Source organism: Peromyscus eremicus, chromosome 6 (assembly GCF_949786415.1).
Source record: "Peromyscus eremicus chromosome 6, PerEre_H2_v1, whole genome shotgun sequence".
Lineage (NCBI taxonomy): Eukaryota > Metazoa > Chordata > Mammalia > Rodentia > Cricetidae > Peromyscus > Peromyscus eremicus.
In genome coordinates this window covers 100,454,513-100,598,691 of record NC_081421.1, presented here as the reverse complement: position 1 = coordinate 100,598,691, position 144,179 = coordinate 100,454,513, and the positions used below count along the sequence as shown (strand labels likewise).

The 144,179-nt window shown below is 42.4% G+C and overlaps 1 protein-coding gene across 1 annotated transcript; it reads left to right on the top strand.

Moving 5' to 3' along the window:
- The first annotated feature begins 66,441 nt into the window (after nt 1–66,441).
- Nucleotides 66,442–142,473, top strand: Enpep (glutamyl aminopeptidase). Its single transcript, XM_059265007.1, has 20 exons — nt 66,442–67,431; nt 77,003–77,144; nt 78,023–78,154; nt 91,022–91,142; nt 93,542–93,696; nt 94,319–94,432; nt 96,250–96,384; nt 98,359–98,424; nt 102,844–102,909; nt 103,035–103,186; nt 111,493–111,572; nt 122,436–122,569; nt 122,695–122,750; nt 124,987–125,137; nt 126,826–126,899; nt 127,198–127,302; nt 127,563–127,733; nt 130,848–130,988; nt 140,384–140,462; nt 141,368–142,473. The coding sequence occupies exons 1-20, from the start codon at nt 66,815–66,817 to the stop codon at nt 141,518–141,520; spliced, it is 2,844 nt and encodes a 947-aa protein (XP_059120990.1). The 5' UTR covers nt 66,442–66,814; the 3' UTR covers nt 141,521–142,473.
- Nucleotides 142,474–144,179: the final 1,706 nt, after the last annotated feature.

Here is a 144,179-nt window from a genome sequence, read left to right as displayed (position 1 = left end):
ATTACTTTTTTATTAAGAAAATTTAGGGTTGGAAATTTAGCTCAGTGGTAGAGCACTTGCCTAGCAAGCGCAAGGCCCTGGGTTCAATCCTCAGCTCCAAAAAAAAAAAAAAAAAAAAAAAAAAACAGAGAAAGAAAATTTTTTCATTCATTTTATACATCAATCAAAGATCCCCCTCTTCCCTCCTCCCACCCCTCCAGCCTCCCCCTCCCAACCCACCACTCACTCCCCCCGACAAGAAGGCAAGGCCTCCTATGAGGAGGCACATCCAGTAGAGGCAAGTCCAAGCCCTTCCCCCTGCCTCAAGACTGCAGGAGGTGTCCTATCATAGGTAGTGGGCCCCCAAAAGCCCACTCATGCACCAGGGATGGATTCTGATCCTACCACCAGGGGGCCTCCCAAGCAGATCAAGCTGTGTAGCCCTGCAGAGGGCCTAGTCCAGTCCCATGCAGGCTCCACAGCCATAATCCAACTTTCATGAGTTCCCTCTAGTTTGGTTTGGTCGTCCCTGTAGGTTTCCCCATCGTGATCCTGATGCACTTGGTTTACAAGTATGTTACTGAGTATTTCTGCATCTATATTCATAAGGAAAATTGGGCTGTAGTTCTTTCTTTTTTGGACCTTCATGTGTTTTGGTATCAGAGTAACTGTGGCCTCATAAAATGAATTAGACAGTGTTCCTTCTGTTCTATTTTGTGGAATAATTTGAGGATTATAGAATTTTAATGATTGTTTGTATTTCACTGGTAGGGGGGTTATAGGTCTCCTTATCTTGTTTATCTGATCTTGATTTAACTTTGGTAAGTATTATCTATCGAGAAAATTATTCATTTGTTTTAGTCTAATTTGGTAGAGTACAGGTTTTTATTTATTTATTTATTTATTTATTTATTTATTTATTTATTTATTTATTTATTTATTTTGGGTTTTTCGAGACAGGGTTTCTCTGTGTAGCTTTGCGCCTTTCCTGGGACTCACTTGGTAGCCCAGGCTGGCCTCGAACTCACAAAAATCCGCCTGCCTCTGCCTCCCGAGTGCTGGGATTAAAGGCGTGCACCACCACCGCCCGGCCTAGAGTACAGGTTTTTAAATTATGTCTTTTTGATTCTCTGGGTTTCCTCAGTATCTGTTGTTACATTGCCCTTTTCCTTTCTGATTTTGTTAATTTAGACATTCTCTTTCTTCCTTTTAGTTAGTTTGGGTAAGGATTTTTCTATCTTGTTGATTTTCTCAAACAACCAACTCTTTGTTTTGAAAGGACCAAGCAGATGCCATAACAGGCTGCTCAATTTCTGCAAGTAGTTTCTGGGAAGGCTATGAGATAGTCTTTGCAGTAGCTCCCTTTCTGCATGTACGCTGACTGCTCAAGGTTCAGTCAGTTGTTTATGGTCTGGGACCCCTCACCAACTTAGAGCTATGTGCATGGGTCAGTGTGAACGTGTGAGGCCAGCCAGCCTCCAGGGCAGCTCAAGGACAAAGCCTGGGACTTGTCCAGGCCTGCCCAAAATCATTGATTCTTTGTGTTATTATCTTTGTTTGTATTTTATTGATTTCAGCCGAGTTTGATTATTTCTTGCTCTCTACTCCTCTTGGGTGTGATTACTTGTTTTTGTTCTAGAGTTTTCAGATGTGCTGTTAAGTTGCTAGTGTGAGAGCCCTCTAGTTTTTTTTTTTTTCTTTTAAGTGCAGGCACTTAATGCTATGAACTTGCCTTTTAGAACTGTTTTCATTGTGTCCCATTAGGTTGGATATGCTGTGCATTCATTTTCATTGAACTTTAGAAAGTCTTTAATTGCTTTCTTCGTTTCTGTCTTGACCCATTTTTCATTCAGTAGAGAGTTGTTCAGTTTCCACGAGTTTGTATGCTTTCTGTTGTTTATAATATTCAGCTTTAATCTGTGGTGGTCTGATTGGATGCAGAGCTTTATTTCAGTTTTCTTGTGTCTGTTGAGACTTGCTTTGTGTCTGAGTACATGGTCAATTTGGGAGAAAGTTTCATGAGGTGCAGTGAGGAAGATGTATTCTTTTTGTGTTTGAGTGAAATGTCCTGTGAATATGTTAGGTCCCTTTGGTTTCTAATGTCAGTTAGGTCCAGTATTTCTCTGTTCAGTTTTTTTGTCTGTACGACCTTTCTGTTGGTGAGAGGGGTATTGAAGTCTCCCACTATCAGTGTGGGAGGGTCATTATGTGATTTAAGCTGTAGTCATGTTTCTTTTACAAATGTGGGTGCCCTTGTGTTTGGGGCACAGATATTAAGAATTGAAATGTCATCTTGGTGGTGAATTTTTTTTTTTTTTGAGGAGTATGTAATGTCTTTCCCTATTTCTTTTGTTCTATTAGTTTTGGTTCAAAGTCTATTTTTTAGACATTAAAATGGCTACACCAGCTTGCTTCTTAGTTCCATTTGCTTAGAATATCTTTTGGTAACCCTTTACCCTGAGATAAAGTTCGTACTTGATATTGAGGTGTATTTCTTGGATGCAGCAGAAAGTTGGGTCCTGTTTTCATATCCAATCTGTTACTCTGCATTTTTTCATTGGGGAATTTATACCACTGTTATTAAAAGATCAATGACCAATGACTGTTGGTTCCTATTATATTGTTGTTGTTGTTGTTGTTGGTGGTGGTGGTGGTGGTGGTGGGGTGTGTGTGTGTGTGTGTGTGTGTGTGTGTGTGTGTGTGTGTGTTTCCCTTCTTTTGATTTTGCTGATCTGAGATTATTTATTCCCTGTGTTTTCATGGTTGTAATAACTTCCTTAGGTTGGAGTTTTCCCTCTAGTACTTTCTGTAGGGCTGGATTTGTAGATAGATATTTATTAAATTTGGCTTTATCATGGAGTATCTTACTTTTTTATGTATGTTGATTGAAAATTTTGCTGAGTTTAATAGTCTGGGCTGGCACCTGTGGTCTCTTAGAGTCTGTAGCACATCTGTCCAGGCCTTTCTGGCTTTTAGAGTCTCCGCTGAAAAGTCAGGTGTACTTCTAATAGGTCTATCTTTCTTTACATGTTGCTTGCTCTTTTTCCCTTCAGCTTTTCATAGTCTTTCTTTGTTCTGTACATTTGGTGTTTTGATTATTACATGCCAAGGGAACTTTCTTTTCTTGTCAAATCTATTTGGTGTTCTGTAAGCTTTTTGTACCTTTGTAGGCATCTCCTTCCTTAGTTTAGGAAAACGTCTGTGATTTTGATGAAAATATTTTCTGGGCCTTTGAGTTGGGTTTCTTCTCCTTCTTCTATGCCTATTATTTTTAGACTTGGTCTTTTCATAGTGTCCCATATTTCCTGAATATTTGTGTTTGTTTTTTTTTAAAAATTTAACAATTTCTTTGACTAAGGTATCCATTTCTTCTTTCATACCTTCAGCACTGAGATTCTCTCTTCTATCTCTGTTGTTGAAGCTTGCCTGTGTGGTTCCTGTTTGAATTCCTAAAATTTTCATTTCCAGAATTCTCTCAGTTTATGTTTTCTTTACCATTCTATTTCCATTTTCAGATCTTGAACAGCTTTATTTGTTTCCTTCCGCTGTCTGTGTTTCCTTGGCTTTCTTTAAGCGGTTTATGCGTTTCCTCTTTAAGGACCTCTGTTTTCTTTATACAGCTGGGTTTCAGGTCTTTTCCTTGTGCTTTGGCTGTGCTGGAATATTCAGGGCCTGCTACCGTAGGGTTGCTGGGCTCTAGTGGAGACATATTGTCCTGGCTGCTATGGACTGTGTTTTTGTGCTGGCATCTAGGCACCTGGGATTGGGGGATTATAGGTCTAGGTGCTGTTTTTTGGATTTGTTTTTGTTGGGTGGGTGCTTGTTGCTTGGTGTCTGTTTCCTCTCTGGAATTTGGTGAGTGTGATAGCTCTATGTTGCCTGCTTTCCTGGCCTACTCAGCTGGTATGTTCATAGGGAGGAAGGTTGGAGGAGAAGGTCTTTGTGAACAGTTGAGGATGAGGTCAGACAGGGAAGGGAGACTGCAGCAGCTTTTCTGATACAGAGCTGGAGATGAGACTGGGGCATTGGAACTGGAGGAACAAAAGGAGAGATGGGGATCTGCCTTCAGCCTGCTTTTGCCCTGGGGGCGGGGGGCTTTGGGTTAGCAGCGGGTGTTTGCTGGGGTTGAGGGCTGAGACAAAGCAATGAGTCTGGGGAGGGAGGCTAGAAGGGGAAGATCACGTGAGTGCACAGGTCACAGTGTCTCTCCTCACAGCTTGGCCTTGGCTCCAGGAGTGGAATTAACCATGCTTCTCCTTCTTGACGCTCAGCAGCTGTGATTCTATCTATGAAGCGATTTCTGGCCTTTTACAAAAAGCTGTTGCTTCGTGGAGGGGCACTCCCCCATCTCTCCCCTGGCACTTAGCTGCTGGCCTTTGAGTTTCCCTGGCCTCTCAGCAGTTCTCCTAGCTGAGAAATGAAGTTGTGAGCATTCAGCCTAGTTCTGCAGCCCATTATCTGAGCTCGATGCGCCCTGGTCCCTGGCTGTGACTCATGATCCTCCGATCTACTTGGCCCCGAGCCAAGATCCATAACCTTGATACTCCGTTGCCATGGCTGGGGGCTCTGGTTCTAAGTGGAGATGCCTCAGTCTGCCTCTCATCTGCCTCCTCCTGTTCAAGGAGCTTCCCAACAAGTGTTGCTAATGTGACTTTGCTGTCTGTGGCTGATCCAGGCCTGCCTGCCTCCTCTCAGTAACCACATCCAGCCTCTGATCCCTTCTCCCTGCCTGAAACCCCAGCTTGTCCCACCCCACTTCTGGCACAAGCATCGCCCTGGAACTGTCCTGGATTCCATTCCTTCAGCCCTGCTAAGGATCCTCTTATTTCTCCTCGTAACCACCAGGAGAGAGGGGGAGAAAGTAGAAGAGAATTCCGAATTGAGCACAGATCTCTGCCGGGATGCGTGCTGATTTCATGACCCCAAACTTTGGGAAAGGGTTATTGTTACCCCATTTTACAGATAGAAGAACGAAAGATCTAAGGGTTTGTTCCAGTATCTGACTCTACTGTCTTCTCAGAAAGGATTCAAATGCAGCTACGTGGGATTCCAAAGGCTTTTCCTCCATTTACTGGGTAAGAAGCTTCATCTTCCTTAAGCCGGATCGCATTTCTGTTACGGTTTCTAAACCTTGGTGAGAACTCGAGTTTGCCTTTGTTTTTGAAACTGTACTAGATTGTAAAACTGGATTTTATGACACTAATGAAAAGCATTTTAATGAGAACTGGATCATACCCAAAAAACTGTTTTTCCACTCTACACTTATTGCAGTCACTGTCAACTAACAAAGTAATATTTTCCCACAAATTATGCAGCAAATGTACAGCAGCCTGTCCACAACCGTACCCAATGCTTTTAGATTTGACACTTACGTACTTCACAGCGGTTTTGTTGGTTCATAGTCCTACATTTTCTTCTGTTTGTTTGTTGTTATTTTTCTCTAATTTTTAAAGTTTTAAAACAGTAATACAGTGCAATAGGGGAAATGGCATTTCATTATCATTTCATTCGCACTGTCTCTAAGTATCAAGCGGACCGAGGATTTTTTATTTAAAAGCCATTTAGAGGGCTTTTTGTGTACTTTCTATTCAAATTCTTCTAGTGGCTCCTTGGCCTACTCTCATTGATTCACTATGTATGTATAGCATAAAGAGATGTGATTGGCTGTCAAATTGATAAAGGGTGGACTTGACATTGATCTTGGTTGTCAGTTTGGTTGGATCTGTAATTAACTAAGGGATAATGACTTGACATACTTGTGAAAGACCCCCTGATGGCAGTCTTCCCTCAGGAGAGACCCTTGCCCAAGGAACACACCGAAACCACGAATCAGATGCAAACAGCAAGAGGCTTTATTCCGGAACACGGGTACCCGGGGCGACACAGTCTCTCAAGAAGCTCAAGGGACTGGCGCCCCACGGGCTGGAGCAGAGGGTTTTTATAGGATCGGGCACGGGTACAGAAGCAAGAAGCCTGGTTACAGGGTTTTGATTGGATGATGCAAATGAGGCCAGTTCTGATTGGATGATGCAAATGAGGCCAGGTTCAAACCCAGGTCAGCTCGTGGTTTCTCCCCGAGCTCGCCCACGCCTAGCTTCTGTCTAGGGTACAGGGTGTTTTCCTGACCTTTTTCTGACCTTTTAGTTCCTCGCTCTGGGGCCAGGTGGCTAACTGAGCTCCTCAGTACCTCTCAGGCTTTATTCAAAAACAGCCGAGCTAAGCTATGTTAGGCGGGGAGGCTGGGTGTCTTTCACTTGTAAGGGTTTTGTTTTTGTTTTTGTTTTGATCTTGTTATTTGAAATGGGAAGATCCATCCTAAGTGTGGGCAGGACCCTGTACTAGCATCCCAGATAGAAGGAGGTCTGAGAGCAAACTTTGCTTTTTGCCTGCTTTCACTCCTGCTGGCTAGTTCATCTACTCCATGGCTGGCGCACATTAACGCCCCTTTATAGACGTAATATGCTGCTGTGTGAATATAACACCTAGCTTTGAGACCAGATTTCATTTAGTTCTGACCTTCAGGCAAACAAAACACCTAACATTTCTGAGTTTTAATTTTCTAAACTCTAAAATAGGGGTGGTAATAGGAATTTGGATACCTGCCTTAAAATGGTTCCTATGTAAAATAGTGGGTTTAATCAGTGGTGTTGAGGGCAGCTGTTATTAACCAAAGCTGAGGGGCCTGTCAGCAGGAGGATAATTACATGCAACTCTCTGAGAGTAGACGCAAACCTAACTTAGAAAACCTTGGAGCTACAGCCTTGACCTTTGTCCTACTTGATATCTTTTCTCCATCAATCATAATGGGCTTAATCAGCGGTGTTGAAGGCAGGTGTTATTAACCTATGCTCATTTGTCATTGAATTAGAGATAGTCAGCTTAGCTATCAATTCCCCTGCAGGTCACATGTTTTCTCTTTCAGTTCAGTTACCTACACATTCCCTAACTACCCCCAGATGATTAAAGACTAAATTTAATAACTGTTACAACTACCACTAAACCAAATGCTTCCTGTGCTATGTACATCAGTTATAATCTCTATACCACATTGGCAGCTCACTCTATGCTACTTGTTATTTCAAATCCTTTACATGTATTATTTTATTTCATCTTCTCCACAACTATAAATGTAGGTAGGTACTATTTTTAGTTCCATATGAAAGATGGTAAAATTGAAGATCAGGCTGTTAATTCACCCAAGGTTATATGCTGTGGTAGTTTGAATGTAATTGGCCCCCATAAGCTAATGGGGAGTGGCACTATTAGGAGGTGTGGCTTTGTTGGAGTGGGTATGGCCTTGTTGGAGGAAGTGTGTCACTGTGGGGCTGGCTTTTAGGTCTCTTATGCTCAAGTTACTGCCCAGTGTCTCAGTTGACTTCCTGTTGCCTGCCTATCAAGGTGTAGGTCTCTCAGTTCCAGCACCATGTCTGCCTGTATGCCGCCATGTCCCACTATGATGATAATAGACTAAAACTCTGAAACTGAAAGCCACCCCATTAAATGTTTTCCTTTATAAACATTGCTGTGGTCATGGTGTCTCTTCACAGCAACAGAAACCCTCACTAAGACACATGCCTAGTATTACTGCTAAATTAAAGTACACCTGAACTGTTTTCAAAAGCTATATTCTTTGAATAATTTTTGTGTGTATGTGTGTGTGCAACTGTGTATGTGTGTGTGCGCACAACTCTGTGTGTGTGCACACACATACACATACCTATATACAGATGCCCTCAGAGGCTAGAAGAAGTGTCAGATCACTTGAAGCTGGCCTTAGAGTCAATCATAAGCTTTCAGATGTGGGTGCTGAGAACCTAACTCAGGTCCTCCACAAGGGCATAGGGACTCTTGACTACTGAGCCATCTCTCCAACCCCAAAATTATATTCTTGACTATAGATGTTCTTTGTAAATACCATCTCTAATTTTTCATTCATTTAACTGATATGTATCTACTATTGGCCAGGAAAAAAAAAACTAGTACTAAGATAAAAAATCAGGAAAAAAACAAATTCTATTTAACCATTTTGGACATCTCCATACTGATTTCCATAGTGGATACATAGTTAATATTCAATGTTCATTTCCCCCCACATCATCACCAGCATTTACTATGACTTATTTTCTTGATGACAGCAATTCTGATTGGGATGAGATGCAGCGTCTGAGCAGTTCTGATCTGCATGTTTCCTATGGCTAAGGATGCTGAGTATCTTTATGCATTTATTGGCCATCTGTGTTTCTTCTTTTGAGAATTGTTTCTACATTTTGTTTTCCCTTTTACTTATTGGATAATATATGTGTGTGGTTAATTTTTTGAGTGCCTTTTATAGATTCCCATATGATTCAGCTGGCTACATGTCTGAAGACCATATTGGCATACCACAGAGACCTGTACCCCCATTCACTGTACTAGTCACAATAGCCAAGCTGATGCTTGGTACCATGTGGCTAGTTTAGAGATCACTGAAAATTCAGCCTCAGTGGCGGTGGAGACTCCAGAACATTGGAGATGACAGGAGTCCACCAAGGGCGATGGCATGTGTAGGGTGGAAGAAGAGAATTGACTCCACAGTGGTGTCCTCTGACTGCCACAGATGTGCTGTGAAGAACTGCACACAGATCTTTGGACATCTGCTTTATTGTTTCTTCATGGTAGGATTTCTGGACTGAAAGAAGCACAATAAAATGTTGCTACATGTTTCATGCTGCCTCCAGAAATCGAGTATGGTCAAGTTATGAGAGTTTTTTTTATGTCATGTGTTCTTGGCATTAAAAGTCATTGGTGATGCAATAGGTAGAAATTATACCTCACTTTAATTAGCATGTCTTTAGTGATGAATGTGGTTGAGACAATTTCAATGGCTTATTAACCATTTACATGCTATTATGAATTACACAATCATGTCTTTTGGTTATTTGCTTGCTTTAGAAACAGGCATGGTTGAAGACTTTGTGGGATAAATGATTGCACATCTAATTAGTGGTAGGACAGTTATTGAATTTGTGTCACTCCCAGAATGTCCCCTACTTCATCTCAGAGCTGCCAAGAGGAGACAAAAGAGTTTTGTGAGAATTGTTATAAAATATTAACATGTCGTTTGTGCTTTATTGGTTTATGAGGACGAAAGAAGACTACGTTGCTTACTAGTGGTTTATAATGCTACTCATCACAGACACATAGCCACAAATCCTTGGTTAAGTATTGGTGGGTTCTCTGACTTCCATGGTCTTAGATTTTATAATTTTGAATTACAACTCTGCTTTACAGTTGATAGAGCAACACTTGGATTGGTTTAAAGTAAACTCAGAAATTACTGGAAAATTATTATTTTCGCCTGTGAGAAGGGTGACGTGAGGTGTGTGGTTAGATCTTCACCACTTGTAAGCTTTAAGATTTCTTCCTTATTTCTCATTAGAATTCCTCTCAGTTGTGGATCTGTCCTTCAATATGATGGCCAGCAGCTTCTAAGCCCCAGTCTCCTTGTTTTCTTCCATTAGGGAGGGAGTGACTCATATTCTTGCACTGCTGGGTTGTAAAACAGTAGAAATATTAGATTTAAATCAGCTTTGATCTGATGCCTGGTTGAAAACATGACTGGACCATTGACATCAGGTATCTAGAGTGGGGAAAACCCTCCCCAGGGAAGCAGGGAGGGATTCCGAGACCAGAAAGGGCTCTTGCTATGCTCCTGCTCCGTCTGCACACGTTCTTTCAGGCTAGAAGGACTCATTTGCCGACTCAGACCTAACTCCCTTCAGTAGTTATATCTGTCTTTTTCTCACATAGCCCTCTGTTGTAGGCTGCTCAGGGAGGGTGAATGCCGGTTGTTTAATGGACTAACCTGAGAGCAGTCTGAGAGATTCACTCAGTTTGTTGATGACTGCCATCATGTTAGAAGTATTGGGAAGGAACCATCTTGTGTCATATCTGTTCTACCGAAGCATTTCCTTGTTTTAAATGTACCCAAGAAGCTAAGAAGGTGCTTCATCTTCTCTCCAGGAGAACAGAGCACAGAAGTTTGTTCTCTACCAGGTCTCCAAATAGCAAGGGTGAAGTGGGACTGTGCATTCCGCTTGGTCTATCTTTTCAATGGAAGTACTCTGTAAAAACTTGCGAAGACTGCCACTCAGAAAACTCAACTTTAAAGTTTCTGGATTCTGTAATTCTTTCCATGCCGTTTCCTCCATTTGGACTCAGCATTTACTCTATTACAGACATGTTATGCTCAAGGGAATTCAAAAGGGCTGAGGAGGAAGTTTTATCCCTAAGGAGCTTTTCATTTAATGGCAATGAGATAATTCAATCAACGAGTTTCAGGAGAATCAGACAGAGGGACATTTTACGGGGGTTTAGGTGGTGATTTGGGGTACAGACGATGAGCAGCTAAGTTAGACAGGAGACTCTGGAGTCAACTAGAAGGATAGGAGGGGAGAGAAACAGTGATCTAAGGCAACACCCAAATGCTGTGGACACAGTTAAGAGTATGCCGTGAGTTGGGAGAATAAGATACCCAGTAAGGTGGAACTAGAGCACATGTCAGAGTCCACACAGAAGAGGACCAGGGGAATGTTGTCAGATAAAAGGTGATAAGGCCTCAGCCACAATAGTAGCCTGGAATAGGGAAGTACAAAGTGGCTCTAGCCAATGTAGAGTCCTTGGGAGGAATTGCCTTTGTAGGTGCAGATAGATGTAAGGAAGGGAAGCGTTAGTTTGGTTCTTACTCTGGGTTGCACAGCTGGGAGAGGGCAGGTGTTTCGAACAGATGCAAACAACAGGGGGCTTAGCTGGTGGAAAGAGGAAAGGGGCTCTGACTTTTGGAAGGAGTTTAACTCGTTTACTTTACTTTAACGGGACGAAGGCCTGTTGAAAATGGTGATGAGCCTGATTTATCAAAGCAACTGCATTCTTTTAATCAACTCAAACTATATCATGCCATATTTGTAGGTGTTTCGATTTTCCAAATTCTTTTTTTAAGCCTTTTTTTTAAGGTTTATTTATTTATTTATTATGTATACAGTGTTCTGTTTGTGTGTATGCCTGCAGGCCAGAAGAGGGAGCCAGATCTCATTACAGAGGGTTGTGAGCCACCATGTGGTTGCTGGGAATTGAACTCAGGTCCTCTGGAAGAACAGCCAGTGCTCTTAACCTCTGAGCCATCTTTCCAGCCCTATTTTCCAAATTCTTAACATAACATAAAAGCAAACCATTCTAGAAACTGATGGTGTTAGACGGATCCTATTTGAAGGGATTATCTGTCTGTTTGAAGTGCACTTGAAATGAAGCAACCGTTCTGGAACACTCACTGCAAAGAAATAATCATTTAATATTAACCATTATTATTTTATAGTCCACAGAAACCAGCATTTTATCTATAATTAGATTCAGCTCTAAGTACCAGAAGGTGGCCAAACAGTGGTAGTTTAGACAAGATAAAAATCTAATTTTCTCTAATGTCAAAGTCCAGATTCTTGTTATTAGAGCCCGGAATATCCCATAAAGTTCCTCCTCCAATTTAAACATTATCTCTACTATTTATCTTCACCTAGTCAAACCTTGATTACTTCATAGTAAATGTTTAGCAACTTTTAAAATTGTGACTTCAAAGAACAATGTCCAAGCACATAAGCAATTAAGGTGATATGATTAGAGGTGAGGGGAGACTGGAAACTTCTATTTGTAGATCAGCAGAATTGAGGTGGGTGGTGGGGACATTTTGAAAGCTGCAAGCCAAGGGATCAAGCCTGTTAGGGAGGAGTCCCTAGAAGGAGAAGCACAGAACTCAATGTTACTTGAAGGTAGGAGAGAGAGAGAGAGAGAGAGAGAGAGAGAGAGAGAGAGAGAGAGAGAGAGAGAGAATGCCAATGGTGTCAGTACTGAGTCACATCCTGAAGCCCTTCAAACAGTTTACTATCCTGAAGGGCTTCCTAGGTTTGGACTTGGTGCCTTAGTCCCCTCACCTGGCTGGCTTTTTACTTTGGTCTGCTTGTGGCACTCGATAGATCACTAGGAATACTCTGTCACAGGACCTGGTATCTCTCCCCTTTAGCTAAAGAAGTAGATAAGGAGAGCTGGACCAGCTGTAGAGATGCTGGATCCTTCCTGGGACCCTTGGACTTGGGCTGGGATGAGCACTGTGGAGAGAGGAAGAGAGGGCCTGCTTAGGTCAGCTCGTTATCCTGGTTGATTGCTTTCTCGGACCTCCTCTGACTTCACCAGCTCCGAGAGAGCCTTTCTGAGGAACGGCAGCTGTAAATCCACCCAGGGATTGAAGTCTACATTGGGTGCTGTGTTAAAAAGCAAGACAAATGTTTGCCCGTTGCTTTCCACACATACCTCACAGGCTTACGTGATACAGTGGCGTAATCAGGAAGGGAAAATGAGTTAGGTATAATCTTACTCCCTAAAGAATTTCTTTTCTTACTACTGTTATTTTTGTTTATGAAACAGTTTCTTCTGTGTAGCCCAGGCTGGCCTTGAACTTATTATGTAGTCCAGGCTGACCTTAAACTCACAATTTACCTGCTCCAATCTCCCATATACTATGCTTGTACACATGTGCCACTACACAGCCTAAGAATTCTTATTCTGTTTATGTGCGTGCGTACATACACACATGTGTCATCTATTCATGTGTACATGGGTGCTTGTCCGTGTTGAAGCTAGAGGTCAACACTGGGAATCCTCTTCTCTCTCTCTACCTTATTATTTTTGAATCTGAAGTATGCTGATGCAGCTGATGGACCAGCCAGTGAGCCCCTGGGATCGGACAGTGTCCACTCCCCAGCACTAGGGCTCTAGGCACAAGCCACCCATTGCTGGATTTTACATGGGCTTTGGAGATCTAAACTCAGGTCCTCATTCTTGCACAGCGAGAGCTGAGAAATCTCAGCGTAAGAATTCTTATCCTTGAAAGACAAGCTTAGAGGAAACTCACATTATATCCCTCTGAAGGCATTTCTTGGCTCTCTTTTTCAGCCTTTCAAAGCATCTGACAGTGATTTCCATTTGAACCGGATTGACAGAACATCTGCCCAGGCCCTACAGTAGGACCACACCCATAACTAGTGTTTTTGTTTTTGTTTTTGTTTTCCCTTTCCAAGACAGGGTTTCTCTGTGTAGCTTTGCGTCTTTCCTGGATCTCACTCTGTAGCCCAGGCTGGCCTCAAACTCACAGAGATCCACCTGGCTCTGCCTCCCACATGCTGGGATTAAAGGCATGCACCACCACCGCCCGGCCCTAACTGAATTCTCCCAGTTATCTGCTCTTCAATATTGCTGAATAGTTCATCATTGTTTCTTACCCCCACATCCTGCTCCCAGCAATCTTCTTGTCCTTGTAACTCTACTCATTATATTTGAGTTCCTTTTTCGTCTGTTCCGCTCATAGTGCTCTCTCTGGGACCGGCTGCCGTGTTTGTTGTCTGTTTGTTATACGGCTCTTGGTCCACAGATGTCACATAATTTCCCACTGTGAATTTATCTTTATTGCTTTGGGGCAACAACAGAGCAATACAATGCCGTTGTTTTACAGGAAACACTTAAGAGAAGTGGCTGGCGAAGACACATCAGCTTGCAAGCCGTGGAGTACTGGATTGTTTTTCTATGGCCACATAACAAATTACCTCAAATAATGGCCTAAATTACCATCATTCCTCTGGACCTGTGAGAGATCTGCTTTGACACCCACCAATAACAAAGTCTGAAAAGTTGGGGAAGTATTTATGCATAACCTACACACATCCCGCTGTGTACTGCAAATGATCTCTTGATTACTTAGAACGCAGAGCACTGAATGTCAAGACTATGTAATTGCTTGTTATTCTGAGCTGCTCAGGGAAGAAAGACCAAAACTATAGTCTAAGTATGCTCACTATATAGGTGCAGTTTTTTCTTATGTTTTTGATCCATATTTGCTCAAGTGTAAAGATATAGAACCCATAGGTTATCTATATGTGTGTCGTCTTACAGTTCTAGAGGTTAGCAATCCAGACTGGCTAGATTTCTCGTGGAATCTAAGTTCAAAATCAAGGTATCACCTGGGTTGGGCTCTTTTTATCTGGAGGCTTTGGGAAAGAGTCCATTTCCAGGATTTAGCTTCTTTGCAATTGTGCCACAGACTCCGCATGGCTTTGGCTGGTGTGCTGGTTAGTTCTATGTCAACTTGATACAAGCAAGAGTTAGCTAAAAGGAAGGACCCTAACTGAAAAAATGCTTCCACAAAATCCAGATATAGGATCTTAATCAGTGATTGATGGGGGAGGACCCAGCCCACTGTGGGTGGTGGTCCTGGGTTCTATAAGAAAGCAGCCTGAGCAGGCCATGATGAGCAAGCCAGTCAGCAGCACTCCTCTGAGGCCCCTGCGTCAGCTCCTGCCTTTTGGTTTCAGCCCCGTGTGCGCTCCTGTCCTGACTTCCTTCTGGGATGTTGTATAATGTGGAAGTGTAAGCCAAATAAACCCTTTCCTCCCCAACTTGCTTTTATCATGGTGTTTCACCACAGCGGTGGTAACCCTGATATCTGGTCAGCATATGGAGTAACATGGTTCATCATGGCATCGTCACATTGTATTGTTTCTGGTTCATCTTCCCACTTCCGGCTGGTTTCCATTCTACCTTCAGTTAGTGTCCCTTCCACTTTTCAATGTCATACATTCAGTTACCCTATCCCATTTTCTTAAGATCTTATGTGCCTCTTACTTCTAGTTCTGTGACCTGCAGACACACATATGCGAACGCACATATACGTGGACGTACGCCCACAGACACATACAATTTTAAAATAAATGCATGTGGTAGAAAACGTGATATTTCTTTCTTTTTCTTTCTTTCTTTCTTTCTTTCTTTTTTTTTTTTTTTTTGATATAGGTTTCACTACGTAGCCCTGGCTAGCCTGGAGCTCACTGTATAGACCAGGCTGACCTTAAACCCATAGAGATCTGCCTGCCCATGACTCCCAAGTCCTGGGATTTAAGATGTGTGCCACCACCACATCCAGGCTTTTAAATCATTTTTTCTTATAGTTTTTATTTTATGTGTATGGGTGTTTCATTTGCTGTGTGTCTGTGTACACATGCTTGCCTGGGGCCTATGGAGATCAGAAGAGGTCATTGATTCCCTGGAACTAGAATGAAGGATGGTTGAGAAGTAGAATAAAACAGGAAAAAGTATTAGATACTGATTTATTGTATATTTGGATCATTTATTTACTTAAATCGCTAATTGTACTGCCTATTTGCCAAGCGTGACTTCACTTGCTACCTGAAACAGAATGGCCCAAAGAAATAGCTGAAACAATGGGCCGTGCCCTTACCGACCTGCTGACTGCCACCTAAGCTGTAAAATTGCTTGCTTGCCCACTTCATCTGGTAATTTTAGAGAATAAAACGAGAATACAAACTGGACCCAAGACCGGGGACTCCCAGGAGCTGCCTGGCTTAGGTCCACGGGTGACATCACTTCCAGTCTCACTGTGTCAGAGTGCTTATTCCATGAAGATTCCCGCAACAGTTGTGAGCCACCACGTGTGTGCTGAGAACGGAACCCAGGTCATCTGCAAGAGCAGCAAGTGCTCTTCGCTGCTGAGCCACGTCATGGGTATCTTTCTGAGTTCGGTTGACTTCATTTAACAGAATTTCCTACCCAGAGCACCTGACAGGTGAGTTGGACTCTGGAGGAGTTCTGATTTGCATTTTCCTGACGGTGGTGGCTGTCGACCACCTTTTCAAGTGTTTATTAGCCATTTGTGTTTCTCTGTAAGCTGTCTATTCAGTTCATTAGTGTATCTTTTGATTGGATGATTTGGGGTGGTTGTTTTGGTCATTACACCTTTGCAGTTCTCTTATACGTCTTAGATAGCAACCCCCTGCTTGAAGCACAGCTGTCTAAGGCTTTTCTGGTGGAGTATTTAAGGGTCTTTTAAGTAGAGGATCAAATCATCTTCAAATAGAGGGTAATCAGACTTTTCCCTTTCAGTTTATATTCTATATTAGCTGCCTCTGTTGTTATTGTTGCTGTCACCAAATACCTGACTAAAGCAGCTTGTGGCAGGAGGAGTTTATTTGGCTTGTACTTTGAGGATACAGTCTATCCATGATGGGGAAGGCTCGGCTGCGGGAATGCGTTGTGTTCAGCTACAATGTATCCATAGTCAGGAAACAGAGATATTCAGTCTAGCACCCAAACCCACGGCATAGCCCTTCCCAAATTCTGAGGAGATCTTCTCTGCTTAAACCTTTCTTGGCATACTCTTCTAGACATACTCCATGTGGTTTCCATGGTGACTTTAAGCTCAATCAAGTCGGCAGTGAAAATGAAAATGAAAATAAAAGCATAGTATCCTTTTAATACCTTTTTCTTGTCTTTTGCTCTAGTGAAGACTTTGAACATTAAATTTAATAACAGTGGAGACAGCATCATGAGGCAGGCTCTTGCTATGATTGTCACACTGACCTTGAACTTGCTGTATAGCTAAGACTGGCTTTGAACTTGGGGACCTGAGTTAGCTTCCCACGTTCTAAGATAATATGTGCGTAGTATCATGCCTAGTCCGAGATGCTGTTTCTAAGGTCACACACATACTAATTGGAGTGTCAATATCTTTGTGAACCATAACAGTAACCTTAATTACACCCAGAGAGTATCTTGATTCCACATAATAGAACACAATCACCAGATATTCTCTGGGCAAAGCTTATAGGTCCATCTTTGGATGGTTTTCATTACCATATCTTAAAGGATCTGTCTATGAAAGGCCTCAGACTGTGATCACAGGACTTAAGGCAACAAGCAGTATCTTCCAGAAGACAGGAACCTAGAGAACTATGTAGTTTTAATTATACAAGGATCAGGGAAATCTCTAAGGAATCATCATGCGTTTAAAGAAATGGCACTAAATGTTGAAACTATTAATTTATTTTAAATTTTCTTCAGTGAGTATTAAAATGAAAATATTATAGCTTGAGACAATGATGCCATTTTATCTCATAAAATATGCATATTTCCAATCTTGAGTAAGTGAGAATTAGTAACATTCATAGCTATTACTGTCATCAATTTGGGTTTTATTGCTGAAATTTAGTTAATGTGGGTGGTATCCAATCAGTATTACAATAGGACATCATTTTGAGCTAAGCTCCTCAAGTAGGCCTCTATCAACCAGACTGAACACTGAAATAAAGTCATCATTCCTGAGCTCCATGCACCAAACCAGAACTAATTTGTTATTTGCGTTTTTAAGAAATGTGGTCTAGAGAGAACAGTTTCCAAACAGACTGGTTTCAACTGGCATGATAACAAAGTTCTCCAAGCTTTACTCTGTAGAAGGCAAAGGAACCTGAAGTAACCTGATGTTCAGTCAGCTAGGTTCCTGTTGTTCATTCTCCATGCCCTTCCCTTCAAAGGAAATGACTTAGAAATTACCATTCATCTTTTGGCTTCTGTCTCTGTTTTTTAAAAGTCTTTCTCTGTTTATATAAATAACCTTTAAGTTTTGTTCTTTTTCTACTCAGCCCACCAGAGCATATAGTCTTTCTTGGGGAATGGAGTTTCTCCTTACTGTAGAATTGGAAATGAAGCCAAATTAAAGATCTTTAAACCAAATGGTAATTTTGTCCTTTGACAATACTAAACTACATTTTCAAGAATTTCAGCAAAGTTTGTGTCCCAAACAGGCTTTATCAGATAAGAAAAAAAAGATACATGTTTGTAGGCTTCAGGATTCATGCACTGACCCGGTAACAATATTGTATCTCAAAAAATGGAATCAGTTGCCTTAAAAGGTTTCTATGTTAATGCCTTTATTTCAAATAAAATTATGTGGAAATGTGTGATGGTTCGAATATGAAATCTCCTCCACAGGCTCATGTGTTGAGCACTGGGTTCCCAGCTGGTCGTGGTATTATTTTGAGATATTCTGGAAAATTTAGGAGATGGGGCTTGTTGGAGGAAGTAGGTCACCGTGGGTGAGTCTTTGAAGGTTACATGGCCCCTTGGTCCAGTCTTCACTCTCTGTTTCCATCTACCAGGAGGTGAAGAACCAGGTACACAGGGTATTACAGTCAAGGACTGAACCCAGCAGGATAACATTTCTCTTAGGCCTTTTGGTCACGGCAATGCCAAAGTAACTAACACAGAAAACTGGAGAAGAGAAGTGGGCTCATTGCTGTGACTCATGCCCTGGAATGAAGTGTTTGGGATTAGTTTCTGCCACTAATGTGGGATAGGTTGAAGGGACAGCCTTTTGGAGAATCCCTAGAATGCTGTAAACAGAACTTCATGGGGATTCTGATGGGACTTCAGAATGTAACAGAGAAGATTTGAATCAGAGAGGAAATGAAAACGAATTCATAGAAAGGAACCGGTGCAGATGCAGCCTGTCCTTTGCTGGACTTTGCTGTGTCATTAGGCAGACAAAGTCCAGCTGACTGTGTGTCCTCTTCTCTTGTCTAATCTGTACTAATCATTTGCCTTTACAACACACTACTCTAAATTGTAGGAAATGACATTTGTGAAACTTCCTCATTCCTCTGCCTGTCAACACTCCCCCCCCCCCAAACATGCATAATGACAGGGTCCAAGAGGGTCAGGCCTGAAGCTGGTTTTCAAAGGAAAAGATAGAGACAATCTCGCCATGCAAACCTTTCACAGATGGCGTTGTATTGGAGGATAAATACTTGTCTCAAGTGCAGGGATCTTTCACCCATCATATAAAGTCCTGGACCCTTCCTCTTTTCAAAAAACAGGAGACACTTTTCTCTGGGAGAGTCTCTATCCCATTTTTCCAAGTCCAGTCTTGAATAAAACTCTCTCTCCCACCAACTTCTATCTCCTGGTTAGTTCAGCCTCCAAACCACGTGGCCATCAACAGCCCCCTTCAAATATAAAATGTTGAATGCCGGGGTGGTAGCACATGCCTTTAATCCCAGCACTCAACAGGCAGGTGGATTACATGGAGTTCAAGGCCAGCCTGGTCTACATAGGGAATAGTAGGAAAGCCAGAACTACATAGAAATGCCCTGTCTGAAAAAAAAAAAAAAAAAAAAAGTTGAATGAATGAAGGATAATCGTGATAATTTGGAGCTTGGGAGAAGTTCAGAGCTGCTGAAGGATGAAGCCTCTTTATCCCAGGTCTGTGGCTGTGAGGTGAGAACAAGAGAGTGAAAACTAGAAGAAAACTGAGCTCCTAAAGCTGCAAGTCATTACCACTGCCCAAGAGCACGTCATCTGAGCTCAGCAGTAACTATAAAGTCAGTGTGGAGAAGGGAAAACCCAAAGGGAAAAAGCTGTATGGGTGTCCACGCTGACTTCCTCATGCAGGATCCCTTCGCAGACCACTCCTGGCCTCTCACACTCAACAGGGAAGCAGCCTCTCTACGGTGTAGTGAGTAGCTGTCTGAGCCATGCCCTGAAGCACTGCCCTTAGTGAGGTAGCAGGTAACTGTTAGACCTGCCTATGACCTTGAAGTACATGCCACTAGGGTGTGGCCGCTGGGGGACCCTTAAAACCTGGGATGCTGGAATGGACCAGGGCACAGCTCGCCAGAGAACAGCATTGGATGGTGCCTCACCCTTCCAAGATCCTGTGACGAATTCCTTTATTCTGTCTTGTGAGTTAACCCCCAAATAAATTCCTTTGCTCATTAAATAGACTCTGTGGACTGCTAGCGATTTAATCCCAATGCTACTGGGATTAACAAACACAGCCTTCCCTACAAGTGCTTGACCACAAAGAGGTTTTGCCTCACAGAGGTCTCCTCCTACCTGCATTTTACAGAACACCCAGGGGAGGAACACTCCTTTAGTTCATGCTGCTTCCAAATCCTGAAAACCATTCATAGTATGATCTAAGAGTACCATCTATTGAAAAGATGTGCCAGCAATAAAAATGTAAGGTTTATTAAAAGGATGTGCTAGCAATAACAGTATTAGAAATGCTACAAGATGCAATTTCTTACAGAGCCAGGATTGCCTGGAAATAGTCCACACCTATAACCTCACAATGGAGAGCACAGGTTTGGAATCAGACTAGGGACTGGGTTGTAACTCCTGTACGAGTCACTTACCATTTATAAACTTCTACTTCCCAGTGGGTGGGTCAGCGATAAGAATGTGTGTGTACCCCAAGGGGATGCTAGGAAGACTAAATGAAGTCCATGTCAGTAAACACCAGCCTGACACATTATCCTCCTCATCACCATACCCTCAAAGTCTTTCAGACACAATAAGAACATTAGGAAGTAGGGGAGCACATTTTAAAAATAAAATTTATCTTCCCAGGCAGTGGTGGTGCACGCCTTTAATCCCAGCACTCCTGGTAGAGGCAGGTGGATCTCTGAGTTCGAGGCCAGCCTGATCTATAGATCCAGTTCCAGGACAGCCAGAGCTACACAGAAAAACCCTATTTTGAAAAATAAATACATAAAAATAAAACCTATCTTTTCTTTGCAGGTTTGATTGTGAACATAAGACTTTTTTGGTTCAGTGCTTAACATTTCAATCAGTTGGGGTTGCTTTTTCAGCATCCTAAGATTATGTGTATATTCAGGAAAATATTATTTACTCAACTTTCTTGGATTTGAGGTTTTTTTTTTTATGAACAGCAAGTTCTCTTGGCTACAGGCAAGCTGACTCAGTAAAAAGAATGTTAAACCAAATTATGAAAACTAAATTTATTCGATGACCTTGTCACCAGCTGGGGGCAGGGTGAATGTCTTCACCCTAACCTAGTTTCTTAATGCTTGGTTTCCTCATTCATCAAATTTAGTGACTAATTGGCCATAGTTGAATCAGCAATAGAGGACTCTATGGCCTGACTATAAAATACCCCCAGGCTTATGTGTTTGAATCCTCCTTCTACCTTGGTGATATTTTGGGAAGAGAAAAAATGTCGATATTAGGACAGTCAATTGCTAGGAATTCTGGACATTATTAGAGCAAGTGGTAACTTTGATGAGAGACATGTTACTGTGTAAAGAATTAGCTGGCTAGCAAATTTCCTGTGAAGGAGGTAAGAGGAGGATCCCAATAGTGGACTCACTTCCTTTGCATTGAGGTAATCATTCATGGAACTTCAGGTAAAGACCATGGAAACTATAGAGTGTCTGAAATGAGTAAACACAACTTTTGTGAAATAATATGCTGACAAATAAAAAGAAAAACAAAATCATGGCATGGGGAAAAGAATGTGAGGGAAATTCTATAAACGAAATGTCAGTTACATCAGAAAACTCACAGAATGTAGCCGGGCAGTGGTTTAATCACAGCACTCAGGAGGCAGAGACAGGCAGACCTCTGTGAGTTCGAGACCAGCCTGGTCTACAAAGTGAGTTCCAGGACAGGCTCCAAAGCTACACAGAGAAACCCTGTCTCCAAAAACCAAAAACCAAACCAAAACAAAACAAAAAAAATTAACGGAATGCAATTTGAGAGACTATATGCCATAAAATACCACCCAAAGGGGCAGATTGGTCACAGTCCATCAATGAGAAAGTTAGGAAGGAAGAGGGGAAATCCAAAGTTCAGGAATGAAAAGGAAATACTGGATGGTAGCCAACTGGACAAGAAGGAAGGAGAGAGAAGCATGCAATCAATAGAGACAGAGAAGGGAGCAGGGTTTGGGGGTGAACGGAAAAAAAAGGAATAAAAAGGAAAAGAAAGGACATGACTGCCCTTAGGTATGGTGGAGGAGAAAGCTTATTGTAGATATGTGGGAGAGCATCGTCAGAGGCAGGGACATTTCAGAGAGTTCAGAGTAGGACACCACCAGACTGAGCAGGGCCGTGTGGGAGAGGGGGAGGGGGAGGGGATCAGCAGCAGCCAGGAGGCCGAAGGTACAAAAAGGGATGGGTAACCAAAGTGTCTGTATTATTCTGGGAAGAGCAGCCCAGTCCCTGGGCTGGAGAGTTCAGGATAAAGGGCAGGGTATGCAAGCCATACCAGGTAACAGGCAGGGACTGAGGAATGCTGGTAGAACCTGGCAGCCAGGTCCAGCCTTGATATGTTAAATAGGCACCTCAGCCATTTGTCCCAGATTTGAACCTTAACAGGGGAGAAGACCGAAGTGAGATCGTGGAGCACCCATGTAATCCAGTGGAGTTAAGTTTTGAAATGTTAGACCAAAATAGTTAACTACTCCTTTAAAAAATTTTTTTAAATGTGTGTGTGTGTGTGTGTGTGTGTGTGTGTGTGTGTGTGTGTGTTCACTTGGGTGCTCACATTCAGCAGTCAAAAGAGGGCACTGGATCCACTGGAGCCTGAGTTACAGGCAGTTGTGAGCTGCCTGATGTGTGTGTTGGGAACCAAACTCAGGCCCTCTGCAGGAGGACAGCACTGTTGACTGCTGAGCCATTTCTCCAGTCCCAGTAGTATTTATTCTTTAAATATTTACTTATTTGGAAAATGACTTAAGAGGCAAACTGTTAAAACTAATTATATGGGGCCCAGGGCAGCTTAGCCACACAGCCACCATGACAGGCTTAATAAAAACCAGCTAAAAAGTAGGCCTGAGTTTCAGTTTAGTGGCAGGCAGTACCTGGGAGTTCCAGGACAAGCTGTAAGATGACACCACACAGGGTGAGCCGGCATCTAAGGGGACATATCTGACATTCCAAACATTCTAATCATTAGATAAGATTAGATAAGATCACCAAGTCTCCCTGAACCCAGCATGCACCTATTCCCCTTTCACCAAGACACCTCTAGACAAATGCCAGCCAATCAGGGCCCTGAACCCTGGAAATGCCCTCACCCCCAGGCTCTACTATGATAAAAACCCTACGCCACCTGGGCCCGCAGTACTCTCTAATTCTACCGCTGTGTTGGACAAATGGAGGGTCCAAGCTCCAGCTTGAATAGGCTCTTTGCATTTGTATATGGATTTGGACTCCTTGGTGGTCTTTGGGGGACTCTGTGACTTGGGCATAACAGTTATGGTGGCATACACCTTTAGAAGCAATACATGAAAGGCTGAGACAGGAGGATCTCAAATTCAATGCTAGCCTTGACATACCAAAAAAAAAATTATACAAAAACAAATCCTACAAGAGATTAAAAAAAAACAACAAAAATTTATTTTAAATGAAAGTAGGTTTGAACTAGATGAAATCATTCAAGTGTTGATATTAAAAGGTTTGTGGTCATCTTATTAATTAATTATTCCTGGGTTTGTCCATTTTAGCGAGCTCTAACAAAGCCCACAGAGGCTTGCTTTGCTCCATGGCCACCTCCAGTGCGATCCCAGGATGACCTTCCTACCTTCTACACCAAGCCATTAGGAGAAAGGGGACTAAGAGACTAATTAGATTGGACACTAAGCAAATACCAGCCCCCAAATGCTGACACCACAGGAACATAGTGTGTGGGCCTTCCCAGCTGTCCAAGACTGCCTACCTCAGACTTTTTAGCTCCCACTGAGAATGAGTTTGGTTTTGCTGTGTTTCATAGTTTGGCTTAGTACATTAAAGTGGGACACATTCGTGACAAAAAGACGGTACCCAAGCTAAGACATCTAAGGTGACATCTGGAGATGTGACCAGCTAGCTGCTGGGCTAATAGGAATATGCGAATTGACAGACTAACCTTTTCTGTTTAGGGCAGCTGAAACTTTGAGACCAGCGTTCAAAACAGGATTCAATTTTCCCCACAAAGAAAAAAAAAACAAAACTCTACATATCTTAATAGTTGGTAGGAAATCTGGTATTTTCTGCCCAGCTTCTGGAACTAGAATTAGAAGCTTCTGTTTTTTTCCCCCCAAGACAGGGTCTCACTCTGTAGCTCAGGCTGGCCTTGAACTCACAGCGATCCTCTTGGCTCAGCCTCTGTGCCAGGATCACAGGTACACACCATCATGTCTGTCAAGGCTTGTGGCTTTTGACTCACCCCAAGATTGTTTCAGTACCCCTCGTTCTGCTTCCCCTCAGCAGTCTGTGCTCCCTTCAACTGTACCAGTCTTCCTTTGAGCCAGCCATGGTGGTGCACGCATGCAATCCCAGTGGAGGCAGGAGGATTGTGAGTTTGAGGCCTCGGCTGCAGGGTAAGTTCCAGAGCCAGCTTGAACTACACAGTCCCGAAAACTCATTCTCTGAAGTCCTGAGAAATAAGCAGAGGGTCGTGACATTTGCTGCTGCTGAAGATCAAACTTATGACCTTTCCCTGCATGTATATGCATGATATTGACATGGAGCAGTTTCATGTAAGACTTTGAAAGGTGCTCACAGTCTAATTGAGCAAAACTAATCAGCAAAGATCATGGTAATACAAATACTCACTCCATATCCTGTCAGTGTGGAAGTGGTTCTGCATTGTAGATGAGCTAATTTTAAAAACTAGCTTACTTATAGGCACACTACAATCCAATCACATGGTTTAATGTGAAATAAGCACCTGTCATATGAAGTTGATGTGCTGTAACTGTGGACCAAGTCACATCCATTCCTCACTTCTGTCCGTCCTCGCCAACGTGTCCTGGCTTTGATTCTGTGTCCCCAGATTCTCACCTCTGTGGTAGTTTTTCTGTCTAAAATGCTTATCTCCAAATACTCCAATTCCACCTATCTTTTAAATACCAACACAAGTTCTGTTTTCCCATTGAAGGTTATTCGTCTATTGCCAACATCTCCTCCTTGCTCTGTTCTCTTTCCTCTCACTATTCTAGTACACACTGTACTAATCAATCCTAGACCTGTCTGTATTAACTGCATTTTGTTTTGTTCTGAGAGAGGGCCTGATTGGCCCAGAACTAGCTATGTAGACCAGAACTAGCTCTTGAAGTCACAGAGATTACCTATCTCTGTTTTGTACTGGTGTGGTTGTAAGTAAATTTGTTGCAACTCTGTGGATTTGGTCCTGGATTTTGGCACCAAAACGTGAGTTTTGCATCTCTGGGGAAAGGTGTCCTGACTACGTGGGGAGTCAGGCAACACCTTGAGCTGCTTAGGACAGCTCTGATGGCTGAAGCTGCAAGGAGACAGTTCAGCCCTGGAGGGTGGAGTATCTCGGACACCTCGAGCTGCTCAGAATAGCTCTGCCCTGAGCGTGTCCTGGACACCTGATGGCTGGAACTGCAAGAAGACAGTCCAGCCCTGGAAGGGAAATTTTTCTGACTTCTCGGGAAAGCCAGGCCTGGGACTGCTTCAGCAGGGAAGGGTAACCTGACTGTTCAGAAAAGTCAGGCTGTACCTGGTGTGATGGGGGATGGTCTCCCCGCAGGATATAGCAATCCTGTTTCTATCCTGGAGAGCCTCTATAGCTGAGCTTTGCTCAGCCCCCACTTAAGGGGGATTCTTAGTAAAGTTCTGCTTCCCCGGCCTAAGAAATGTAGCAACCTCCTTTGGCTCAGGAGAAAAGTGTTACTTTTTCAGCTCTGTCGTGCTCTGTCCACTGAGGGACGTCTCAGCAAGGGTTTTCTGTTCAGCTCCTCCTTGCTCTGTCTACTGAGGGACATCTCAGCAAGGTTCTTCTGTTCAGCTCCCCCTTGCTCAGTCTGCTATGGGACGTCTCAGCAAGGTTCTTCTGTGCCCCAGTGAATGAAGGTCTTCACACCCAAAACTCTTTTGAGAAAGAGATTTATTTGGGAAGGAGGAGTCCAGGAGAGTAGCTGCCTCTACCAGGGTGGAGAGAATAGCCTCTTTTAAATGACCAGGCAAGGTGGTTTACATAGGATGTCTTGGAGGTGGAGTCAGCCAGGGGTTGATTTGGGGCCCAGGATTCTACTGTCCTCTGTGATTGGTTGGTTTCACAAGTCAGTTGGCCAGGGGCAGAGATGGCTCTGATCTGACTGAGCCAAACTGTGTTTCTTTCTGCCCTGATCTGAGCTATCTTTCCCTAACTCTAGGTTCCAGGGTCAGGGTGGGTTTCTTTAGCCAGCCCCTTTTCCTTACAGTGGTAGGGGCCCCTGAAATCCAGGGAAAAGAAAGACAGAAAACAACTAAACAATGTCTTTTATACATACTCTTGGCCACATCTCTCCTGCACCCCCCTGCTTGCTTAGTAACCTTCCCAGTGACCTTGAAGGAAGGATGGGGAGATCACCAGGTGGTTAAGACTCCGCCCAGACACCTACATGAGACCTTACTACATCCCCTGAATCATCCTCCCTTCCTCCATATCCAGGCCATTTTTAAAAATATTTACAGTCCTCTTTGTTTAATACAACAAACACATAACATACACAAAGGAAAAAAAAAACCCACTCACATTAAGAGGTCCCGTCACAAAGGATAGATAGGAAACATTCATTCTGTCTGAATCAAGTAAGGCTTTTATTTCAAAATGGGTTTGCTAGCTACACCTGGAATATGAACAAGGCTGCTGCAAAATAAAAAAGATTTATTTATATGTGCATTGGTATTTTGCCTGTGTGAGGGTGTTGAATCCCCTGGAGCTGCAGTTATAGGTAGTTGTGAGTTGCCATGTGGGTGCTGGGAATTGAACCCTGGTCCTCTGGAAGAGCAGCCAGGGCTCTTAACCACTGAGCCATCTCTCCAATCCATATCCAGGCCATTTTTAAAATCCCACCTTAAGATTTTAAAATAACCAATAAAACTATAAGTTGCCATATGTGGGAGACAAACAGAGTCATATATATATATATATATATATATATATATATATATATATATCCCTGTTTTACTGTATTCTTAATTGGGTTTCTCTGTGAATGGAGTTCATCCAACCTTGTGCGTGTGCATTAAAGCTACTTTGCTGAAGATGCCTCAGTCTGTCTTGCCCCACGATTCTGTTTAGAATCCCATAACTCTGGCATGAAAGGTGTGCACCAACCGCTCTACTAGTTCTTCACTCGTCCAACTTTAAGCAGAGAGTGGAAAGAGCAGTTCATCTTGAGAGCCCCCAGGGCTTGCCCCTGATGCTTTTTCTACTACAGCTCAGAGTTGCCATGGTCACGGTGTTCTCCACAGCAATAGGACAGTGACTAAGACAGATGCTGTGATGACAGCCATTACTCTTTGCTAACTAATTAATTCCAAAAATGCTGTCTCGAAAAAGCCACGTCGATGCCGTATCTGCTATTTCTCCCGCTGTCTCCCCCTCTCGCCATCTCTCTTTGTTCATGCATCCACATCACACACAGATATCAGGAATTTACCCCTTTGCAGCCATCCAGAAACTAGCTGCAGACATCGGGAGATGCCACCTCACCTGTTATCATTCCAGCTTCGAAGAACAGACTGCCCCCGACACACAGGAAACTCACAGGTTCAGAGACAACATCCAGCGTGCAGCTCTTCCCCAAACAACTGCTCAATCACATCCTTTAGTTCTCAACCATTTTCAATCCAGTTTCCAGCCAGTGTCGCTATGGTACATTTGGCTGTTATCCCTGTTGGGACCATCTTAAATTTGATCTTCATATTTACTTCCTTTGTTCATAATACAAACCCCGAAGACCTTTCAGAACAGCCTGTGGTCTGGATCTGCCTTGTTACCTGTGCTGAGGCTCAAATCAGACATTTTGCCAAGAGCACCCGAGTGGTATTTTTATCATTTATTTCGTAGCTTCCAGGACAGTAGTGCAGGCTATCCCACCAGTCAAGCTCTGCCTGCATAATGTGGCAGCCTGCCCTGTAAAAGCACATTTTGTTTCTGTAATTGCTCAGTCCTCTGGGGGCAGATAGTTTAACACTACAAGAGCATTCTGCTCCCAGAGAGCTTTTCACTTGGTGCTTTGCACAGCTCTTCTTAATGAGCTGACCCAACCTTTCTACTGGGGAAGGGTGTTAAAAATGGGGTATTTCCATCCAACTCACCCTCTACATTTATTAGCAGTAAAGTGTGCTTTACTCAACATTGAAGAAAAGCACAGAGTGATGGAAATCCATGCACCATCCTAGTTCTTCTGGAACTCTGATCCTCTGTTCAGCTGACCCCTATGACCTCTACAGTTTTGAAGGTACATTATGCTATTCACAGTTCCTGATGCCTCAGGAGTCAGTCACTTAAGATGATCACTTTCACACACTGATTGGAGTGTCACCACCCTAGAGGAGCCCTTCTTTGTTGACTCTAAGTGAAGACAATAGTTCTCATTTGTGCCCAGGCTGTACCCTGTACAAACTGACACTTGAATGCACATAATTATGTACTGTGTTTCTTTCCTGAGAGCCCAGGAACAATAGGAATCTGGTCTTACTGGTCTTCACAGGTTTCCTAGTCAGCTTTTATTGTCAACTTGAAAAAAAAGTCACTTGGAAGAGGAAACCTCAACTAAAGATTGCATTGATTAGTTTGACCTGTGGGCACATCTGTGAGGCATTTTATTGACTGTTAATTGGTGCAGGAGAGCCTAGCCCACCACAGGAAGTATTATCCCTAGGCAGGTGAGCCTGGGCTGTATAGGAAAGCTAGCAGACCGTAAGCTAGGAACCAAGCCAGTAAGCAGCATTCCTTAGTAGTTTCTGCTTCATTTCTTGCTTGAATTTCTACCCTGACTTCCTTCCATGAAGGACTGTGACTTGGAAATGTCAGCCAAATGAGCGTCTGAAACAAATCATTACATTTTATCCCTAATTCCAACCTATAAAGTACATGTCGCTCTGAGCGGGGTTCCCAGGGTTTGATCTGCAAACCCCACCATCTATATAACAATGATTGATATTTATCTGAGCTGTATAACTTCGTTAGGAAAAGAGTCACACTGTTGGTCACTGAGTAGATGAGAACTCACAGGGACCTTCAGGGAAGCTCAAATGCAGTCGTGCACAGCTGTGGAGGGCTGTCCCATCGTTTTGGTGCCTTGCCGTAAAAACTACCTCCAGTGGCATTTGCTTTCCTCGGCGATGAGTTTTACAGTTGCATAAAATCATTTTAAATTCCAGTAATTAAATATGTACTGAGCTGGTTTGAATGTGAATGGCCCCATGCTCATCAATTTTGAACACTTGGTCACCAGTTGGTGGAACTATTTGGGAAATATTAGGGGGTGTGGCCTTGTCAGAGGAGGTGTGTCCCTGGGGGTGGGTTTTGAGGTTTCAAAAGCCCATGCCATTCTCAGTTAGCTCTCTCAACCTCATGCTTATGGATCCAGATGTCAGCTCTCAGCTGCTGCTCCAACACCACGTGTGGTGGTTTGAAAGAAAATGGCCCCCAAAGGGAGTGTCACTATTAGGAGGTGTGGCCTTGTTGGAGAAATTGTGTTACTTGTGGGGCGGGCTTTGAGGTTACTTTTGCTCAAGCTTCCCTCAGTGTGACTGTTAGTGGACTGTTGCCTCTGAGTCAGGATATAAGGACTCTCAACTCCAGCACCACATCTGCCTGCATGCCGCCATGCTCCCTACCATGATGATAATGGACTGAACCTCTGGAACTATAAGTGAGCCATCCCAATTAAATGTGTGGGTTTTTTTTTTTTTTATGAGAGTTGCCATGGTCTTAGTGTATCTTCATAGCAATGAAAACTCTAACTAAGACATCATGTTCCCCATCATGATGGTCACAGCCTCTAACCCTCTGGATCTGTGTTCATTAACCGCATCCTTTTATAAGTTGCGTTGGACATGATGTTTTGTCATAGCAATAGAAAAGTAACTAAGATATGGTGATAAGGAGTGAGGTAATCTGAAAAGGTTTAGTACTGTGTACTTTTCAAATCCATGATACTAGAGAAAGAACCATGCAGACAGTAGAAAGACTGGTGGTTTCCAGGGATTCAAGGGAGGGGCAGGAGGGACCAATATGTGGAACACGGGATTTTATTTAGAAAGTTAAATAATTCTGCATTCTTTTGTGCATGTCATTTTACACATTCTAAACAGACTGCACACCAAAGGTGAGCCTGGATGTAAGCTCTGGACTTTAGTAAATCGTGTGCCAATCCCGGCTCATCATTTACAGCAAATGCACTATACAATTCAGCATCATAATAAGAAAGGGAGAGGGAGGGAAGATAAAGGGCACCTAGAACCTCTTTGTACTTCCCACTAGCTTTTTTTTTAAGGTGCTGGGGATTGAAGCCAGAGCCATTTAACATACACTAGGCAAGCACTTTACCATTTAGCTACATCTTTGACCCTTTTAAATTTTTATTTGGACACAGAGCCTCCAATAAGCCAAGCTAGCCTCAAACTCACTATGCAACCCAGGCAGGCCTTGAACTTTTAATTCTCCTGCTTCCATTTCATGAGTAGCTGGGATTCCAGGCATGCACCACCACAGCTAACCCCATTAAGACTTTTATGAACTTAAATATGATGAAAAAAAACCCTATTAATTAAATATATCTATTCCAATGTACTCTGTACATACATCTATGCAATAATATGAATACACAACAATGAAAGAACAAGGTTTCCAGGTGTAGCTGTAGTGTATGGTGAAATGTTCTTAAAACTGATTGTATGGTCCTTCTTGGATACCTTTTCTTTATCAGATTTGGCAATGGTCAGAATCATATCAAACAGTACAACTATGGGGGGCCAGGACATTCCAAGGTGCAGTCATCAAAACCCAGAACTGCCTGAGGTTCAAGGCAGGAGTTACAGAGGTGGAATCATTGCTGGTTTTAGAGATGGAATTATAGAGATGGAATCAGTGCCTGAATGATCTTTGTAGACAGAAAGGGAGAAGGGTGTATTCAGCCCATGAATCCTGACAGGCACATGAAAACCTGAACCCTTAGCATGTTTCACACAACTTTTCAAAGCCAAGTTGAGGAATGATCATCATGAATTGAAATGAAGAAATTGAAGTAGGGTCGGCTGAGAAAAACCATACACACACACACACACACACACACACACACACACACACACACTTTATATTTCAAGAGAATGTTTTCAAACTATTTTAATGTAACAGTGGCAGAATCTGACTCTGTCATTATAAAGGGGTTAACTATACTCCATCATGTTTACTAGTTATTCTCAAGTTTATGTATGGTTCTAAAATAAATACTGCTTCTTGTCAGCTCTGTGGTAAGCTTGCCAGGTTTTGTTTAAGCATGTGTGGATGGACACACACACACACACACACACACACACACACACACACACACATGCATACACATGCACTTTTACTAGGAGAAACTTGGTTTGTGATTTGTGCATGTGTTTGAAAGCGTTCTTCAGATGCCAACAAACCTTAAAAACAGAAGTTCCCCCACAGAAGCTGCTGCTGTCTGCCTTCTGAGGTGCAATGAAGATGTGTTTCACCTCCCTAGGAAATGTCTGTCACACACAATGCCTTTAACCCCAGCACTCAAGAGGCAGAGGCAGAAGATTGTCAGTTTGAGGCAAGCCTGGTATATATAATGAGATCCTGTCTTGATTTAAGAGAGAGAGAGAGAGAGAGAGAGAGAGGGAGGAAAGGAGCTGATCTAGCATGCATAACTATGGCAACACTCAAATTATATTTAAGTAAAACAGTATATACATATGAAAATTCCTTATAAAGATTTCACGTTAACTGTTACTATCCGAATTACAAACTATTTTCATTCCTTGGTGGCTGGTATTCTCCACATCTGCTCTACCATCATGCTCTGTTGTGCTTCGTGGGCCGGTGGCCCTGCTCAGGCTGGCCGCACTCCTGGCTTGTTCTGCTGCTGGGCTCTGGGTCACTGTGGGTCTGCCTACCAGTGGGTCTCCAGAGCCCTCAGGCTGTACCACCCATTAGATGAGGTGGTGCTGGGTGGGTGCCACATTTCACGCACTGGCAAAATTTGCCACTGCCTGCCAGCAAGAGTGCTGAAAAACCGGGTGGCTTTGCCTCCTGCCTGGCACAGAGACCCAGGCCAGAGTCTAGTGAGCAAGCTAAGTGAAGGCCATACCATCTGCAGGTTCACACTTCCTGATCCTGTTAGTGTTGAGTCCAAGCTGGAGACCTCAGACTCCCCCAATTAGATGATTTGTTTTGTCTTAGGATGCACTTGGAGGAGACTGAGGCATGAGAATCTTAAGTTAAAGGCCAGCCTAGGCTACTTTTTGAGTTCTGAGACAACCCTGGTTACATACTTTCAAGCAAAACGAAACAGTCGAAAACCCAAAACCTTGATGAAGCAGACGTCTGGTGCCCGCACTCCCACTCTCCAGTGTGAACTCAGATAAACTTGGAAAGCTCAGACGTGAGGCAGGAGGTTAGCTCTGGGAAGGACTAACAAATGGGGCCTCCAAATCAGGACATAAAGAAAATGTGATGGTACTCTCTCCAGCTGGGCCAGCTCAGGACCTGGCTTGAAGCAGGATGTAGAGAAAAGAGTGGCAGTGGATTGGGTGGTCAGGATACGAAGATAGTGATGATGCTTGACTCCAGACAGGCCCACTGAGGTCCTTTCAAATAGGATGTAAAACATAACGGGTGGTAGTTAGTGGTCAGCTCAACCTGGCTTCAAGACCCCCTGGCCTGCGGAGCACAGGCAGAGTGCTGTCACCTCTTCAACTCCTGGTCTTCGTCCTTCATCTCATGGATCTGCTTATAGCAGACTGAATTCTGGGTAAAATGGCATGCCAAAAACAGCATGCCCCATTCTCGGAAGTACTTACTCTAGGAGCGCCCCGGGGAGATGACAGCATGGAGAGGTACAGGGCCTGCCCTGCTAGGGTTTGCGCTTCTGAGTGCTCTGCTGTTTTTCTGAAGAGTGTGATCTTCCGTGTGTGTTGGAGGAGAGCAGGGAGGCACACGCGCACGCTGGTACATGCACCCAGGCATGCACGTGTAAATGCCAGAACACAACTTAGTCTTCCTCAGTCACTCACTACATTATTTATTTATTTATTTATCTCTTTATCTATCTATCTATCTGTCTGTCTGTCTGTCTGTCTGTTTGTTTTGAGATAGAGTCTCTCCACTGATCCTGGTGCTCACCACCTGGCTCGACTGGATGACCACCGTGCTTTGGAGGACTGGATCCACTTGTCTCCACCCCCTAGCTCTGGATTACAGGTGGCCACCACCATGCCTGGCTTTCTATGCAGGTGCTAGGAATCTCTGCTCGGATCCTCTGGCTTGCGTAGCAGACAGTTTACATGCAGAACTCTCTCCCCAGCCCTTGAGAGTGTGTTCTTGCCTCTCTGCTTGCTCTAGTTCGACTCTGGACTACTCATCTGAACTCTTTAGTAGATCGGAGGCTGCTGCTGCAGTGGAGACCAGAGGAACCTGGACACTTCCTGGATACTGTTCAATTCTGTGACACCTAGGCAGGGATCCTGGTGACACTGTTCAATTCCCTGACATCCAAGCAGGGATCCTCACAGCAGTGTCATATTCAGAACTGGTAACATCAGCCACTGCTCAGTTATGTGTCTACGTCAGTGGTTCTCAACCTTCCTAATGCTGCGACCCTTTAATACGGTTCCTCATGTTGTGGTGGCCTCCAACCCTAAAATTATTTCATTGCTATTTCATAACTGTAATTTTGCTGCAGCTATGAATTGTAATGTAAATATCTGATATGCAGAATAATTGACCCACATGCAGGATAATTGACCCACAGATTGAGAACCATTGGTCTATGTAGACATGGCCAAACCTTGTCATTGAATTCCTGTGTGCCCGATGTTATTCTTCTGATCACACAAATAGCAGAAAAAGTGCTTTTCTGATGATCCTCATAGTGGCAAGTATTTTCCCAAAAGGGAAGAATAAGTTTTGTGAAAGATGCAAAGGCTGTTATTATTTATTTATTTATTTATTTATTTATTTATTTATTTATTTTTGGTTTTTTTCAAGACAGGGTTTTCTGTGTACCTTTGCGCCTTTCCTAGAACTCACTCTGTAGCCCAGGCTAGCCTCAAACTCACAGAGATCTGCCTGGCTCTGCCTCCTGAGTGCTGGGATTAAAGGTGTGCGCCACCTTTAACAGCCTGCCTGGTGTAGGCTGTTATTTTGATACATTAAAAACGGGTTTTGGCGAGATGTGGTGATACACACCTTTAGTCCCAGCACTCAGGAAGCAGAGGCAGATAGATCTCTGTGAGTTCAAGGCCAGACTGGTCTACAGAGTAAGTTCCAGGTAAGCCATGGCTACAGAAAAAAAATAAGGTTTTGGTAATGATATTTGGGACAATTTATTTTGGGGAAACCACCAGTCCATTTTCCGCTTCCACATGATGCTTGGCGTTCGTTGCCTGGTGGTTGACTGTGACCTCTTGTATTAGCTTGCATTAGCCCTGTACAAGAATGATAATTAGTGAGAATAGCTATGTTGTAGGAAGGTTGTTTTCTATTGTTGGTCATATTTCCATGGGTGAATAAGCCATTTCTCAGTCAACAGTAATTTTTATTTTATCTTTTATATTGTCTCATTTTTTTTTTCAGGTAAAGAAAAATTCACTTAGTGTATTAGGGCTGAATTTTAATAAGTGCCCTGGAAGAATAGATAGCCTCATTATGGTTAACTTTTATTCATTAAGTCATTTATCTAAGTAATAGCTTTTGGATGTTTTGAGAACTGTGAGCAAAACACGGAGAACTCAATACTTAAATCTGAAATATTATAATAATGACTTTGTAATAGTGATCTGTGTGTGTGGAAAGACTGACAATGGATATGAAATTTCCTTAGAATTTTATTTTTAACTGCATTTTTATAAACTTACTTCCATATCTCCAGTGTTTCCTGATTTGAAAATCAGTTTATAAGTAAAGTAATTTTAAAAAAATAATTCAAGAAAGGTATTTTGTTTAAAATTATAGTTTGTAAAGAATCAGAGCACACCAATTCCCAAACAGCAGGATATCTGTGAAATTATTTTAGCTTGGTTTTCATGCTCTGGGGATGATTTCAATAGGAATCTAGTGTTTGAGCACAAAAGAAATTTGAGAATAAATATATACGTACATCTATATACATATATATTTCTACATTGTGTTTATTTATTGTGTGTGTGCACACTTGCCCACAAATAGAGATCAATGGACAACCTGTTATAGTCTCTCCCCCGACCATGTGGGTCCCTGGGATAGAGCTCAGGTTGTCAGATTCTCAGGGACAGGTGTTACCTATTGAGCCTTCTTGCTGACCCGTTATTTTTTTCATTCCTAATATTTGATAATTTTACTTGGGGACAATAAGACTATTCCTTCATCAAATGTAAATCATCATATGTCAGTCATCATTAGGGAGTATGGAAACGTTTCCTTGATTTACAAAATTGATGGGTGATGTCGTTCTGTATGCTATGAATATGTATTGCTCTGATTGGTGATGAATAAAGCTGTTTGGCCAATGGTGAGGCAGAGTAAGGTTAGGTGGGATGTTCTAACTAGAGAGAGAGGAAGGAGACAAGACAGAGCAGGGAGACATTGTTAGCCGTGGCTATGAGAAGCAAGATGTAAAGTACTGGTAAGCCACAAGCCATGTGGCAAAGTACAGATTTATAGAAATGGGTTAATTTAAGATGTAAGAGCTAGCTAGCGAGAAGCCTGAGCCATTAGGTCATACAGTTTGTAATTAATATAAGCCTCTGTTTGTTTATTTGGGTCCGAGTGGCTGTGGAACTGCAGGGCTATGGCAGCCAGGTGGGACCAGAGAAAACTCCAGCTATACAAAATGGCAAGAAACCACTGTGTTGTAATGAGGCTGAGGAGATTTTAGGATGTTAGGTCAAAAGAGATTTACTGGGAAATGACAAGCTGCTGGAATTCTGCCTGTGATTGTCATGTGTGAGTGCTCTGTTCAAAGCTGTGGAGCACCTCCTCTTAGTCTCATTTCTTTCATGTGTACTTTAGGGGAGAAGAATTTTTACATTAAACCTTATTATGTTGCATATGGATTCACATTGAGTTACAACTGTCTTGGTGTAACAGACTCTAAATCCTAATGTTCAAGTGTAAGCATGTTGGAGTGACTGAATGATAATAAGGTTTTGCAAAAAATAATCGAAACACAGTCTCATCACTTGGAGTCTGCCAGTGAGTCCTCTTAATTCCACGTCAAGTTAAGTCTTGTGCGGATAGTATTTATTCCTGTCACAGCTTTAGACTTGTTTCACAAGAAATGTTTCACATCCCAGTTGATTTTTGTTGTTGCTGTTAGATGAAGAGCTTCCCAAATGAACTGTGTGGAAGAGTCAGATCAAGACTAGTACCAACCACACTAAATTTATGTGTCAACTCTGACCGGTCAGAGTATGGAGTAACTATCCAAAAAAAAAATGCAATTGCAAGCTAAGCGTAGCAGTGTACACCTTTAATCCCAGCAGAGGCAGAGAGCAGGTGGCTATTTCTGAGTTTGTGGCCAGCCTAGTCTACATAGCAAGCTTCATTCAGGCTAGCCAGGGGTATGTGGTAAGACTCTGTTCAAAAAAAGAAAGAAAGAGAGAGAAAGGTGGGGGAGAAGAAGGACAGAAAAAGAGCAATTGCAGCAGAAAAAGAGGTTGTAGACTTGAGCAATGTTTACATTCATTTTGAGAACTTCCTCTTAGCCACTCACTCACAGCAAAGCAAAATATCAAAAAGTTTCATGGGATTTGAAGTGGAAGTTTAAGTTGGCAATAGTTTCCAAAGAAACTACTTCAGACTACTCTTGTTTCATTTTTCTACTTGACTCTAGGGACATTTGAACACAAAAAGGACACGAAGCCTGTCTGTAACCTCCCTCTGCTGTGACGGGTGGTCACTGCCCCCTTGGGAGCAACCAAGTTTCATTGTCATGCCTACTCAACAGGAAGAGGGGACTCTATACTCTGCCAGGCTCTTTCTTTGATATGTCCAAAATTGTCCAGAATCTTCCAGAATGTTGACTTGTTGTGGAGGACCACTTGTGTTTGCTTTGGTCTTGTAGCTGGAGCCAGAACTTGCCGTTCCACGAGAGGGATGGACTCTACAACACCCTCCAAGAAACTGGCCACACAGGCATCCTGTGCCACCTCTGCCTGCTGTGCAGCTGAGCCCTGCCCAGCGTGAGAAAACCTTCACCGTGGCTGGCACTGGCTGCTGCAGACACCAGACTGGTGTTTCAGGGTTGGGAATGGAAAGTTATCACCACAAACAGGAATTGTCAGAATCAAAATGGGTCTGAGAGTCCAGGGGTAGTCATATTGTCACTCAAACAGCTCCTTCCACCTACAAAGTGTCATGACTAATTTGGGAAGGATTCTAGTGTCTTTCTCCTATCTCATCAGTCCAGATGTCCAGATTCACAGTTCTCTTGGTCATACACTCAGAGTCTCAGAGTAAGGGTCGATCTATCAATTCTCTCTCTCTCTCTCTCTCTCTCTCTCTCTCTCTCTCTCTCTCTCTCTTTCTCCTGGGAAGAGAACCTTTTGTTAGTTAGGGTTTCTATATTACAATACAATGAATATATATATATATATATATATATATATATATATATATATATATATATATATTTCATGACATAGGCTGGTAGGCCAACAATGGACACCTACATGCTGAAGAGGCTGAGACCCTGAAGTTGTTCATTCCACGAGACTGGATGCCTCAGCAGTTCCAGTCTGTCACTGAAGACCTGGAAGATTCCCAGGGAAATGTGAGTGTTCAGTCCCCAGAGGAGGCTGAAGGGACTGGGTTTCAGTGTCCCCGAAGGGATGGAAGCAGAGGCAGCAACAGATGGGTGCACTCAGCAACAGGCAGGGAAGATACATAGACAAAAGCAGCATTCTTTTCCCCTCAGACCTCTTGAATCTGGGCCATGGCCCACAGGTGCCATCCATACTGGGGGACAGTGTCTTGTTACTCTTCTATTTCTGTGAAGGGATCTCATGACCAAATGAACTTATAGAAGACAGAGTTTGTAGGAGGCTTAGAGGGTGAGTCCGTGAGCATCATGGCAGGAAGTGTGCCAGCATGCAGGCAGACATGATGCTGGAGCAGTAACCGAGATCTTACATCCGATCCCCAAGCAGCAAGGAAATGAAGAGAACAGATACAGACATAGGTACAGAAAAACTTGGACTGGGTGGGACGCACAGCTGCAGACCCAGTGAGTTTATTTTATACATCTGTTTTGAGGAGATGTGTTTGTTCTATGCCGCTGAATAGGAAGGCAGGTTTAGAGATAATCATGGGATGGGGTCTTTTTAGGGGGACACTCTCAAGCTGTAACATCTGGAAGGAAGGAGCTGCAGTCAGTGTTCTGTGTATATACTGTCAACATCTGCACTTGGACCAGGGGAAGACTGCCATTCCCACGGGTCTGAGGCAGTGGGGTCCTGGACATGGCCATCCTCATGTCAAACAGTATACAATTCACTCAAGACTTCATCTGCTGCCCACAGTTACTCCTGCCATGATGCCTTCACTACCGTCACGATGGAATATGTCTTCAAACCACCATCGAAAATAAAATCTTGGCTCTTAAAGTTGCTTCTTGCCAAGTACTTGGTCATAAGAATAGAGGAATGAACTAATACAGAAAATTGGTCTATGAACCACAATGACCAGAATGGCACTAGTCCCTAAAGGTGCAATAGTGGTGCTATGTCTTGGCAGTAATCAACATCTGTCTAACTGGATTTAAGGCATGCTCAGCAGAGGGAAATCATGCCTGGTACTGCAAACCTAGCCAATCATACCAGGATAGTGAGGCAACGGATTGTAGACAAGGACCTACTCGTGCCGTGTATCTAAACCAAGATAATTCTGAACTTCATTCTAAGTACCGACCCTAAGACAGACAAAGAAAAACATTTGTGCAGCAGACAGAAGCCATTACAGAAATCCACCACTGGTCAAAACACAGAGAACAACTGACTGTGGGTACCTAACCCAACTGACACCTCTGTAACACACAGCCTCTTCATCTAAGGCTCAGGGAACAATGAGAAGAAGTTGGGAAATACTCTAAGAGCCACGGGACAAGAAAGTCTAGGTTGTGAGATGATGGAGAAGCTACAGCCATGAAACCTCGACAACATGGCTGCCTAAACAAGACTGGAACCAGAACATCACCAATAGGCATGATACCATGGAAGGGGGAAATCTTACAAGACCCCTACCCTTAGATAAAAAGCTATGAACAATTGAGGACTGTTGAGAGATGAAGAATCAGTCTTCCCCAAAGATGGGTCCCCTAACTGATTAACCAGTACCAAGTGGTCAGCCCTGAGAACATATACATACAAACAACACTAAATAGAATAGCAGATTATATTTATATATTTATGCATACATGTGTGTGTGAGACAATAATAATTAAAGAAAAAGAGGCTATAAATTTGAGGAGAGAGGTGAAGGATGTGAGAAAGATGGGAGGTTCCCACACTATATAGTTATATTTTGATTTTTAAAAATTGCAAATAAAAAACTAGTCAACTTCAGGTTGCCTTTTTTTTTTGTAAGGATTAGGCAAAGGTAACCACATATCATGACAGTTGAAGGTAGCTGGCTTGAGAATTTTTGCTGTTAAATCTCTAATCCTGATCTTCAGGAAGGATAGGCAAGTCCGGTTTCAGTTTTTGACACGGACCTTCAACATGAGTGACTCTATTGTGATATATATTCTGGCCTGTGAGGGACCAGTAGAGAGCCTTAGTTGAAAGACATGGATTTTGTTACTTTAATTTAACATTTTTCTCTAAACAATAATAACCAGGAGCCAGGAACTGAGGCAGGAGGATTGTTTGAGCTCATCAGGTTATCCTGGGTAATATAGGAAAAATACTGTCTCAAATATAAAATAAAATAGCAACCATCCAATAAATAGATAACATTTTGTTATTTTGTATCAGCTTAGTTGTAGTGTTGCGCTATGACTACTAAGATGGATCCCAGGTGCCTTCCCAAGCAGAGGTGACTGGCCTGAAGTACCTAGCCACAGGTCACCATGGTTTAATCTGGTTAAGTCACTGTGTGTGATGGTCATTCTTGTGTCTTACATCCTTAAAGACAAAGATCAGTGAAGAGACCAGACAGACAGATTCAGGACACACCCAGGCACAGTAACGCATATCTATACTCTCACCAGCACTTGGGAGGTTGAGGCAGGAGGACTGCAGGCTCCGGGCTAGCTTGAGATGTATAGTGAGTCTTTGCATCAACAAAATAAAACAAAACAAAATAGGGTTGGGGAAAGAGCTCCTGTAGTGAAGTTCTTGCTTTAAAAGGACCTGGATTCCGTTCCCAGAATGTGTGTAACAAAAAGTTGACCCAGTGGCATGTGAACATAAACCCAGCACTGGGGAGATGAAGACAGGCATATTTTGGGGGCTCATTGGCCAGCCAGTTTAGTCCATTTGACAAGTTTGAGGCCAATGAGGGATTCTGTCTCAAAACAAACAAAACAACAACAAAAACAGTGGATCATGGGATGACACTTGAGCTTGTCCCCGGCGTGTGTACACACACACACACACACACACACACACAGAGAGAGAGAGAGAGAGAAATTCATAAGAGAAAAGGAAGCAGTAAGACAAAAATCATTCCAAATTGAAAACAAACCCTTAAACTTAAAAATGTTTTTAAATTTTTGATGAAGTACTGATTGAGTCATCAATTGCCAGTTTTATCAATCGCCTTCAATATGTTAGGTACTGTGACAGAGAAGAAAATCCTAGGACTGTAAACCAGAGAGTTGAATCGTTAATGTTCAGTTTCATGAACTGCAGAAGAAAGAACCCCGAACTGTATCTACAGTGGCTCTACCTTCACCTGCCTTTTGTAACCTTTAAATGGGTTCTTAGCTCAGTGTGATTTTAGTTGTCTTACCATTAATTAGATTATATCAAAATTACAGTATAGCACTACAGTCCTTGTGTTATTATGAAAGACAAATCTATATTTTTCTGTAGGTATTTCATGCAGGTAGAAGCTGCTAAGATGAATTAGCAAAATCAGTTATCATGTGATGCTAAAGAAGTCATGCCCAGAGTTCTCATCTTTACCTCAGTTCTAGGCTTGACAGACACCGGGCCCATTGAACAGCCTTGCCCATGACAGACACCAGGCCCATTGAACAGTGTTGCCCATGACAGACCCCTGACCCTACTGAACAGCATTACTCATGAATGCTAATGCTGCTTCAAGGTTCAGCTTGGGTGTGGGAAGGGTGTGATAGGAATTTGACTAGATAAGAGATGAGTTCAATGAAGAGCAGACTCTGCCGATTACAGTTTTATATCTGTGAACCAAAGGTCAAAAAGATTAGAAGGTTAAGCCAATATTCTGTGACAGGAACTAGTGGGAACCACTCCGGGAATCTGGTGAATGTTGGAGAGTGTGAGTGGAGTCCAGAGCAGAACAGTTGGAATGTCAAAGCAGCGACAGCTGGAAAATGGTGATAGAGAGACACTCTGGGAGCTGAAGGGAGAGATTTCTCTACTGTGATGAGGAGGCTGTTTCTCTAGCTTTCTGACACTGTGAGAGCCAACAAGGTGATGTGCATCTCTCAGGGTTAATTTTCATTTCTTTCTGATGCCTGTATTGTATGCCTGGCATCGTCCCAGACAGCAGGGATAAAGGCAAAGCCCTCGTTTGATGGAGCTGACATTCTAGCTATGGGGACAGACACCACACATGAAGGAACACGTGAAATAACTTGAGGAGAAGAGAAGGTTCTGAAAAACACAAGGCTGCGTCCGTGGAAGAAAGTGCTAATGGAGAGGGAAAGGGCAGTGGTCAAGGCTGTCACAAGGTCCTCTCTAAGGAGGGGACACTTGAGATCAAGTGTCAGTTGGAATGAGGGGACCACTTTGTGAAGAAGGGTTGGAAATGTGGCAGGACTCCAGAGTGTTCAAGAAACAAAAGGAAAGCTGGAGAGAAGGGAGCCTGGGATGGGAAGAAAAGAAACCTGGGCAGTGCTTTTAGGCCACAGGAGGGTTTCAGCTTGTTCAACTGTACTAGGCAGCAAACCCCTGAGAATTTATGGAAAGTGACACCATTTCCATAAATACACCACCAGCCCCGGCTGACATTTTATGTTACCATGGCTTCTGTATATATTAATAAAACTAGAATCAGATTAATAAAAGGAGAACAGTGGCTTTACCTGCATGTGGATCTGAGTGAGAGATAGCTTTAATAAAGGCTTGATAAGGTCCGTTCTTATCTGATGTCCTGTCATTCGTGGAGAAAACCAGTCTCAGAGAACAGGAGTCCTGTGCAGAGACAGGGCAGCTGGGTGGGGAGTGCGAAAGGTGATTCGAGGGGGAAAAATGGACTAGAAGGCTCAATACAAACAGAAGATCAGCAATCCGAAAACACAGTTTATGGAAAGTACTAATAATGAGGGAGTTTAGGTCAAAAACTGAAACTTCCCTTAATAACCTGGAAGTGAGGCGTAATGGAAGAAGCCACATCTGTAATTTGTTTGGAAACAACATAAACTTCCCTCCTGAGTATATTTAATGGAACAAGATTTGGAGGAAACTTATAATCACATACAGACGAGGAGTATCTATTGACGCATCCTGATTTTTCCAGAAGAATTTCATAATGACATGATGTGGCCTTTCTGGGGAATACTGAAGAAACATTTTCAGCCATATGGGGTGCAGCATGCTTGTAAGCCCAGCACTTGGTCAGTAGAGGCAGGAGTATCACAAGATTTAGATGGCCAGCTACTTAAGAGTGTTTGAAGCTAGCCTAGGCTACATGAGATCCTGTCTTAAAACAAACAAAAAGGAGATATATTTTCATAAAAATACTCTAAGCCAAGACAAAACATAAGCAACATAAAACTTCAAAAGATGTTTTCATAACTGTGCAAATAGCTACAATTAGCATTTTAATTAAGGTTTTCTGTTTTTTTTTTCTAGATGGGCACCCCCCCCACACACACATAAACACACAGATACATATATATGTCTTTTGAGACAGTCTCACTGTGCAGCCCTGGCTGGGCTTGAACTCCTGGAGATCAGCCTGCCTCTGCCTCTTGAGCGCTGGGATTAAAGGCATGCACCACCATTCCTGGCACATATGTATTTATATTTAAATAGTATTTATTATTATTATTATTATTATTATTATTATTATTAGTAGTAGTAGTAGTAGTGTGTGTGTGTGTGTGTGTGTGTGTGTGTGTACGATGACCCAGTGAGTTTCATTATGGTTATTTACAAGAGCATGAACACCTTACTAATGGCCAGATGACTGAAGAAAATGTCTGTCTCTGCCTCTGCCCCCATTTAAAGTGAACTATGTATGAAACCTCTTGGAAACGTGGGGACCCGTGAGTCCTTCTTCCATGTATGGCGAGGTGCTGATGGTCCCACTCTTGCAGCTCTTGTGTAGATCACAGCTGCTGTGCATTCGAGAGTATAGCAGCAGTGCTTGGTCAGTGTCTCACATTATTTCCCACCTTTCTCCAGCTCTTACGCTCTCTCCACTTCTTCATAATGTTCCCCGGGCCTCTGATATTCCGTTTATAGCAGGGCATTCAACAGTCATTTATTCTCTGTACATTGACCAGTTACGAGCCTCGGCAGTCACTGCTGATCACTGCAAAAGGAAGCTTGTCTAATTAAAGCTGACAGCAGCACTGTTCTGTGGGAACAAACATAGTTACTTAGAAGGCAATTTGACAGGCACATCATGTCCATCCAGCAAAACAACAGCAATAACTTTCCTAGTAGTACGTATGACCTCTCTAGCCACAGACTTCTGATTGGATTTATACTGCCAGATATAAATTCTTCCCTGTAAAGACAGTATCGAATTCAACCAGGAATCAGTTGGTTATTCCCACAACAGATCTGCAACTATTGTACAAGTGGGTTCATCTTACCTCTGGTCTGTTGTAGGAATGGGGAACAGACAGTAAGACTGTTGATGACAATTTCCCCTTAGCAGTCTGCATAGTATCATTTGGCAGAGGGGTCTAGCTGTTGGTTAAATTGGCACTGCTCGTGGCTGGCCGCTGCCCGTGGTGGCCATGCCGACTGAGGGGAGTGCTGGTCAGAAGAATCACAAGCCATGGTTACCTTTCTAGAGCTTTATTGGGGGAGAGGGAGGGAGAGAGAGAGAGAGAGAGAGAGAGAGAGAGAGAGAGAGAGAGAGAGAGAGAGAGAGAAGGAAGGAGGGAAGGAGGGAGAGGGAGAGAGAGAGAGGACAGACGGAAGGAAAGAGAGTGGAAAGAAAAGAGGGTGCACAGAGGGCCCACCTGCTTTTTAGTCTGGGATGCTGTCGCAGGCTGGTGACATAATTAAGGACAGAATCCTTACACTAGCCACTAGGGAGGAGCTTACAGCCCAGTTAATGTCTCCATTCTGTGACCAAGACACGTGGTATCCTTGGCAAGATAGTCTTACCATTTAGTTCTTTTTTGTTGTTGTTGTTGTTGTTGTTTTCAAGACAGAGTTTCTCTGTGTAGTTTTGATGCCTGTCCTGGATCTTGCTCTGTAGCCCAGGCTGGCCTCGAACTCACAGAGATCCTCCTGGCTCTGCCTCCCGAGTGCTGAGATTAAAGGCATGCACCACCACCAACCGGCACTATTTAGTTCTTGTGGGCAATCAACAGATTGGCAAATTTCTTGTATTGTTTTCAGGGGCCCTCCTGGCCAATGACTTGTAGAGAAGTCACCCACCATTGGCACTGGGATTTTAGTTTAATAACCTGTGGATTCTCAGAGAAACTTTATTAACCCACAGCTGAGTTTTGAGTCTAAATTGAAATAGATCACATGCTATTTCCACTGGTTGAGAATAAGACCACCACTACAATTTAAAGTCAAATTTGAAGCAAGCTTTAATTAAATCCTGGCCAGGTAGACGGGCTCTGGACAGGTCCATCTCTGGTTTTCCAGAAAATGGCCTTGAGCCATGGTTTTCAGGGGCTTAAAAAGGCAAAACCCACAATGCAGTACATTTCCCATCAGGTCCAATCAGGGGGCATATTCAATTCAGGGAAATTCAATCCTGACATATTTCCTGCCTTTGGTGCCTCCCATGTGATAAGGGGCATCCAGTGAAGTTAGGTCAAACAAACTTGCTCAGGGAATTGAAAACATGTGGCCTGTTATCTCCCACAAACAATAGCCTCCAGTATTTCAGGAAGTATCTGTGCTTGGGAAAGGGGCTTACAAATTAGAGGCATTTTGTTTCATGGATCTCTTAGGCACAGTAATTACAACTTAAAACATAACTTTGGTTCTCATACATACTAGACTTTGACAGTATATAAAATAAAGTCTGGCTTATATATAGTTAAAGCAAGCTTTTATTTTCTGATTTTGTGTATATGAAATGATAATAATTTGGACTTAGCATTTAAATAAACTATCATTAAAATTACTTTCACCTGTTTCATTTAAAAAATGTAGAAGGTTCAAAGTTATACATATGGGTCATAGTTTATTTCTTTTTTCTTTTTCTTTTCTTTTCTTTTTTTTTTTTTTTTTTTTTCGAGACAGGGTTTTTCTGTGTAGTTTTGGTTCCTGTCCTGGATCTCACTCCATAGACCAGGCTGGCCTTGAACTCACAAAGATCAGCTTGGCTCTGCCTCCTGAGTGCTGGGATTAAAGGTGTTCACCACCACCGCCCGGCGATCATAGTTTATTTCAATTATTGATATTGCTCTGGATTTTTAAAATACAAACAAGGAAATGGCAAATCACAGCTACCCAGGATGGGTTAAAATGAGTGCCAAGAACAAGAAAGAGAAGCTAGACTGCCCTGGAGCATCTCTAATGTAACCTAGCAGTCTAGAGGGAGAGTTTTGGTTGAAGCCCATGTCCCGATTTGTGGACTCCAACGTTACAATGTGTCCATGCCAATGTTACTATGTTAACGATAACTGTAACACTTGTGGAGAAAGGAAATTGAGCAAGCATGGAAACATAGGTGTTTCCATGGGCAGTGGTAATCTTTTTTCTAATTAAACTTACAGTAGCACCATTTTATGGGCATAAACATAGTTGTTTAGAAGGCAATTTGATAGGCATATCATGTCTATCTAGTTAAATAACAGCAGTAACTTCTTTCCTTACTAGGACTTATGCCCTCCTATAGTGGGTAGCCATTCCAGCTTTGATCTGGAAGTTCCAACCCCCATTGAGACTTCAGCAACTGTCATGCCTACAAGGCAGGGCCAAGGGAGGCGCCTGGAGACCTGAGATCTGGATGGGCCAGCGCTCGCTCTGCTCCGGGACCCTGGACGGTGGAGGTGGACCAAGCAGAGCTCCAGAGAACACTGATGGACTGCGATACACCTTCCCCAGACCCCATGATCTACCTATCCCTTAATTTGTAAGTTACGCCATTAAATAAATCTCCTTTTAACTACGTGGAGTGGCCTTAATAATTTCACCAATACCCTTCCTAGCTTTAGACCAGCTGAATTAATGCAGGTGAGGGTGGACTAAACAGTGGGTGCAAGCGAGCATCTCAGGAGGGAAATGGGTTCGTGATAAAATCCGAGTGTCCTTTAAACGGATGGATGGAGTCATAAAGTTGAGTTAGCCGATGGTGAGTGAGAGGGAAGAGAAAACATTTGACCTGCGGAGGAAGTTTATTTTTGAAATCAAGAGGAGAAGGCACTGGAGGAGACAGATGCAGTCAAAGCGCAGGCAGCACCAGAGCAAGACACTGGTGAGGAAAGAGAAGGACACAGGAGAGCTGAGGACAGCGAACGGTTGCCTGCGTTTCCTTCTCTGTTTCTATTGTGTTCTGTCTTCATTCAGTACATTTTTATTAAATACCTACCTTCTGCCTTCTGAAGTTACAGCAATAAAGCATGTCTTAGAAGACAAACGAAGGGAAGACTATCTTGGGATGGCTGTGAAAGTACAACCCCCCAACATTCTAGAGCTCATTGCTCATAGATCTTTGCCAAATGACAGTGAGTAACCAAAGATATCCCCGGAACTCAAATATGAGCCTACACCCATCAAGCAGTTAACTCTGTATCTCAACATCAGCACCACTGACACAGGACTAGACATGCACAGAGATGCTGTCTCATGCATTGTGGGATGGATGTCTAGCTACATCCAAGTCTTTACGACCTCTACCACAGTAACCCACCCTCTATCACAGCTGTGGTAGTTGAGAAGTCCTCAAATGTTGCCAGATGTTCTTGAAGGATGTATTTCAAGTACTCCTTACTGATAAAGAATGGCCTTTATATTTAAGATTGAATGATTAAAGAAAGTCAGTATACAGGATAGAAGATATGAGGCCATGCTGGCAGATAACTCTCCTCTCTCAAGGTCTTAATGTAGTAGTTTTTTCTTAATTGCTCCTATAAGGACCTGTTAGGGGTGTGGAATTGAAAATAGGACTCTGTTCATTCATAAACTGTTGTGGGGTATTTGTATACTTTGTGAAGGTATATTGCTGTGACTGGTGTAATAGAAAGCTGAATGGCCAGTAGCTAGGCAGTAGAGGATAGGTGGGGTTTCTGGGGATGGAATGGAAGAGGAGAAAGAACCTAGGCATGCAGGAGAAGCCATGAGACACAGGCAATGCCATGTGATATAACATAGATTAATATGTTACATATAGATTATAATAGGTTAATTTAAGTTATAAGAGCTAGTTAGGAACAAGCCTAAGCTATGGGCTGAGCTTTCATAATTAGTTAGAAGTCTCTGCGTTATTATTTGGGAGCTGGCTGGCGAGACAGAAAATGACTTATTACAATAAACACAGACTCTTGTGTCTCAACGATTCTTCAGTTTTCAACATGTGGCTTGTGAGAGTGCCCTGTGTATCACTATATGGCTGACAGCACCAGAGACATGACACAGGTTGCTTCCTGGGCCAGGTCTGGAAGAGAAAAACCACTGCTCACTACACCCTACTGGCCACAACAGAGTCAGCATTTCTACAACAAAGAAGGTAAGGATTGCTTGACTTCAGAATGGAGGAGGAAAAACTCGTCTCTTGGGCTGTCAAAGAGTCAAAAGCCACTTTGTCCTTCAAGGATACTTTAGCTTTTGATGATCAAGTTCAACTGCTCTTATGTAATGAAGCAAATCATAAACAAAAGAATCAAATTGTACTATTGCTGCGTGCAGATGCTGCTGTTTCAGAGTCCACACTACTGACTCTCAGTTGCTAAAGAAAACAAAACAATAAGAACTTTTATTTCTTTGCACACTCGATATGCAAAGTGTCTCAGAAGCGATTGAGGAAGTCAGCAATCCCAGCATTGAGAGATGCAGAGCAAAATGATCAAGTGTTGTGATTCATCGATTCCTTTAAACCTTTGACTCACAGTCAGAGTCAGCACACCAGAACAGCTACGAGCTCACATCTCAAACCACAAGCAGCAAGCAGAGAGAGCAAACTGGGAATGGAGCAAGACTTTGAAACCTCAAAGTCCACCCTGACTGATGTACTTCTCCCAGCAAGGCCATACCTCCTAAACCTCTAGAAACAGTACCACCAGCTGGAGGTCAAGTATTCAAATGCCAGAGCCTGTGGGAGACAGTCTCATTCAAACCACTACAAGTGCCTATGGGTGTGTTCACACTCATGTATATGTACCATATATACAACAGAGAAAGGGGGAAAAAGAAAACATCAGTGCATGCACTAGGTTCTTTTACCCTTGACTATTCTTTTTTTTTTTTTACGTTTTATAAAATCTTTATTGACAAATAATTCACATAGCATACAACTTGCCTGTTTGCACTATTTGATAGACTTTTGTCATAGGCTCATGACACCATCACCACTTTCTATTTTAGAACATCGCTATCTTCAATTTCATACACACATATAATGTATAGTGATTACATTCCACCATATTTTTTTAAATGAACATAATATTTGCAATTGTAACCATTTTTAAGTTCACAATTCAGTGGCATGAATTACACTCAAGATATTAATTACACTCATGATATTAATTACATTTGTGGTATTCATTGATTACATTCACAGTATTCATTCAATAACTATATTTATGATATTCATTAATTACATTAATTGTATTGATTTATTACATTCATGATATTATGTCTTGATACTACTACTAATCCTTCCTAAACAGTTTCACTGTCTGGGCACCAAGTATTCAAATACATGAGTGTGTGGAGAAATTCCCATTTAAACCACCGTACTGGTCCACAAACTGGGTTCAGATTCTAGGCCAGCCAAGGCTACATATAGTAGGGTAGGGGAGTGGTTGCTTGAGTAAATAAATAGATGGGAAGAGAGGACATGAAGAATTCCAAAATAATCTATGTAATGATACTCTACTATTTTTTTTTTTTAAAGATACAGTCTCACTGTGTAACCCACATTGGCCTAGACTTTGCTTGTGATCTTTCCAATTCAGTACTCTTGACTATTCTATCCTTTGTATGCCACTAATATTCTATACAGCATGATACTACCTAGATTAAAATGCTACTTTCTGACCACCCAAGCAAAGTAGAGTATTCTGAGTATATTGCAGATCCAACGGAAATACAACATCCAGTCCAGCCTAGCATGTACTGGGAAAGGGTTCCCCCGGTACACTGCAAGACTTGATACCCATCTTGATACCAAGATGAATCTGTCTTATATGTTGGGTCTTAGAATTATTTCTTCTTTAGAAACATATTATAAATGCGATTTGGGGCTTGGACTATCTACAAAGGTTTACATAGGTCATGCTGTAGCAAAATTCCAGAACCATTCATTAAATGTCTGCAGTGGACCATAGAGAGTGCCAAATTCCTGCTACTAGATTTGGAGGCAGCACAATATGATGAGTGGCAACTGGGATCCATAACAATAGAGTTTCTAGATGCATCCAGAAGGGCAAATAGGAGACACCTGGCACCCAGTGTGTTCCAGGAAGTCTGCTTGATTTCATTCAATGTCATTCCTTTCTCCTTCTACCTGAATGCAATTTCCTTTGCCCACACTTGTTTCCATGGAATTCTGACGTGTAAATAAAATGATCTCTTGGAGACTAACATGGGCAGTTTCTGTACCCAAGTCATGTTTGGAGGAGGTATGGGGCTCAGGGTAAGTTACTTTTTACAAATCCCCCTCAAGCTAGCTCCAAAAAGTTAAAGGAAATATTCAGTGTGTGCATCCTTGATGGGCAATAAGCATACATGATAAGCATATTTCAGAACATCACTTTGCTGTGTGTGGGTCCTTGCCTTGAGGATTGTCTTTGGTAGGGTATCTATTGCTGTGAAGAGGCACCATGACCATGGCAACCCCTGTAAAGGAAAACATTTAATTGGAGCTGGTTTATAGGTTCAGAGGTTTAGTCTTTTATTGTCATGGCGGGAACCATGGTGGCATGCAGGTAGACATGGTAATGGAGAAGGAGCTGAGAGTTCTACATCTGGATAGGCAGACAGTAGAAAGAGGGAGACACTGGGTCTGGTCTGGGCATTGGAAGCCTCAAAGCCCACCCCTAGTGACACACTTCCTCCAACAAGGCCACACCTCCTCATAGTGCCATTCCCTGATGACTAAGCATTCAAATCCATGAGCCTATGGGGGCCATTCTTTTTTTTTTTGTTGTTTTGTTTTTGTTTTTCGAGACAGAGTTTCTCTGTGTAGCTTTGCGCCTCTCCTGGAACTCATTTGGTAGCCTAGGCTGGCCTCGAACTCACAGAGATCCGCCTGGCTCTGCCTCCCGAGTGCTGGGATTAAAGGCGTGCGCCACCACTGCCCAGCCTATGGGGGCCATTCTTATTCAAACCACCACAGGGATGATCGTTGACTGCTGTACAAGTTTTTCAGCAGCAGCATTTTCTCTTTATGGCCTGTCACTGCACTGGGCCAACAAAATAAATCCTACGGTGAGGAGAGACCAGTGTGGAGCAGAGATGGTCACCAAAGACTTGTCTTCTCTCTTGCAGGGAGAGTGGTGGTGCCTCTGAGCCCCAGTCTCCTCACTAGTCACGGGAATCATGGCGTTAGTTATGGGATGTGAGTGGCAGTAATGACTGTGGATTCCAAACCAAGGTGACAAAATTAAAACCTGGTGTGAGTTCACAACACTTTCTTCTGTGGCCATCTTGGGGGCCGTATCTCTAAGAGGATAGTATCCGGAGACAGAAGGAGCTTGGATCCCCATATCACTACTTGAAGGAATTTTGTCAAATAGCATTTCCTAACTTAGGACATCCATTTTGAGTGGGGCCTGGGTGAGAAATCAGTTCCTCTACCCTAGGTGTGTTATACTGCTCGGTTGGGTCTTTAGCCTGCTGTTATTAATGTGCAGTATAACTGACCAGCTAAAGGCTGTTCTGAAGATAAATGAATGGTACCAAGTACACCAATACTAGAGTGTGGCGCTTGATCCATCATTGGGTTATGTATGGATCAATGCAGGTTTTCATGAGAAGAAAGGTGTGCGTATTAGTCAGAGTTCTGTAGAGGAAGAGAACTTATAATTATATATATTATATATATATATATATATAATTATATATATATAACATGTATACACACACACAATTTTGAGATTTATTAGAATGGCTTAAAGGTTATGATGCAGATAGCTGGATCTACCAATGGAAGGTCTGAGAATCCAGTAGTTGTTCAGTCCACGAGGCTGGATGTCTCAGGTGGTCTTCAGTATATATCAGAATCCAGAAGACATAGGCTTTCATGACAGTGAAGGAATGGACTTGCCAGAGCGCGTGAGAGCAAGCAGGCATAGAGAGAGCTTCTTTCTTCCATGTCCTTTACAGTGGCTGCCCGCAGGTGTGGCCCAGATTAAAGGTGGATTTTCCCACCTCAAACGATCCAGATTAAAAGTGGGTCTTCCTATTTCAAATGATTCAATTACGGGGGAAAAAAAAAGAATCCTCACAGGTGTACCTAGCCACTTGGGTTTTAGTTAATTCCAGGTGTAGTCAAGTTAATAACTGATAGCCATGACAGTGTGTTCTGAGGAACTTAGAGACTCTAGGGAGGTAAACCTAGGGTGGAGCATGCGTGTGCAGAGGCAGGGAGCGATGCATGATGAATGCAACTCACTGTGCAAATAGGCCAGGGTGGCTGGAGTGGGGGACCTATGTGTAGTGACAGCAGGAAGAGATGGAAAGAGAGTTAAGGTGTTGGGGGGCTGGGTGTGGAAGGTGTCACGATTCACATGGCATAAATCCAGATCTGTCTTTCCTCTCCCATAGACAAGCTACATCCAGGCTGTGTGTGCACCGCTGGGAATGTGTGGGCATCAGTCAGTCTTCACGATGTACCCCAACAGACAATTCCCCTTCCCTCTTTGCCAGTGAATTTTCTGACTTTGTGGCAGCAGTGTGAGCTGAGGTTACTGAAGCTGGCCAATCCCATAACATCCCCCTTTTCCAGCTGAAGCTAGAGAGGGGACAGATATGTCAGACCTGGCTGAGGTCTCGTCAGAAGATGCCTGCTGGGAACTTCTGGAAACATTTCTGTTCACCGATTAAAGGAAAGACACACTTAAGAAAACCATGTTTTGCCTCTCCTCCCTGTCTCTTTTCTTCTGAATCTGTCTGTGATACCTGGAGCTAATGAAGTCAGTTTGAGACCTGAGGTGGTTTGAGTTTGAATGGCTCCCCAAGAGTCTCATGTATTTGAATGCTTAGTCACTGGGGAGTGGAACTGTTTGAAAGGATTAGAAGGACTAGGAGGTGTGGCCCTTGTCAGAATGAGTGTGTCCTTGTTGGAGAAAGTGTGTGACTGGGCTTTGAGGTTGCAAAAGCCCAAACCACATCCAGATTCCTGCCCCCCTTGCCTGTCTGCCTGCTGCTGATCAGGATGTAGCTCTCAGCTAGTTCTTCAGTCCATGTGTGCTGCGATGCTTCCTGTCACGATGGTAGTGGACTAACTAACCCTCTGAAGCTGTAAGCAAGCCCCAATTAAATGCTTTACTTTATAAACGTTGCTTTGGTTATGGTGTCTCTTCACAGCAATAGAACAATGACCAAAGCAAGACCCTACAAGCAGGACCAAGGGGGAGATGGGCAGATAGTGTGTGTGATGACTTGACATTGAGACTCCCATCCACTTCCAGAATTCTGACAAACGGAGGTAATTGGGTGTCTTTATAGATAGATTCAGCCACAACTATACAATTTTTCCCCCCGCTATGTGTACTAAAGGTATGCCTGACTTAATGGACTCCAGAATAAATTCTTTCTCAAAAGTCAGGACAAATTTTCCTAAGTTCCAATGCCTGGTTGGCTGTGCCTGATGATGTCACACATGGAAATGCGTCTACATGCTTAGCAAAGAGATTTCAAGCAGTTGAGCAAAGACCCTGCCAAACATACACATAAATATATTGGGCCCAGGTACAAAAGTGAGTCATCTGAAGCCCTCTTAAATGCAGTGTGGAAAGAATGCCATTAAAGGACAATTTCTAAAATGCAGAAGTCAAGTAATTCATAATCATCTATCAGTGACCAGACTTGGAAGCAAACAAGACAAGCATTCAGAAGCCAGAAGGAAATTACATTATATACAAGGGACAGTGTCATTCCCTCTGAAATGACAATACTGTTGATTTCTTAAAAAAGGACTTAGAATTAAAGTTTTGAAACAAGAAGTACATGTAAAACTTTTACCAGGCGCCATTTTAGTGAAGGAGTCAAACTAAATCAGTGCAAACCTCGCTATTTATACAGGATCACAGATATCCTATTTACTGAACAAATGATGTCCCAACTCTGTTATCATATCAGCATGATGAAGGCAATGGGAAAGCTAGTCCACGATAGTCTTCCACAACCTGTGACATGTCGCCAAGAACAAAACAATATTCTGAAGTGTACCTTCAGAAAATCTGAATAAAAGAAGAGGCATACTTCTTCAGCAATGAGACAAAGTCCACCCTGACCATGTTTTTAACTTAAGAAAACCTATTGCCTTGAGAGTTTTATTAGTGTTCGTGTTTAGTGTTTTTACATCAATTTAAATTCCCAACATATCGTGGTTCTTAATATGTATTTGTTGAATGAATATGTAAATTCTGTGGCAATGCTTTCCTTAGCTAGTATTGTGATTTGAGTGAGACTGACCCCCTCCCCCCATAGACTCATATGTTTGAATACTTGGTCCTCAGTTGGCGTGTGTGTTTGGGAAGGATGAGGAGATGTGACCTTGTTGGAGGAGGTATATCACTGGGAGCAGGCTTTGGAGTTTCAAAAGACTCATGTGAGTCCTAGTGTGTGCCCCCGCCCTTGTGATTGTGTATCAAGATGTGAGCTCTCAGCTTTTCCTTTGTTCCACCATTGTGTACTCTAACCCTCCACCAAAACTGTTAAGCCAAATTAAATGCTTTCTTTTATAAATTGTCTTAATCATGGCATTTTATAACAGCAATAAAAAAGTAACTAATAAAACTATTGGAACAAATTCTCAATAATGTAGTGGCTTAAAATAACCAAAATTTGGGGCTAGAGAGTTGGCTTAGTGGGTAAGAGTACCTGCTCCTCTTTCAGAAGACCTGGGCTCAGTTCCCAGCACCCACATGGCAGCTCACAAGCAGTTGCAACTCCATTTCCAGGGGATCCAACTCCCTCTTCTGGTCTCCATGGGCACCAGTCATGAACATAGTACGTATCCATTCATGCAGGCACACATTCATACACATAAGATAAAAATAAATCTCAAAAAAAATCAGAAACAGAAAATTTTTTCTATAATGTTTGAGGAAGGATAGAGATCCAAAATGAATACCAGTAATCCTAAATTGATATGTCCTCAGGAACACACTTCCCGTGGAAGCCATAGAAGAGAATCCATTCCCTGTTCCTTCCAACTTCTGGCAACTGCTAGCAGTTTTTGGCTTGTGGCTGCATCACTCCCATCTATGGGACATGAGTCTTCAAACCCTTCTCTGCTCTCTTCGCCTTGCCTCTGTCTGTGTACAAAACATCTCTGCCTCTCTCTGAAAGGTTAGGTCAAGTTTTATTTAGTTCCCATGCTAGCAATCCAGGATCAACTCCCATTTCAACGTCCTCAGGCAAATCCTATCTACTCAACACTGTTTTTGAAGCATGTAAAGTTACATGGACAAATTCCAGGGCTTAGGATGGGAGGAGTCAAAACTAAAGCCTCTTGAAGAATGTTTTACTTGTTTTCCCACACTGGTGAAGGAAATACCCAACAACATAATTCATATGGATTTACATATTTATTTTGGGTCACTTTCATAGGATTCAATCCACCATCCCTCACCCTATGCACTTGAGCATAATGTCATGTTGGCAGGAACAAGGAGAGAAGGAGGATGCTGGCCTCATGGCCAATAGGAGGCAGAAAGGAAGAGACATAGCCTGAGGCCACACAGGCATTTCAAAGGCATTTCCAGAGAGGCCCCACCTCCTAAAGGTTCCCCAATCTGAATGCAAACTTGTACAACCACTGTGGAAATCAGTATGGCGGTTCCTCAGAAAATGGGAAATCAATCTACCTCAAGACCCAGCCATACCACTCTTGGGCATATACCCAAGGAATACTCAATCATACCACAAAGATACATGCTCAACTATGTTCATAGCAGCACTATTCGTAATAGCCAGAACCTGGAAACAACCTAGATGCCCTTCAACTTAAGAATGGATAAAGAAAATGTGGTACATATACGCAACGGAGTACTACTCAGCAGAGAAAAACAATAACAGCATGAAATTTGCAGGCAAATGGACAGAACTAGAAAATATCATCCTGAGTGAGGTAACCCAAACCCAGAAGGACAAACATGGTATGTACTCACTCATACATGGATACTAGATATAAAGCAAAGAACAATCAGACTGCAACCCACAGATCCAGGGAGGCTACATAGCAGGGGGGACCCTAGGATGACTGTGGCTTAGAATAAGTTTTGGTTTTACTCAATTACTGGGCAAGCCTCAATGAAACATTTCACTATTAGGATAAAAATTTGTATTGTAACAAGCTGATAATAGGAAAAAGAAAAAGAAAGAAAGAAAGAAAGAAAGAAAGAAAGAAAGAAAGAAAGAAAGAAAGAAAGGAAGGAAGGAAGGAAGGAAGGAAGGAAGAAAGAAAGAAAGAAAGAAAGAAAGAAAGAAAGAAAGAAAGAAAGAAAGAAAGAAAGAAAGAAAGAAAAAAAGATCTTCCTGCCTAAACTTTGGTTAGAGCCAAAAAAAAAAAAAGGTTCCCCAATCCTCCCAAACAATGCCTCCAGCTGGGGAGAAGGCAGTCGCGTGAGAGCCTGTGGGAGTCATTCCATTTTCAAACTACACAAATAATGAATTGAAAACACAGGAGATGCCAGAAAGAGTCCCCAGCAGGAAAAGGATGTCCCTGTTCCCCATCTGGGTGACTTTGATCATCTTACCGCAGTTCAAGTCTTTACATCCAAAGAGAACAAAAGCCGAAGCCGACTTCATTCCCTAAAATCAGTGTAATAAAAGAACTCAAATCGAATAACCTCCACTGCTGAAGAGCAATTGCAAAAGTCCAGATCGTTCCCCAGGAAGGAATCATCAAGAGGACCTGGCCTGGAGACTGAGTCCATTATCGTTTGTGTGGGAAACACCATCATGGCTGCTGCAGTTCACTTGGTTTCTTTATGGAGAGACAGAGAGTTTAGAAACACCAACCTTATTTTTGCAGGTTTCTGCAGATCGGAGAGAGGGGAAATCCTTGCCAAGAATTCAGACACTACAAAGGCTGGAGGAAATGTGGAGTGGATGAAGTATTTCGGGAAATGTAAAAACTCAGAGTGCAAGAGCCATTTAGTGCACTGAGAAAATAAAGATAATTCTGCAGTTCTTGGAACCATAGAAATCTGGACTATATTATCTTTATTCTTTTTCTCCTACTGCTCTTCACATGCAGCTGTGTACATCCAGTGCAGTCGTACACATTACATAGCTCCATATAAAAGCAGTTAGATTTATGTGGGTAATGAATCCTCCGGTTTTGCTTGATTTTCTGAATATTTTCAAAGCCTCTGCTTGCTGAGAATAAAACAAGGTTTTACACATACACTTTAGAAGTATGGACTTTTGTAATTCGCTCTCATAGTGTTATGTATTTACTCTGGCTATTCCATTCTGGAGGTCGTATGACTGTTGTTTCTGTAACAGGGTCTTACATAATATCTCCAGTGACTGGAACTCAATATGTAGCCCAGGCTGGCTTAAAGTAAGTCAGTCTTCCTACCTCAGCCTCCTGGGTGTTGTGATTACACGTGCAAATCACCACTCCAAGCTTGTTTTTGTTTTTGTTTTTTTCATTTATTGGGCTTCTTTTTTTCTAGGGGTGGGGCAGAATCTCACTGAGTAGCCCAGGTTAGCCTCAGACTTCCCCCAGTGCAAGGATTTCAGGTGCATCTCTTGTTACACCTACTGCTTTTTTCTTTAAAGTTTGTTTTATCCATTAGTGTGGGGGTGGGGACGATAAGGTCAGAGGACAGCTTTGTAAAGGGAGTTCTCTCTTTTCATCTTTACTGGGTTCTGGGATTTGAATTCACATTTTCAGGCTTTCTCTTCCAGCACCCTGCCCCACAAGCCATCTCACAAGTCCCTATTTCTTTTAATAGCTTTATTTTCAAAGACTTTTTTAGTAGTTTATTTTTTGTGTGAATGGGATGGGTGGGGGTGGGGTTGTATGCCGAAGAGCTTGTGGAGGGCAGAGTGCAACAGGCAGGAGCCGGTCCTCTGGTCCCACCACTTGAGTGTCCGTGATTGAGAATTCAGTCCTCAGGCTTGGAGGTAGGCACCTTCAGCTGCTCGATGGTCTTTCTGGCTTGTGATGTCTTTATTTTAAAGTGAACCCTAGATTACTTTGACTAGTACATAGTCATTGAAACATCTGTTTTTATGTGGCAACAATATTTAGAGAGTGATTGAATAAATGGATGAACAGTTACCCAAACACACTCAGAGGGCGGTGAAGTGGTCCTCTTCAGAGGCACCTGAGCTGAGCGAGCCGCAGGAACTTGTGGACTGAGAAGTCATGCAGCGGGGGGGGGGGGGGGGGGGGGGGGGGGGGGGGGGGGGGGGCGGGGTTACGGAGGTATTCTGGTGACTGTGCATCCCAGAAAATCCTGCCAGAGAACAATCCTGAGAACATGGAATAGGGGTGACAGAAAACTATTGTTTCAGCGATGCTTGTTCTTCAGTAGATAATTTGGGGGGGTTACTTCTTCCTTGCCTCTGAAAATCACCTTTCCTGTTCTTTCCCCTTCCTTTTCCTTGTAGCCCCCCTTCTTATTCTCTTCCTCACATCCTCATCCTGTGTCTCCTCATACTGTGCTGGTTATTGGATAGATTCATCATTCACCAACCTATTAAAACTGGACATGACAGGCAGAAGAACATGCAACAGTTTCAGATCTTAGGAAATATTTAGTCTTTTTTTTTTTTTTTTTGAGACAGGGTTTCTCTGTGTAGCTATAAGAGCCTGCCCTAGAACTCACTCTGTAGACCAGGCTGACCTCGAACTCTCAGAGATCCTCCTGCCTCTGCCTCCGGAGTGCTGGGATTAAAGACGTGCGCCACTGCCGCCTGACGGAAACATTCAGTCTTAAAGTGGAAAGAGCCTTCCCAAGGGCTGCTGAAGTTGAATGACAGCTGCAGGTTATCTTAGTTGTCCCACTGGGGATGAGCATCATGGTCTCTTACTCTCTGTGTTTTGACTAGTTGTGGATCTCTGTAATTGCCTCCATCTGTTACAAAATGAAGTTTCTTTGATAAGAGGTGAGAGCTGTACTTATCTATGGGTATAAGGATAAGTATTTAGAAAGTGGTTGGGAACCATATTAACAGCAATGTGGTAGCAGCAGGTTCTCCTCTAGGGTCTCCAGCCATGGATTCTTATAGGTTTACAGTACCAGGTCTGAGTTCTTTCCATTTGAGGGGACTTTAGGTCCAATTAGAAAGCCGTTGGTTACTCCAAGATCAAGTGCCAGGATTTCACCATTGGAGATACCTTGGGCAGTCCAGTGATTGTTGTGGTTCACAGGCTTTACAGCTGGGTAGACTGTTGATAGCTTTTCTCCATTGGCAGTTTGCACAGCACCTTCTAACATTATGGGAGCTAGCCTTCAGGGAGGATGCTTCCAGGTCAATACCAGCTTGATTTTTTTCCAAGTCCTATGACTGAGATCTTCAGCAGTTGGGTCTTACCTTGCTTTTCTGGCAGGCAATGAACATCAATGGCTAAGCCTATTGTTTGGGAATCACTTGGGCTTTCCTAACCAGGAACTCAACGGGAAATATTCTTTGCCTGGCACTGGGGTTTCTGTCAGGTAGACTATGGTTCTTGCATGGAGCATTATTTCATCATAGGGGGTAATGCTATGAAAACTCGTGTGTGTGTGTGTGTGTGTGTGTGTGTGTGTGTGTGTGTGCATGTGTGTGTGTGTGTGAGCTAGATTTCTATTGTTATAACAAAGGCCAGGACCAAAAGCAGCTTAGGAGTAAAGGGTTTTATTTGACTTGCTTATCCAGAGTCACAGTTCATCCAGGGAAACCAAGGTAGAAACGAAAGGCAAGAATTTAGAGGTAGGAACTGAATCACAAGCATGGAGCAGCACTGTTTAATGGCTTGCTTTCTCCTGGCTTAGTGGGCCCTTTCGCTTCAACTGCCAATCAAGAAAATGCCCCATACTTGTCTATTGAAGGACATATGGGTTGTGTTCATTTTCAGGCAATCGTGAATAGAGCAGTAATAAATACTGCTGAACAAATATCTGCGGAATAGGATGTCAAATCCTTTGGGCATATGCCGTGGGGTGGTATAGCTGAGTAATATGGTAGATTTATTTTTAGCTTTTTGAAAGTTTTCCATACCGATTTCCACTTCAGCTAATGAATGGATAATGGAAATGTGGTGCAATATGCTATAGAATATTATTCAGCTGTAAAGAAAACAAATCACGAGATTTGCACTAGAACACACTGTAAATATAAATTATAAATATTATAGATACAATTTATAAATATAAATTATAAATTTGAACTAGAACACATTATACTGAGTGGGGTAACCCAGTCACTGAAAGACAAATGTCACATGTTCTATGTCATCTGTGGCTCTTAACTCCAAATCTTCAGATGTGAGTGGATAACCTGGAGTAACTACAGAAATCAGAAGAGTAAAAAGGCATCACCAGGTGTGTGTGGTGGGGGGGATAGAGAGGGGCAGAGTGGGATAAAACTGGGAAAATGGGAAAAATGAAGGGTAATTAGGGAGGGGGAAGAGAGATCAACACAGGAGAGGAAGGAAGGAGGGTAAATAACAGTAAGGATGTCCAAAAGCCATAAGGAATCATTTTGTTATTTATTTACGTAAAATTACAAGTAATACATGTAAGTCTATGAGTATACGTATATACATATATAGTGTAAATGAAAATCTCCAGCCTAGACTGACCATTCTACCCGCCAAGAGCCATAGATTATCTATCAAAAACCCCAAGACCAGGCATGGGAAGCCTTCTTTTGAGCTGTTGGTTAGGGGAGTTCAGGAGACTTTCCTGAAGTTGTAATCTATTGTTGTTGCCTTTGGTTACCTCCCAGAAACTGAAAGTAAGTCCCTAATGTTGAAAACACCACACACTTCAGACACAGGACTTGGAGAAACTGAACTGGATCTGACTTAAAAGCTCCCTCCTTGAGGACTAGTATTCATAGTACCAGAAGGTGCCATGCAAATTTTCAAGGGAGGGAAACAATAGTTTCGGCTGCTGTGATGTCTATGAACCAATGATCAGCATGGCAAGATATCCCTTAAAATGCATCCGTGGCATTCATATCTCAGCAGTAACCAACAGCTGTTTAGTTGGCTCAGCAGAGGGAACTCATGCATGGTACTGGAAACTTTACCAGGTATGCCAGGCTGCTGAGATTGTAGAATCTACTACCCCCGTTAACTCGAGCCAGTATAAATCCTTAACTGCATTCTAAACACTTATTCTTTTACCCACAGTGTAGATTTCATCCCTGATCAATACGCAGAGACCAATGATGGTGTGGTGCTCAGCCCCAACTGATGCACGTATAATACAGCCCCTGCACTTAAAACTCAGGGACCACAGAGGGAGCTGGGGCAGAAAGATTGCAAGAGCCACAGAAACAGAAAAATCTGCTGTGAGATTTTTTTTTTCTCTCGAAATAACAGAGAAGCCATACCCATGAAGTCTCAACATGTCTGCCTTAACAAGACTTGAACAAGTACACCGACAGACATGTCAACATCGAAGTGGACAATCTTACGGGGCCTCAACCCTAAACAAAGAACTACAGGCAACAAATGCTGAGAGCAAGAGGAATAGCCTTCCCCGGGGAGGAACTCCTTGGGTTATTCCATACCAAGTGGTCAGCCCTGAAATAATGAACAGGACATATACAAACTGGGCAGACCATTGACACTTAGAAAGATGTCAACTTCCAGCAGCCTTCCTGGTCCTCGGGCTTTTCCAGTCTTTCTGCCCTCTCTTCCTCACTGTTTCCTGAGGCTTAGATGGGAGGGGGTGGGGGGGTGCAGGGAAGGGGCTCTAGAGAGTGGGAAAAGGACACAGGTACTATGAAGAAGTAGGGGGAGGAGGGTGTTGACTAGGGAGAGGGGAGAGAGGGACATACTGAGACACACTAAAGAGGAGAGATAAAGAGCACTCAGGATGTTTGAAAAGCCACAGACATCTACTATTTTATAAGCTTACTTTAAAATACACATCACACACACACACACACACACACACACACACACACACACCACACACACACACACACCACACACATAAACTAGAGTCATCTGAGTAGAAGGAATTTCAATTAAGAAAATGCCTTAATCGAATTTAAGAAATCGAATTTTTGAAGTTAAAATATAATTACATCATTTACCCTTTCCCTTTTCTCCATCTAGCCCTTCATACACATCCCCCTTGCTCTGTCTCAAATTCATGGCCTGTTTTTCTTTAATTGTTGTTAGGTGTGTGTGTGTGTATGTGTGTGTGTGTGTACGTATGTATATCCATATGTATGTATGTGTGTATGTATGTATGTATGTATGTATGTGCATATGTATGTATGTGTGTGTATGTATATATATATATATATATATATATATATATATATATATGTCAACAATATTTATAGAAGAGGGGCTGGCGAGATGGCTCAGCAGTTAAGATCACTAGCTGCTCTTGCAGAAGATCCAGGTTCAATTCCCAGTACCCACATGGCAGCTCATAATTGCATGTAACTCCAGTTTCAGGGGATTCAACACCTTCATACAGACATACATGCAGGAAAAATACCAATGAACATAAAATTTTTAAAAAAATGCTTATAGACGAGGTCACGAATTTGAGAAGCAGACCTGAGATGTGTTAGAAGAAGACAGGGAAGAGTGGAAATTATGCAAACACTTTGTATTCACACATGAAATTCTTTCTTTTTTTTTTTTTTTTTTTCTAGACAGGGCTTCTGTGTAGCCCTGGCTGTCCTGGATCTCACTCTGTAGACCAGGCTGGCCTTAAAATCATAGAGATTCTCCTGCCTCTGCCTCCCAAGTGCTGGGATCAAAGGCGTGCACCACCACCACCACCACAGCCCAGCGACATGAAATTCTTAAATAAATTAATTTTAAAAGATGCAGAGTAGAGCAGGGCAGGGTAGGGCAGGTGACTACACAGAGTGTCCATGAACACTGCGGTGTGGATGGAGAACTCACAGCCACATCGATGCAGAGGTGCCTTCTTAATTCTAAACCCAGAAGTTTAAAGCTGACCATGAGGGCTATAGAATTTACGTCCTCGATAAAAGTGATACTCTTAGCAATTTGGCGGGAAACTGTTTCCTAAAATAGCACACCCTGGTGTGCAGGATCTGCTTCGTTGATGGTGAAGCCAGCTTGTGGTTTTCTGTCTTTGCTTTCCTGAGCCATGGGGAAGGCTGAGATTACCCAATAGGTGTCAAGGGCTGGCTGAATAGCTCCCCTGGTGTTCATTGTCGCTAGGAATTTTGGGTGTGGTTCTAGTGTTGGGTGAGGTGGTGACCCCCACATGAAAAAAATCCCATAAGCCTCTGTGGAATATGAAATTCGTGGCTCTAAAAGAATAGTGTTAACCTGAGGCTCCATCTGAAAGAGTGAGGTGCACACTAGGTGTCCAATGTCACAGTGAGTGTCTGGCTTCAGGCAACTGGCATGAGAAGGAACTATCCAGAAGTTTTTCTCTTGCTCAAGCCCAGGTAAGAGTCCCAGCTCCGGGGTAGTGTTTCCAGTCTTCCCTCGAATTTGAACTGATTATTTTTTTAAATCTTATCTTTATTTTGTTTCAACACTTCCAGGGATACTAAATCTACAAACTCCTCCCTGTATGAATTCTTGGTGTTCTCTCTCATTCTCTCTCTCTCTCTCTCTCTCTCTTTCTCTCTCTCTCTCTCTCTTTTTGGTTTTTTCAAGATAGGGTTTCTCTGTGTAGCTATGTGCCTTTCCTGGAACTCACTCTGTAGCCCAGGCTGGCCTCGAACTCGCAGAGAACTGCCTGGCTCTGCCTCCCGAGTGCTGGGATTAAAGGCGTGTGTGTGCCACCACCGCCTGACCTCCCTCTCTTTTTAAGTTATTGATTCATTAAGCAATTGGTAAGCATTTGTCAACTGGAGAACAGAGTCTAGACTTTGTAGTCAAAACAGAAGATTCTCTCTATTGTCAAAAGCTACTGGACGTATTGGTCAAGGACCTACAGTAAATGGCTGTTTACTTAGCCCATTGGTCAGGATCTAATGAATGGGAACTGGTCAGGGTGGCTCTTCCACATTGTCTACATCATTGGTCACAAAGTTATCCAATACAAACAATGTAATCTAGGTGGGTGAAGATTCACTGGTCTCCTTGCAGGAAGAAACCCTCACACCAATGGCTGCCTTGATCCTTACTGTGAATGGGGTATAGAATGAGGATTTTCATGGTCAAGAGCCTCTTGCTGTAGACTCAGTCTTCCATTGTCAGTGAAAGGAAGGAGAGTAGGAGGAAGTGTGGAGTTATGGAAGCTGCCCTGCCATGGTGACCGTAGGTGTGTCCAGTGAGCATGCTTGCTCTGCTGGCCCCTCAGTGGTCTGTGTTTTGCCTCTGTCAATCCATCAGGCAACCCTAATATATTGATCCTGACTGAATGAAGATATTTGGGCTAGAACTGGACCTTAGGCATGAAATTTGCACACACACACACACACACACACACACACACGCCCCCCCCACATCCCCCCCCCCCCAGGTATTAAAATGTATTTCATTTCTTCTAGGAAAAAATACATTTACAGGATGAATTCTGGCATTTCAAGCAGAGTGGCCGTTCTCAGTCCTCTTGCAGGGCACAGCCCCCTCAAGGTCTATGATCTCTGACAGGTCAGAGCACAGACCTCGGAGGAGACCCTGTGTATCCAGACAGGGCAGAGTTTAAAGAAATACACATATCAGCTGGCCTACATATCATAAGGCTTCCAGCTTAACATAATTATGTGTACATTCTTTCAAGTAGTTTTTCTTTCATTTTTTTTCATTACATTGAAGAAAATTTGATACACATTTTGCCTTTTGTTTTTGGAGACTTGCTTTAAAATGTTTGACCCATCAAACATTTAGTGAAATCTCAGGTGATTTTTTTTTTTATAGTAAAATGGAAGAGGGGAATTCAGGGGCTAAAATGTTGATTTACCAAAGAAAAAACAAAACAAAACAAACAAATGAAAAAGATCTTGAAAAGTTCAGGATGTTTCAGAATATGCAATTAATAGTTACAAGATGGACCTATAATTTAGAGAACATAACTCTTCCATTCTTTGTCTCAGCATTATTTCATGAGAAAATTCCACAAATGTTAGAGATTAATGTTTTATTTTGACATTAAAGGGTTTCTTCTCTTTCTAGTGTTTGTTTAAATTTGAAATTTAAATTTAAAGTAGCATTTCTCAGAATGTGTTCCACGGAAGAAAATAAGTTCCCTAAAAAAAAAAAAAAAAAAAAAAAAAAGAAAAGAAATCTCATCAGGAGCTCAGCAGTTAAGAGTACTGGTGCACAGACATGCATACATGCATGCAGGCAAAACACTCACACACATAAAAGTAAACTAGAACAGAAAACTCAAAAAAACCCGGAAGATCAAGATGGGAACGGGGAGCAAGCCATCTTATCAGCTAAATTGGGAAATTATTCCATAGCGTGTTCTCTCTTGGAATCTCACGGTGTAAGGATTTGAAGATTCTGGGGGGGGGGGAAAAGAGAACAATAGAAAAGATTCAAAGTGTGTGTGTGTGTGTGTGTGTGTGTGTGTGTGTGTGTGTGTGTGTGTATGTGTGTGTGTGTGTGGAGAGAGAGAGAGAGAGAGAGAGAGAGAGAGAGGCATGTGTGTGGAGGCCGGAGGAGGACAAACACGGCTGCCATTCCTCAGGCAGTTGACCACATTGTTTTTGATACAGGGTCTGTCGCTGGTCTTAACTCACCAAGTAGGCTAGGCTGGATAAACAAGCCTCAGGGGTGTGCTTGTCTACACCTCCCCAACACTGGGAGTCTAAGTTTCAGACCATCACACCTGGCTGCTTCTTCTTCTTCCTCTTCTTCTTTCTTTAACGTGGGCTCTAGGAACCGAACTCGGGTCTTTGTGCTTACAAGGCAAACACTGACTGACTGAGCCATCTCCCCAGCCAGAGATTTCAGTGTTATCTTACCTCCACCATGAGGACTGCTCTTTGGAAAATGCTAAGCCTTTAATAACCAGTTAACCTTGACTATTTCCCCTCTTTAGATAAGAAAAGCCGTAAGCAATGCAGTAAATATATGGACCTTCAACTCAAACCAGCTGGCTTCAGACACCAATTCTGCTCTTGCCAGATGTCCACCTCAGCACGGACAATGTCTATACGTCAGTCTCACCTCTAAAATAGGCATCAAAATCGATCCGATTGCCCAGGGCTAGGGGAAAAATTTAAATGCCGGTTTCTACAAAGTACTTACATAGTGCACGGTGTGTAAACGATCATTGAAACTTCTGTAATTACGTCTGCGTTGCTTCTGTCAGAGATGGCTAGTGTGTGCAACTAAGCTACTTCCAAGCACAGAAACTGTAAGCCTCCACACACACCTCACTCACGGCCGATCAGATCATTGCTGATGGATAGCATAGGCCAGTTTGGGTACCTGTTATCTGCTCCAAAGCTGACTTACTATATCAAAGTCTCCAGAACATACTCTCACTTGGAGGCAGACTCTGAGACAAGCAGAGTGACTTGACTTTCTGCCCTCTTGAGCCTTCCATCCGCTCGCTCTCTCTCTTTTACCTGACCAGCCTGGTTTTTAGCCTTTCCTCCTTGCCTTCCATCCGTCTGCCTTGGGCCACCTGGTCCAATCAATGTGTCACTGAATAGCTAAGTGATCCTTAAATTTAGGCATCCCTCCAAGTATCCAACCCCAGGATATGATTTCCACAGAGGGCAGAAGCTGAGTGTTTACATAATTTGGGGAAAAAAGAGGAAAAAAACAAAAAACAAAAAACACTTAGCTTCTTTGGCAAGCGACCTAATAAAATAGTGAAATTCAAGAAGCCCTTTGGCTGAGAGAGCCGGACTGCACACACAGCAGGAAGAAGCCCTAGATCTGGTGGCAAAGGTTGTGTTTTCTATCGTAAGCACACCTCTTAGCCAAAGGCTTTCTCTCTCAAGGCTGCTGACAGAGGTTTGGCAAAATCTCCTCCTCCTGTTGGCGGATAGGCTCAAGCTCTGTTTTATATTTAACTCGCTCCAGTGCCGGAGGGGGCCGGCCTGGGGAGACGCTGTTTATAGAGAGCTGGGCCAACATTCTCATCCGAACTCCTCCTTCAAGTCAGCTTCTCTCCTGAGTCCTCATCCCACTCCTCGGTTTCCGTATTCTCCCTGGAGTGGCCGGTGGGGACGGGCGGGCCTGGAAAAAGACACTGGACGCCAGACATAGAGGTGTGGGAAAGCAGAGCCAGGCTGCCAAAGCAGGGGACTCCTTCCGATTGAAAAGGGAAGTCAGCTGACGGTAGTTAGTTAAATTTAACATCCTTTCATGAGTACCATCTGACTTCGGGAGGAAGATGAACTTTGCGGAGGAAGAGCCCTCTAAGAGATACTGCATTAGAGGCAAACATGTGGCCATCATCTGTGGGGTGGTGGTGGCGGTCGGATTAATAGTGGGGCTTTCTGTGGGCTTGACCAGGTCGTGTGATTGCTCTGGAGACACTGGGCAGGACACAACCCAGGCTCCTTCCACTGCCCAGCCTCCCCAGGACCAGGACATCTGCCCTGCCAGTGAAGACGAAAGTGGAGAATGGACAAACTTCAGGCTGCCAGACTTCATCAAACCAGTCCACTACGACCTGGAGGTGAAGGCCCTGATGGAGGAGGACAGGTACACGGGCACAGTGACCATCTCTGTCAGCTTGAGCAAGTCCACACGTGACCTGTGGCTGCACATCAGGGAGACCAGGGTCACCAAACTGCCGGAGCTGAGGAAGCCCTCTGGGGAGCAGGTACCAATTCGACGGTGCTTCGAGTACAAGCAGCAGGAGTATGTGGTGATCCAGGCTGAAGAGGAGCTTGCCGCCACCAGTGGCGACAGTGTCTACCTGCTGACCTTGGAGTTTGCCGGCTGGTTGAACGGCTCGCTGGTGGGGTTTTACAGAACTACCTACACCGAGAACGGGCAAGTCAGGTACGTGCTGTGCGTGGCTTCTCTGAGCCCAGCTTCCGCAGTGATTATTTTCCTTTCCGTCTTTTATTTTGTTGGTCTGATCCCTGTCTGCCCTTGGCTTCAATTCTGCTTGCTCATCTGGGAAGCAAAATGCCTCGCCTTATTGTAGTTTGAAATTCTGTCACTAAGCTTGAAGGTTGGAAGTGGAATGGCCTGGTGTAGAGAAACCAGTAAGTCTTTTCCTTGCTACACCAAGGTAAATCACAACTCACTGCATCCTACCCTTAACATCCACACAAACTACGTCAGATTTTTATGAATATGTGTGTGTTTGGTAAATTTTACTACTGATATTTTTAGGATATGTCACAACGATCTGTTTTACAAGGAATGACAATTTCATTTGCAATGACAATGACATTAAACATCAATTGTTATTTTGTGCAGTTTCCTGGAGAAGGATCTTAATGAAAATTACACAAGATCTGACATCTCCTTAGGTGGTCATTTAAGGAAAGAAGCCTTGCTGTGACTTGTGGTCTTCTGGGATCAGAACCGGTTTCTACCTAGGTTTTCAGGGAATGCTTGAGACACATCTCAGTGATGGCAATGGATAAGTCTTGGAGCTGCCAGCTATCACTAAGCATGCAATAGTAGCACTAAGCCTTTACAACGAGGCAGTCACAAATGTTTTTCTTCCCTGCCGTGCTCCAAGCTGAAGAGTTTAAACTACACATTAAATAATAATTATAAAACATACATATTCTATCCAATCTAATCTATTATCTTTCTATCTGATAGTCACACAAATCAGTGAATTATCAGACCTCGGTTACAGGCATGAGGGCCCTTTTTGAACTCATAAAGCCATCAAACTGTGAACGTGGCCAGGGACCCAGGCGACACTACACCTGAGCTGTCACTGGACTTGAACCTGCCTGGACATTTGCCTACACAGATTCTGCAGAGTGAAATCTCTGAAAATAGCTGGGTGTCATGAATCAAAAATGGGAGCTGGGGGCAGTCCTCTGTGGATCCCTTTCCTCTGTTGTCCGAGCATTTTACAGAGCAAAGCAAAAATCTCTCGGTCAGATTTCTTCCTATTGTTTCTCAGAGAGGTTCAGAGAGTAAGAAATGTTGAATCAACTTTACATTATTGTGTGGCACATGGATAAACTGTATAGAAAGGATAATTGAAAGAAAAGATTGGAGGGATCACATAATCTATCACTCGAGCAATCAAAGTCATAATTTTTCTTCCACTTTTAAAAATGACAGCCGAGCAAGATCTGGAAACAGTTTCACTGCTCAGTGGTACTGGCCACTAACATGTTAATCTGCACTTTCATACTTCTCTAGGCCATCAAGTCGAAACGGAATTACACTTACCTATCTATGTGGATTTTAAAATTTAATCCATCATAAACTTTTTCTTTTGTCTTTAAATATGTACAAGAATCTGATATTAGAGATTGTGTACTGCTCATCTCATACACGCACTGCATTCTCTCACTTTCTGCTGCTGGACATCTGTGCTGCTTCTGGTATATTATCGTTATTATAAACACATCAGGGAAGGACATCTTTGTGCGGACATCTGCTTATGTCCCTAGGTTGGTAATCATCCTAAAAGCGGAATTACTAGGCCAAGGGTACAAGTATAGCAAAAGACTTTTAGCACTTAACTTTGTTTATACATGAATAATACACAGTCATTGCAGAGAACCTGAAAAAACAAAACAGTGAAAAGTTAAAAACGTAAACATCTACCAATGAGTTGACTTGCTATTTGGTATTCTCCCACTAAATGACACGCTGGACACATGCCTTGGTACGGCCATAGTATAATTCACTCAGCTTTTCCATTAGGCATGGATATTTAAGTTGCTCCTACACAATGTAAGGAACGACCTTATAAATAATCGCTTATGGCTGTCTCCAGTTTGAGTTCTCTGGTGTTTTTCATAGCATTGGTAGGGTCTAAGCTGAGTTTTTGATATTATGGTAGGGTTTACATAGAGGCAGATGAGAAGGTAAGAAGCCAGAGAAATTGTGGTGGGAACAAGACGCTGAGTTTGTTGGTGAGGTTTCTATACAGAAGCAAACTAGAGGGAAGTTTGTGGGAAGACACTGGAGAGAACTGTGGAAAGAAAGGAAAGAGTCACCATGGGGATGGGGGAAAATGAGTGAGGGCGACACAGGGGTCATGGATGGTGAAGCATGGAAACCTCCATCCATGCATAGAGGAGACACTGCAGATCAGGGGGAGAGGAAGGCAGACCAGGTGTTGTCAAGATGGAGACGCATGGGAAGGAAGCCGGGAGGGAAGCAGCTCAGGCCTGCTGGTTGACTGACAGTGAGGAAGGGCTGAAGTGAGGGATCCAGGATGCCCAAGATGTAGCGCCTGCGTGATGGCCCTACCCTTTCGTTGATGCTGGAAACAGAAGAAGTTGGTGTAGAAATTCAGTTTTAGACCTGCTGATGCCTGTTAGAACCAGCTAGTAGGAATCTGGGTAAATACCTCTGAAGCAAAAAAGCTAAAGTTTACGATATGATTTAGTAGCTGTATGAAAACAGTGTAGCTATGGGAAAATATATTATCACACACAAATGTGTATGCTCCGTCGTGAGGTTTTGATCTTGAAATTTTAGCTATAGGTCAGATGACTCTCAGCTCATGGAAAGTTATCAGTAGAGTGAGATTTATGAGGAGGTCTTGTATGCTTGTTGTAGGGCTAGTGGTTTTTCTTTGCTTTGGAAGCAAGGAAAGTTCTCTTGGCCTTGAACATCTTCTGCATACAAAGCAACACAACTTGGAATTAAATGATGAGCTGGTCCGTTCAGTCTTCCATACGACTCCACTGAGATGTGAGTGACCACCCTGTGTCAACCGAGCAGCTCGTGTGTAGGACTCAGGGACCCTTAACTGGCTGCAGACATAGCGTTGGTAGCTGCTACCCCTACAACAGAAGCCCTCCTGCTTAAGGATTTAAGCCAGACTTTGCTGTTTGTTTTGCTGGCTCACAGTTATTAAGTTGCTGAACACAGCCTGGGAGTTGTTCTTGGGAGCATGGTGCCAGTGATTTATGAGATAGGCCAATTGTTTGGTATTTTGTTTTCTAAAGTTGATTCCGAGTGAGCAAGGCTGGGAGTTATGGTGTAGCTTCTTCCTCAGCCTTCTCGAAAGCATGTTGGTCTGATGCAGTCGAGGAAAGCAGACAGAGGTTCTCCTTGATGACCAGTTAATAAGCTAAAAGGAGTAAGATTTCAAAGTCCACTGAGTGACTTATTAGCATGGCCCAGGGAGGCCCCCTAGAGAAGTGGTTTGCTCAGCACATTTGCCTGGTGTTAATTACTCCAAACATGGCAGAATCACTTCTGTGTGTTGTCTGCTGTTCTTGGGCAAGTCTCATTCATTGGTAGCCCAGCTCAGATTTTAAAAAGGACTTTTAATCTCGAAATAAAGATTGTGATCCAAAATCACTTTATATTGCTGTTTTATATACCTTGTCTTCAAATTTGCTTAGCATTTAGGAAATTCTGGTGGCAAGTCAAAGAGTTGGCCTCTGTCAACAGAGTTTTCTGACATCTTCAGTAGTCCACGAGAGAAAGAAGAAACACGTTACCTTTCCTTGTGTTTGTTGTTGTTTTGTTTGGAATAAGACAGGGTCTTACTATGTAGCTCTGGCTATCCTGAAACTCACTCTGTAGACAAGGCAAACACACAGAGATCTGCCTGCCTCTGCCCCGAAAGTGATGGAATTAAAGGCCTACGCCGCCAATGCCTGGCACAAGTTACCATTTTAAAATATGTTTGTGTTACTGAGAGGACTTACACACAACGTATTTTTTCCCATTGCATAGTCCAGCCAAATAAATGAATTTTAAATACTTTAGATTGCAAAAAACAGTATGCCAGAAAGTCTGGGGCTGGTGTGGTAGTGTGTGTGTGTTAATCCCAAAGATTTGAGGAGAAAGACCACCAACCCAAGTCACCATGGTCAAATTAATTAAAACAAACAATTAATTAAAGCAAGCATTTTTTTATGTGTGTACATGGGCTGTCTCCCCCTGAAGGTCAGGTTCAAGAGATCGGCATTGGACGTGAGGAAGACAATGTTTTTATAACTCAGGGGTGGAGGGTTTCCAAATGGAGGATTTGGCAAGCAAAACAGGGGGGTTACAGGAGCAGAACAAAAACGTAACAAGTTAGTCATAACCATCTCTTGAAGCCATGCCATGGCTGCAAGGTGGTCGTACCAAGGTCGTCACATAGGTGGTTACAAAGACCTTTGAAAGAAAGATACAGTTGTTGTTTCCTGGAACAGGTAGTGTGGAGTCATCTGTAGTTAAGGTTACAGGTGGAGCACAGCTCAGTCCTTGAGAAACACAGATGTGATCATAAACAGGAATGGACCTAGTTTGTCTGTGCTATAAAGTGGCTTGTAAGCCTAAGATGGAGGCAGGCTGGTTCATCACCTGCTTATAATCTCAGCACTGGGGCAGCCGAGGATGATGAGAAGTTCAAGGCTTTCCCGGACCACACAGCATGGCCCTGTCTCAGAAAGGCAAAGAAAGCCTAGTTTATCCTCTAGATGTACAGGGAATAGTGTGAGGTGTGTCTTGTCACTATCGTACACATTTCAAGGATGTTACTTCATCAGGTGGTTCCTAAAGTGCGTCAGGCCAGACTTACTCTGGTGACTATGTTTCACGCTACCTGAAGACACTAAATCGGGTTTTTTTTTTTTTTTTTTTCTCTTTTTTGGTTTTTCAAGACAGGGTATCTCTCTGTAGCTTTGCGCCTTTCCTGGAACTCACTTGGTAGCCCAGGCTGGCCTCGAACTCACAGAGATCCGCCTGGCTCTGCCTCTAAATTGGGTTTTGTGACTTGCGGAAGTTCACACATGGGAAGACAAAAGAAGATTAGAATCTCAGAAGTTTTCCTCTTAAAAGAGAGTTTTTCCTTTAAAATCATACGGCTCTGCACTTTGACAAGGGGAAAAAATAGTACATATTTTGCCTGCCTGTTGGCAATTAATATCATTCACTTTCCCTGCACAACTAGGTCTCCATAATTGTGTTAGACGCAGTGTGACAGCTGAACAGGCCGCCGAGGTAAAACAGACCCACCGTACGGACACAGCTGCAGTTCTCTGATCCCTGTGCACAGCAAAAGCAAGAACACTCTAATTCAGGAGAACAATTGGTCAGAGAGCTTTTGAAAGGGGGAGTGTACAAGGATTAAACATTCTCCTCTCACCTGGGTTCTCAGGAGCTCATACTCTAGCATCTTGCAGAGAGCTGAAGTTTGAGAAACCTATACAGAGAATGACAGTTGCCTGGAAGGGTCACTGCTCCACTCCCTGCTTAGTCTGGGCTTTTGTGAGGCGCTTGCCTGAGCCAGATCCCGCCCAACACACACACACACACACACACACACACACACACACACACACACACACACACACGTCTCTCTCATCACTTTGCTAGCTTATTTCTGAGGTGGACTAAGCTGCAACAAGATTGTTCCTTTTTCCCTCACCTCTGGGGGAAAAAATTCAAGGAGGTCAAAACAATTCAAAAGAAAGAGGTAGCTGAGCAAGTATGGGTTGCCCCTTGCTGCATCTTGTGGTAAGGCTTTCCTGCTCTGGAAAAACCGTGAGGGATTCTTCATAGTCTGATGTGTTTACAATCCAGTACAATCTACAAAAGGTTTACAGTTAAGGTCTGTTGCAGGACATGTGACGCACACCTTTAATCCCTGTAGAGGCAGAGGCAGGTGAATCTGTGAGTTCAAGGACAGCCTGGTCTACATAGTGAGTTCTTGGGCACCTAGGGCCACCCAATGAGATCCTGTCTCAAACAAAACAAAATAAAACAAAACACAATGAAATTTCCATTTACTGAACTGTTAACATCATGTTAAACAATTATTCTGTTGCAGAAGAGACCCTTGGCTAAGGCTTTTCTTAGATAACTTGGTTAAAAAAGAAAGAAAGAAAGAAAGAGACCAACAACAAGGAAAAACCACTTCAAACTTACAGAAACATTAGAAGAGTGGGTATTTGGAATGTCTGAAAATAATTTACCCAGATTCACCAATTATTTATATTTTGTCCCCTTTGCCCCTCTCTTCTCTCTCTAAAGAATTCATTTACATCTTGGCATCAGGGTATATTTCTTAAGTGCAAGGCATTGTTTAACAAAGACATAGCAGCTTTAAAAAAATCACAGAATTTAGCATCAATACAATTATGTAAGCCAGGCTTCATAATCAGGTTTCTTTAGTTAACTCAGCAATAGCTTGCTGGTTTTTCTGTCTCCCCAGTATCCCACCTTGGAAGTGTGCCCAGCACTACAAGCTCCTTCAAACCCAAGTTTCCCCCCAGCCTTTCTTCATCTTTCTCGATGCCAGTATTTCTGAAGAGGACGGGCCAGTTATTTTGAGAATGCCCCTAGGTTTCCATTTGTGTGGCTCTTTTTAAAATGTCAGATGAGCTTTTCTATCAGGAGAATCAGGGAACTGAGGCCTTGTAGTGCTCGGGTGGGGGTGCAACTGTTTATAAGTCAGTTATTGCTATTGATGTTACTTTTTTTTAAGATTTATTTATTTATTATGTATACAGAAGAGGGCACCAGATCTGATTACAGATGGTTATGAGCCACCATGTGGGTGCTGGGAATTGAACTCAGGACCTCTGGAAGCACAGTCGGTGCTCTTAACCGCTGAGCCATCTCTCCAGTCCTGATGTTACTTTTTAAACCGTGCCCTTCAGGTAATTTCCAACGGGCTTCTCCAGAGTGGGAGTGACAGGGTCTGTAGGCCATGTTTCTGGAGACCGTTTGAAACATGCAAATATGTCTTTACCCGATTCTTTTGGGTAAAGAATTTCTGAAGATTTTCTAAATCTGGTATTCCTTCTAAAATTGTTGGTCTTGGGGCTGGAGAGATGGCTCAGCAGTTAAGAGCACTGGCTGCTCTTCCAGAGGTCCTGAGTTCAATTCCCAGTACCCACATGGCAGCTCACAACCATCTATAATGAGATCTGGTGCCCTCTTCTGGCTTGCAGGGACACATGCAGGCAAAACACTGTATACATAATAGCTAAGTAACTAACTAAATAACTAAATAAATAAATAAAATTCTTGGTCACTAAGAGTCCTCTGAGATGTGTCTCATAGGTAGAGTGCATACTTGGCACTTAGAAAACCCTGAGGTCAATCTCTAGCACTACAATATAAAATGTCTACAATCTACTTAAACAAGAATTAAAATCAAACTTGAAATCAAAGGAAGAATTCATAGGCCGTCCTCACTAGCTTCTCTGCTCCTGTGATAAAATGCTGATCAAAACCAACTTGAGGAAGAATGATTTAGCTTCTTATGTCACAGACCATCAACGCTGGAAGTCAAGGAAGGAACTCACAGTGGGAATCTGAAGTAGAAACTGAAACAAACTATGGAGGAATGTTACTTGGTGACTTAATTTCCATAGTTTGCTCAGCCTGCTTTCTTATAGAACCAAGGCCCACCTGCTGAGAAACACCACCACCCATAATGGGCTGGGCCCTCAAGAAAGTGCCCCATAGACACCCATAGGTTAGTCTGATGGAGGTAATTCTCCAGTTAAGGTTCCTTCTTTCCACCTGACTCTAGTTTGTTAAGTTTTAAAAAACGAACCAAAACAATGGTTCAGTTTACCCAAAGGCCCTCATCACCAAACCTGATGACCTGAGTTTGATCCCTACAACTTTTGGTGGAGGGAGAGGGCTGACTCCAGCAACTGTCCTCTGATCACACTGCTACAGCCCACCCCCCACCCCCCCACACCATAAATAAAATGTAAAAAAAGTAGTTAAGAAAAAAGAAGAACAAGAAAGGATTCATGTAGGGCCAGGCGGTGGTGGCACACACCTTTAATCCCAGCACTTGGGAGGTAGAGCCAGGCGGATCTCTGTGAGTTCGAGGCCAGCCTGGTCTACAGAGTGAGATCTAGGACAGGCCCCAAAACTACACAGAGAAACCAGGTCTTGAAAAACCAAAAAAAAAAAAAAAAGAAGAAGAAGAAGAAGAAGAAGAAGAAGAAGAAGAAGAAGAAGAAGAAGAAAAGAAAGGATTCATGTGTTCTTAGTTTATTCAATGGGTTGTATTCCCATTCTGTTGATTTTGATGTTCCAGTTCCCATAGGTTTGGCAAGTAGTAATCCTGTCAAGCAGACACCTGTGTCCTTCTGACTTGTTTCCACAATTCTTTGAATACTTCTTACTTTCTTGGTGTGACAAGATGATCTGGGTCATCATGGACTTCTTACCCAGTCCTACCTAGAAGCAGCCCTTTCTCTAAGGAGCCCTGGCTCCTGTTAGCAGAGAATTGCATTTGGAACTCGTTGTCTGGGAGCAGAAAATGTCTGCAATGTGTATTATTATGATTATGGTGCAATGTGTATTATTATGATTATGGTGTGTGTGTGTAGTACCTTCAGAAAAAATGAAATGTTCTAATAATTTAGATTTTTTGTTTTTTTAAATCTTTTTTATTGTTCTCTCTCTCTCTCTCTCTCTCTCTCTCTCTCTCTCTCTCTCTCTCTCTCTCTCTGTGTGTGTGTGTGTGTGTGTGTGTGTGTGTGTGTGTGTGGCTTTTTTGTGTTGTTGAGACAGGGTCTGGCTGTGTCCTGCAGACTGGCTTGAAACTCAATGTGATCTTCCATTTCCAGTCTCCTCAGTGTTGGGATTACAAGGGTAAAACACCCCTCCTGGCTCTTTAGCTTGGAATTCTTCGTGATACAGCTTCTTTAGTTCATGAGAACCCATGTTATCCTTGTACAGATTATTGGTGACATCAATCAATGTTACCTTGCTTCTATTGTTTTTATGTGCTGTTCTTTCCAATGAGCAAATATATGATCATATTGTCTTACTGTAATACACACACACACACACACACACACACACACACACACACACACGGTATTTTCACCTTGAAATTCTAGAAATGTTAAATATTAACAGTTTAGAGAATACAAGCTCATGCCTAAATCAGAAATGCTGCTGTCTTTTTAAAAGTGGGCTTTTTAACTTAAAAAGCTATGTAGGAGATTATACCCAGGGCCTTGCACATATCAAGTGGGTGATCTACCACTGAGCTATATCCTCAGTCCTCAAAATGGGGCTTAGACCAGGTTAACATTTACCTCACTAGGGAGAAGATTCAGCATCCATTTCGCCTGAAATGAACAGGAATTCTGTCCTTGGTGCAGTGTAAGCACGGGAGAATGTGCCACTGGGTCAGAAGGAGGACTGCTAGAAGATACTCCTCCACCCTGTGACAGGACGCACCTGCTCCCAGCTCCCAGTTCAGTTGAGACAGGCAAATGGGTGTGCATGTGTTTACCTCCTTGTTGCTCAGTAGCTTTGGGTAGAGTACCCTCAAAATTCTAAACCCCTTCGACAGACATTTGATAGTCTTTTAAATGGATCTTGTGAAAAGAAATGTTAATAGCTATAATGATGCGGCTCACGTTGTCTATAGGAATAGAAACAAGGACTGTCAGAAGCAGCAGCATGCATTGTGTCTGTGTTTATTCCTCAGGAGCATAGCGGCCACTGACCATGAGCCAACGGATGCCAGGAAGTCCTTCCCTTGTTTTGATGAGCCCAACAAGAAGGCAACTTACAACATATCCATCATTCACCCCAAAGAATACTCAGCACTTTCAAATATGCCGGTACTGGTAAGTATTTTTAAATTTGTGTCTGCGCATACACTGTTTGCAGTGTTGAACTACCTGATTCACCATAGAAGGGAACTCTGAATCCTAAAACTAAATGTGCTATGTAGCTATCAATTTAAAAGACTAAGAGTACATCTTAGCAATCTTTTATTCTTTGACTCTAGGAAATTGTCAGCTTATAACATCACAGTCCAGTAATAAATTCACCTTGAAATTTTTAAGGAAGAAAGAATATAATACATATAGATTGACTCTGCTTAACAACACAAACCACTAGTCAATAAAAAAATCAAAGACACACTTAAAGTTTTCTGGGCCATACTCACTATTTAGACTTTTCAGTTCAATACAACCCTTGTTTTTAAATAGATAAAGCTATTTTTAAAAAATCACTACTTCAATTCTTGGTTGTACAAGCCAACTCTAGAGAACACCATGCCCATAGATTTTTCTGCTAAAAAAATCTGTCAAAGGTTGAATTAATAATAGGTTATAATAATTCTGCCTGGATACTTGTTAATACAGGACTCTTTCCTGTGTTTTGTCTTCATAATAGGTGACTTTTTTTTCCCTCAAGGGTTTCTCTGTGCAGCTTTGGGGCCTTTCCTGGAACTCACTCTGTAGCCCAGGCTGGCCTGGAACTCACAGAGATCCTCCTGCCTCTGCCTCCCGAGTGCTGGGATTAAAGGCGTGCGCCACCACCGCCCAGCTAATAGGTGACTTTTTTTAAAGCCTTCTCATCATTATCACTTATCATTTGACCCCTGAACTTCGAAAATGAACTTCTGAGTAGGGAATGGGGCTTGAGGTATTCATTTGTTTGTCTTATTCATGGTTGATCTTATGATAAATAAAAGACAATCTTCTGTTTTCCACAGAGAGAAGAGGTAGTGGATAACAACTGGAATAAAACGATTTTTAAGGAGTCTGTCCCCATGAGCACTTACCTGGTGTGCTTTGCTGTACATCAGTTCGTCTCTGTACAGAGAACGTCCAACAGCGGCAAACTAGTGAGTCTCGTCAGATTTCAAAAACTCCTGGGGATTTAGCTCAGTGGTAGAGCGCTTGCCTAGCAAGTGGCCCTGGGTTTGGTCCTCAGCTCTGGAAAAAAACAAACAAACAAAAAAACCAAAAAAACTCACCACCAATGCATTTGCGATTAACTTGCTGGCTTTTAAAAATACCTGCTTATTGGTTTTCCGTACAACAGGCAAGGAACCTCATCAGCCACCAGGTTTTGGGAGCTCAGTAATTAAACAACACAGAAAAGTTCAAGCTGCCAGGACACAGGTGACGAATAAACAAAGGTGACAGGCATGGATATGTGTAGCCTTGAAATATTTTAAAAGGAAAATTCACTGAAAATCCAAAACTAATTCCCATATAGACCAGCACAAGTATGTCAGACTATGTGGCCCTACCCAACTGCATTACAAGGCTTGGCATATATGTGTTAGAAGGAGCTTTTGCATAGAGAGGGGGTCGGGAGATGAGCAGTTTATGGAGCCATTTCTATATGTAATTTTTGGTTGTTTGTTTGTTTGAGATAGGGTTTCCTTGTGTATCCCTGGTCGTCCTGGAACATGCTCTGTAGACCAGGTTGGCTTTGAATTCAGAGAGGCCTGCTTCTGCCTCCCCAGTGCTGGGATTAAGGGCATGTACCACCACTGCCCGGCTCTATTAAAATCAGGCAGCCACTTCCTGAGACCCTGACTCAAGAAAAACAAACATATATTTCGAAGTATATAAGTTTTAAATCAACAAATTGATACAGAAACATAAAAAAGTCAACAAAATATCAGAAATAGTTTTGAAAATATGAACATGTTTTTAAATGAAAGCTTCAATGGCTTCCTTTGGAATTTTTTTTTTTTACAATTATTTATTTACTGTGTGCATGTGCATGTGTGAGTATAAATGCACGTGTGAGTATTCGTATGTGTGAGTGTGCATGCGCGTGTGTGTGTGTGTGTGTGTGTGTGTGTGTGTGTGTGTGTGCTGCAGCATGGTATGGAGGTCAAGGATACCTTGTGGGAATTTATTCTCTTCTTCTACCAAGTAAGATTGGGGATTGAACTTGGGTCTTCAGAGTGTCACCAAGTCCCTTTACCTGACAATTTATTTTGCTGTCCCAATGACTTCCTTTTGAAAACCCAAAACCATTTTTACCTACAAGTTTTTTGGTTTGGGGGCTAGAGAGGTGCCTCAGAGGTTAAGAGCACTGGTTTTTCCTGAGAACCTGGATTTGATTGCCAGCATCCACATGGCTCACAATCATCTGTAACTCTGGTTCTGGCTACCTCACATGCCCGGCATGCATGTGATGTACAGACATACATGCAGGCAAAACACTCATTCACATAAAATAATAAAAAAAAATTTCCAGCCGGGCGGTGGTGGCGCACGCCTTTAATCCCAGCACTCGGGAGGCAGAGCCAGGCGGATCTCTGTGAGTTCGAGGCCAGCCTGGGCTACCAAGTGAGTCCCAGGAAAGGCGCAAAGCTACACAGAGAAACCCTGTCTCGAAAAACAAAAAAAAAAAAAAAAAAAAAAAAAAAAAAATTTCCAAAAACTAAAAAAAAATTTTAGTTTGTTTTGGAAACCCCTATTTGGCTACTATTTAAATTCTTGTTTTACTTAGGAAGCAAGTCAATTCACCTCTATAACATATATATGCATGCATATATGTAGCCATATATATTCACACACACACACACACAAACACACACACACACATCCACATGGCACCCTTTACAGTATGCATTATAAGAAAGAAGTTGGGGTTGGGGATTTAGCTCAGTTGTAGAGCGCTTGCCTAGCAAACGCAAGGCCCTGGGTTCGGTCCCCAGCTCCAGAAAAATAAAAATAAAAATAAAAATAAAATAAAATAAAATAAAAAGGAAGAAGTCACTACCCCATTTTACAGATGAGAAACTTAAAGCCAAGGGAATTCAAAGCTTTCCTGAAGAGCCACCTGAGGAGTGGTAGGGACACCCATTCTTTATTCTTTCTACAACATCATGCTCTGCTAAGGTTTCTGGGAAATGTGAAGTTCTGAAAGTATTATTACCTCATCATCAATCATCGCAAGGGAAGGGCCAGATGTTTTTACTTCCCATGAAGTAAAACTTGCTCCTGGGGAACAACTGCCTTCATTTAGGTATTAATGGGGTCGGTATTGAGAGATGCTAAAACTGGGTTTCCAATATCCAGGTTATAGTGGGTGGGGGAACATTTCACTTGGGGCTCAGGAGACCTGATCCAGCTCAACTCTTTCTCATGCCACATATATTGTTTTGATCAAGGGCACCATCAGTTCCTAAAGATGACATTGAGTATTGGGGAAGTGGCACCAATAGAAGAAACCGCTTTTCTAGAATCTGCTTCACATAGTCGGTGGTGTACCTCTGGCTTGATATAAAGTTGAGGCCATTAGTGAAGCTCACGTTTTTCCTCCACTGTCACAGCAAATGGGGACTACTTACTGAGTGCTTCCTTGAGAACCCACACTTCATTGCATACAGGTGTTCTCCACATTACGTTTTTACAGTACGATCACATTCTGAGCACTTTTTAAAAAAATTTTGAGTAGAACATCAAGACAAGGCAGAAAGGCTGAGCAATTCCTCTCTGTTCATATAGTTTTCTGAGTCAGAATGCAGCCACGTAGCCGGCAGAGGACATCACACTCTTAGTTACTTTCTAATAGCCACCGTGAGCTTGAGTTTCCGGATGACTCCCTCACTGAATCTCCCGAGCAGCTCTGCTGGCTAGGTGAGTCATTATGGGGTGTATCAGCTTTTGGCTAGATTCTAGGGATGGATTTCAAGTAAAGGAATGGGGCAACAGAGTGGAAAATACAGTTTTGCAAAAGATCCCAACAGTAGTAAATACTTCTTAAATGGCTCTCATGTGCAAGCTGGCCACAGAAGGCTCTTTCTAAAACCAGCAGCAAGGTCGATGTTTCGGAAAGGGAGTGAGGACATCCTGTTATGACATTCCTTTCTGATCACCTAGTTCCTAAGAGAACTCAACTGCCTTCTGAAATTCCCCAGATCCTGTAGTCAGAGTTCAGCAAAGTAACCTGGAGCTGCCGCCAGGGGGCGCCTTGTCCTCCTCATCTTCTGCCAAACTGTGGTGTAGTCTCCTCTAAAAGTCGAACAGGACTTTCCCTGAGGACCTGAAGCACTTAATGTGTGGTGGGCTCATGCTTCCTGAAGACTTCCTTCTCTTTCATATTCGGAAGCTCGCTCCTACTCGCTGTGTGTTCATTCTGCATTGAAGGCTGATATTCTGATATTGGCACCTCAGAAGAAAATTCTCCATGTGCAGTACTCATTTCAGAGAGAAGCCCAAGAAACTCAGCCTCCTTAGATCCACTGAAATGTGACAGAGAGGAAACCCACCTACGTCTCATAACCCTTTTGAAAAATGAGTTATAATCAATTTGTTGCAAAAATTACCTAGTAAGGTAAGACACAGCAGTTAGGCAGGCAGTCAGCCCAGCGTCATGAATGAGGTAAGACACAGCAGTTAGGCAGGCAGTCAGCCCAGCGTCATGAATGAGGTAAGACATAGCAGTTAGGCAGGCAGACCAGCATCATGAATGATCCCTTGCTCTGGTGGTTTCTGTCCTGCATTTCTGACTCTCTTATTACTGTCATCTCAAGTGGTTCTCAGACAGAGGTGAATAAAGGTCTCTGTAATCATTTTACCTCCATTAACCGTCTCCCACATACTGGTTTCCCTGGATCAAATTGACGTGCTCTCCCACACATGGGTTTTCCTGAATCATGGGCAGATATTTATCATTTGGAATTTCTCACTTCCTCTCTCTCTCTCTCTCTCTCTCTCTCTCTCTCTCTCTCTCTCTCACTTTCAAAAACAAAATGCAGAAATGAAAATCAAAACAAACAAGCCAAAGACCAATAGGACAAAAAACAAAAAAACCAAACCCAAAGAAACCGGAAACAAAAAGTTCACACACACACACACACACACACACACACACACACACACACACACACTCACACCCCAAAACAAAAACAAAAACCAAAAAATCATGGAACTCATTTTGTGTTGGCCAACTACTCGTGAGCATAGGGCCTGGTGTGGTTGATATATACAGTTATAATCCATTGGGAAAAAACCTGATTTTCCTTTGCCAGTGGGTATCAATTATAGATAACTTCTTGGTTAAGGGTGGAACCCGGTATCCTCTTGACAAGCTGACTGCTCCAACTCTGCTGACTGCTTCTTATTACAAGTTCCACAGAGACACACCAGTCAAAGCCCTGCTCTGTCTAATGGGCTTCCTATGTTGTGTTTTACTCACCACTGCTGCATGCTGGGTGGGATCCGTGAAGGTGCAGCAGAGCATCATTTACTGCACCATCTGGACCTGAAATCCTGTTACTTTTTCAGTAAATACTTTAAAGATGGAGCTAGATCATTACTGTGCACACAGCATTCTTCACAGAAATTGAGTGAAGCCAATGACCATTCTTATTTACACTGTTTCTGACAACATAGCTCTGGTACATTAATCCCTGTCAACCATTCAATCAGTTTCTACTATATAATACAAGAGTCCGTGACACTCTCGTTAAACTTGGTGAGGTGTAGAGGATATTCGACCCTCTGACAGGAGCGCCTTCCCACCGTTATCAGCAGCTTGAGATCTGTTATTTACTGTGACTGGAAGAAAGGGCAGAGCAGGTGTAGTGGAGCCATCTGTTGTAAGTGAAGTTTTTTCCTTAGGCATGAGAAAAATTACGTGGAGTTTTAAGATAGCTCAGAAAACTTTTGATTTTGTATATTTTCTTTTTCTTTCTTTTTTTTGAAAGAGTAGTTTGTGTTGTTTTTATTCAACTCTGGAGAAAGGGGAGAAATTTGAAGAATGACTTATAGTAGTTTTGTAACTGTTGAGACTAGGTACCAATAGAAAGATGTCCTTCCTCCCTCCCTCCCTTCCTTCCTTCCCTCCCTCCCTCTCTCCCTCCCTCCCTCCCTCCCTTCCTCCCTTCCTCCCTCCCTCCCTTCCTTTTTGCTTTTCTAGCTCTTGGCAAGTAACCTCCTCCTGAGGCTTTTGGCATTTAGTTGATTGGGTAAGGGTTTGTAGCAAATGATGTCACTGAATTCCACCTTGGAAAAACCAACCAACCAACCAACCAACCAACCAACCAACCAACCAGCCGACCAACCCTGAACCGTGCACATTATAGAGAGAGTACATGATGTTTTACCTGTGTGAAGTAACTGTTCAGCTATGGATGTAAAATTGCCATCCCATCATCCTTTTAGAAGTCACATCATAATTATGTTATGTATTTTTTTTCTTCGAGACAGGGTTTCTCTGTGTAGCTTTGGAGCCTATCCTGGAACTCACTCTGTAGACCAGGCTAGCCTTGATCTCACAGAGATCCACCTGGCTCTGCCTCCCAAGTGCTGGGATTAAAGGCATGTGCCACACATTATGTATTTTTTTTAAATTTATTTATCTAGAAGAGGACATCAGATCTCATTACAGATGGTTGTGAGCCACCATGTGGTTGCTGGGAATTGAACTCAGGACCTCTGAAAGAGCAGCCAGTGTTCTTAACCTCTGAGCCCCCATACATTATGTATTATTAATAATTTTATAAGCAATATTTCTGTGTCAGGGTTTCACTAGGATATATTGCAATTCATTTTCAAATCCAGAACAATTTGAATTTATATATTGTTTTTGTTTTCCTTAAGGACTCATTTAATAGAAAGTTTAGAAGAAAACAGGAACTGACAAAAATTAAAATTTCCAAATTTCCATATGTAAAATATTTCCTGGTAGGTTTGTGGTGCCTTCTCAGATGTATTCAACCTACATTAACTTCTCCAGAATGTATTAACTTTGCACCCAGCTCCAAGGAATCAAATCCAGCCCAAGTTAAATTTCTTTGGGGCAGTTGGCCGATGTCTTTTGTAAAGAAGTGTGTGTAAAAAGGAGTAATTACCATGTTGGGGAGTGCCCTTGGCTTTCCCAGCGAAGGAGAAAATTGGGGCGGGAATGCTGGTTGAAGGCAGTGTTCACTCAACTAGATATACACAGCAGCCACGTCAGTTCCAGGAGCTCAGCAAGAGACTGTACTGTGCTTACTCCCCAAAGTGCCAAGGGACAGTTGCAGAATGACTGTGCCCAGAACTCCACCGGGGGATGAAGCCTGGCCACTTACCCTTGTTTTCCCTATCACTCTCAAGTTAGTCCATTGTTTGCCTAAATGAAAAGGCCTTTGTTAAAGACTGGGCATGCTATTGGGTTTTGTTTGTTTTGTTTTGAAGACCACACTATGTTTAGGAAGGATTTAAGTTCTTTTCATTGTTATTTTATTTTATGTGGATGAGTGTTTTGTCTGGGTACCAGGGAGGCCAGAAGAGGGCATTGGGCTCTCTGGAACTTGAGTTACCTATGGCTGTGAGCCACCACAATGAGTACAAGGAATGGAAACTGAGGAGCAACCAGTGCTCTTAACTGCTGAGCCATCTCTCCAGCCCTGGGTTTTCAGTTTTAGTCATGGATCTCATCTTTTGCACTTCCCTTCACAGAAATTATCTCACTAGAAAATACTGTTTTAATAATTGAGTGTATTTTAACATTGTATTTTGAAATAATTCACAGACTTAGCTGGCTATGCTGTGTCAATACCGTAAACAACTATTTATCATACAGTCACTAAGACTGAGAAATGAGTATTATACAGCACGACTGACTAATCCACAGCCTTGCCTTTGGATTTCAGCAGCTTTGATGGCATCGTGCTTGTTTTGTTTCAGTATCTGATAGACAGTTCACCTGCGCAAAGCTTAGTCAGACCTTGCTTCCTCCTGCCCCGGACATTTTCTGTCTCCTGTCTTATGACCTGTTTTGTATATGTGCATGTGTATGTGTGTGTGTGTGTGTGTGTGTGTGTGTGTGTGTGTGTGCATGCGTGCGTGCGTGCGTGCGTGTGTGTGTGTGTGTAATGAGTACAGCCTCAATATTTTATTGTCTTCATAATGAGGCTGAGAATGAGATTTGATCACCAAGTATGCTTTCCTATATGTTCTGATGATATCCTGCCCTGCTCTGGCCCTCAGTTTTAGTGTCCTGTACGGTCCTGGGCCACTTCCTGGGTGTGTCTTTCTGAAGCAGTTCAGATGAGACTCTGAAAACCTCCAAGAAATGAATGAAGTTGGGAAATAAAGGCATTGCCTGTCAGTAGTGAGAGTGGCCATAGATTTTTAACATCTGTAAATTATAAACAATATAGATAGTGATATGGATTATACTAGATCAAGAGGTCAGCTACAGATTAGCATTCCTGGGAAAACCAATAGTCAACAGACAATAAAGATGGGAACCCTGGTACAGTTGACCTGTAGCATCCTCAGGTGGAACCCAGGTCCTGGTCTGGCTTTGATGCAGGTAATGGTGGCAATGGTATCCAGTAGTCTGAAAGCTGGTCCTTTCTGTTTATAGAGTCTTCCCAAGTTCAGTGTTCTGATACCAGACCTCTCCACAACTCACGGTCTAGCCCCATCACTCTTCTTGATCCTTCCAATGTGGATAACTTTCCTCTTGTCTTTTGAGAGAGGGCATTCTGGATGCCTTTCCTGTCTCTGTCCCACCCATTACCACAGTGAAAACTGTGCTCTGTTTGGTCCCTGGCTTTCTGAAATTATTTCTGAACGCCTTTCTAAATGAAGCTCTCGCAAGTCAAATGGCATGACTTTTGTGTTCATTGTATGGACTCCAAGAACCTATTATTTTGTATCTCAAAAGCATACAGTTCATTTCCTGCTGTCCCCTCATTCTCCACTGGTCTTAAAAGCAATGTGGGTGCCACCTTGTGCTGTCACTCACGCAGAAGGAAGTGCAGACAAAGAGAGTCACCGATGTTAATAACTGATTCTGGCAATGAGACCCAGAACTCTGACATGTCAAGCAAGCGCTGTGGCAATGTTATCCTATTCACTCCATGCTGTCTCTCTGTGACATAAATGTTGCTGCTCTCTCCATCTGCAGCTAGAAAAAGCAAAGTTTCAGCTTCACTAGGAGAGAAAAGTGACAGTGTGGTAACGTGGGAGCCAAACTTGTTCTGAATTCTGCTCTCGTTTCTGTCTTGCACTTTGCATTGGTTACTTTTCTACAGCTATGATAACCCCCCATGACCAAGGCAACTTATGAAAGAGAGGGTTTAATTTGGTTTATAGTTCCAGAGGGTAAGAGTCTATGATGGCTGAGTAAATGCAGCAACTGAAACCTCGTATCCCCATCCACAAGCATGAGGCAGAGAGAGCAGTGGGGATGGCAGGAGGATTGTGAAAAAGCCCACCCCCAGTGACACACCTCCTCCAGCAAGGCCACACCCCCCAATCCTTCCCAAACAGTTCCACTGAGCACCAAATATTCAAACATATGAGCCTAGGGGACCCATTCTCACTTAAACCACCACACACTTCACTTCACTGGCAAACATTCAAATTTTTGCTTTTAAATCCCCTTTCAACTCTCAAATTTTAAAGAAATGTCCACATCTTTGGGCCTGCATTTTTCAAATATTGACGCATTTCGTGGAACTTGATAATTAAACAGTGTGGTGTGTGTGTGTGTGTGTGTGTGTGTGTGTGTGTGTGTGTGTGCAAATACACAGTTTAATTATCTGTATCTATAGATATAGCTATATATATAGAAAAATAGATATGTTTTCATGGGAAAAATAAAAGGTATGAAAATTCACCTATCAGTTATCAGTTCAGGTCAGATGATACTACCAAATCAGTTAAGACAAATAAAAAGCTTTTGATTTTCAGAGCTCTTTGGATTTTTTAATTGTGAAAACATGATCTATGTAAGAGTTTCAGTAAAATGATCAGCAGTTACATCAAATATGACATTCTATTAGCAGTAGTAGTTCAAAATTCACAGAACTGATGTGTAGCATGGCATTCTCCTTGCAGGAGAAGGCCTGATAACGTCACCTGCAGTGACCCTCATAAACAAACATTGACGAGGATTGTACAAAGTTTGGGGTTTGGAGATATAAACAGGCACTGAGCGGGAAATGGTGTAAAGACTCGTTAAATTGTTCTAGGAAACATTGGCCAGTCGTGATGGTCAAGTCTAACAAAGAGACACATTACGTGCATGACAGCGATCAATTAGATATCAACACTCCTGGGCTTTTATCTCATCCCTCAAATTGCTAGTGACGCTGGAAAGCTATCACATTAAGAAATCTAAATGCCTACTTTGTGGGGCTGGAGAGCTGGCTCAGCAGTTAAGAGCACTCGTTGCTCCTTGCACACACACCACCCCCCCACACACACACGGGGTTTCTCTGTGTAGCCCTGGCTGTCCTGGAACTCACTCTGTAGACCAGGCTGGCCTTCAGCTCACAGGGATCCACCTGCCTCTGCCTCCCAAGTGCTGGGATTAAAGGCGTGCACTATCACCACCTGGCTATACTTGTTGCCCTTGAGGAGGGCCCGTGTTCGAGACTCAGTACTCACGTGGCTGCTCACCACCACCTCTCTCTGGGGAATCTGACACTCCCTTCCGACCTCCTCAGGTACACATGGCATACACATGGTACACAGACCATGTCAAAGCCCTCATACATGCAGTCAAAACACTCATACACATAAAAGAAAATCAATGAAACATAAAAAAATCAAGCCTGCTTTATAAGAGGGTCCAGGATGGTAAGAGAAAAGCCACTAAAATAATGACAGAGCAGATGCGTCACGACTCTCAAATGAAGAATGAATTTAAAATGGAGTTTAGAAAGTCCAGACTGTGTGGTAGATTCGGTGTTTTGAGGTAGGGCTCGTCCTCTGTAGTCGTGGTATGTATCAGTAATTTAATTTCCCCCAAGAAGATACCCTCCTTTAGAAAATAGATAAACAACAGTTAGGTTCTTGAATCCTTACATTTACAGACGAAGTTTATAAACTTCATATTTAACCATTAAAAAAGTTTCTTGAATAATGAAAGCTAATATGTCTTGAAGACAAAGAAAGAAAGGCATGGATGTGTCAGTCTTCCCTGCACCTTACTTCTGAGCAGCTGGTCATGAACTTGATGATCGTTCGATCATCTCAGGAAAGCGAGCCTGTGAGCTGGAAAGTGGATAATCATCAGTAAAAGTGATGGGGATTTGGGGGGACTTTGTTCTGGACAGAAGTGCTAAGAAACCAGAGAAAAGTTAACCTCTGCTGAAACCCAGAGGGAGGAGAGGGATACAGGAAGGGGACATGATGGCGCTACCATCAGGGAGCTGGAAGTAGACAGCAGAGCAGGAGTGAGGGTGACTGCAGAGGGGATGGTGTCTTTCTAAGTCCAGTCCACACTCCACAGGTGGTCTGCAGCTGAAAGGATGCCACATGCTTTACACACAGGCTTCAAGTGTCAGACAGTGTTGGCATGCTCGTGGAGTCTTCCATGTCAAAAAATGTTCCTAACATGAGGCAGAGAGGATACACTCATAGATATGCTTTGGCTAACTGCAACATCTTCAGAATTCTTCAAATTTTATGATTATAGATGGGGATTTTGAAATAGGATAAGGATTGTGTTAAATGACCAGCATGCTGTTCTGTGATTCCTTAGCTCACTGACTGAATCTGTGTTTGAAAACATATGGCCTATGGTGGTTGTCTGGAAGGGTCCTAGGTGACAGGAAATCTGCTTCAGGCTGGGCGCAGACAGTGCACGCTTTTGTGTGTGGATGGGCGTGGGGGGGGTTCCCTTAGAAACAAGTGAGACAGGATCTGCTCTGATTCCAAGTGAATGAATGCTGATAGCGGTCTTTTCTGTTGCTGTCACCAAGAGAAATGTGGAGAAAGAGAGAAAGGAACTGATCCCCTTCAGAAGCATGCTTGAAAGAAGTCCACGGGAGCTGGGGACACAGCTCAACCATAGTGTAGCTGAGTACTTAAGTCCCAGAGTCAGGAAAAAGAGCCCGCCTTCTGTGGGTAATAGGAAAACACAGACAGACAGCACAAAGCATGAGACACGTAGACAGCAGAGCAATGTCAAAAGGAACTGCTCTCCCTGAAATGTCTGATGGAGAATGAGTGTGGCAGAAAATCTGAGTGAGTCGCGTCACACCAAGTTGTTGACAGGTGAAAGGTCCCAAGCCTTTCCATTGACAATAAGGCAACACCATACCACCACGCTGGCTTTGGTTTTTCATGAGCGGTTTCCGTTGTTCGTTTTAGTGGCTACCAGCTGGATCCTTAGGTTTGGGTGTTGCTTGGAGAAGGCGTGGCATTGCTTACCAAGAGGATAGGAGAGGGAAGTAGAAATGGACCACCTCCTCTCTTCTGACAAGTACAAACTAAAAGCCTCAAGGAATGTTGAACGAGGTCACTGACTGCGGTGGGAGTTCATTTCTATTAATGCAAAAGAAGTGAGAATATCACTTAGCTAGGATGAGGAGCAGTCAGTCAGCACTGGTCATTTAAGGGACGTTCTTTCAGAATCTGTTCTTTATGTTGTTGGAACCCTCCAGGCTCTCTTCTAAGAACCAGGCTTGGAGGCGCATGCAGTGGGAACAGGAAATGAGTAGGTTTCCTCTCTCTCTCTCTCTCTCTCTCTCTCTCTCTCTCTCTCTCTCTCTCTCTCTCTCTCTCTGTCTCTCTCTCTCTCTCTCTCTCTGTCTCTCTCTCTCTCTCTCTCCTGTGTTTGTCTAATCTTGAATCAAATGGTCTAGTTGGGTCAACGGTCTTGAATTTGCTAAGATGACGGCATCGGTCTTTGCTGGAGGGCTTTGGATCAGGTCTCGGGGTTAGCGTGCATATTTCATTTGGCTTTCTTGCGAATGTAGCAGACTATTGTCTGAAGCACTGTTCTCTCTTTCACACACGGAAAATTACTAAACAACCAGGAGGTTCCTGAGCACAAACTATCCAGGGACAACTCTCTGTGCCTGCTTAGAAGAATTCTTAATAATTTTTCTATAAAGTCGTGTATGATTAGAACTGGAAAAAAAATCTACACTCAGCACTCAGTTTGATCTGTAAATTAGGTCGTAGAGCCATAAAACAATACTCAAAGAACTGACATAGTTTACTCACTCCGTCTTGGGAAAAGTTTGGGCCGTCATATTTTAGGTTCCGGGAGTAAAAGAGAAAGAAACATGGCTAGGGCCATTTAGAAAAGCAGAGTGGAATGTCACCAAGGGAGAAAGTGTAATCAAAAGCACCTTAGATGTGAAAACTAAACTGAGTTTGTTTCCTCTCAGGGAACTGCATGCACAAGACAAATCAATGGTACAGGGAAAGGTAAACAGATACACAGATCCATGGATACCATAAAGAATACAAGTTGTCTTGTTTTTTGTTTTTTAGTCTTTTTAAAATCATTTATTTACTTTTATTTTATATGCATTAGTGTTCTGACTGCAGATATGTCTGTATGAGGGTGTCAGATCTCCTGGAACTGGAGTTGTAGACAGTTGTGAGTTGCTATGTGGGTGCTGAGAATTGAACCCAGGTCCTCTGGAAGAGCAGTCAGTGTTCTTAACTGCTGAGCCATCTCTCCAGCCCCAGACAATGCAAATTTTAAGTATAAGAAAGTGGATCATATCTTTTAATGTCTGGGGCCCTGTTCCTTAGTCTGTTTCTAATTACTAATGGAGCACAGTTATATCTTAATGACACTTCACACAAGTCTTGGAGCAGTGGTGTGATTTGTCCAAAGCTACACAGAGCTGCTGGGGACGAGCCTCCTACGGAGCAGGCTTGGGATGCAAACGAGGTGCTCCGATCCCATTCAGTGACATCCTGTTTCACTTTGTGTGCACGTGTTTTATCCAATGAAGACTCATCTCCCTGAATGTTTGTGTTTTGTTTACTAGCTCAGTATTTATGTCCAGCCAGAGCAAAAGGCAACAGCGGAGTATGCTGCAAACATAACTAAAATTGCATTTGATTATTTTGAAGAATACTTTGCTATGGAATATTCTCTTCCTAAACTGGGTGAGAAAATGCTTTTTTTTTCCTTCATTTCAAGTTGCCTTTGCTTTTGTTTGTTTGTTTTACCTAAGTTAATCTAGTGTGTCTAATTATATTACCATTAATTACTGATCATTCCTGAGTCTTTTCAGTATGTGCCTGCGCTACATGTCTGATGTTTACCACAAGCTCAAAGGTCCATTCTAGGTCCTCCAAAAATAATAGGCATTCTCTACTCTCATATGATGAAGATATAGTCTTTGATCTGCAAATTGAGATGAAAATGTGTACACAAAACTGCAGAGCTTGCTCACAATGAGCCCAAAACAGCCTCCTACATCATTTGATTTAAAAATCAGTACTCATTCAGTGGTTTACATGCATGGTCCTTCTGAGGAAGCTGGAAAATAATAGGGTCAGTGATGTTGTAAGAGGCCCATGTGCTTCCAATCTGCCCTTTTATTGTGCAAGATCCTCTGGCCCTGGAAATGAAACACTAAAATTTCTCCCAGAGTTTTCTTTTCTCTAATATGAAGATAAGCATGTTTTCTGTGAAAAATGGAAGGACTGTAGTCCAAATGATGCTGCCTCCATCAATAGCAGAGGCACTTTATTAACAAGCTTGAGTGGTTGGTTTGAGTAAAGCTGTAAGACCCTTGAAGAAGCTTGTAAGGAAGGTGCTATGAGAACCCACCAAGAACCCACTTTCCCATCCCGGTCCTACTGCCTTTTTTTTTTTTTTTTTTTTTTTTTTTTTTTTAGGATTTGTTTATTTATTATGTATACAGTGTTCTGCCTGCACATATACCTGCAGCCAGAAGAGGGCACCAGATCTCATTATAGGTGGTTGTGAGCCCTGTGGTTGCCAGGAATTGAGCTCAGGTCCTCTGGAAGAGCAGTCAGTGCTCTTAACCTCTGAGTCATCCCTCCAGCCCCTGTCCTACTGCCTTAATAAATGCCTTGGAAGGCAAAAGGCTCTGTGGCTCTGCGTGTGTACACACCTCATTTTCTCTTCACTGGCCTTTTGTATCGCTTAGCAATTATTAGAGGAGACAGAAAAACAAGTAACTTTTTACCGGAGTCGGAAGGGAAATTGTGAAGGAATGGAGAGCCCAGATCCACAGAGCTCATCATCTTTGTCTCATCTGTAGCCAGGAAGACCCGAGATGCAGAAGCCACACCAGCTTCTTCCTTTCTCCTCCTCTTCTCTTCCCTTGCCATACCCTTTTCTCTGCATCTTCCACACTTTCAGAATTAGCTGTATAATAGAGTCTTTGGAAATGGTGTCCTCATTTACATCAAAAGGTAATTGAATTGATGTTAATTAATTATAATGTCTGTATTCACTAGAGAAGAGCTTGCTTTCATTTGCTCAAGGATTTGTGCAAATTATACTTTCCAACATTGTGAACGATATTGGGTGTGGGGGAAATACTTTCTTAATCTTTAGTGATCTTCTTATGCCATAATGATAGCGTGGCAAGAAAACTGCTGCTGTTAACTTGATTTCTACTGAAGATATATACTTCTCATGCTTTTCTAAAAATCTTTAGGCAATTTTATTTCAACCAGAAAAGCCCCTTTCTCACATGTTAGAAAGAAATTTAACTTATTCATATTTGCCTCATTTAAATTATAGTAGTAATAAAAATTACATTTGGGTTACAGTTCATTAGCTAGGGAAGCTGTATTTCCCACTAATCAACATTTTTCTATTTGCAGATTTAATATAGAAGTGCACAACACTGCGTATTCTTGTTGGATGTTATGTCTAAAATTCAGAGACAACAGAGACAGAAATTCCTGTGGCATACAACATTTTAGAGCTGGAGGAAAATTTAGAGAGAAACCAGTCAATTCCATGTCCCTCTAACTTCTTTAATATATAAAAGGGGATGGCAAGAAAAAGGGACATTCAAATTGTACAGCATCGGAGGTAGTGGAGTTTCTAAGTCTCTGACCTCGACGTGAGAGCGAGCTGTTTCTGTGAACTTCCAAGCTCTGTCTTTCTTAGTCCTCATTTACAGATTTCATTCTCTTTCTCCTGACAGTGTACCTCCCAAACAGATGCTCTTTATAACCAAGGTGATAAATGAGGCATGAGGACAGCTAATAAAAGTGAAGTACTGTGCAGAGAAGAAAAGACGTAAAATTATACAGGCTTTGGGGGAAAAAAAACCAGTCACGTAACGATTAAGCAAAAAAGGGGGTGAGGATACACCCTGAGTCTGGAGACTGCAGGAACTGCTCCGTGGGAATGTTGAGTGTATTAGGACCAAAATGTTTGCACAAATGATTCCTGTTTCTCACTCTGAGAAATTATTTTTAGCCTTAGAAAAGTCATCCAAAGAACTTAATTTGGTAAGAAATGCTATGAACAAATGGAAAGAATTCGTTTCTCACTGGACTGTCTTTTTCCATAGATAAAATTGCTATCCCTGATTTTGGCACCGGTGCCATGGAAAACTGGGGACTCATCACTTACCGAGAAACAAACCTGCTTTATGACCCCCAGGAATCAGCCTCATCCAACCAACAAAGAGTGGCCACTGTGATTGCCCATGAACTTGTACACCAGGTAGAGGAGCCAGAAGCAAATCTGCTTGCTTTTTAAAACTGGCCTGTTTCCATAGCAGTGATACAAAGTGTGGATGAATAAAGAAGGGAAAAGAGACACCTCAAAAAACACTGCATGACAACCACTCTTAGTGTTAACTGACATTTATCTGCACAGAAACTTTCCAGTGTTTTCCAACCTGTGGGTTGCGAGCCTTGATTGTGTGTGTGTTGGGGGGTGTCAAGTGACCCTTTCATAGGGGTCGCATAAGACAATCAGAAAACACAAATATTTACAATAGAATTCATAATAGTAGCAAAATTACAATTATGAAATAGCAACGGAAACAATTTTAAGGTTGGGGATCACCACAACACGAGGAACTGTATTAAAGGGTCGCAGCATCAGGAAGGTTGAGAACCACTGCTGTAGACTGTTTTGTCTTTAATAAGCACACGAGACCTTCCTATAACATTATATATTCCTTAAAATGTGGAAACAAACTGGAGAATTTAACATTCTCGAATCAAGATAAAGTGCGAAATATATGTTAGGTTCAGTGCTGGCCACTTCTACATCAGCTATGCATCTCTCTACCACAAGGATAAACATCTAACTACTTCCTCCTGGCTTATCATTTCAGTGGTTTGGAAATACTGTGACCATGGACTGGTGGGATGACTTGTGGCTAAATGAAGGATTTGCTTCTTTCTTCGAGTTCTTGGGGGTAAATCATGCAGAACCAGACTGGGAAATGGTGAGTCATAAACACATACACTCTGAATCTATTTTCTTAGTGGAGACTGGACTGAATGAAGCCTTTGGCCATGGTCTAGGGTCAGGGTCAAGTACGGTGGAGGTCTTGGACATCCATTGAGAGGACAGAGTGGCGCTAGTGACATCCTCTGAGCTTTTCTTCGCCAGAAGCCTTTACACAGTCATCGAGGCTTTAGGAGTCATAGACAAACACGTGTTGGGAAGGGAGGGGTGTGGGGGAAGGAAGTGCAGAACATCCTGGCCTTGCATTCAGGGAAGTATAGTGTCACCCTCAGAAGTAGTCTGAATTTACAAGCTACTTGACTCAAGCAGGTTACTGGAATGTGGTAAAGAAATGAAGGATGTGCTGAACAGTCAGATACCAGATGCACTACAGGACACATGGCCATCTGTGAACAAGGTGACTTCTCTGAGTCAGGTCTCCCTTTAACATCCAAATGAGAGCGTTGTTATGCATCAAGTAAGCTTCCAAGTTCTGAAACTGTGTGCATAGTGAACATTCACACAGTGTGCCCTCGAGGGGCACTGGAATAAAAATTTCCAGAAATGCTACAGAGTTGTCTTTAGGAAAGTTAGGCTTTCTTGCTTGTCTTTAGATCATGTGAGTATTCTTCGGTGACTGTATGTATGCATGTATGTAACACCCTGTAGATGTGTCCGCCTAGCTCTGGGTAGAGGTAGATAGCTGTGAAGTAGGTAGAATACTGCCCTCTACTGGGACAACTGGTTTTGACATTGAGTAACTTATTTACCTTGTCTGTATCCTTTTTAAAGAGGTGAACATAGTAAGAACCACCTCATTGGGTTGTTGTAAAGATGACCAATAAAGTGTATCAAAAGGGCTTAGCCTTCTACATGAATTTGATAAATAATAAACAAGGCTGCTTAACTTGGAGTTATTTTTCTCTTTTTCTGACCCCTAAACTTTAATGTCTCCTAAGTATCATAGAAAGTCTACTAAAGGCAAATTTAAAAATCAAAGAAAACACCATCCAACAGAAGTTTAACTTCCTTGGGGCTCAGGAGTCCATAAATGTTTTTCTTTTTTATCTTTAAAAAGTATTTTTTTTTTCTACCCAATTTCTCCCCTCCAGCTCCTCCTCTACCCCCCCCCCCCCCCCCCCCCCCCCCCCCCCGGCTCCCACTTCCCTTTCACAATTTTATATCTTTTAAAAAGCAAAACAAAACAAAACTAGATTAAACAAAACAGCACTTGGGTGTAGGACCAGCTACTGGAGCTTGAGCAGCTTTTCGTAGCCACATTCCTGAAGAAAACAGACTCTTCCACTCCACGGCAGCCATCAGTTGCCAACAGCTTCTCAGCTAGGGGCGGGGCATCATAAGCCCCTCCCCCATCATAAGCCCCTCCCCCATCCATGCCGGGATTTTGGTTGGCTTGACCTAATGCATGTAGCCACAGCTGCTGATGTAGATTAAATTGTTTAAAGACACAATTGTTGCAAATCAGCTTTTCTATTTTTCAAAGTAGGTTAGGGAATGTGCTTTAGGCATTTCTGGTCTGGAGAATTTCTCGGTCCAGTTTCAAGTGCACAGCCGTAGCAGAATGCATAGACATTGCGGGATCTGTCCTACAGAAGTCAAAGGAGCTACAGCTAGAAGACCGGAAATCAGTGTGGAGTGGTTGCTGTAACGGGATTCGTTTGAAGACCTAGAGACCACGTTACATAATTGAAGTCGTTTCCATTTCCGTCCCCGCAATTTTGATGACGAGCGACGGTATAAAATAGAAAGCGGTCTGAAGGACGCGCGGCCTACCTCTGCTTTCTGTCATTTCAGCTCGATCAGATGCTGCTTGAGGACGTGTTACCTGTGCAAGAACAGGACTCCTTGATGTCTTCACACCCAGTGGTTGTCACGGTGTCGACGCCCGCTGAAATAACTTCTGTGTTTGATGGAATATCATACAGCAAGGTAGGAGGTGCACCGCCTTGCTTTGGAACGTCTTCCTATTTAGTACACGTCCAACAGAGTGTTTTTAAGAAACGGTTAGATTCTGCCATGAGCTCTGGAAAAGAGAGGAGAACACAGTCAGGGCTGAATATTAAATGGTTGATACTTTGCAGGCGAAACAATCGATGCCACAGGATTTTAGAACTAATTTCTGCCCCCCACCCCGCACCCCACCAACCCAGTTTTGTTTAAAGCAACTTCATTCTGATAACTAAGCAGTTATATCTTAAACATCCAATTTAATTTTTTCTTTAATTTTTAAAGTTTATTCTGTGATGGGGGGGGGGGCACATAGACAAGTGTGGAGACCAGGGCAGCGTCTCTCCTTTCATCATGTAGCTGTGGAGGATTGAACTCAGGTTGTTGGGCTTGGCAGCAAGCGCCTTTCCCCACTAAACCATCCCACCCGCCCTTCCCTTCCCTTCTCTCCCCTTCCCTCCCCTTCCCTCCCCTCCCCTTCCCTTCCTTGACTTTTCTGAAAGATAGTATGTCTTACTTTTCTGCTATGTGGTGGTCCATGAGGAAATCCATCTATATGGGCACTTTTAATAGGAAAACACTTTAATGTTCAGAACAAATATTCAAATGCAGCTTAGTTGAAGGGAAAACCTTTATCCATTGCGCGCATATGTGTGTGTGTGTGTGTGTGTGTGTGTGTGTGTGTGTGTGTGTGTTTGTCTGTGGAATGTGAGTTAAAGATAATTGTATTTGTGTATGTGGTAGACAAGGCATTTTTTTAGCCACTAAAACTATGAGATATTACTCAGAGTGCGCAGCCCAAGCTTTCTGTGACATTCTCTCTCACAACACCTCCTACAATATCTCCTCTACACATATTCCATACTTGGAGTAATATAATTTAAATCTTTATTGGATAACTTTCTATTTTAGTTCCTCATGGATTGGCCATTATATTAATTTACTCAAAAGCTACTGTTATCTTGGGTGAACTCCGACATAGTTGTGTTTATTTATAATTATTAAATGAATATTTATTAAAATCAACTTAAGTGAAAAACAGTTATTATTTAATGTTGGTGCCGTAATTTTCAGCTTTTCCTCTCATATTTCCATGGCATCTGTTCAGGCTTCTTTTAGACGATTGATTATCTGTCGAGGTAACTCACACAGGAAGACTCAGACTCAATTCTCTAAGTCCTGGATACTCCAGAGGCTTGAGATATTGTCAGAAATAAATATGTTTCTAAGCCTTAGTCTTACCGTGTCCAAACGCAATTTAAAATACTTGGAAAATTGTAGTAATGACTACTAAGTTAAGTGGGAAGGTAATATTTCTCATGTACATTAGTTGAGAACTGTTTTAAAAATCTTAGAAGTAGTTTGCCTTCGCATTAACCCAGATGGAAGAAACTGGAAGTCGGGGCATTCATTAAATTCTTGAGAGCTGTGAAACCAAATGAAACAAAACCACTTTTGAGGAGAAAGGTTTTGTGGCTACGTTCTATATCTATCCATACTAAAGTATTTAATAAGCTATTTTCACTCTCTACTTCCTCATGTTAAATATACTTATTGTCTCATTTGTGGAGGTATAAATAGTTTGCCATAATTTTACTTGGAAATTCATGCTTCATCTAAGAATGTGCTGTGGGGACCATTTTTTTTCTTTCATTAACAAAGCGCCACCTGCCGGCTGACTTGGGGAAGTGCAACAACCACTTGGGCCTTGAGTCACTGATGTGAAGGCAAACTGAACCATTTCTCTTTACCTCTTGGTTGTTAGGAGGCACACCTATGGAAGGGTGCCAAGTGTTGACTTGTTTGTTTGCCCTAAATCATAATACTATAACTGTGTAATTCATCAGAATGATCTTCAAGAAACACTCAAATATAATCATGGAATGTTGCGATGGTGCTCATCACTCTTCCTTGTATGGTTTCAGTTATTTAACTGGTCTCTTTTTCTCATCCTAGGGAGCTTCTATTCTGAGAATGCTCCAAGACTGGATCACACCAGCTAAATTTCAAGAAGGATGTCAGGTACGGTTTCTTAGGGCTAGCAAAAGTAAATGATACCGATACATGGCTGACAGTTGCGTTTAATTCAGGCTAATTGCTCTCTTGCTTTCCCTGCACGTGGACAGATAAGTCAGAGCTAACAGGTGACTTTACATCAAGTTAGAGCTCTGTAATGATCAATGACCAGAAATGTCATGGAGAGCTTCAAGTCATACTTGGGGATACTCGATGCTCTTTACACGTGTGATATGCAGGTGGGGCTGCCATGGAAAGACAGCATAGACCAGATGGAACAGACCAACAGAAATGTATTTTCCCACAATATGGGAGGTGGTGAAGTCCAGGGTCATGGTGCTGCCATTTCAGTTGCTGGGAAGGGTCTTTTGTTTTGTAGACAGCCCCCTGTGTCCTCATGTGGCACAGGGAACAAGCATTCCTGCATCTTTTGTAAGAGCATGAATCTCACCATGAGGTCACATCATCGTTACTGCATACCAACCAGAATGCCCTCCAGAGGCTCTGAGGCCATCAAGTATAAATATGAGGGGAACATAATTCACTTCATAGAAGCATGACATGGATGTTTAAATCTATCTCGATTAGTCTTCCCATAAAGAAAGCATAAGGCCTTTTCCGTATTCATTTCCAAATTATTGATTTGGAAAATTATTAATATGAATAATCATTCTCACAAAGTCAGCAAATAAGGAGATCTTGCTCCCTTTGGGAAGATAAATAAGAATTCATTTTCTGATGCTCTGTACACATCCTGTGTTAGCATGTCACTCCACTGGACATTCCAGTTCATCTTTGTTCTTCCAGAAGACCCCTATGCCAATTACCTCAGGGTTGGTCTCTCCTGGTCTTTGTTAAAGCCACTACAGTGTGTCCTTATAGCTGTCCCATCTTCTGGCTGGGCCCATTTCAACCTAGAAATGGACTCACATCCCAACTGCTCCCCTTCCCCCTCCAGCCTCCAGTTGGGCTAGCTCAGGACCTTGATACAGCTGTTTCTAGTGGATTCCAGCCCATGTAGCACAAGAGAGAAAAATTTCACACTGACCATCAGTTCTCTGGCGTGTGTTTCCCAGGACCATGCCACCACAGGACAAGGTCAACACTGCCCCTATAGCTCTCACTGTTGCTATGTCTTTGTAGGTAGCATTTATCTATCTCTATGATATCCTAAAAGGAAGTGGTCCCTTGGGGGGGGGGCAGAAGTAAAATGCCTATGTGCCTACTAAAACAAGAGAAGAGTAGAACTTTGGAAGTATTTAGGGTGCACATTGGGATATTTTGCTCATCAATGAAATGTCCTGTGAGGATATGTGTCCCAGGGGGAGGGGCTATGTGTTTGTTTAACTTCCCCTGAGCTTCAGACTCAGTGCTCACCACATCTCTGTTGTGACCATCTTCATGGAGGCCCCGTCTCCTGCGGCCTCAGGTACATCTATAGAATTCTTCACATATTAGGTGACCCGGCAGGTGTTTGTTGACTAAATATCTATAATGTACAGTTTGTTGAGTGAATATCTATAATGTATAGTGTTGAACTAGAAAATTTAAAAAGCCAGGCATGGTGGGGGTCTGCCTTTAATTACAGCGTTTGGGAGACAAAGGCAGGTGTATCTGTGAGTTCAATGCCAGCCTGATCTATATAATGAGTTCTAGACTAGCCAGAGCTATACAATGAGACCCTCAAAATTAACAAACAATAATCTTTTTAAAAGAAAGAAAACTTGCTTCCAAAGGCTGTTGCAATTTTATTTGCATAGTTTTTATTTTAAATTGCTACTTAAAATAACACATTCTTGGTACCTTAAATTAAATGGTCCTTCATATCAAGTTTTGTAGAGAACTATCAAAAAAGTCCTTAAAAATAAACAGCTGAGCTAATCAATAAATGCTCATTCTTCTTTTTTTCCACGTGGAGAGTTTATTATAACAGAGAGATGAAGAGAAAGATAGGAGAGAGAGAGAGAGAGAGAGAGAGAGAGAGAGAGAGAGAGAGAGAGAGAAGAGAGAGGGGTTGAGGGTGCACATCTCGTGGGAGGAAAAGTAGAAGAGAGAGAAAATGCTCACTCCTCTTCATCTGACGTGTTGTCACTAATTTTAAAAGTCCCACCTGAGACTAATACTTCCCAAGTTATAACAGTCTCTAATCATGATGATCCTAAAAATTCAACCCGGATCAATGGATGGATGATAGGCAATACGTTTCATATCATTATAGTGCTGTGGAGTGAATTTGTAGGAAAAACAAAAAACAAAAACCACACCAAACACCAAACCCAAAGTGCTATTCACAGATATCAGTGAAGCTCTCAGATTATCCAGGACATTGAACTTCTCACCAGAATCCCTCTTGAACTGCTGACATCACGCTGTGGCTGTTGTCCTAAAGTCCCATGGGTTGGGAAACTGGAGTTCGAGAACTTTCTTTTACAAATTCTAGCTTTCTGCCCAGACTGGTTGTCCATTAGAAAAAGTGGCCAGTGCAGAATCTAAGTAGATCGGTTCTCTCTCTCTCTCTCTCTCTCTCTCTCTCTCTCTCTCTCTCTCTCTTCTCTCTCTCTTTTATTCTGTGCTTATCCCACCAAGTACAACATCAATGGCAAAATGATGCTGTCATTCACTGAAACACCCTTAGGCTGCAATTATGCATTTTAAAACTACAGTACATGGTGGGGCATTAAACAATACATTGTTATGAGAAATGCACCCATCTTTCTTGTTCTACTATAATTAATTAGTATCACCCTTGGAAAAGGAGAGTGGCTGAGCTGGGAAGGCCTTTTCCTTCCTATGACACTGACAACACACACCATTCATTTTTCTTTTGTGCTCAGCAGTGCCAACACACAAGGGGGTCAAGGCCTAGGTTGTCATGTGATGTAGACTGGAAAGATGATGCGCCCTCTGATGGGGGAAGAAGAGAAATTCTTAGTACAGAACATTAGAAGCACTGATCTAGACAAAATAAAAGTGGTACCTTTTAGTAGTGTTTATGTAAATTTCAGTTTTAGCCTCTAGTTCATGAGAAACAATAAACTGCAGTGAAGAAGAAAAAAATCATAACAAGCCGACGAATACCCACACATCGATCCAACACTCAGACTCTTGTTTAGGAGTCTCAGACACATCTCTCTTCCTCCAAGGACACAGACATTTGGTCCAGGGCCATTTCTTTCACCTCAAAAACAGGAGCATTTTATTAAATAATATTTAAGGTCCTATCCAGTTCCAGGATGGCTTGTCTGTTTCTCAGCTCAAGATCCTGTAAGTATAAAACAAATAAACAAACAAACAAAAAAACCAAAAACATTTAAGCAGGAGGATAGATACAAGATCAAGGCCAGCCTCTACTACACAGGGAAATCCTGTCTCAAAAGTGAACAAGAAACAATAACAAAACACCCACTAAACAAATGAACACCTCTGGGATGATTTTCAGAGGACACTGTTCTGTTGAAGACCACATGAACCCGTAGCTACAGTTATAGTTGTTATTATATTAAGTGTCTGAGTCTGGAGTTAAGACCAGAAACAGACACACTTCTGCCTTCCTTCGTCTGCCCTCTGGTGGTAGTGTTGAGAAGTGAATTAACCAAAAGAATGAACGTGGGGGCCTCAACCCTGCAGGAGTCGTTGTGGGAGTGAAGTTTATTTTATCTCTAAGTGACTGAAACAAAGAAGAATCCAGAAGAAAATATGACCTAGATATAACACCTCCTGAAACATTAGAGCAATTTAGATACTAAATGTTAAGTACAAAGGTAAGTGCTGGGAGCACTTGCCAAAGTCTGATTTCTAGGTAAGATGCCCACATGTTAAGTAGCACAGGTCTAGATAGCCATGGGAGGAGAGAGCCAAAACCCTGGCAGATCTCTGGAAGACTGCTCCCCAGCAATGGCCAATTATGGGACTGGGAAAAGACTGCGGATGTTCTCTGGGTGCATATCCCATATCTCCTTGTGCAGAGGGGTCTTATGGATAGAACTGACAAGGGGGCAGCCTTCTATTTAAAAGATTCATGTTTTAAAAGTATTTGAAGACTTGCTCTCCATAGTGAATAATTTCTCCCACTCACACATAACCATCCTTATCACTATTCAAAAGACTACCTGCATATTTATTTCCTTAGTACAACCAATTCAGCCCACTGTCATTTTTAAAGTTCGAGTACTAAAGATGTGTCCACCTTTTAAATGGCTGAAAAATGGAAAGAATGGTTAATGATATGAAAATCACACAGCACTGAAATAGCAGCGTCTGTACATGATGTTGTGCTACAAGAAAGTCACAGCTGCTTCTTGTATGTTTTTTGTGTCTGTCTCATTTCACGCCATGGGACACAGGATGAACAGTAGGGAGGGTGGTCCAGGTGAGGCTGTGGAGGTACAAGCCAAGGCTGGGATCTAAAGCATTTGTCTTTTACAGAAATACTTGCAAAAATTCAAGTTCGGTAATGCAAAAACTTCAGACTTTTGGGAGTCACTGGAAGAGGTAAGAAATGTAATACCCTTAAACATTTCTTTGTCAGACTTAAAAGTGATTTACATTTTAATATCACTAATCTTTAATTTCCCCTTATGTATAAATTAATGGATCTCCATTGTCCCCAACAACAGGCAAGTAATCAACCAGTGAAAGACGTTATGGACACCTGGACTAGCCAGATGGGCTATCCTGTGGTCACTGTGACTGAAAGGCAGAAATTAAATCAGTCACGCTTTCTGTTGGACTCCAGAGCTGACCCTTCCCAGCCACCATCAGCACTTGGGTAAGACTTCGTGATGACATACTTAAAAGAATAGTAGAAATTATTCAGCAGAAATACTGGTAATATGCCTAGGTCCTGCTATCATTGTGTGATCGATACGTGACAATATAAAGGCAATTTAGGCAACAGAGAGTTCAGAGCCGGCTAAGTGACAGGCTGAGCACACATCTGTATCTCTTCTATGTAGACACCATTGACACAAGAATGGAAGCGGTAAAGAAATAAAGCCGTGATGGTGAGGAACATGAGTGGGTGGAGCGGTAGGCAGCATGGAATGCCGGGAGAAAGGCTGAAGGAGAAATAGTGGCCCAAAAGGAACAGGGTAAGATGCTACCAGATAATGACAAGGGTCTCCCTGCCCCTAGACAGGCCCTGCACTCACAATGTACATGAAGAGTGTGTGTGTGTGTGTGTGTGTGTGTGTGTGTGTGTGTGTTGGGGGGGCAATGAGACATGAAGCTGAAAATAGGTCGAGTGATGCGTACAGACTGTGCCAACAGGACCTGCACCCTCCACTTTGTTCTCCTTCATCGCTGTTGCCCTCACTATAGAGAACTCTCAGGAGTCTGGCAGCGACTGCAGGCAGGAATCCAGATGGCTTGTTTCCCCTGAAATAGACGACAGTAGAGGACAGCCAAGGACTTCCACAGTGGAGGCTCCAGCGCAAAGCCTTCCTTGTTAGAGCACTTGCAAGGCGGGTGGGCTGGCCTCCCCCAAGACCTGCTCACAGGGGATGCTTGTTTCCAAAACCTCCCTCCCTCCTCTGCAGTGGAGATGGCATCCCAGACTCCGAGAATAATCAGCTTGGGCTTGAGAGATGATTCAGCTAGTAATGGACTTGCCATGTAAGCATGAAGGCCTGAGTTAGAATCCCTCGGCCCCTGTGAGGTCACATGTGCGTCTGTGACCCCAATTCTTCTATGGTAAAATGCAAGGTGGACACTGGAGAATCCCCGAATCCTCAGCTAGTCTGCATACACTGAAGTGGATAATAGAGAGATCTCGTCGCAGAAAAGGTGGACAGGAAGGATCGGCATTCCAGGTTATCCCCTCACCTCCACACAAGTGCTGTGGCATGTGTACACCTACACACAAACAGGTGCATACAGCACACAGGCAGACACAAAACAATGTCAACTCAATTGTCCTTTTAAAATATGAATAAACAGTGGAGGATCCAAGATACATGAAAAATCTCCAAGCGTCAAAGCTTAAATCCTGTGTGGACAGACAAATGAGAAAGTCCTGACTTTATGGACATAATTTAGGAACCAAAAAACAAAACAAAACATAGGAAAGAAAAAAATCTGAGATATATTCGGGGATTTTAAAAAAGCTATTTTGCTCATCATCTAGGAGAGAGCGTCTTAGAAAGCAAATTGAGAACACAGAAGGAAGACTAAAATTTTCGTTGAAGTAAATTTGGGAGAAGGTCTCCCAAAGTATCCAACAGACACAATGAGATGGTAAATGTGAAGGAGGAGACAGATGTGAAAGCCTCCTGCCCAAGGAAGAGGTGACCCTCAAAAAAACAAAAAACAAAACAAAGCAAATACAAACAAACAAACAAAAACACCCAGCTAGTGCAGCATGGTCTGTAAGGAAGTGTTAGGAACTGTTCAGGGTGGCAGGAGCGGTCTCTCTTTCCAATGTCAGGGATAGTGTTTGTAGCTTGCCCCTGTCACCGTGGGTATATCTCATGGAAATGAGCAGACACCATGAACTGTGCTCTGAGAGTTGGTCTCATTTCACAGAACAGCACTGAGGGCAAAATCCACGAGGCGAGAATGGTGGGGGAACCTCTCTCAGAGGTCCACTTGGGACCCGCAGAGAAGACTGAAGAAGATTTTTATTTTATTCAATTTTATTGGGAAAGGGAAATAGAAGGACAAGTAATAGAAGGGAGCTAACCCACGCCCTCTCATGGACAAATTAGAACATATTGGCTAAATAAATTAGTCAAGTTAAACTGCAGGGTTAAAAGCAGCCGCCTTTGCCCGAGGGAGGGATGTGAAGGCCTAGGATTTTCGTCACCAGCTCTTCAAATCTTTGATTAATGATGGATTTATGAACAACTTGCACAAGTTAAATCCCTGGCCATCGAAGCAGCATTTCACTTAGAAGTTGAATCAAATTCTCTTGTATATGACATGGAAACTTATAAATATAATCTAGTTCATCTAAACACTACTAACTAAAACTTTATTAATTTCATTCCTAAACCAGACAGTGGTGGCACACACCTTTAATCTCAGCACTGGAGAGGCAGAGGCAGGCAGATCTCTGAGTTCGAGACCAGCCTGGTCTACAGATTGAGTTTTAGGACAGCCAAAGCTACACAGAGAGACCCTGTTCGAAAAAGCAAAAAGCAATAATTTCAAAGTATGAACATCCAAATAAGATGTATAAATCTGTGTCATCTACACTTTTATTTCCTATACGTTTTTATGAATCTAATTAAAGCACAGATATAGGGCCAGTGGGCTGTCTTAGTTGGGGAGGGCACTTGCAGCCAAATCTGACAGCCTGAGCTCCCTCTCTGGAAGCCACAGAGTGAGAGAGGACTGTCAGCTCCAGCAAGTTGTCCTCTGACTTGCACCTGTGTGCCCACCTCCAGACTGAATACATAAGAAATACATGTAAAAAACCATTAAACCCACATACAGAGTATATAGAAAGACATTTCATCTTGTTAAAAATAAAACCCACAGTTTTACCAAACAAGATCTCCCCCCCCGCAAATATTAAAAATGGCTGCTGAGGTAAGATATGTTAAAAATTTCAACTGAAATTGCAAGCTAATATGTTATTCTCTTTAATTTGCTCGATTTTTAGAAAACGTCTTTAATAACATGAAGTCAGGAAAGTGTGTGATCCCGAAACTTACCACAGTTGAATCTTAGCCATCAAAACCTGTCTCAGTTCTGCAGACACTCATAGTCACAGTTATTTCGCATACATTTCTGAGGTACCAGCCCACACCCCCTCACTGAAGGGAAGACATTTAGATGATCAGGACACCAAGGCCTGGACCAGCCCGGGACATTGGGTGCAACAAGCATTCTGTGGATATCATTCTAGCCCAGCTGAACCCTCCCAGCATGAATATCGGGTAACCTAGAGTGTGATAGTACATCACCAGTCCCTGGACTTTGCTCCAGTCCTACCCACACCCAATTTTATATGACTCTCCTTTATATTTTTAATATTTAGTTTGAGTGGAGAGAATTTCACACCTACCCACTTCCCAGGCACCCTGCAGTCTCCACTACTTGATTCTCACTGAAAAGACCCTTGCGTCTCTTTTGTGATGATTATGATGATATCTTATGTAACCTTTTATTTTTATATCATTGTATGCCACATGTAAATGATCACCAGGTCAATTATTTAGGAGTAATTGCTACAACACGAGGGAGGAGAATTACAGGGTATGAAGAAGACACTTTGAAGAGTTTTAATAACCATAAGCTGGTTTCTTCGCAGTTACTATTTGGTCTCAGTAAAGTAGATGGGCCAACTTTAATACTACTAGACCCTTTCAACATTAAATTTCCAAAGCATTCCTCAGATGTGAACCAAGCATCCATTTGGGAAGTTTCACAAGAATTATTCTCTCCTGTCATATTCGTGCACTGATTGACTGAGCCTCAGTTAATTGAGAGAGGGACATGAGAAGTGTACAGATGTCACAGGAGACTTGATTTCCTCAGGATTTAATATTTAAGGTGAGAAATGTTTAAGGTGCAAAGGGAGGGGCTGTAGCATGCATGAAGAGTTCCAGGTTCAAAAGCAGTCATGTGTGTACACTAAGCAACGCTGAGCGTTAAGTGGTTAGTGCTATTTGACATCCCTTGGGTGTATTTTATGAAAATGGATGTGAAAATTGAGGCAGAAAGTGACTGTCCAACTTGTTCAAAATCTTCCAGAGAGTAAGTGATGGGGACTTTCTTGGAACGAAGGCAGAACAGCCATAAGGACCAAGCTGCATAGGATGGTGGAAAAGTGAATGTGGCGGGGGTGGGGGGTGAGGAGAAAGCCCAGAAGAGGTATGCAAACCATGGTCAAGATTCTGGAGAGCAGAGTGCAAACTCAAGGAAATTAAAGGAGAGGATTGACAGGATGGTATTTGTATCTTCCCAGGTTCCCTCCAGTAACAGCATGGTAGATAGATTAGAAGGGGAGGGGACCTCTGAAGTGGAAGTAGGGAGACCAGCAAGAAAAAATAAATAAATAAAAGTGCCACCAGCAATTCATGTGACAGCTCACAGAGAGGCAAGGCCCAAACTGGGACATTGGGCTGACGAGTGTGGCAGATATGGCAAAGTTTGTGCTGAGCTAGCATTTCTAACTGGGATACAACATGTTGGGAATTCCTTCAACGGGTTTGCAAAGAACAGCTTCCTTTTAGGATATTCTTTTCATCATACAGGACACTCCAGCCATATTTCTAGAGAACCGAAAGATCATTGCAGACACACAATCCGATACATACAACATAGATTTGGTGGAAGAGTCTACCTTTTGTCTAAAACTTGGCTTTGGGAATTAAGCCATACCAACAACATATTTGGGTATTTCAGAAATTCCAATTGCCAAGGTGCTATAATTGTGGAAGGACATCAGAGAACAGAGAACGCTCAGAACTTTTAAACCAGATTCTTCTAAGATGTGGGTTGGTACTTACTTGAGCTTGAGAAAAATCCAGAAAGCCTGTTGTGCTTCCTCTACTGGGACCCACTGTCAGCCTATCCTGAAAGTCTCAGGCATTCAGCTTCCCCAAGGGAACACAGTCTAGAGAAACTGGGAGGCTTGCTGTAAAGTAAGCTCTGAAAGCTCAAAGTTCACTTCAGCTGGGCACCCACGCCAGTGTGGGTCCCTGGGGAATACACTTTTGGGCACCCACGCCAGTGTGGGTCCCTGAGGTATATGCTTCTTCTGACCTGTGCTAGTGTAGATAACCGGGACATACATTTTTCTATCTTTACTTTAGAAGGGGCTGTGATAGAGAAAGCCAGTTGCTTTTCACTCTTTATTTCATAATACCTGGATTAAAGCATAGGTTGACCTGTTTTCAGGTGATAATTCAATTATAAAAGTCAACTTAAAATTGTTTTTGGTTCGGTACTGTTAATAGTTTTAAACTGTTTCATTTATAGTTGATGTTTTTGTTTCAGCAAACTACAATGGTCATATATAATTTTGCCTGAGTGTGAATATTAAAATGTGTAAAACAAAAACATCCTTCTGTCTTGCAAAACAGGCTTCTACTAGGCAAGTTTCCCAGGAATTGTTTCCTCCTGTCATGTGTAGCCACTGATTTATGAAGCCAAAGACAGTCAGCCCTGTTTGTTTGAGCTGGCGAAATTGTAGTTAAAAAAATAAAACAAACAAAAAAAACAAAAAACAAAAAAATTCCTTGATTATCAAGTCCTCTCTATGTAGATCCCCCTGGAAAAAAATTATAGCCAAGTGAACTAAACATTTATGTTAATATTTTTTGAGGTTTTAACCAGATATGAATATTGATTTAATTCTGATTCCTAGAGGCATGAATTCTGGAGATCATTTATCATAAAGTTGATTTATTTGTCTCATGTTTATAAAATACAATTATATAATCACAGGAAAAGAAACAAAAAATAGGCTCTTCTCTGTTGAGAACATTTATTGAAAGTCAACAGCTGACCAAGGAAGCAAGAGACTTTAAAACAGAAGCAAGACTTCCTTGTGCTGCACTTTATTAAAATATTGGATTATACCAGGTAGTGGTGGTGCATGCCTTTAACCCCAGCACTCTCGAGGCAGAGGCAGGTGTATCTCTGTAAGTTCAAGGCCAACCTGGTCTACAGAGTGAGTTCCAGGACAGCCAGGGCTACATAGAGAAACCCTGTCTCAGAAAATACAAAAAAACAAACCAAACCAAAATAAAACAAACAAAACAACCTCCCCCCACAAAAAAAGATTACAATAAATACTTTCAGGCTGACTACTATCCTGTACAATTAACATACACTAATAAAAATATCTAAAAAGAACCTTCATCCATCCAGAAAATAAAAAATAAGAACTGGTTCTTTTCCTACACTAAGGCTTGAGTCCGTCTATTTGGAGTTGCTCTTATTTGGTAGACAATGTGCTTTCAGTTACACTGTGAATTGAGTGACATCTTTTGAGAGTGTTTCTCTTTGCTTAATCCAAGATTATGAGAAGCTTAGTGAACAAGAAAGTTTTATCATTCAAATGAGCCCTATGGGAGTCATACTGTGGCCTTCACCATGTCTTCAAATGGACCGTTTCTCATCTCTGTCAGTGGGATTTCTTCATATCAGGGCCTTGGGTACCCATTCCACATTAAGAGGCAGAAGGATGGGAATAGGTATGCCATCTTGGATGATTAAGTCAGTGTCAGTGGAGAAAATTAGAGTGGCCATATTTAACATTGATGGAGCCTGTAAGAAGGTCAGAGCACTAATTACACCTTCAGGAATGATTCCTGACACCCCTGAATTTAGATAACATGTAACACCCTTTATCACTTCATTTACATGATTTCCAGCCTTCAGCATTTTGTTCCTGAATCTTTTCCTTTACTCAACTGAGATTAGGTACGAAAAAACCATGACGCTAAAATTAGAAGACAGCAGTGTCCCTGCCTTCTATCATTTTGACTTATGACACTCTTAGACACCCCAGGAGAGTATGTTTTGTGTCTGTTTTCAGTAACACAGCTTCTGCCAGCCTTTAGTATGGTATAGTCCCAGGGAGGACACCACCGTATGTGAAGACTTTGCACATAGATCATGAAGCAAGCCCCTGACTGCTCCATGATGGGCCAGGCTGACACTATGGAAGATGGAGAAGAAAAAAGTGTGCGTCTACTGTCTTCCTGTGGGCACCAAACTAGCAGCATGGCAAGAATAGAGAATGGGACTCTTTACAACACGTCTGTGTCTCTCTTCTGAGAAACTGCAAGGCTCACTAAAAACAGACCTGGAGATGGCCATGCAAGAGAAAGCGGGGCGCTGGAAAGAGGGGGGCGCAGCAGGGGTGCTTTATGAAGCGGGATCTGTAGAGACTAACTGGCTGCCAACTTCAGGGAAGCTCTGTAGCCCACACAGATATACCTGACAGATTAGACAAGACAGGTTGTCGCTACCACCCACCATGGCAGAGAGCCGCATTCAGAGGAATACATTTCCTGGAACTTTGGGCTTTCAGGCTCCAGCAGCCTGAAGGTGGCTCTCAGTTAGCCAGGTAGGAAAGCATACTGGGATAGGGAAGGGGAAAAGCTGCAAGGAGATGACATTGGCTAAGCCTGAAGCACCCATGACATCCACTGTAGGACCTAAGAAACTATTTATTTATTTATTTTTTTTTATTATTATTATTATTATTATTATTATTATTATTATTATTTGGTTTTTCGAGACAGGGTTTCTCTGTGTAGCTTTGCGCCTTTCCTGGATCTCACTCTGTAGACCAGGCTGGCCTGGAACTCACAGAGATCCGCCTGCCTCTGCCTCCCGAGTGCTGGGATTAAAGATGTGCACCACCAATGCCCGGCTTTAGGAAACCATTTATACACTAGTCTTCTGAAACATGTGGCCAGGCACTCTCCTGGAGACAGGAGGATGGCAAGTTCAAGGCCTTCCTGGGCTGCAGAGTGAAGTCAAAGCCAGCCTGCATAGTTTAGAGGGCCTTAGTCTCAAAATAAAAAGTTAAAAGGTAGCTCATTGTTAAAGGGCATTCTTGGTGTGCAGGAGCCCCGAAAACCAACCCTCCATTTCCACAAAACGGACAGAATACTTGGGCACCCCAGAAATGAGCTTACCTGGTGATTTTCCTTTGTAGCATTGATTCTCATGGTTGGAATTATCAAGTGATTTCTAGAGTAGAGCAGGCGATGCTTAGTGGGTAGGAGAGTAGAATCTCAGGATCATTTGACAGAAAGTGTACCACGCTAGAACCTCCACAGGTCAGAATGCAGAGGCTCTGCGTTGTGATGTACAGTGCTACATTTGTGCAAGTAATGCAAGATATTTGTTTCAAAACATTTTTCACTGAACACCTTTCTTCACCCTCATCAGATTTTTACGCAAATTTCTACATTTTGTAGGTATATAGAGACTGAGAACTGTCAGGGCATGGCCTGTCTTCATCTCTGAAGTACATATTGCAAACTTTGGATGTTGTATACTACATACTGACCAGTCACTACTTATAAGGAAAATGCTCTTCTCTGTTGATTTTGACATTTAAGCTTTTCATGATTAAGTTAAATGTTTCTTCCTTAAAAATTTCAGTTACACATGGAATATTCCAATTAAATGGACTGAAAACGACAATTCAAGGGTCACAGTCTACAACAGGTCATCAACAGAAGGTAAATATTATTTAACACATTCATTTCTTCTTTGAATTGATGCATTTTAGTAAATGAATATAAATACAGCGAATCAGCAATTAAGCCAAAAGTTGTAAATTTCATCTAAAGTTATCTCTTTAATAATCTATCAATAATTCTAAAACTTTGTCTACAATGAGATCTTTCCCATCTCCATGACCTTTCTAGTGATTTATCATGGCACACAGGAACTGAGCGCCTTAGCTTAAGGAATGTTACTGACCTGCCAGTCACTGGAAAAACCAAGCTGTGAGATTCCTGCCTTTCCTAGCTTCCTCCTCCCCCTCCCATTCATCCCTCTGTTCTTTTTTCTTTTCCTCCTCCCTTCTTCTTCTGCTCTTTATATCAGATAAAACACCGGGTTTCTTAAAATATCACGGGAATGGCCTGCTTTTCGAATGTTCTCTTTCAATTAGAATAATCAGCTTGCAATGTATTTCTTGTTTTCTTTCCAGTGGCTTTTCTTTTCCTTATTTGAAAACATTTAGGGTTCTTTAAAAAACAAGGTCTTCTCACAAACTTCAAAATTGCTGAAAAAGAAGCCATTAAGTAAGGGGAGGTTTTAGCACCGATCCTAGGAGAATCTTGCTTTTTTTTTTTTTTCTAATTTGAGGAGCTATTTTATTTGTTTATTTTATTTATTTTATTCGTGCTCTTCACCCTCCTAGCTAGATTTCAAGTCACTGGAGAGCAAAGACCATCTTAACACATCTTGTGTCACAGGAAGTAAGCCATGGAGAATCTTGCTTTTTATGATTTGACCACTGTGGTCGTTTTGTATTGCAAAACATTTCTTATCTAAGACAGCAGACTGGATGTCTTCATTCTGTCCGCTGAGAAGGTGGCCTGAGAACAGCATATTCTGTAGGCTTTCCCCGGGGATTCTTGAAGCTAAAGCAACCTGCATTCATTTATCTGCCCTGGTTACTTGTCCCCAAATTGACCCATCTAAACTAGGTCACCAGAGCTGGGTTATAGCTCGGCTGGCAGAATGCTTACTCAGCATTCACGAAGCCCTGGGTTCAGTATTCAGCACCAAATATAACCAGACATGGTGATGAGCAGCTGTAATCCCAGCATTCAGGAGCTAGAAGCAAGAGGATCACAAACTCAGGGTTATCCTCAGCTACCCAGAGAGTTCAAGGTTAGCCTGCAGTCAAGGACAGCTTGAATTACATGAAGCTCTGTCTCAAAAAAAAATTCAAAATAAAATGTATCATCTAGTCTCTTTGGTTAAGTTTATAGCTACGTGATACCATCACCACAGAAAGAGACCCATACGTTAGCGAACTTATGCCAATGAGGACTTAACTTATTCTAAAAGTTTGTTTTATGAAATGATAATAGTGTTTTTCTACTGTCTCATTTCAATTAAAACATAGGCTTTCCAGGGTTTATCCATGTTGTGGCAAGGATCAATGCTCCGTTCCCTTCCATAATGGATCCATATCATCCTGTATTCATATAGAGATGTCATCTCTTCTTTATCTGTCCGTCTTTGGGCCTTTTTAGTCCTACAGAGTACATTAGAATCATTTGTATAGTAGTATTTCTGCCTTCGGTATCTTCCATCTTTGCTGTTTCTTTTTTTTTTTTTTTCACTTTTTTGTTTGTTTGTTTTTGGTTTTGTTTTTTCAAGACAGAGTTTCTCTGGGTAGTTTTGGTGCCTGTCCTGGAGCTCACTCTGTAGCCCAGGCTGGCCTCGAACTCATAGAGATCCGCCTGGCTCTGCCTCCCGAGTGCTGGGATTAAAGGTGTGCGCCACTGCCCCCCCCCCCCGGCTTTATTATAAATTCTCTCACATGTTTAGTTCAGTTGTCAACTCTGCCATCTTTGCTATTACGAAGGTAGGACTCATCTCCAGCTGTTCCTGACAGAAAATATGATCGTAGGAAAACTCCCTTCCTTGTTTGTACTAATGATTGCTCTGACATTGTGGCCGATGACACTGGATCCTTCCAGAAGCTCCAGACCAATGCCTTTTTGTCTCAGTATTCCACATATTCATGCTGTGCTTGAATTCTTAGCCGAATGTCTTGTGGTCTGTGGGCCGACCATTTTCCTACTCACAGGTGGGTTTGCTATCGAAAACTGAGAAGGACAGAGAGAGGAATAAAAGACAGTGGAAATGTCCCTCGGCACTATAAAAGGCACAATAAGAAGGTTTGGGTTTCAATGCCTTTGAGTGAACCATCACCACACATGTTCCCTGTTGGTCGCTGTGGTTAACTGAAGGTCGGAAGATTGTCTCGGCGGCAGCTTGATTCACTGTTTACACATTTAAAAACATGAATAATTCATCCACTCTAACATAATTTTTCCAGTGTTCCATTTCTTATATGAAATGAGGATTTCATATAAGAGAATGTTCTAGATAGTGAAAGCTCACTAAAGCACTTCAGAAAACAAACATCAAGAGTTCAGAATAAATATTCTTCTAATATTTGTTTTATATTTATTAGGAAGAATTTTTTGAATACTCAATCCTTAGTTCATTAGGTCATTTTTTTTTTCAGGCAAGTTTTTGTTTTGTTTTATTTTTGAGACAGAGTCTCATGTAAGCCAGGCTGGCCTCCCAGTTGTTATGCAGTCAAGGATGGCCTTGAACTCCTGATGCTCCTGCTCCCCCTTGACTCCTGCTCCTGCTCCTCCTTCTGGGATTCCACGTGTGAGCCTGTACACCTGCCTATACCCTGCTGGGGATGGAATCAAAGATTTTTGTGCCTGCTCGGCAAGCACTGTAGTAACCATGTTAGCCACATTCTAGCTCAAGCAGATATTTTTTAAAAGGTAGTTTTGGTCCAGTTGGTGACCCCTCAGCCATTGGTTCATATTTCATGTGTTTCCGTTTGTTTGGCTATTTGTCTCTGTGCTTTATCCGACCTTGGTCTCAACAATTCTCGCTCATATAAACCCTCCTCATTCTCGCTAATTGGACTCCCAGAGATCCACCTGGGGCCTAGTCATGGATCTCTGCATCCAGATCCCTCAGTAGTTGGATGAGGTTTCTAGCACGATAATTAGGGTGTTTGGCCATCCCATCACCAGAGTAGGTCAGTTCGGACTGTCTCTCGACCATTGCCAGCAGTCTGTTGTGGGGGTATCTTTGTGGATTTCTGTGGGCCTCTCTAGCACTTTGTTTCTTCCTATTCTCATGTGGTGAGACAGTTGATTGGCCTGATCTGTTTGGGAGGCATCCAGGCAGTGGCACCGGGTCCTGTGCTCATTGCATGAGTCGGCTGTTTGAAACCTGGGGCCTATGCAGGGTCCCTTGGATCGGCCTGGGAGGAGGGGACTGGACCTACCTGGACTGAGTCCACCAGGTTGATCTCGGTCTGTGGGGAAGGCTTTGCCCTGGAGGAGATTGGAATGGGGGGCGGGCTGGGGGGAAGGTGAGGGGGGCGGGAGGGGAGAGAACAAGGGAATCTGTGGCTGATATGTAGAACTGAATTGTATTGCAAAATAAAAATTTAAAAAAAAAAAGGAAAAAAAAAACAAATATGGAAACTAGAAAAAAAAAAAAAAAGGTAGTTTTGGGGGCAGTTTGGGAATGATCACCAGGAGAGTGAAGTTCAACCCTTCCTATCTTGTAGGCTGCCATCTAGGGCAGGTCAGCAGACAGACAGATTCTATTGTAACTGTTGCCATGACACGGGGGTGGGGGGAGTGGGGGTGTAAATGATACCACAGGACAAGGACTGGTGCAGATTTATAGGTCCAGGAAAGGTTGCTATGGAAAAAATACCTAGGTTAAAACTCAGGGCTCACTAGTGTTTGAGGGTAATAGGACTGATAATGTACAGAGGGGGTCTGTGCCTCAGACAGGGAGTGTGTGTGAAAGAGAGGAGAGGGAGCTCACCTCTTCCCTTCCAGCTCTCAGGCATGTCTCACATGGCGCTTGTGCCATACTGGCGTATCTGTGTCTCTCTTCCTTATAGAATACTCTTTTGAGGAAACGAATGACGTCCTGGTTGCTGCTGCTGCTCTGTAACTGTTTACTGGATGCATGAGTGAATAGATAAATGGATAGAGGGCTCAGGTATTCAAGGAGCTGTGATAACAAACCTACCTTTATCTGAAACTTCAGAATCACGACTGGTCTCTCCGCCAAAAAAAAACTAGACCTTTCTTCCCACTTCAAAGCGCCTGCTCCATTTTTAGGCTACACCATGAGTTCCTGTTTCCTGTTTGAGGACATCTTCAGCTCAGGGCACAGATGATGAATATGTCCTGAGTGTACTGGATAGGCAACCAGCTCATGTTACCTGTCACACGTCCCTGCTTTGGGTTACTCTGATGATTCATCAGTTAGAAGTGTCCCAAACAATAATAGGACTTCCGGGATCTTTTATTTACACAAGTATTGTACATGATATTTTAAGCAGTGGGGAAAAAATACGTGGTTTCTAACAAAAGCAGCAAATCTCAAACAAAATGTTTTCTGGCTATTCTAATCCAGACAGAAAATCACCCTCATTTAAATGGTCTTAACTCCGTTAAAGTGAATTGATTCTTACCAAAAAATATGTCCTTATCTTTACTGCTGCTGTTTGTGGTCACTGGGATTTTATTAAAGATAATCGTTCTAAATATTCTTTTCTTATGTAGCCGATGCCAGCAGTGTTGTTAGTCCTGTTATTCTTAGTGCTAGTGGTTGGTATTTAAACAGAAATCAGTTATTGAAGCTCCATTTACTCTCTTCTTTTTCAACCAAATTATAAGCTCCTGGGAGATACAAAGTACTTCCTATGTCTCTTGTTCCCCATCGATTATCAACAACTGCTAGGCACACGGTAAGAATTTGGTAAGCCCTTGCTTAGTGGAGGGCTGCGTGCCCATCCTGTTCTCCTTTGACGTTGTGTTCTGCTTTAGTTACATCTCTGCCTTTGATATCAGTTGATGTTTCTGTTATAACAATGCATCTGTATCTAATAGGACTCTGCCTTTGTGCTTTCATTTGCTGCATTCCAACATTCCGATGAAGGTTGTCACAGGATAAAAGTTATCAGTCTTGCTTGAACACTGTTTCTGTAGGCATTACTCCAGGACAGGACCAGGGGCCAGGAGAGAGACTAAAACATTATCTTGGGTGTGGAGTTAAAAAGATAACCTAAGACAATACTATAGGAGAGGGCCTAAGACATTACTATAGGAGAGGGCCTAAGTCATTACTATAGGAGAGGGCCTAAGTCATTACTATAGGAGAGGGCCTAAGTCATTACTATAGGAGAGGGCCTAAGACATTACTATAGGAGAGGGTCTAAGTCATTACTATAGGAGAGGGCCTAAGTCATTACTATAGGAGAGGGTCTAAGTCATTACTATAGGAGAGGGCCTAAGTCATTACTATAGGAGAGGGCCTAAGTCATTACTATAGGAGAGGGCCTAAGTCATTACTATAGGAGAGGGCCTAAGTCATTACTATAGGGGAGGGCCTAATACATCACTACAGGAGAGGGCCTAAGACATTATTCCAGGAGTGTGGTTTTGGAGGAGGGTTAAGATATTACTCCAGGGGCTGGAGAGATGGCTCAGAGGTTGAGAGCGCTGACCGTTCTTCCAGAGGACCTGAGTTCAATTCCCAGCAACCACATGGTGGCTCACAACCATCTGTAATGAGATCTGGTACCCTCTTCTGGCCTGCAGGAATACATGCAAGTAGAACACTGTAAACATAATAAATAAATAAATATTTTTTTAAAAAGATATTACTCCAGATGCAGGATTTACAAGAGGGTCTAAGACCTAGAGTAGCTGTAGATTTGGGGATGATGATTTTTATGACTTTCATGTCTGGACTGTAAGAATTTAAATTAGCAAATTCCAGTATCGTGGAAATAGAGTTTACTAAAATGTTTCAAGTAGGTATGTCTAAATATTTATTATCCAAAAGATGACAAGCACATAACTTCATGTGTGTCAAAGCGGGAAGGACTTTCTCCACGTTTTCACCAAGCGTCTTGTGTAACGTACAAACGTGAGATGAGTCAGAACCCAGTTTGTTAGCTCAGCCCCCGTCAATCAAGTCTTGGGGGATTTATTCACCTAAACCAAACACAGGAGATTAAGCAAGAATGCTGACTGTCAAATGTGCTAATCAGGTACAGTGGTATGCTAATGAGCCAGTGCACTCATGTAGGCTAATTAAATATCTCTTTCCAGTGCGGATATACTACGTAAGGATTAGGGGATTCCAGGATAAAGCCATCATTTTAAAGACATCATCAAACTGTGGTACCGACACAATGCATTGTCCAGGAGAGCCCAGTTACCGCACTTAGAAACTGTCAATAGTGCCTTGATGCCATGAAAGTTTCCTGTTTGCACACAAGTCAAAGGCAGTGTTTCTGGCTCGCCATGTCTTCAGGTGACTGTCTAGCAAACAACAGCTTGGAAGTTCTCTTTTCTTCCATCTTGCAGTTCCAATACAACCTGGATGTTGGAATCTTTTCATGGGTCTTTTTCAACCAGTATGCACAGAAAGATACCAGGGGAACCAGGACTAGTAAAGCATTGATTACTTGTGTCTACATTTTACATCTAGTCCTCAACAGTATGATGCTACTTAGCAGTGAAGGAGACTAGTGTGCGTAGTCTAGGTCTTACCTAGTGGAAGGGAACCACTAGCAGATTTCTGCCATGTATGCTGATGTCTGTAGAACCAGACTTCTCAAAGGTAAGGAAGCTAAGAGTGCATGTGCTGGCTCAGGTGGGCACCTGCCTCCTGGGGCAGCTGGGAGACATACCAGCAGATCTTCACTATCTAGCTCTCCTTTGTAAGATGTTCTTTCAGATCACCCAAATCAACATTAAGGAAAACCCTTCCTCATGATAGGCAGGTTGCATTTTTTTCAGACTTCCTTGAATTGCACATTGTGTATTAAAATTGTAGCTGGAGGCTGAGGAAGGAGGGTTATTTGTTCAAGGTCAGCCTTAAGTATATAGCAAGTTCCAGACTTGCCTGGGCCATGTTGCACAATCTTATCTCAAAAACAAAAACAAACAAACAAACAAACAATTGCAAGCAACTTTCTTTGCAGACAAATGCTCTGTGTCAGTCGCTGAGCTCTGGGGAGAGGCCCTGTAATTATAACTCACATGATCATTACTCAATTCCTCGTTTCTCCCTTCCTCTCCCCTTCCTCCCCATCTCTCTTCTCTTCTCCCCTGCACCACTCTGGGATCTCACTAAGTTTCCCAGGCTAGCCCTCAACTCATGATTCATGATCCCCCTGCATCAGTCTCTTGAACAGCTGGGATTGCACATGTGGCACAATTTTGTTGAAAACGTTACCACAAGTGGATTAAAAAGTCCATTTTACAATGGATCATGCTTAATTTTAGTGAGTGAAAATTTTAAATTATTTTAAAAACTTTACTGTTTGTGTATGTGCATGCTATACGTATGTGTGTACACTGGTGCACACACAGTTAGCCGTGTGTATGGGTTCACCATGTGTATGGTGTTCAGGCACTCTTCTCACTGTTTGGGGTAGATTGGCTGGCCAAAGCCCTGGGGATTCACCTCTATTTTCCCTTTCAACCCTGGGGTTACAGGTGTGTGCCTACTATGGGGGTTTTGGGGATCCCAGCTCGAGTCTTCCATTTGTGTGGCCTGTCTTTCACCCACTGGATCACCAGCCCTGAGAGTGAAAATCTTAGAAAGAGCCCCTACTCAGGGATAACTTACCCAACATTTGCTCCACGGAACTAGTAAAAATAGAACAAAATCATTTATGAGGTGGGTGATCTGAGTCTCTTGTGATTGGTCATTGCACATCCGTTTTCAAAATAGAAAAAGACTCCAGAGCATAATTTCAAATGACCAAAGATTACTAGTCAAAGAAGAAGTAGGTGGGGCGCCATCATGCTTGTTTGTGTTTGCTTGTGTGTACACGTGGAAACTTCTCCCACGTGTACACACAAAGAAATTTTTTAAAAAATCAAGCTTGGTGAGTAACTTTTATATTATTTTGTACACTTTTGTGTTTGGTTCTGTTTGAAGCAGGGTCAGGTCTGCAGCACAGAGTGGCCTCGAACTTGCAGCCCTCCTCCTGCCTCAGCCTCCTGAGTGCTGGAATTACACCCAGTTCAGGCACGTGCCACCCAGCCTGGCATTCTTTATCCTTTACTTCCCGTAAAGAACATGTGTTGATATTACGGTCATTAAAAAGAATAAAAACAGATGCGCACGCAGGAGCAGGCATCCGCTGTTCATTTCTACTGGCTTTGTTACATCAGGGAACAGCCGTACAGTTCAATGTTGTCAAGCTTGCTCAAAGTAGCATGAACTTGGAAAGTCCTTAACTACTGACTTCCTGGGTCTCAGCTTCCTCATCCATAAAGTGAGAAAAATCACAGTAACGTTAGACAGGCTTAACTGGGCACGTATAAAGCACAGTAAATTACTGCAGTATTTAGATGGATTGCCAGGAACTTCTCAATGTTATTTATATTTGCTTGGCTATTTCTAGAACTGGTGGCCTATCCTGTTTCATAATAATGGGGATGGCTACCATCTGTTGGTCACATAACACCTAACGATGTGACCCCGCTTTATGAGCGTTATCTTACTTAACCTTCACAACAGCCCCGAGAGGGATTTTATCCCCGTTTTCCTCCTGGTAAACTGGGGCACAGAGAGGTCAAGTGATTTGGCCAGAGTTACACAGCTTGCCAGTCTCATAGAAAGGATTCTATCCCAGGTCTGTCAAACTTAGAAGTCCCTGTTCTATCTTCAGTAACGTATGGCTTTTCCCTTAGCAAGAAACTCTCCTCCCAGCCCAAACATTCAAAGGGCGAGGTTGCCAAAAGATTAGCTTCCTTTCAACAACTTCTTCATGGCCAAGCGACAAAGAAAGATAGATACTGCACGAGTGAGGTAAGGGTTTATAATCTGTCAAGTACCTGCTGTGACGGTTCCGAAGGAAACTTATTGTCTTGTTGAAGAATTTACTTACATGCTATGAAAAACTACTGTGCCCTGGATATCTTCCAGACCTTGCAAATGCTTCCAAAATTTAAATCATCTTTTCCTCCCAAACTTGCCTTCCTCTGTTCTCTGATGGCAACACCATCACTCATCCGGCTGTGCAAGCCTTTGCCGCTCCTCTAGGCAGAAGGAGAGCCGTGCTGGCTTTCCCTCTAACGCGTCTCTGCTCTGTTCTCGTTGTGACCACCTCAGCCCAAGTCCTCACCCTTTCTTGTCCTAGATTATTAACAGCTGGGTTCCAAATTGGTCTTCCTGCTTTTAGAATATAATCCAAAACACCTTCCCTATCACCGTCAAAAATTATTTTTCTAGGACACAGACTTAGGCATGTTATTTCCTTGTTTGACAATCTAATCTGTGTTTTTCCCTCTCAGGGGATGGATTCTTTCACATGGCATGTGCCATGTTCACCGGTCTTTGCCAACCTCCTCTGCTATTTTCCAGTACTATTCCCTACATGGTCACTGTATTAACTCCTTGAAATCTCTCACATATTCTAAGTCCCCACACCATTATTTGAATAGTCCATTTTCCATGCAGATAAAATATGTATTAATGGAAAAGTATAGAAGTAATGCTGACCAATACTTGTGGTATCTGAGCACAGCTGTTATTTTTTTATTTTTTATTTATTTATTTTTTTGGATTTTTTCGAGACAGGGTTTCTCTGAGTAGCTTTGTGCCTTTCCTGGATCTCACTCTGTAGACCAGGCTGGCCTCGAACTCACAGAGATCCGCCTGCCTCTGCCTCCCGAGTGCTGGGATTAAAGGCGTGCGCCACTACCGCCCAGCTTGTTATTTTTAAGGTGTACGTTTGACCTAAAATTTAAGTCTCTGTCCCTTCAGCACTGGGCTTCTAAAAGCTTGATGCTGAGTCTTATGTGTGTATTGGATGGTACTTTGGGAAGAAAGTTAATTTGCTAACTCTACTGATTAAAAAAAGCACTCTTACTGTCAATTTAGATAAGGATGTAGGCGACCTTGCAGACACAAATAAAACTGAAAGCACAAGTAGGAAGTGGATTGCCAAGTGAGAGTCATTGCATTTGGGTTCCAAGTTGGTTGCAGCACATCCCAACGCCTTAAACACGCCATGGTCCTCACATTACTATCCTGCTTAGCAATAGTTATTTCCACTAGCTGCAATCTAGATGTATTTTGTTTGGGGGATTAGACCTGAGGGCTCCCTCCTGGTAGGCAAGTGCTCCACCACTGGTCCACACCTCCAGATCTGTTTGAATTTGATTTTGAGGCAAGGTCTTACAGGGTTGACTAGACTGGCTTTGAACTCACTGGAGTCCCAGTAAGCCTATAGTCTTCCCCAGCCTCATGAGTAGCTGGAATTGTAAACATATACCAGTAGATCCAGCTCCTGAGATGATTCTGAGAAGGTGTCCTTTAAATGTTTGCATCTCAGCCCTTCTCCAGGTTGTGCCAGCGAATAGCCTTCACATATTTAATCCACTACACTTGGGAACGTATGGACTCCTCCTAGGAGGCAGGGATTTTTTTTGCCTTTGGGCATCATTTTCTTTACTGCCTGCCGGACTGACCAGCTTAGAGTTATTGCACTTGTATGGCATGCTTCTGCCAGGGAGGAGTGTAGATTACAAATGGCAGGATGCTTGTTGACATTACTTATTTCTTGTTCATCTTGCTCACTCCAGTGACATTGTAAAGTTAGGCAACAAAATAAGAATTAGGCTTGGGGGCTTTGGGTCCAAATCAAACTCTACTTTTGGAGCTAATATTGCTTTTCTTTCCTTTTTTTTCCCCCCTCTGGGTCTAATTTCTCTGTGTTTACAGTGTATGCAAACATGTTTCTCATTAGTGTTTATTTACTACCACAGGAATCACTTTGAATTCTAGTCTTGGTGGAGATGGTTTTCTCAAAATAAACCCAGATCACATTGGGTTTTATCGTGTAAATTATGAAGCAGGAACTTGGGGCCGGATAGCCGAGACTCTTTCCTCAAACCACTTGGTAAGAGACAGTATGCTTATAAATATTGTAGTTCTATTCCAAGAACAGCATTTTAAAGATACCAATTTTTTTCGATGTTCTTTGCTTTTGAGAATCATAGCTTTTTTCCTCCCTTCCTTTTCCAGAACTTCTCCTCTGCTGACCGTGCAAGTTTTATTGATGATGCTTTTGCTTTGGCAAGGTATGTCTTAAAATGAGATTAGGTCACTTAAAATACCATGAGTTTTCCATACATGTTTAAAATTAGTTACAACTACATTTAAGTATTAGATTTTTTAAAAACTGAAAACATCTAAAGTCTGTATTTTAAGCATTATTGTTATTTTTGGCCCTCTTTTTAAAAAAATTCGTGTGAGCCTCATAGCAAATACTAATATTAGCTATTCATAGACACACAAGCTTCCCACCCCCACCTCCTCCCCTGCTGGCATGGGGTGTGATAAATTCCGTATCAAGGTCTTTGACTTAATTAGTGATATTTTAAAATGATCAAAAGTGCATCTCAGACTGATGAGATGGTTCAAAGGGTAAAGGTGGCCTTTGCCAAGCCTGATGACCTGAGTTTGAGCCCCAGGACCCACTTGATAGGAGAGCAATCGTTCCAATATACTGTCCTCTGACCTCCACATGTGCAGGCCCCTCCCCCTAAAAATAAGCAAGTAAAATATAAAGGACCTAGCTTTAAAATACACCTTCATAACTGGATTTAACAAATGCATGCACAGAGTTTCAGTTTGTGAGTCCAAGCTAACTATTAGATATTTTAATCTAGAATTGTGAATTTTTGTCTAAGTCATTGGGACAAGAAGAAGAAGAAGCCACAGTGCTTTTGTGTTGGTTAGCATCTGGGAGCTAGTTTGGAAATTTGACTTTTTCTTTTCTTCATGATCTGAGAGTAAGCTGAACCTAGAGAGAGATAAGCAACCTAGACTGGGGAACAGAGGAACAGTGACTGTGGTATCTCTTGACGTTTTCAGATCATCTGACCCTAATAATTATTTATGAAGTTTCTAACCCTCTTCAGAAGCTAAGATACACAGCTGATTTGATTTCCTTGTTTTTCATCAGCTTTGTCTAAGCATGAGAGTAGACGTGGATTCCTTAGGAAGCCTCTTCTGACTCCTCTGCTTGAGTTGGGCATCATCCTTAGGTGCCTAATTTTTTCCCACAGTACTGTATTATCATTGCTTATTAGTGTCCATATTGCCCAAGAAATCCTCTTATGAGAATGGGCATCTGAATCCAACTCATAACAGCATGTGACTGTTAGTTAGAGTTATTGTTCAATAACTACTGGCCAATCAGATTGATGTCTACTAGTTAAAGCAGAAACATTTGACATGGACTCCTTAGATAACATCAGAAGTCCAAAGATGTTGACATTTTTCAAAGGGTTAAACAGTTGGCTTTTGAACCTGAATAAAATCCTGTTTCTGTAGAAGCTGGAGTAACATTTTAACCTCTGTCTGGATCAATATCCTTATAGAAAACTATAGAGGTGACTATGTAAGACTGTTGTAAGAAATAAATGAGAAAATAGGCAGACGGAACCTAAAAGATGATCTTCCTTACAAGTTCTCATCAAATTCTATTACTTGACAAAAATGCACCACCTTGGCTCACTAACAGTAAAGATGTGTTTTCCAAAGCTCTCTGAGTTGGACCTCTCTTGCAATGCTCCTTGAACCTTACAGGGAGAGGTAGAAATGTCCAACTTCAAGCTGTGCATCCCACCATCACTTAATCTCAGCTCCTGGAGCACCAAGCACCTTCTCCTTTATTCATCATGGATGGCCACATAGAGAGACATCTCTGGTTAAGATTGAGAGTAGCATTTTCTGTGTGTATCAACATTCAAAATGTTAAGGACAATTTTAAGAGCAATGTTTCTAGCTAACATTCTTCTCAAATATATCTGAACCAAACTTTTAGAAATACTTTTTCCATAATTTTTTATGATACTGACTACTGGGGTACCAGGCAAGTGCCCCATCACTTAGCTTTGGCTCCAATTCTGAGCAAAAACTTTTCAGTTGAGTCTCAACAACAAGTGAAATTTCTCTCTTTTTTAAACAAGACATATGTATGTGTGTGTGTGTATGTGTGTGTGTGTGTGTGTGTGTGTACACACACATATGTGTGGGAGCCCACAGGGGACAGAAGAGGGCATCTAATCCCCTAGAGCTAGAATTACAAGCAGTTGTGAACCTCCTGACAGGGATGCTGAGAACTCTGGTCCTTTGCAAAAACAAGAAGTGCTTATAACCACTAAGCCATCTCTCTAACCCATAAATGCAATTTTTTCAGTTGTTTAGTAGAGAAATTGTCACTAACATAAAATGCTAGAATCACCGTACTGATCCTTTCAAATGAAAGTCCAGTTTTCAATTAATTGTCCTGTTTGTTTTCTCTCTCAGAGCCCGACTTCTGAGTTATGAGACAGCCCTGGGCTTGACCAGGTATCTCAAGTCCGAAGAGGATTTCTTACCATGGCAGAGAGCCATTTCAGCTGTAACCTACATCATCAGCATGTTTGAAGATGACAGAGAGCTGTACCCCATGATAGAGGTGACATTAACGCTATGCGTACACCACAGTTGTAAATGTTCAGTCAACTGGGGTGGCTTCTCAGGGAAGGAGCTCTATCTTGTGGGATATCTGTCCATCACACAAAAATCAAGAGATGTTCTAGGACTTGGCTAATCAAAGCAGACTGACTGTCTGATCTTCTTCACTTTGAAGTGTTTCATATTTGTGTTTCAGCATACCTCAAAAAGGTATCCACTTTAGTATCAAAATGAATATAAGACTATCTTATTTAAATTTGTAACATTTTAAACTATAAACTAGAACCTACTTTAAAATGGATTTATCTGCTAAAATTAGTTTATTCTTAACAAAAATATAACAAAATAAGAAAATTGTATTTTCTTACTCTCACCTCCACATTGGGATTTTGTTTTAAGTTAGTCATTTCTGTTTACCTTTTCTTTGACATTTCAATAGCACTTTGGCAGGCTGCTTGCAATTTTAAACAAATCTGGATCCAAATCTGGCTATTTTGTGTATTAAATGGAAGACCTTTGGAAAAATGGCTTGCTATTTGTGAGTGCAAGTTTCGTCTGTATAATAGGAATGTTAGCACTGGCCTGCCTGTGGTGATGGGATAGTGAGGACCCCTAAATGGTCTTTGTAAATCTAAATAGCTATCATTTTAAAATACTTCATCAGTGCTGAAACACTCATCTTAGTATCAGGAGTGAGTAAGGTGTTTTTTTTTAATTATTTTATTATTACTATAATGAAGAAATAGTTTTTTTCCCCTACTGTGATAAAAATACCCCAATAAAATCAATTAGTGGAGAGGGCTGATTTGGTTCACAATTCCAGGCTACAGTCTGTCTTAGATAGGATTTCTATTGCTGTGACGAGACACCATGACCACGGCAACTCTTAAAAAAAAGAAGACATTAAATTGAGGTGGCCACTTAGTTCAGGGGTTCAGTTCATTATCATCATGGTGGGGAACAAGGCTGACATGGTGCTGGCTGCATCTTGATCAGAAGGCAACAGGAAGTGACTGTGACACTGAATATTATCTTGAGTATGTATGAGACCTCAAAATCTGCCTCCACAGTGACATACTTCCTCCAACAAGGCCACACCTCCTAATATTGCCATTCCCTATGAAGTTATGGGGGCCAATTACATTCAATTACACAGTCCATTGCTGGGAAGTTAGGGCAGCAGGAACTTGAAGCACCTGGTCCCATTACATCAGCAGTCAAGAGCAGAGAGCAAAGAACTAATGCATGCTTGTGACTGCTCAGCTTACTTTCTCCACTCTTAACCTAGAATCCACTTCCTAGGGAATGGTACCACCCATGGTGGGCTGGGTCATCCCACATCAAATAATGAAATCAAGACAAATCCCTACAGACTTATGATCTAGACAGTCCCCCACTGAAACTCCCTTCTCAGGTGAATCTAGGTTGTATCAAGTTGACAATCAAAGCATCAAAGTGGGTTCAGTTAATGCTTTTAGAAAACATTAAAGAAAGATCTAGAATCTTTCATGTTTCTATGTTTAGGACTGAAGGAAAATTCAGCATTATAAAATGTGAACACCTTTTTCTAAGTGCTGGCCCACACTTCTCAGAACTAGTAGGGCAAAGATTACAGTGGGGGACCTAGGGGATATCAGATGCAGATAAGTAGCAAGTTCTTACTCATGGTATACTCTGCTTCTATTTCAGACGTACTTCCAAGGTCAAGTGAAGCCCATTGCGGATTCTCTGGGATGGCAGGATACTGGAAGCCACATCACAAAGTTATTTCTTACCTTTTAAAAACTAATATTCACTTGACATTTGTTTGTTTGTATTTTTTTTTTTAAATTTATTTTTATTTCACGTACATTGGTGTTTTGCCATGGGTGTTGGGTCTCAGAAACTGGAGTTACAGACAGTTGTGAGCTGCCATGTGGGTGCTGGGAATTGAACCAGGGTCCTCTGGAAGAGCAGTCAGTGCTCTTAACCAGTAAGCCATCTCTCCAGCCCCTGTTTGTGTTTTAAGACGTGATGAAAAATTTGTTAAGGCCCTGGTTCTGTGCTCATTTGTTTTTGAAGGTTACTCCGTGCCTCTGTATTAGGATTTGCATGCAAGATGGGAGACGGTGATGCCTTGAGAAATGCTTCCCAGTTATTTGAGACCTGGCTACAAGGGAAAGAAAGGTGACTACTCATGTTGTTTGCTTGTTTAGAAGATTTTTTGTTTTTTTTTGGTTTTTTGAGACAGGGTTTCTCTGTGTAGTTTTAGTGCCTGTCCTGGATCTCGCTTTGTAGACCAGGCTGGCCTCAACTCACAGAGATCTGCCTGGCTCTGCCTCCTGAGTGCTGGGATTAAAGGCGTGCACCGCCACTGCCTGACAGAAGATTTTAACAGAGTTGTGAGTGAACACATGAAATTCCTAAAACATGCTTTCTTCTTGTAGCATTCCTGTAAACCTCAGGCTTCTGGTGTACCGCTATGGGATGCAGAACTCTGGCAACGAGGCTTCATGGAACTATACTCTAGAGCAATACCAGAAAACCTCCCTAGCACAAGAAAAAGAAAAATTGCTCTATGGTTTAGCTTCCGTGCGGGATGTTACTCTTTTGGCAAGGTAAACTCTTTGCTGCTTCGTGGTGCTGGGGATTAACTCCAACCAATGCTTTGCCTGTGCCAGGCAAGTCTTCTAACGTTAACATGTATACTCAGGTGTAATTTATTTTTAATTTTCTCTTCTTTTAATTCGATTTTTAGACAAGGTCTCACTATGTGGCCCTGTAACATTAAGGCAATCTCCCTACCTCTGCTTCCCACCAGGACTGCCATGTTTAATGTGTAATTTAAAATAAACTTGGGGGACTGGAGAGATGGTTCAGCAGTTAGAAGCACTGACTGCTCTTTCACAGGGCTCTAGTTTGATTCCTGGAACCCACATAGTGACTCCCAACTACCTGTTAGCTCCAGTCCCGGGGAACTGACGCCTTCTTCTGGTCCCTATGGGCACAGGCTCTAAAGCAATGCATAGACAATCACTCAAGCAAGATGTCCATACTCATAAAATAATAAAAAAAAAAAAATTAATAAAATAAAATTGGTTCAGATTAAATAATGAACATAACCATCTTGACATATGTCAAAGCATTACACTTGATGGCATGGTGCTAATTATTTGTTAAGGAGTTTAAAAACTATATGTTTTAGAAAGACTTGTGGATGCAGGTATAGAAGAAAAATTACACACACACACACACACATACACAAACACACACAAACACACACACACAAAAAAAAAAAACTTCAGGGCCCACCACATCAGTACAGTTTCTTGAATTTCAATGGCCTAGTGTGCCAAAGTACTCTCCTAAGACATTTGTTGTAAAAGACAGGTTACTCCACCTTGCACCATCCTCCACTTTCTGTGGCCAGAGGTCTTTATAATCTGTGAATCTGAAGCACTATTCACATTTGAGATTGTTATTCCAAGCATCTGCAGAGTCTTCCAGAACTTGAGATACGACAATAACAAAGGAGGATTGGCAGCAAGTTTGGGGTGATGTGAGGGGTCCCCTGGAATTCCTTGCTTATCTGAAGTGTCTGATAAGTGTGCCGTATTTCACACCAAAGTAGGTTTATTTGTACAACTGCAAGTGCTTAAATAGGTAGACACCTTTGTTTTCTATCTGATTGGTTCTAAAAGCCAGTACAGTGAGGACTCCAGACATTGGCTGTGTTTGTCTTCAAGTCTGGTTTGTAAATGAGTTGTTAAACCCAAACCCTAGTCATGTAGTCTCTAAGTAAATGTCCTATGGTTTCCTCCCTTCCCCATTTTCCTTTTATACAAGGAAGACATGTGTCCTTTTGTAGTGATGGAGAAAGGGATGCTCTCTTTATTGCTGGTCTTCCCTAAGGTATTTACCTATTTTGGTCCTGGGCCAAAGTCGGTTGGGTTTTAACGGCTCACATCTTACCTTCTAGAATGCTGTCTGTCTTCTAGAGATGAATGCTATGGTCACAGTCATGTCTTCCACTCCTGAAATAATTGTGCTGTATAACACTTTGGTTTGTCCAGAGGCTTTTTCAGAATCTCCTCACGTTTCTTTTCGAGACTAAAGATATATCTAGGGTTCCTCTACACTACCAACAAGCCAAAGCAGCATAGATGTTCCTTAAACCAATGAATCTAGTCCCTCATCCTGCCTAGGACATACTGTTGTGTGCCCATTCCACATTGGGCATTTCACAAAGTTAGCTATTGATCTACAGAACTTCCCCCCAAAGAATGAAAGGACTGAGTGGTATATTCTAATGTCCCACAGCATATGAACTTAACTTCAAGCCTAAGTTTTCTTCAGTCTCGCTTACGGTAAATTTCTAGGGCCAAATGTCTTCCTTTTCTACCACAGTGCCAGAACCCCTAAGAAAACAACTTAAAGTGAGGATAGATTAATTCTGGCTCATGGCTCAGAGATCTGAGTTCATATTCCAATGCACTTAGGCCTGACAGAGGCAGAAACATCACAGTAGAGGACTAAAGAGAGGGAAGGCTGCTCACCACAGGGCAGCCAGAGAGCAGAGAGTAACAGAGAAGGAGACAGACAGCATACAACCCTCAAAGTGATCCACTTCCTTCAACGAAATGGGACCTCTTCACAATCTGTTGAGTTAGGCATTCATTACAATGGCTTGATCCACTGATAAAGACAGCACCATGATGATCCAATTACTCCTAATATGTTACCAACTGGGGACCAGGCCTTCAACTACAGACCTTTGGGGCCATTTTCTATCTAGACTCCAGCATTAAGTATGCTTGACATTGATATATAAAAAAATGTAAAAAAGTCTATAAATTTCTTTCCTCCTTGATAAAGGGTATCTCTCTAATCTATCTCACATCTCAAGTTGAACAGTGATCTATTTTGGTAGTTATTAAGCCTTATCTCCCCTAAAAATAGGAATGGTCTGAGCCAGCAGGTAGGAAGCCATGAAACAAGACAAGGAGATTATGAAAATATGTCCGATTATCAGTGGTAGATATTTTTGAGGTGCCTTTCTCATAGTAAACAAAATATGTGTTGACTTCAGATAGAAGTAATTCTAATAGCGATATGGACTTAGAAGGCCAACTCTAGTTAACACCACAGCATAACATTGAGGAACATCTACCCATTTGTTCTTTAATTCATCCTGGACTTCTTTGTATTATATTGTAATTATAGCTAGCTAATCTAACCATGTAGCTTACATTAGCAAGTAAAGTTTAAGTTCTGACCTATAGAATAAGACCTAAAGTTTTTCTTTAACAGACACTGTTTTTAAATTCAGTGGGATAATAGACAAATAAGTGTGTGTACTCAATTCAATAAATGTTATTTTATTAGAGTAATCATTAAAATTTAGTTTGAATTGTTTTTGGTGCTTCCAAAATAATTTAAATTTTAAATTAGTTTAAGTTTCAATAATAGTTTTAATGTTTAATACTAACTAAAACTGTTAGATTTAAATGTTTATATTTTAGTATTCATCAAAATTAGACATTACTTTTTAAAAACAGCTAAATACACTAATTATTAAAAAAACTTTCTCCATTTGTCGTATTTACTTCATTCTGTCAGTTGATACCTCAAGAATTGAGTTGCTGGGGCAAAAGCTGTGTGGCCCCGAAATTTAGATGATGGTTCCCATTTGAAGTTCATTTTGAAGCAGTTTTCTTTTTGTCTTCACTTAGGTATCTGGAAATGCTCAAAGACCCCAGTGTGATTAAAACTCAGGATGTGTTTACAGTCATCCGCTACATCTCATACAACCCATACGGGAAGAGCATGGCCTGGAACTGGATACAACTCAACTGGGACTATCTGGTCAACAGGTGGGACGATCAGATAATGGCTCCTTGATCCCTCGTGTGACACTCCCTGCAGGTGCCTTCTTTTTCTGACTTTCTCTGACTGCTGTCCCATACCAAAACGGCGCATCGCCAGAGGTAAAGGACCACAGCACTAATCTTCCTAAGACAGTTTCTTTCTTCCTAAGAAACTACGTTTCTTAGGCAAGAACACTTTTGGGGGGTGGGTGGGTAGAGATCTGGCATATGCACCTCTCTGTCTCTGTCTCTCTTTCTGTGTGTGTGTGTGTGTGTGTGTGTGTGTGTGTGTGTGTGTGTGTGTGTGTTTGTGTGTGGTTTGTTGGTGCTGAGGACTGGAGGATCCAGGCCCTTCTGTCTACTAAGCAGAAAGCACGCGCTCTATGACTGACCTACCCTCATGCCTAGTGACAGCAGCTTGGGAAATGGGAACTACAGATGGCAGAGCAGAGCAAATGAGAGACGTTTCCCCAAGCTTCTCATTTCTTTGGCCCCGTGTAGAGGATGTGCTGCCAATCTTGACTCTGGTCCTCTAAATGCAATGCTCAATTTCTGTTAAAAAGGACACTTCTTTGGCCGACTATAAAATAGAATATAGGCTAAATGTGTTTCCCAAATAAATGTGTACACACTGATGAAAGGTCAGTCCACCTGTAAGCCTCCCGTTAGGAAGTCCCCTTGTCGTCTGTATTAATCTTCCCTGTCAACGGCAGACGGTCATTACTGTCCTCTGAGAAACACAGCCACAGGGATGACTTTACCCCCTCTCTTCTCCTGGCAGTTCACCCCTGCCCTCGTGTCTATTTATATTCCCTTTCCTTCTGAGATGCACATTGTGTCTCTGGCTCTCAACTGAAGTTTTCTACATTGCTTTTGCCTGTTTATGATAGATTTTTTTTGCCTTTTTTGTTCTTGTGACTAGTGAGAATCACCGTTCAGTCATTTCTTTTTGTTTTGTCGAGACAGGGTTTTTCTGTGTAACCTCCTTGGCCGTTCTGGAACTCACTATGTAGACCAGGCTGGCCTTGAACTCAAAGGGATCCTCCTGCTTCTGTCTCCCAGTGCTGGGGTTAAAGGCATGTGCCACCACTGCCTGGCTATATTCATCCATTTCTAAACATTGGTCTGAGGACATGTGCACACCTGAGTTCATATCCGTGGTTCATCTGTTTATAATTGTTTCAGTGAAAGGCTTGGTTTAGACTGAGTAAATCTATTCAACAAGAATGTGTTATCTGGGGCTGGAGAGGTGCCTCAGAGGTTAAGAGCACTGACTGCTCTTCCAGAGGTCCTGAGTTCAATACCCAGCACCTACATGGTAGCTCACAACCATCTATAATGAGATCTGGCACCTCCTTCTGTATACATAATATATATATAAAAATGTGTTATCTTGGCCTATGAATTCATCTTGTATGAGGAGTACTTTCCATTTAGAAAGATGGATGCTTAAGGATACCTACTGTGTGTTTTGTGTTAGCTGAAAGACCACGAGTCTATGTACACTGCAAGAAATTTATATAAATGAAGCACAATGTTTACTTTTAAATTGCTGTGAAAAGATAAAAGTATCTTTTGTTATTATATACTTTTAATAATTGATAAGTAGAAAAAATAGATTTTACTTTGTAATAGACACCATGAATATCTGGCTTTAAAGTAAACATATTAGATCATATAAATTAAACTCGTTTCCAAGGACAATGGATTGATTAACCATTGTCAGAGCTAGGCCCACAAGCCTTGCCCAAAGCTTTTAAGATTTCTTCATTGTCTGATGCTCTAACTTTCATGAGATATTATTGTAGACGGCCCCAACACAAGATCATACAATAACCACATGTCTCTTACACAAAAGGCAATATTAATTATATTTAGCTTGAAGAAATAAAATTTCCCTATGAAAAATTAGTAAGAGACAAGTTATATTGAAATGAGCCAAGCTTTATTCAAATATTTCTAAACTTTTGAATGATTTCCAAATTTTTGATTGAGTGGTATTACTGTCTCTATTTCTGAAAAATTTGTTATTACCCTTTGTGGTCGATATATTGTGTACCCTAATAAAGTTATCTAGGGTCAGAGAACAGAACAGCCACTAGATAGACATAGAGGCCAGAAAACAGTGGCACACACACCTTTAATCCTCTCACTTGGGAGGCAGAGATCCATCCAGATCTCTGTGAGTTTAAGACCACACTGGAAACAGCCAGGCATGGTAACAAACACCTTTAATCGCAGGAAGTGATGACAGGAAGCAGAAAGGTATGTAAGGTGCGAGGACCAGGAACTAGAGGCTTTTAAGCTTTTAGACTTTTAGCAGCAGTTCAGCTGAGATTCATTCGGATGAGGACTCAGAGGCTTCCAGTTTGAGGAAACAGGATTGGCTGAGAAGTTGGTAAGGTGAGGTTGGCTGTGGCTTGTTCTGCTTCTCTGATCTTTCAGCGTTCACCCCAATACCTGGCTCCTAGGTTTTATGTTAATAAGACATTTTAAGATTCATGCTACAACTCTCAGATAAATTTTTTCTCTCAAGCTTTTTTCACATGACCTTTATAACTGCTATTTGCCAGCCCACTACTGTGCTCTCTAGTTTGAGCCTTAATCACAAAGTCCCAGTATCTGTGGGGGATGACTCTCTGCCCTTGTGCCTTCTAAACCCTTAGAGAAACTATGAAGCTCAATAGGTCTGTAGTGGGGTTTGACCAAATTTGATTTTAGTTTGTTACAGACGAAAAAATTTCAATAATTTTGACATAATGAACATGATCTAAACATTTAAACATTATCTCAAAACAGCTCAATAAGCACTCAATCATAAGTTTTGAATACATCAAAATAATTTCCATATGATATAATATTAAGCATATAAACATGAAGTTGAAGTAGATGACCTCATCTAACTATTTCAAGCTATTTAAGATATACTTAAGCCAGGCGGTGGTGGCACACGCCTTTAATCTTAGGCAGATTTCTGTAGGTTAGAGGCCAGCCTGGGCTACAGAGTGAGTTCCAATACAGGGGCAAAGCTACGCAGAGAAACCCTGTCTCAAAAAACCAAAATTAAAATAATAATAATAATAATAATAATAAAAGATATACTTAAATTCTTACTAGTTTTAACCATTTTGATGAAGACACTACAATGTGTTTCCTCCTATTTTCTGCACTTCATATGCTAGTGGGCCCTTGAGATAAACATATTTTGCTCCTATGTAGGTAGTGTTTACACAAGTATTTGCAGCTTTTATTCGATGTATTTCTTCCTAGCTCCCAAATATTTCTTTTAATTTTTAGTCACTAAGAGTAAAATAACAATAATTCAGAAATAAGAGGCCATTCAAACGACGGTGACTAGTGATTGGCATCCAGTCTCAGAACTCAAAGACTGTCACTTCAGCCACAAGCATATTTCCTTTTTTAAAACTCCTGTCTTCCTCTTACAGAACTGGTATGTGTGATTTTCAGAGGCTGCGGACGATGATAAGAATGTTGAAGTCATCTGTAATAGAATGTCAGAAATAACTTCTGCTGTCCGTGTTTATTATTCCTAAACCACTTCTCTGTGGCTGCTTATTTGATACACACGGAGCCGTGTTATCCACGTGGTTTTAGGATTTATTCTTTTCATGTCCTATTGCTACTGAATGAAAGGATTTTAGCATTTCTGATAAATGACATTTATAGTAACTGCCTGTTTTCCCAGTATGTTCCTAGACTGTGTTGTTCTTAAATATCTTCATTAATATCTCATTTTATTTCTATATTTTAAATTTAAAATTTTTTCTTATTTTTATGTGTATGGATGTTTTGACTGTTTGTATGTATGTGTGCCGCATGCAATGTCTGGTGGTTGGAAGTTGAGAGGAGAGTGTCAGACCCCTTGGAACTGGAGTTACAGACAGTTGTGAGCTGCCTTGAGGGTACTAGGAATTACACCCTGATCTTCTAGAAGAGCAGCAAGTGTTCTTAACCACTGAGCCATCTCTCTAATCCCTAAAACCTCATTTTAAAGTATGATTCTTTTGTCTAGTAAGTCTTGTAGCACACACGCTGTGTGCTAGGTTCCATCATTGGCATTGGGGCTGCAATAGGGAAGAGAGTTGGACCCAGCTCTCTCTCTCCTTGTAGAACTTAAGACTTTGGTGAGAGCAAACAGTCAAGAATTATTAAGTTAAACAGTATTAAGTCAAGACTTTCACAAATAAACGTATACAACTGTAGTACCTACCCCAAAACAGACTCAGAGCACACCAAAATAATACAAAGGGGAAACCAATCAACTTGAAAGAAGTTGGAGGCGAGGTCTTCCTAAGGAAGTGCCAGCCCACAGGAATGAAGGGCAGGAAAGAGAAAGAATAGGGAAAAAAGAAACCGAAGTATCTTGGCTGAGGCTACCAGGAAAGAAAGGGATGACTGTTAAAAGGAGCAGAGTCTTGTTAAAATTTGACTTTTATTCTAAGAGCAATGATGAGTCTGTCAGTGGAAGTTTGTAATACAGTGAAATGATGGGTTTATGTTGAAAACGAGTGCTTCTGGTGATAACCGGGAAGCATGGGCACCAGGAGATCAGAGTGGACTTGGGAAGCACAGTTACCTTCTGCTGTAGTCCCAGCAAAGACAATGGCCAGCTGGCAGCAAAGACAGTGATCGACTGGACCATGGCCTGATGGTGAAGATGGAGGACCCACAGAGCATGGAGGGAGTTTGAAAATAAAAGAGGAGAGTGCAGGGACACGTGTTGGAGCCCATCTAGGTTTCCTAGTGGCTTTACCCAGCAGGACTGCATAGAGGTTGACTGGACCACAGGCCTGAGTACCAGGTGTTTGGAAGCGTCTACACTTGGCTGTATCTAGCAAGGGGGAGCTCTTTTGACCCTCCCCTTGGCATTGTTGTAAAAAGCCCTTTGGAGCCTGGTGGTGGTGGTGGTGGTGGTGGCGGCGGCGGCGGCGGCGGCGGCGGCGGCGGCGGCGGCGGCGGCGGCGGCGGCGGCGGCGGCGGCGGCGGCACACGCCTTTAATCCTAGCACTGGGGAGAGAGAGGCAGGTGGATCGCTGTGAGTTCGAGGCCAGCCTGGTCTACAGAATGAGATCCAGGACAGCCAGAACTTGTTTCACAGAGAAACCCTGTCTTGAAAAAACGGGGGGAGGGGGGGGGATAAAAAAGCCCTTTGGAATAATGTTCTGGGCCACCCATAATTCTGGCTCCAGAGGACACTGATGACTGGCCTCCACAAGCCCCTGTGCTCGTAGGCACATACCCCTCCCCACCACATACACATAATTAACAATAGTAAAACTGAAACTTTATTAAAAAGAGTATTCTAGAAGAGTGATAAGGGATGACTCCAAGTGTGCAGAGCCAGCAAGAGTCTGTAGCAAAATTTCATGAAAAGTTTGGCAAATATGGAAGGAGAGACAACCAAGAGAAATGCCAGATTAAAAAGGAGGATCCTTCCTTTTCTTCTTTTTTAAAAAATTCTTGTGAGCCGGGCGGTGGTGGCGCACGCCTTTAATCCCAGCACTTGGGAGGCAGAGGCAGGCGGATCTCTGTGAGTTCGAGGCCAGCCTGGGCTACCAAGTGAGTTCCAGGAAAGGCGCAAAGCTACACAGAGAAACCCTGTCTCGAAAAACCAAAAAAAAAAAAAAAAAAAATTCTTTATTAGTATTATTTTACATGGATTGGTGTTTTGCCTGCATGTATGTCTGTGTGAGGGTGTTGAAACCCCTGGGCATGGAGTTACAGACAGTTGTGAGCTGCCATGTGGATATTGGGAATCAAACCCAGGTCCTCTAGAAGAGTAGCCAGAGCTCTTAACCACTGATTCATCTCCTCAGGCCCCCATTTTTCCCTTTTGTATATTGAAGCTATTTTAATGTATCTAATATATTTAAATGCTGATGAGAAAGTCCCAGTATGTGGAACAAAATTGTTTTTTTTTTTAAAGCAAAGTTGTTGTTTTTTAAGTAGGAAAACAGGCAATCAAAGCTGAGGCATTAGGAGGGGACAGGCCTATGTAGGAGTTACTTTGTATTTCTCTCTACAGTGGAAGGCAAAGGCATCTTTAGGGGAGGGGGAAGGAGGGACCGTGTTTGGGGAGAGAAAACATTTGAAAAGGTCAGATTGAAGGGGGAAAAAATGTGTTGGCCAGGGAATGGAGGGGGACTATTAATGTGGGATTATCATTTGATATTTATCTGTGAATATACAATGAGTCGGGTGACTTCTCAAGCCAGAACTTGACCACCTGAAGAAACAACCTGAGAAGATAAACAGCTGACTCCATTCCAAGATATGGTTTTGCTAGACGAGAACTATTACAGTACAAGGGAGCTCGGGGTTTAATTAAAAGTGTGATTGAGCATGAAGCCATCACATCTCAACTATGTAAATAAATACATGGAGCATAAAAGAAAGGTCTTATGGTCCAGTAGAAGCTGGCATTGGAGAGTCAACGGACCAGAAACCCAGGCTAGGCTAAGAATGGTCAGAGTGAAAACTGAAAAGCGTATTTTGTTGTAAATAGCACATAAATGACTAATTTAGATGCAGATTTAAAGTGATTGCAAGGCATTGTGGGAACTGGATGGCTAAAGTGGGACATGGAAAACAGGGCTGGAAATATGCTCAGGAAACTAAGGACATAACATACTGCATTGATCGTGTGGGAATGACTCAGCATGGCAGCACAGCTCAGAGCAGAGAGAAAGAGGAGCAGAAAGATTGGTGCAAATGTGTATCCCACATGGAAGCAAGTAGACAGAAGGGCGGAGATGTGCAGAGTGGGGCCAGAGAAAAGGTCTGGAGAGCAAACACCCTGGAAGCCAGAGGCCGCGTTTCCTGGCAAGGGTGGAAGTGATTGTGAGGCAGACAGTGCCTAGGAGTCACCTTTTGGGTAAAGACTAAAGAGTGAGGCCTAAGAGTGGTGGATGGAAATGCGGTTGTGTCTGTGGTGAGGCTGGGGATTGGCTAGTGCACAGAGGTTTGCATCTTTTCATGCCTCTGTAGATGAATTTCTAAACGGTCTTATTAAATAAAAAACACGGAGCCAAATATAGGGGTGAAACTCTTAGAGATCAGGGAAATAGTGAGAGCCACCAACCAATCTTACCTCACCAGCTCTGCAGCTCCCAAAAGTGAGCTACTTCCTGCCTACCTATGCCTTTATTGCCTTGCTGTTCTGCCCTCTCATTGGCTCCTAGCCCAGCTACCTCATTTCCTTGTTACTGCCTGTCTGTACAGACCTCCAGGTCTCTACAGTTGGTACTGGGATTAAAGGCGTGTCTCACGACGCTTGGCTCTGTTCTGTAGTATGATCTTGAATACACAGAGACCCTGCCTGATAAGTGATGGGATTAAGGGTGTGTGCTACCACTACCTGACTTCTGTGTTTACTTAAAATGGCTTGCTATTTCCTCTGATCTCCAGGCAAACTATTTATTAGCGTACAAATAAAATATTACCACATTTCAGCACAAATAAAATATCACCACATCCCTCTGCTGATTCCATCTCCGCATATTGCTCCCTTTCAGCACTTTGCAATGGTTCTTTATGTAGAAAAAAAGGTTCCACTTCCGTATATATTACAGCTGTTTTTTTCCCAAGTTGCTTTTAATTTTGTTTACAACAAGTTCTCTATAGCATAAAACTTTTAAAAATAAGATAAAGCAAACTTTATCTGCTTCTGTCTTCCACTGCATTTGCTTTTGGTGTATAATAGTTCTGGAGTATAAACTTTCTCCTATTGATTTATATATAGATATATTTCCCCATATTCCTCCCCTAGTATTTCAGTGGTCAAATTTTATACATAACTTTGTGGGGTTTCTTTTTTTAAAAAAACACTGTGATTAGTTGTGATGAGGTTTGTATTTCCATCTGTAAGGAGTGAAGGAAGTCCTGTGTGAGTGAAGTCCTAAGTGAATGCATAGTGTTGATGTGGGTTGGTCATACGTAGAGGTTGTCCTCACCCAACAACCTGTTAAAATTGGTCATTGATGTTTCCATGCTGAGAGGCAGCAGGGCCATTAAGGAATAATTAGCTCAGTTGGTACAGTCGGTGCTTGCCTAACATGCACAAAGCCCTGAATTCAATTCCCCAGCACTGTAGCTGAAGTTTTCTTGGTCTTGCCTGGCCTACGGTCAGGACAAATCTCTCTTACCCACCAGTCCCACAGTAAACACACAGAGACTTACATTATTTACAAACTGTTTGGCCTAACGGCTCAGGCTTCTTGCTAGCTGTTCTTATATCTTAAATTAACCCATTTCTATTAATCTATAAGTTGCCATGTGGCTCGTGGCTTACCAGTATCTTAACATGTTGCTTCTCATCACGGCAGCTGGCAGCGTCTCCCTGCCTCAGCCTTCCACTTCCCAGAATTCTCCTTCCTCTTTGTCCTGCCTATACTTCCTGCCTGGCTACTGGCCAATCAGCATTTTATTTATCAATCAATCATCCACAGCACAGCACCTCATAAACCAGAAAAGGTGATGCGTGCCTGTAATCCCTGCACTCAGAAAGAGGAGATGGGAGGGTCAAAACTTCAAGGTCATCCTCAGCTATATGACCAGCTATCAGCTCAGGGCCAGCCTGGGCTCCATGAAACCCTAGCTCAAACGTCTTTTAAAATTCAAAGGTAGTTAAAGAATGATTGTTACAAAGTATTTCGCACGTCCCAGGTCCTCACATGTGCCTCTTGGGTGCTTGCATGCTTCCAGGCTGCTTTCCTCCAGGAGCTGAAGCAGTGCAAGGCCCTTATGAGAAGCCAAGCGTCGGCTAGTGCTGCATTCTTTACGTGGAACCCAGTCAGAGGTGTTCCATTACAGCAACAAAGAACAGACCAAGACAGACAAGCCATTTCCCCTTATGATCTAGTTTGATGTATCACTTAGTGTTTTGTTGATAAGAATTAAGTTGTGCATCTGTACCTAGTTCTGAGGGAGGCTGAGAAGTACTGTCATTGTCTGTGTACCCTTGTACCCAGGAGGAAGGGAAGCATTTGAGAGATACAACAAGCAGCCTACCATGTCTGAGAAATGGAATGAAATCTGTACGCAAAGAGAAGTATGGACTTTATAGACATTACTCCTGAATATGATGATAAAAGTGTTTGCTTTTAAATTTGTATTGGTTGTGTGTGCGCTGGTCAAAGAACAACGTTCAGGAGCCGGTTTTTTCTTTCCGCTGGGGAATTTTGGGATTGAACTCAGGGCATCGGGGCTTGCATGGCTGCCGTGTCTACTCTCTGAGCCTTCGTATTTTCTTTCTGTGTTTCGCTTCTTTTGAAAACTACTTCACACTCACCCCCCTGCCCACACACACCTTTTTCATCTAGAAAAAAGATTTCATGCCAGGACACTAATATTCTGTTTTACTCCGTTCCATTTGCCTGCAGATTCACCATCAATGACAGATACCTCGGCCGGATCGTCACCATTGCTGAGCCCTTCAACACTGAGCTGCAGCTCTGGCAGGTATGGAGACAGAGCCCTTTCGACCTGTCTAAAAAGGAACAAGCTTAAGCTTTTCTCCCAAAGAGATGTCGTCGTTTCTCTGATAAAATCCCAGACACAAGAAGAAAGAGAAACCCCTTAAATCTAATCAGCTATACACTGTTTTTTTTTACTAACCTGAAAAATGACTCAAATGAGAAAGAGGTTTAAAAACTGAGAAATGTAAGGCCCGGGTAGGCGGAGAATGGCCGACAGAAGTGTGTGTAGAGTGTCTCTCCTATCTGGGTAGCTGTCAGTGACTCTGGGATAAGTTGGTTGAGATTTGAGTCCATTTAGCAAAGAGAGCTGTCATGAAGTCTCCATGTCTGTGTATTAGATATTGAGACATTTAGATTGAGATGTTTAGATTCTTGCATATGTTAAGAATCAAAGTAATCCTTAGTTTTGAAATTGGCAGATAATACTCTGGCTGAGTTTTAGGGGGCTTGGAGGGTAGGAGCTCCTTGAAGTATGCTGGAGAGAGTCTTTTCTTACAAGTCTTTTAGGAAATGAACTGAAATGGTAGGAAATTCTCCAGACCCCTAGAGTAAAAAGGCTGGAGAAAAAACCATTATGCCACAGACCACAATGTCCCTAGGACATTTTGGGAAATGCACAGACAATAGAGGAATCCACAGAAGTGGACATGGGAACCATGGCACAACGCCCTCCTTCCCTATCATAGCCTCTTGTGATTAAACAGGCTCTCAGGAGCCCGAAGCCAAGAGGCGGGATTGCTCATGCGCCTGGCAGGCTCATTGAGTGCTACACCAGGAGCTGCTGTCATAACAAATTCCCAAAGGAAGAAACGAAGTCTGTTTCCAAATGGAATTCCTGAAGAGGTAGGCTTCAAGGGGTCCTTTGAATTATTGCCTTCTCTTTTCTAGATGGAGAGCTTTTTTGCAAAATATCCAAATGCTGGAGCAGGAGTGCAACCTAGAGAACAAGTATTGGAAACAGTGAAGAACAATATTGAGTGGCTAAGACAAAACAGAAAGTCCATAAGCGACTGGTTTAATAGCTTGCCGAAGGATAGCTAAGGCATTTTCATCTTGTGAATCTGCTGTGCCGTGGAGCCTGAGGTGGCCTGTTTTACAGACCGCAGAGGGAGCCTTCGAAACGGGTTCTGCTTTTGCTAAGTACTGTGTTTATGTCTCGCAAAGCTTTTAAATTATTCCTCTCTGTTTTTGAAGGAAGATACTAATAGAGTATTTAATACACTCAGGGATCTCTGCTAAGTGTACTTCACAGGAATGTCTTTATAAACTGTAGGGTTTAATAGTCACATTAATGTCTTTAAATATCATTCCTTGTATCTTAAATCTGTGAAAATAGAACAATTTAGTCCTAGCTTTACATTTTTAGTACCAAAGAAAGACCACTTAATCTTCTCTCTTGATTGATTTTTAAAGTTTAAATACCAGTACTTGCGGGACATATTGCCATCTTAATCTTTATTTTATTATTCAGAATTACATAGACCTAATATCATTTTATTCACATATGTCTCATTGCTTTAAATCCTACCAAAGTAACCTTGGCTTAAGTTTTGCTCAAGGATTGAATGAATGAGCCAAAGAAATGATTGACTGTTGCCTTTGCTCTTACAAAATCAGACAAAGCTGTATTCTTTTTTTTTAAAAAAAAAAAATTTAAAGTATTACCTTGAAAAAAATTGTTTCCCAGTGTCACCTTATTCTTGAGTAAACATAATGGCAGTGTTCCCCAAATAATTTAACACATTATAAGTATGCATCAAGAACCTGGCCTTGGCCACGCATGATGCTCTCCCATCTCTCTTGAAGCATACAAAGTTCCTTCAAATGTGCTATGAAATTAGTGGGAATGGAGTGCTTAACTGTGCTCTGTGGATTTTATAGGGAAAAGTGAAAGTAATTGGAAACTGTTCAGGAAAGAGAGAAGGTGGATTATTCTATAAAAGTAAAAGGACTTAAAATTTAGTTTTGCCCTCTCTAGCAACAAATGTGTGAAAATGGAGAAAGTCTAGGTTGTCTCCAGCATAGATGCATATCTAAGGATATGTCTTCTTATATAGAAATTTAACCTATAAGTCTTTAAATCCAAACCCATATAGAAAACCGCTGATACAATATATATACCAATGAGATGGCTCAGCCTGCCAGCCTGCATTCTACCTGAAGGTTCCACAGGGCAGGAGGAAAGGACTGATACCTGCAGACTATCCTCTGACCTTCAGACATGTGCTGTGGTGTGTGTGCCCATGAGCATGTTCACGCATGTGTGCGCGCGCACACACACCCACACCCACACACTAAATTAATAAACAAAAATCATAATTGATGTGTGTATCTGGATAAAACACATCAGTTTCATAGAAGCTGGTGGCCGGGTATGTTGACTATGGCCCTTGATGCCTGATAGATCACAATGGCAGTCCAAGAGGCAGAACAGACAGAATTCCTGTCTTCCCATCTGTTCCATTTAGAAATTTACTTGGAAAATTTGGAATTAGTTTGATGACAGTTGGGGGCATATGTGCACAATAAAAAAAAATTGGCTTTCTCTTTGTTTACACAATGTGCCCCAAGCTCATACTCCAGTGCCAAACTGATAGTTGTCTGCAGTCAACAAATGGCTTTAAAAGAAATGGGGAAACGAGCTTAGTGGTGGGGATGAGACAAATGGGGCAGGAGGGATGCTGACTGACTTCAGAACCTGTGTTTTGTTCTGACACTTCCTAGGAACACCCTTAAATAATATTGCCACAGATAAATGTAAAGTATTTATGCCCTCGCGGCAATTGAGAGTATATGATTTCAAGATTGATTAGATGTTGTCCACCGGCACTGGGTCACCCTTTCAAACACTGTCATATCCTATCCTGCTCTGCACGGCTGGGGTGATGGGCTCTTCACCCAACTTAGGTTCCACACTTGATGTGTACCCGCATGGAGTTTGGAAGACAAAAATTGAAGGAGTCATTCTTTTTGTGGTACTGAGGAGAAAGGGGTGTCAAGGGCAAACATGAGTTGGTAGCCTCCGAACTCTGACCCCTCCACTCCCCTCACCCCCCCAGTCTCCCCCTACCTCACACTCCACACCCCCTACTTCTCCCCCACCCCCATCTTCCCTCATTCTTTCAATTCCCTCTTACCTCACTTAACACTTCTGTGTTTTAGAGCATTACTAGCGTGATGCCCAATTACTCACTCCTGGGTGATCTCACTTATTTCTGGATCAAAAAGACATGGATGTGCCTTCTTTAAACAAGGAGTCTAGCACTCACATCTTTGCTCTACTCAAGCCCCTGTCATGGCAGACAAGTTCTTCATCCCTCTGTTAAATTCTTTTCTTCTTGGAGTGTAGAGAGCCGTGCATGGCCACGCCGCAAAGATGGCGCCGGCATCCGGCGTCCGCCTTCCCGATGGCAGGTGCTCCTTATTTGGCTAAGGCTAGGATCTGGCTTGCTTCTGCGCACCTGGACCTAATCTGGCTTGCTTGCGTATGTCTGACCCTATCGGCATTGTCCACGTGGCACTACGGGGTTGATTGCCCAGTGGCTATAAAGGGCGTGGGCTGGCTTTCCCAAGAAGTAAGTGAGTGTGTGAGTGTGTGTGTGTGTGTGTGTGTGTGTGTGTGTGTGTGTGTGTGTGTGTGAGAGAGAGAGAGAGAGAGAGAGAGAGAGAGAGAGAGAGAGAGAGAGAGAAAGAGAGAGTC

Bases quoted from the DNA above. Each gene is read 5' to 3' on its own strand.
- Enpep (XM_059265007.1), top strand. From the start codon at position 66,815: ATGAACTTTGCGGAGGAAGAGCCCTCTAAGAGATACTGCATTAGAGGC. The intron at 77,145-78,022 runs GTAAGTATTTTT...TGTTTTCCACAG, and splicing joins TTTCAAATATGCCGGTACTG to AGAGAAGAGGTAGTGGATAA. The intron at 98,425-102,843 runs GTACGGTTTCTT...TGTCTTTTACAG, and splicing joins AATTTCAAGAAGGATGTCAG to AAATACTTGCAAAAATTCAA.